The 118,253-nt window shown below is 36.1% G+C and overlaps 1 protein-coding gene and 1 pseudogene across 1 annotated transcript; both read right to left on the minus strand.

Annotated features, from left to right (window-relative positions):
• Positions 1–9,742: 9,742 nt before the first annotated feature.
• Positions 9,743–85,952, minus strand: LOC114045636 (annotated as a pseudogene).
• A 1,097-nt stretch (positions 85,953–87,049) lies between these two features.
• Positions 87,050–88,447, minus strand: LOC114045703 (E3 ubiquitin-protein ligase TRIM11-like). Its single transcript, XM_027865820.1, has 2 exons — positions 87,939–88,447; positions 87,050–87,689 (listed from the first exon to the last, which is right to left on the minus strand). The coding sequence occupies exons 1-2, from the start codon at positions 88,445–88,447 to the stop codon at positions 87,050–87,052; spliced, it is 1,149 nt and encodes a 382-aa protein (XP_027721621.1).
• Positions 88,448–118,253: the final 29,806 nt, after the last annotated feature.

The following is a 118,253-nucleotide window of genomic DNA, read 5'->3' on the forward strand; positions in this document are numbered from 1 at the left end:
ATATACATATACATATACATATACATATACATATACATATACATATATATATACATATACATATACATATACCTACACACACACACATATATATATATATATATTTGTGTCAAAGGGGCCATAGACATTACATTGCAGATGCCTATTTATTTAAGAAGTTACTCTTAAAAAAAATTTTATTCCCATATCAGTATGTCCAAAGTGCTGAGGAACAGGTTGAACAGAATTCGGTTCAAGAAGTGTTATGTATGAAGTGTCTACTGTGCAAAGTATAGTGTGGTCCTGGCAAAAGACTACTCAGAACCTCTTCTGAAGAGAATGATACAAGTAGGTCCCTGATCATATTATCTGAATTCACACTTCATATTTCCAATGAACTGGAATCGATGACTATATTTTGCATAATAACTTTGAATAGTGTGAATTTGAATTTGAATACTTAGTCTATAATTAAAGTATGAAGGGACTCATCACCAGAAGTTTGACTTCTAAGGGATGAATGCTTGGGTATTGCAATCCATTCAAGATTATGCTATCTTCTGCTTCCAATGAACAAGGCAAAGAAAAAAAAAAGGAAAGGACCTTGGTTCTCTTGTATGCTAAATTAAATGGTGGAAGTCTACTGTAAATAAAAGAGGTGGTGGCAACAAGAAGATAGAATGGAGTACAAACAATTTTAGCTCTGGAATTTGCTGATGGAGACAGATCAGACCTTGGGAAAGAGTACTCCATGGGTCATACCATTCAAGTATACGGATTCAGTGGTCATAGGATTTACTTTTCCCCTCCTGTCCAATAGTTCCTACCATGACCTTCCCAAAAACTAACTATGTCCCTAAGGACTTCTGATCTGACTAAGGAAACCATGTCAGAGTGAGCATCTCCTTCAGCTGTTTCTGACTTTTCTTTTTCTGGGAGGGGTTGAGGTAACTTCCAAAGGCACATGGGACGTTAGAAAGTAAAGAGAGAAGTGGAATTGGAAAGCAGAAGTCAATATTTTCCTGGTCTCTGGAAGATATATCTTAATATAAGGTGCTGGCAGGAGAGAAGCATTAGAATCAGAGGCAGGAGCATTAGGTTCTTGATTTGGTTGGTTTGGTGACAAACTAGCTGTATGAACTTGAACAAGTCTTTTAATCTCTCAGACTCAGCTTCCACATCTTAAAAATGAGGTAATTGGAAGAAATAATTTATAAGGTCCCTTCCAGCTTTAGCAACCTACAAAACCCAAGGATATAGCAGAATTATAATGTGTAGTCTTTCCTGGGAAAAGTCAATCTCCATAAAATTTACCTGGGTTTTTATAACATAAAAGAATAAACAAAAAACATACAAACTAAAGGTATTTATAGGCTTAGTTCTTCCTCCATGAATAAATAAAATCATTTGACATATTTTAATAATGGTATTTTCCTTGTCCTTTTCATCTTTAATGGTTTAGATTTTTGTGGTTGGGAGTGGGGCTCAGAGGTGTACATGGAGTAAGGGGAGTGACAGAGACAACCAGGAATGAGGGGAGCAAGCAACTATGGATGTGAATTTTCTAAGTTGTCTTAATTTTGTTGCACTAGGTCCAGTGTGCACAATTGACATTGGCACAGAGCTGGCCCCTGGGGGTGAGTGTCCAGGTATCAAACTCATAGCATGTTAAAAAGAAGAAGCCTTCATCTATTTCAAGTTTGTTGAAATAGGGGAACTTCCCTCAGGTATCTGCTACAACCAGATAAGTAGGAAGAAAAACACAAGAAATCTCCATTTGTATTTCAATCTTCAAGACCACCTGGCAGCAATTCAAATCACTGCCAAGATTTTATACTATTAATCATCTGCAGCACAATCCAAACAAAGCAAATGGGCAGAATCCCCATATTACTCATACAGAATATGCATTAATTATTTATTTTCTATAACTCACTGTAATTGCAGCTCCTAATTCACGAGCTTTGGGAAACTGCCTGGGTCCAAATATGGTTGTGAATACAAACTGAAAAAGCAGGTATGTACATGTAATAAAGCATAACAGAAAAAAAATAAAATAAAATAAAGAATAATACAGTGACCCATTGTGATACCAATATTTTGGAAAACATATGATTCTCATGCAATAAAGCAAAGAATTACATATATTAAAACTAATGAATTAAATATGAATGCCATAAAATTTAACAAAAATTACTAAGCAGTCAGAAGGCAGAATAAGAGAATGAATTAGAAACCAAAACACACTAATGGATTTTTCAAAACACTTGAAAATTAACAATGATGTTCAAAGGTGTTAAAATAATAATGCTAAGTTGTAATAGGGTATTAAGTAGTAATGAAATGTTAATAAAGTGTTAAATAGTAATGAAAAAATAGGTAAAGTTATTTTTCTCTTAAGAGTTGTATTAGGTCCCCAATAGTCCATCCAATATAAATAAATGACCCATAAGATTTACTAAATTTTGTCAACATCCTAATTACAAATTTTTTTCAGAGATTTCAACTTAACTACTTAAAAACTGCCACAACAGAAATTTAGTAGTAAACTTTGCTTGATCAATATTTACTTTTATAAAATCTTCATTGAATAAATTTTATACTAATTTTTATACAAAAAAATTGTATGCTTTGTTAATAAATAAAGGGTATTATCATACTACTAAAAGGTATATATGAAAAGCTGAAGACTCTAAAACAAATCAGGGAAAGCCTAAAATAAGTAAATATAAATCAGGCAGTTAACACAACAGAATGAAATCATAAGTTTAAATCATAGATTTAAACACAAGAAAGATCTAAGAGAAAACCTAGTGTAACTCCCCTATTTAGTAAATTATAAAAAAATTTAATTCAGAAGGGTTAAATGACTTAGTCAATGTCACACCTTTAGGATGCATTTTAATTTTTTTTAATTTTCTTTACATTTCATTTTCATATTTGTTATTTGTTGGATAGGAGAGGGTAGCTAACAGCAGAATCTTTTGTGAAACAAAATGATAAAGAAAAGGCGGCAAGGAACAGTGTTGCTGTGAAACCAATGAAAATTTTACAAACCAAAGAGAATTTCAGATCTACTCTGTCTTTGACTATTATATTCATCTATCTCTCTAACCATCTCTTTACTATCCATCTATCTATCTATCTATCTATCTATCCATGTATCTATCTATCTATCTATCTATCTATCTATCTATCTATCCATCTATCATTGTGGACTATTTACAAATCTAGTCTATATGATAGAAGACTTGTTAAAGTTCTAATTTGTCTTTCTAGTTAGGAGGAAGTAGACTTAATTCTGATCTTCCTCAACTTTCCAAGTGACTCCCTCGTCATCAGCAAAATAAATTGAAAAGGTAATAAACGTAACCAAAGAAGAGTCCTTCCACAACGACACAGAGGTTTTCTAACTAGTAGTAGCAATAATAATTTCAAACCATCACTACATCTTATATAATAAGACTAGTTCATATTTATATGAGATCTTACTGTTACAAAGAACTTTCAAATATGTCATTTAATTTTAAATGTGCTAAAGTGGAAAAATTGCTAAATTTGGAGTCAGAAGAACTAGATTGAAATCCTGGCCCTGAGATTTCATCAAAAGAAATCACAGTTATCAATAACCATATGAAAAAATCCTCTAAATCACTACTGATTAGAGAAATGAAAATTAAAATAACTCTGCGATACCAACTCGCATATACCAGATTGACTAACACGACATAAAAGAAAAATGACAAATGCTGGAGGGGACTTGGAAAAATTGAGAAACTAATGCTCTGTTGGTGGAGTTGTGAACTGATCTAACCATTCTGGACAGTAATTTGGAACTACACCCAAGGGGCTATAAAATTGTGCATATTCTTAGACCTAGTAATACCACTACTAAGTCTATATCCCAAAAAGATCAAAGAAAAGGGGAAAGGACATATTTGTTCAAAATATTTATAGTAAATCTTTTTGTAGTGGCAAACAATTAAAATTGAGAGGATACCCATCAATTGAAGAACAAGTTTTGGTATATGATTGTGATGGAATACTATTGTGCAATAAGAAATGATAAGCAGTCTGGTCTCAGAAAAACTAGGAAGACTTATATGAACTCATGCAAAGTGAAGTGAGCAGAACTAGATCATTGAGCACAGTACAGCAATATTATAACAATGATCAACTTGAAAATGAAAGGTTTAGCTACTCTGATCAAGACTTATCCAAGACAATTCCAAAGGATCCATGGTGAAAAATGCTGTTCACCTCCAGAAAGCGAATTGATAAACTCTTAATGCAAACTTTTTTAAAGCATACTTTAAAAAAAAACAACTTTATTTTTGTTTTATTTTCTTTGTATTTTCTTTTTCAATATAACTAATATGGTAAAGGGATTGGGGCAGGGGGAGGTGGGGAAGATATCCTGGGCCTGGTATTTGATATTCATATGACTATGGGCAAGTCACTAAACATCTCCAAAGCTTAGTTTTCTTGTATCTATAGATTAAGGTGATCGGTCTAGCTCCCTTCCAGTTCAAAATGATGATCAATAATTCTAAAGCATATATTAAAAATATGAGGAAATAGGTTAATTTACTTGGTACTCACATTCAACCTACTAGTGAATGGGAGAGTCAGGACAGACTATTTAGGGCTCTATTTAAGGATTGGTTTGAAAATAGATTATAGGACCCTACAAGAATTGAGCAGAGAAATCTTGATGTTACCTCTGTTGGTTTCCCCAATATTTTTCACTATATAAATATTTTAAAAGTGCAGGGAGAAGTTAGGTTAGGAAAGAAGAATTTGGGTCTGATGTTAAGCATGAACACTAAACTTAGGACAAGAATAGTTATAAAGACAGAGACATGTTCTTGATGGTATGTAGAAAAGTAGAGATAGGCCTCATAGTAGATTTAATCCAAAGAATAACACTGAGACCAAAACCAATGTTGGATTTGTACTTATCATGCCAAGTCAAATACATATGGTAATTGAGTATTGATTAAGCAAATATGTACCATAGGTTGTAATGCATTACATGTTTACAACATGATTACATGTTGAAATGTTAAGAAAAATTCCATTAACAACTCTCTCTATATATATGTGTGTGTGTGTGTGTATTTTTATAAAATGTATGTATGTATATATACATATGTGTATATAAATATATGTGTATAAATATACACACACATAGACATAATAAAAGACAAGCTCTGTCTTTCTGTAATTGACTCTCTCCTTTGCCTTTTTACCTACTTCCCATCTTAACTCTTGTGGTGGAACCATAGATTCTCATTTCTTTTGTGTTGCAGTTTTATTCTCTGAGCAAAAGTCATCCAAGTTTTGCCAAGTATCAATTTTTGAAAACATACTGTGATCAACCTCCAAGTGGATAAAATGCTTCACTTGTCCAGAAACCCATTAAACTTTTTCATTGGGATTCTACCTCTGACACTTTTGACACTAGGCAAGTCACTTAACCTCTGGACCTTAGTGTCCTCATCTGGTAAAATGTTAAAATGAAAAGGGATGGAATTGATGATCCCTGAGATCTGTTCCAGCTTTAAATCTAAGATCATATTCATAAAAAAGACCTTCCAATTAAAAAATTGGATTTGGCCATTTTTTCTCTTTTTCTCTACTTTACTGTGATCTTATTAATTATCAACAAGCACAAACATTTTAATATACAAATAAGAACAAGAAAGATTATTTTAAAAAACTGGGAACTTGTTTATTTTTTAAAAGATTTGTATGCATGAATATCCTATTATATTAAGTCTAAAAGGAAGTAACAGAATTTCTCATTTTTGTAACCCCTTCTATACTTCTATACTTTTTGTTTTCTTCTGTGTTTTTTCAGGAACACTTGTTGGCAGAAATGAAGGGGAATTTTGACCAAAGAAAAAGTTTGTTATTTTAAGGAGATAAAGTACTTTACTGAAGGTGTCAGCATCAGGGAGATCCTCATTGAGATCCCGTGACCATTCTGCCAGCATAATGGGGTGGGGAGAGAGCAATTAAAAATTGCTTTCTGCCTTCTCTTTTGGAGGTGGTGGGTCAGTTAGTCTCTCTCCCTAAGCACAGGTGATCTTTCCAACAACTTTTTTGAAGATACACCACCACTCAGAGAAACCACAAGGAGGACTCTGCAGTTAAAGGACTTAAGTCAAGCCATTCTCTGGCTCAGAGGGGAAAGTGACATATCTGTCGCACACTCCTACAAACTTTTTGTTTCCCAGTGGAGGAAAGTAGGAGTATTGGGTTACTGTTTCATGTTTGAAGCAAGTGTTAATGTATGCATATTTCTTTTGTGTTTTAAGCATTTCTTTTATGATGGAGAAAGTAAATAACTCTCCTAAAGGATAAGTGATACTTATTACTTTGTATTGTGACTACATTTCTGGAAGGGTCCCTGTTAATTCCTTTTGGAAAAATCCTAGACATGAGCCATATCTAAGCTTTGTTTAAGGATTTTTTTTTTCCTGGGATTCCAGGATGGGGGCATGAGGAACTAGAGAGAATAAAAAAAGCCTGTTTTGCTCTCTTTTAGAGGTCAGGCTGCCCTGGACTGTACTCAGTTCTACTTGAACCTAGAGCTTAAATTCATTTACGGGAAAGGTAGCACCCTTGGGTAATGAAAGATTTGCAAATGGAGTTGACAACTAACATCTTCTCTCTTCAACAATTATTAAGAATATTTGAGAATCCGCAAACCTGAAAATACTATTACTTCCTTACTTCCTGCTCTCAACCTCTTACAATCTGGCTTCTGTCCATAACAACTTCACTGACATGAATCTCAAAAGGCTAAGCAACTTTTTTTTTGGAGGCCGAAAAGGTGATGTGTGTCCTCAGAGAAGAGAAAACAAATGGTCTTTAAATGAGTGTTTATTTGGTAAATCTGCCAGAATATCAAAGGTAAAAAGATACTGCTGAATTAATAATTTAAGATATATGAGATTATGAAGTAAGGGCAAGCATACCTGGATCTTTAGGTACTTTCTGGGAAAGACCATGACTGATTAGCAGTCGGAAATGGAGCAGCAATTACTCTTTAATAACCACAATGTGTGTAAGGACAAATAGCAAAGGAAATACAAAGACAAGCAATGAAAAGTAGGAATACAGAGGCAGACAATGTGGGCACAGGGAGAATGGTATACTGAAGGGAGGTTGAAATTTCAGCTAGGCTAGTTTGTATTCCCTGTGAGTGATATATGGCTGACCAGCAGTGGGGATGGTTGGGACCTTCTCCCAAGGAACTGCTTCCCCACATGATGAATATGAAGGTTGGGCTGGAAGCAGAACTTAGTTCAGGGGTACTGACATTCCCAGGGCTCCTTCACATTTCTGACATCTCCATAACTTGTCTATGATTCTTTAAAGAGGATTATTCTTGTTAATCCTTTGTGCTCTAAGAGGACCAAAATGACATCATGATATCTAGGTCAATGTATAGTGTGTCTGGCTGTGGCTGATCATGTAAAATAAAATGATAAAATTCTAAAATCATTGAATAAAATAATGAAATGGTAAAAAATGGTATAGGTGATGTCTTTTGACTTGCTCATAAACTAGATTTAAGTAAGCCAAAGTTGCACAAAGTCATTAGCTTCATTCTCCCTTCCAGAGTAATCAGAGCCTAATGGCAAGATAAAAATAAAGGTGACTAACAATGGCTCTGAAGGCAGTGAATGACTGGTATTTGTGGTTTCTGACCAAGCTCTAAGAGTTCCACAGCACCTGCTTCTGGCTGCATCTACCCATGCCAATGGGAAGTCTTCACGTGCTTGGGGTAGACACTCCCATTACTCACCTCCTTTAAAGAGGATATATGGGTATACAAGCATAGAGGTCCATTTGGCTTACATGTGTATATGAGTATATAATATATATATCTATACATTAATATATACTCACACATATGTAAGTCTAAGTTTGCTTTTAAGAAAAAAATATGCCTTTATAACAAAAAAGGCTCTCAGAATGAACCAATTAACCACTTATTTTAAGCAGTAGTCAATAAAATAAAATTCTAAGACAAGTAAAAATAATGTGAATTCTAGGAATTCACTGAAGAATAACTTGACCTATACAGTCTGTCACATAGTAAATGCTTAATAAATGCTTGTTGACTGACAAACTAATTATCATGATGTTTGTTATACTTTCTTGATGTGATAAAATAATCATCTATAATATTATAAATAAATAATTGTTCACATGGCATATAGCATACTGACTTGCATGTGATCTGGAATAATGATTATATGACTTTAATTCTAACACATTTGAATGAGCTGCATATTCAGATTTTAGGTACTATAATTTACAAGTACGTCATAGGATCAAAGATTTGAAGAGGAACCTTAAAAGTCATTTCAGTCAAAACTTCTCATTTTACAGATGAAGAGTCTGAGATACAAATGTGTGTGTGTGTGTGTGTGTGTAAAATGAAGTGATTTGGTCAAGGTCACACAAGCAAGTAGTAATCTTAAATACCAGATAAATTTTTTACAACAGTATATCATTGGATACATGGGGATGATTCAGTCTCAAATTAGGGGATTGTAGGTTTTACTTTATCATATTGAATTCTGAATCTGGTTCCAGCTATGTTTCTTACAAAGAATATTTAATATTGCACTCCAGATTATCTCTTCAGCTTTATCATTTAACATTTAGATAAGTGAAAGTTACCTAAACCCTCCCCAAAAGGGTCATTCTACCCCAACAAGGGCAGCTGAAATGTTTAGTTATTCTAAGATGGATACACACACACACACACACACACACACACATCCTCATGAATTTGTGGTAGTTGAACAAATTATGATATATGAATATAATGCAATACTATTGTGCTATAAGAAATGAAGAGACTGTTTCAAAGAAACCTGGGAAGCCTTGTATGAACTGATACAAAGTGAAATAAGCAGAGGCAGAAGAACTATATATACTATAACATCAATATTGGGGGGAAAAAACTAACAATTCTGAAAAATTTAAGAACTCTGATCTAATCAACCATAATTTCGGAAGACTGATGAAGAGGAATGATGCCCACTTCATGATAAATAATGGACGTTTGTTCTGCCTGGCTATGCTTAAATGAACATAGCTTTAGCATTTCTTTTCAGTGGTAAGTGGAGAGGGAGGGAGAAAAAATAAATAATAGATAATGGAAAAAATAAAATTATAAAAAAAGTGTATAATATATATGATTTTTTTTTACAAATACTAGATGAATATGGTCATTATCAAAAGACCATAGACTCAGAACTGAAAGGGACCTCAGAGGCCATCTAGACCAACCAACTCATTTTAGAGATGCGGGAACTGAAGCTCAGGGTTGTTAAGTGACTTGACCCACTCACAACTTTAAGAGATGGGAAATGAATCCAAGCCTTCTGACCTAACAACTAAGACTGCCTGCCATTACACACACAATTTTTTTATTCCTTTAAACTTCTGAGGTTAGGAAACCTTTAAGGGATATTGTAAGCTTCAAAAATAATGTGGATTCTAAGAAACAGAATCACTTGATTCTTCATCTAACTGAAACACCAACGGAAGTCAAATGATCATAAAATGGATTTTAACTCTGGAAAAACCTTTAAATTGTAAATTTTAAAAAACGAAACTTACTTCTACTCTCTATTCCTCAAAGTCCTATGAGTTTGTCAGTAAGGGATTTGGGGACTGGTGTGGTGGGGGTATCAGGCGACTACACTGACTCAGATGGCATCTCTTGCTTGTTCTAATAGATGGTGCCCTGGATGTCTGGAGCCAAAAGTGCCATGATGGTGGCGGCTTCGGTCTCGATAAAGAAGAGGAAAGCAGAGGGGAAGTTGTAGACATTGGCCACACAGGGCGTGTAGTTGCCGTGGGCTTTGTTCAGGTCTCCCCGGGTGTAGGCGATCACCCACCACATGGACGCCATGAAGAGCCACGCCACGGTGTAGGTGAGGATGAAGATGAACAGGTTCCAGCGTCACTTGAGGTCCACCAGGGTGGTGAAGAGATCCGAGAGGTAGAGACTAGTCTCACTGCCCAGGTTGCCGTGCTGCACATTGCACCTCCCGTTCTTATCTACGAACTGCTACTGCTTCTTCCTGGGGACCAGCTGCTGCTGCTGCTGCTGCTGCTGCTGCTGCTGCTGAGGCCCCTGGCCCTGCAAGCCCGCGCTGCTGGACGAAGTGGTCACTACCTGGTAATCGTCCCCAAATTTCCTGCGGAGCACAGACGTAATACAGGGGAGCGGGCCAGATTCAAAAAGGAAGGAGGCGCAAGAGCGAAGCGCTGCAAACCAATGCCAACTGGGGAGGGTGGGTTAGGAAATGACAAGAGAACCCAGGTACATAATTCCATTTCCTTCCTCCTCTTCTTACCCTTCTCCTTTTCACCTATCTGAAAAAGATACTTTCTTTCTCTTAAGAGTCCTGGGGCAGTCCTGAGAAGAGGTAGGGGGAGAAGTGTGGAAGTGTGGTCAGGTGCTTAACAGCAGAAGTGAAGCCGAACCTCACAATCTGGATTTACTTCTGCGCCCAGCTCTTCTCTTAATGCTTTCCCTCGGACCGTCTCCGCCTTCTATTTCTTTTCTTCGCGCCACCTTTCCAGATGCACCCCCAAATTACATTCAAATAACGAGGTAAAAAAATACCCTCGCAAACTACTTGAGCAGGCCAAGGCTGATATGCCCTTTTAAACCCTCTCCCAACCCCAACCTGTGTCTCTGTTCGTTTGTCCCCCACCAGCTCCTGTCCTTAGACTTAAACTGGGATGGAAAGGGATGGCAAGAAAAGGAGGGAAGATAGAGGTGGGGAAGAAACTAATGAACACCACACCCCAAGTCGCCAGATTTTAGACCCAAGGCAACCAGCGCAGCCGGTTACCTTCAGTTTAACCACAGTCACACATACCATGGCCAACTCCACGGGGAAACAAGATAGAATGGGTAATATGCACCTGGATTCGGGAAAAGGTGAGCCAGTGGAGGGAAAGGGATTAAAAGGTAGAAGCTGTCTTCTCATGAACCTCTTTCTGGAACTGATGTTATCCTTATCCCCACTTTTCCTGATTTACTACAGAGGGTGCTAGTGTGGGTCCCCATAGCCCTCCCAGACCTTGGAGCAAAGAGGTACCAATCTCCAGAAATTCTGGTGAGCTCAAGGCTGGCACACTTAAGTCCAGGACAGCTTGTTCCAGAACACTTTCACTTCTCTATCAAATAGAGTGGATGAGCAGGCATTCCGGTTAAACAGCAAAACAATTCCAGTTTTATTCTCTCCTAAAAGTGAAACAAAACCAAAAAAAAAAAAAACTTAAGTTTTTGTTTCCTGCCTCTCCTCATCCTGCTCATTTTTCTCCTCTTTTGCCAGTGTGTGTGACTGTGTGTTAGAAGAGGGATATGGCAGACCTTGGGAATACGTAAAAGTTAGTACTGCAGTTTTCACTTAGCACTGTGATCTATTCCAACTTTCCCCACCTACTATCTAAACAGCACCTCTCCTCCTCAGATGAATCTATATTTTCTAAGTGTAAAAGACAAGATCCTCAAACAAGGAGCACCTCTAAAAATACTTGTCATCACCACTTTATTTTTGTTTTTTACCCTGTCCATAAAACACAAACACCCAGCAAATAACACAGAGCTATATATGAAGAGGACTATACTTTCCAGTTCTAAATTGCTGCATTTTATTAAATGTATCTTCCAGCTGTATGTCAGTCATGTTCTTTCCCTTGCTTCTGTTGATTAATTCCCAAACAGAATCCTTAAGCTGAAAAACTAGAATATCAGGGAGAACTAGAAAAATTCCCTCCCTCTCCCTCCCCATAGGGCTTTGCTTACCATATCCTTTACTTTCTTCCTCAAAGCTTATGATAAAAATTTAGTGATTGTACCACTGCCAAGAAAAAGGATTTCTAGCATGGTGTTGTGGGGGAAAAAAAGTGGATATGAAGCTAGAGACCCTGGACTCCAATTCCAGCTCTGGGCTCCAATTCCAGATCTGCTTCTTATTACTTTTGTTACCTTGGATAAATCACTCAAACTTCCCAGGTTTTAGTTTTCTTATTTCTAAAATGAGAAAGCTGATCTAGATGGACTCTAAATTCCCTTTCGCTTCCTAATCTATGTATTTACAATAGTTTTTGTTAAGAATCTACAATACTGTGCTCTATTTCCTATTGACCATGCTATGTGATTAACTCATACCCAGAAAGAAATCACATCTTTAAAAAAAAAAAAAAAAGGCAGCATTCGGTGAATTGATAAGTCAAGTTATAGTAAGGCAATAGGGATCACGTGCCAGTCTGTCAGAGGAAATGCCAAATGTGTTCACAAGTAGTAACAGAGTTGGAGGTTTACTTCTGTGGTGACAAACTAAGGAAAATTGCTTAATACAAAGTCATTATTAGCCTTTGGATCCAGAGGAAATCAATTGTCATATATAAAGAGCTGTACCAGTTGAGAGGGAATTGTTAACAATGCCTCACTGAGCAAAGGTCAGATTAGTTTCTCTGGGAAATGTCTTCCCTCTCTAGTGTGACAGATTTCAGGTGTGGACTTTGCAATCAGACAATCATGTTGTGGATTGCTAAGAGACAGAGGGAGATATAGCTGCTTGATGGGAAGCAATCAGAGCCTAGGCAGCTTTCTTGAGCACAGGCATCATGCAGCCTATGAGACAAACAGGGACAGGATACTATTCCAGTTGGCCTCACAGCTGAAATAGCTGCTTAGGGCAGGCTTCTCATATGGAAAAAGGACCATTGTTTTTTTTCAACATTGCTAAGACTCAGATAATAATTACTATCACTGCCCCATCTGTGAATAAAGAGAAGACAGAAAATAGTAAAATGACCAAAGTTCTTAATTAGATGATTTATACTTGTGAAGAGAGAGCAAAGGTATCAGGGTCAAAAAAATGAAACCAAATGTGACTTTCCCAAGTTCACATGGCTATTAAGGGACAGACCAAGAGTAAACCTAAGTCATCTGACTCTAAATCAACCACTCTAATAGGTTATTGGAAGATGGTAGTGTCCTCAGCAGTAATAGGGAAAATTCAAACAGGGGAGGGTGTTTTAGGAAAGATAATGAGATTCTTTTTAGATTTTTTTTAATTTTACATGATTATGGATATCCAATTCAGAATGTCCAAAAGGCAGTTGGTTATTTAGGACTCAAAATCAGAAGAGAGATGAAGGCTGGAGATATATACATATATATACATATATATGTATATATATATGAATAATCTGCATAGATATGATAACTGAACCCAAAGGAGATGATGAGATCATGAAGTGAGATAGAATAGAGGGAAAAAGGAAGACCCAGGACATAGCCCATGCTTAATGGGCATGATATAGGTGAAGAATCAGTAAAGAAGTTTGAGGAGTTGTCAGAGAGACAGAAGGGGAAATTGTTGTTGTTGTTGTTGTTGTTGTTGTTCAGTTGTGTCCAACCCCTTATGACTCTATGAACCATAGATTGCCAATACTGTCCATGGGGTTTTCTTGGCAAAGATATTGGCATGGTTTGCCATTTCCTTCTCCAGTGGATTAAGATAAACAAAGGTTAAGTGACTTGCCCAGGGTCCCATAACTAGCCTTTGAGGCTGGATTTGAACAGTCTTCTTGACTCCAGGCCCACGCACTCTATTCACTGAACCATCTAAGTACCTAGAAGAGGTAGTAGGAGGGAGTAAAAAAATATGAAAAGATTGAAAGGTGAGAGGATTCATGAAAAGATCAAATGTCAAATGCTGCAGAGATGTCAAAAGGGTTGAAGATTCAGAAAAAATCATTCTATTTAGCAATTAAGTGTTCATTGGTAACTTTGAAGAAAGCCTTTTCAGTTAAATGATAAGCTTGTAAGCTGGATTACAGAAGTTTTAGAAGTGACTGAGAGGAAAGGAAGTAGAGGTAAGTGTAAATCAGTCAATATTCAATAAGTATTTGATAAGCAAATATCTACTATGTGTCAGGCACTCTGTGATATGGTAGAGATACAAAGAGTCAAAGAGTTCACAATTTAGTGGGAGAGACAGTAAGTAAACAAACATATACAAACATGCTATATGCAAGATATTAAAGAGGGAAGGCCCTAGAACTAAGACAGAATGAAAAAGGCTTCCTGTAGAAGATGAGATTTTAGTCAGGACTTAGTTTGGATTTCTCAAAGAGTTTAGCCAAGAAAGGGAGGAGATATAAATTCACTTCTAAAGTTCTGTACTGTCAAGGTAAGGATAATGGTATCATTACTAGTCTTGTTGTTTCCTCCTCCTCCCTACATCAATTGCTTTGGACAGGTAAGAATCTTTATGGGCCTCGGTTTCATCACCTGTAAAAATAATGAGGTTGATAACATCTCGTATCATATAACAAGAAAAATTCCAAGTAGATAGATGACTTCAACATAAAAAGTAACATCTTAATTATATTAGAGAAGCAAGGAAGAGCTCTTCTTTCAGATTTGTGGAAATATAATGTGGGATATACATACAAAGATATTCCCTGCCTGCTTCCAGGTCACATATGTGACTCAGTTTATTGTCAAGACAAACGTGACAAACTCCCCAGTGCTTCCAGTACCAAAAAGACTGGAAGAACATTTGAATATGACATGGTAAATTGTAAGTGTTCACTTATTGCTCCCACTGATGTGTAATGGCAGCAGAGTGTTAGGCTGCCTGCATAAGATAAAAGAAGATATAGTTTCTTCAACTTTCCTGTGTAGCAAGTAGTGTCCTCTGTCCCCAAACTCCCTGTGAAGTGAGTTTGGGGAATGAGCTCACCTCTTTTTTCTCCCACCCTGCAACTTCTCTTTTGTTGAAGACGGATTCAACTACATGAGCTGGTGTTAGGGCCCTGATGACCATTTCTGCTTGTGGTTCCTTCCTTAAGTAGTGATTGAGCATTAAACTTGAGGTAGACATGTCACAAATCACAAGGCATCCTTGTTATTTCAATAAGTTCAGAGTCCCTAGTCCAATGTGAGGTGCTAGCATGGTGTATGTGGAAAACACAGGTGCTCCATCAGCCAGCACCACACCATCCATATGTGGAATCATTGATTACTGCAAATGGAGAAGTTTTGAATACTGCAGATAAGTTCACTTACTCTGGTGGTATACTTTCTAGGGATGTACACATTGATAATAAGGTTGACACACACATTGCCAGCAGTAGGTATGTAATCGGGAGGCTCTGAAGGAAAGTGTGGGAGAGAAGCATTAGATTGCCTACCAAACTGAAGGTCTACAGAGCTGTTCTGCTGACCTCATTGTTGTATACCTGTGAAACCTGGATAGTATACCAATGCTATGCCAGGAAACTGAATCATTTCCATTTGAATTGTTTTGGGAAGATTTTGAAGATCATCTGGCAAGATAAGGTACAGGATACTGAGGTCCCTTCTTGAGCTAAACTGCCAAGCATTCAAAATCTACTGCAGAGAGTGCAATTCCAGATGGGCTAGCCTCATTGTTCAAATGCCAAAAGTATATTTGCCTAAAAGACTATTTTACAGAGAACTCACACAAGGCAAGCGTTCGCATGGAAGTCAGAAGATGTGATACAAGGTGTCTTAAAAAATTTGGAATTGATCATGGTACATGGAAGACTCTGACCCAGGACTGCCAGCATGGTGTGCCCCCATCAAAGAAGGTGCTGTACTATATGAACAAGGCAGAATTGTAGTAGCTCAAAGGAAATGTGAGATGTGCAAATTGAGAGATATCTCCATTCCAAATGTTCTTATAAACTACTTGTGCCCAACCTGTCGCAGAGCATGCTGAGCTCACATTGGTCTGACAGCCACAGTCAGACACATTGTACCTTGATCCCAAGATAGGGATGTCATTTTGGTCCTTTTTGAAAATGAAGGACAATAACGAACGAATTTTACAGATAAAAAATCTAAGACTCAGGGAAGTTAAATTATTTACCTATAATAAATAATAAGCATCAAAGGTGGGATTTAAACCCAAGTTCTCTGGTTTCAGAGCCAGTGCACTTCCCACATTAAGCTTAAATTAATAGAATGTGGGAGGAGAGCCAAGATGGTGGAGTAAAACAGTGATTTGTTGAGCTCTCTCCCAAATCCCTCCAAATACTTGTAAAAAAAATGGTTCTAAACAAATTGTAGAGCAGTAGAATCCACAAAAAGACAAAGTGAAACAAATTTCCAGCCCAAGACAACCTGGATGGTTGATTGGAAAGGTCTGTTGCTCAGGGCAGTGAGAGGAATACAGTTCAGCATGGACACCCAGGCAAAAACCAGGCCTCGGCAAAACTGGAGCAGGCCTCAGGGGCCTGAATCATGGGCAGCTTTGGAAGTTTCTGCACTTCTCAACCCATAAACACCAAAGACAACTTAGAAGGTCAATAGGAAAGGTCTGTGAGTATAGTGAGAGAGAAGATCAGTCCCAACCCTAGTCCCAACACAACCCTGAGGTGGGGGCTGCTTCTAGAGCTCTTGGCCCACAGATTGGAGAGGGAAGGTATCATATGGCTGATCAGAGGGGGATTGCAGGGATCTTTTTGCTAGAGCTGAGGCAGGATTCTCTTACTTTGCCTGTGCTTAGATCTGGGTCACAGTTCTAGGTGACGGTCCTGGGGCTAAGACGAGTATTGGCATGGTTTAGCTTGTGGTGGTGGTGGAGAGGGAATCCTCCTCACAGTTCCAATGCAGAAAAGAGTGCTTATGGTCTCTCATAGACCAGAGCACAGGCCAGGAAAGGAGTAAACACCTCTTCTTTGATCATATCATCTTGGAAGAACTGAAATTTTACAGGTCCTTAGAAGTATCTCTGAAAACAGCTGCACAAAACCCCCAAAGCTTGGGACAGTGCATTCTTCACACTGGAAGCAGCCCCCCCTACCTTAACAAAGAGTTTAAAACCCAAGTAATTGGCTGAGATCACGAATAAACAGCAAATAAAAAAGTCAGACCATAGAATCTTTCTTTGGTGACAAAGAAGATCAAAACATACAACCAGAAGAAGACAACAAAATCAAAGCTCCTATATCCAAAGCCTCCAAGAAAAATATGAATTGGTCCCAGGACATGGAAGAGCCCAAAAAGGATTTTGAGAAGCAAATATGAGAAGTAGAAGAAAAACTAGAAAGAGAAATGAGAGTGATGCAAGAAAAAAAATGAAAAACAAGTCAACAGCTTGCTAAAAGAGACCAAAAAAATACTGAAAAAAATAACACCTTAAAAAATAGCCTAACCCAAATGGCAAAAGAGGTCCAAAAAGCCAGTGACAAAAAGAATGCCTTAAAAAGCAGAATTGGTCAAAAGGAAAAGGAAGTCCAAAAGCTCACTGAAGAAAATACTTCCTTAAAAATTAGAATGGAGCAAATGGAAGCTAGTGACTTTATGAGAAACCAAGACATTGTAAAACAAAACCAAAAGAATGAAAAAATAGAAGACAATGTCTTTGAAAAAACAACTGATCTGGAAAATAGATCTAGGAGAGAGAATCTAAAAATTATTGGACTATCTGAAAGCCATGATCAAAAAAAAAAAAAAGCCTAGACATCATCTTTTAAGAAATTAGCAAGGAAAATTGTCCTGATATTCTAGAACCAGAGGGTAAAATAGAAATGGAAAGAATCCACCAATCACCTCCTGAAAGAGATCCCCAAAGGAAAACACCTACAAATATTATAGCCAAATTCCAGAGTTCACAAATCAAGGAGAAAATATTGCAAAAAGTCAGAAAGAAACAATTCAAGTGTTATGGAAACACAATCAGGATAACACAAGATTTAGCAGCTTCTACATTAAGGGACCAGAAGGCTTGGAATATGATATTCCAGAGGGCAAAGGAGATAGGATTATAACCAAGCAAAACTGAGTTTAATCTTTCAGGGGGGAAAATAAACATTCAATGAAATAGAGAACTTTCTAACATTCTTGATGAAAAGACCAAAGCTGAATACAAAACATGATTTTCAAATACAAGACTCAAGAGAAGCATGAAAAGACAAACAGGAAAGAGAAATCATAAGGGACTTATTAAAGTTGAATTGTTTACATTCCTACATGGAAAGATGATATTTGTAACTCATGTGACCTTTGTCATTATGAAGGTAGGTGGAAGGAAAAATATATATGGATAGATAGATAGGTAGGTAGGTAGAGGGCACAGGGTGAGTTGAAGATAAAGGGGTGATATCTGGAGAATAAAATTAAGTGCTGAGAGAGGATTATACTGGGAGAAGGAGAAAGGGAGAGGTAGAATTGGGTAAATTATCAGACAACAAGAGGCTTTTACAGTGGAGGGGAAGTGGGGGAAGGTGAGAGGGAATGAGTGAATCTTATTCTCATTGGATTTGGCTTAAGGAGGGAATAACATACACACTCAATTTGGTATGGAAATCTATCTTACCCTACAGGAAAATAGGGGGGAAGAGGATGAGGGGGAGGATGATAGAGAGGAGGGCAGATTGAGAGAGTAGGCAATCAGAAGCATACACTTTTGAGGAGGGACAGGGTCAAAGGAGAGAATAGAATTAGTGGGGGGGTGGGATAGGATGAAGGGAAATATAGTTAGTTTTTCACAACATGACTACTATGGAAGTGTTTTGCATGACTACACATGTATAACCTGTGTAAAGTTGCTTGCCATCTCAATGAAGGTGGGTGGGGAGGGAGGGAGGGAGAGAATTTGGAATCCAAAGCTCTAAAAACAAATGTTAAAAATTGTTTTTACTTGCAACTAGGAAATAAGATATATAGGCAATGGGGTGTATATAAATCTATCCTAACCTACAGGAAAATAGAAGGGGAAAGGGATAAGGGAAGGGAGGGGTGATAGAAGGGAGGTCAGATTAGGGGAAGGGGTATTCAGAATGCATGCTGTCTTGGGGTGGGGGAGGGGAGAGATGGGGAGAAAATTTGGAACTTAAAATCTTGTGGAAATGAATGATGAAAGCTAAAAACAAATGAACTAATTAATTCAAAAACAACCAAAAAATTAATAGAATCTTAGAATTTCAGGGGACCTTAGAGGTCATCTGACCTACTTCTCACATTTTCTTATAAGATTTTTATTTCTTTTTACTCCAGAGAGACTAAAGGACTATGTAACTTTATTATAATTAGACATTTCCTAGAATGACATTTCTGACTCTCAGTTCATTGGTCTTTCCAGTATGTCACAGGGCCTTTACTTTTTGTTTCCCAAATTGTTTATATCAATGAACAACATAATTGTGGCAACCTACTAGTTATTTTTTTTTGGTTAAACACAGCTCCCTCCACCATATAAAAAAGTAAGAAATGCATCAAATGAAGTAAAAGTAAAATAATTAAAATAGCAAAAAGAAAATAAAGTTTCATCAAGTAATGGTGGGGGGCGGGGTGTTGTTGAAAATTACATTATAAGCTGAAATGCTCCAGCATCTACAAAATCCAGGGAAGTTTAGAAGTAACAGAATTCAGGTGGACCAATCCCCACATCCTGAACACAAGGATCCTTACAAATAGTATCTAGTAGCTATATAGGCAAGACATGCTTGGAGACAGCCCCATTTCAAGTGCTACTCTTCATTCAGATATGAGTTAGACTATGTGGCTCCTAAGTTAACTGCCAACACTCAGATTCCATAATGATTTTGTGAGTTTGTACAGAACTGGAAGTCTATTGATGTAAATCAATGGTGTCAAACTCCAATAGAAACAAGGTCACTAAAATACAGTGATGATCCCTCTTGGCAACATATTGACTTAGAAAATCACATATTAACATTACCTATATTCTATTGTATTTTATTTATTTTGTTAAGTGGTTTTTAATTACATCTCAATTTAATTTGGGCAGCATTCAGGAGTGTTGCAATGCAGCAGTCTACAGCAGGTTTGACACCTCTCAACTCCTGGTAAATTTCTTTTACCAAGAAAGATCTACATCTTCTCCACAATGGATATTATAAGAAAGTTATCTAGGAACTGAATGATTTGAGCAGGGTGACACAGTCAGAATGTGTCAGTGGCAAATTGAACTTGGATATTCACAACTCCACAGCCAGCCCCTGATCCGCAATGCCATTCTATCTTTCTTTGTAACAAATATTTTGGGAAAATATTAATTGGTACCAAATGAGATAGAGTAATATGTAAGGATGGTTGACTCAATTCTGTCCACACATATATATAGACCTAGTGTTATGGATGACTTTTAGGAGTTCACAAGCTTTGCTCATGGAATGCCAATAACCTGAACCCTCAGGTAAAGAGGAACATAAGTCCAAGAAGTAAGAATCATAAATCTATCTTTGATTAACATAGCTAACCTAGCAGTGTGTTCATAAAAAAAGATTGTATTTCATTTCAGCAAATGAAGACATTTCATCATAGAAAAACTAATTCTGTTTAGTAATGTAAGGCACATTTTAAAGACTTTTTAAAATTTTTTTAAGTAATCATAGAACTTTAAATAGATTATTCCATCTCATTAGTCAGTCAGTCAACAAACATTTATTTAGCACTTTTATGTGCCAGTCATATGAAATGGTCTACAATAAAAGTATATTTCAAAAGTACTCGAAGACTTTAACTCAAACATTCTGTAACCTTTTATTTCTTTTAAAAATAGTAGATTTTATCGATATTTGGTTTTGCATAACCTAGATTTCTACTTGTCTCCTTCTCTTACCACCTCCCAAGGAGTGATCCCTTGTAACAATTCTGTTCTATGGTCACTACAATATTCGGAGTGCAGATGCACCCAGCACCAGAATTAACAAGTTTACTCTTGCTATTTCCATTTCTGGTGCAACAATGACATCATTGGCTTTATTATACCTAGATTTCATACTCTTGGTCAGCCATTTGTGGTCCCATGGGATCTAGGATATTGGGGATGGGGGTCTTACTGCTCTTTGCCTTTATTACCATACAGCAGCTTTTAATATAATCAACTGCTTCCAATATGGCTGCCATCCCCATTCTAGAGTGGGATTCTTTATTTGTCAAGTTATTGTGCAGAAAGATTTTCTCCTTCATTCCTTCCATTGTGTTCTGGGTGGCCAAAAACTTGCATCCTTCATAACTGTGGACAAACTTTCTGACATGCAAATCATTAAGGGCAGTACCATGAAGTAAAAAATTTCAGCCTGACAGTTGAAGGTCCCTTTTCACCTGTCATCATTACATAGACAATGGATTTAATCGATCAAGCTAATTTTGTGCTTTAGGACTCATCCTGCCACCAAGCCATTATTTTAACCAAGCAAGTGATGAAATAAACATGCTGTAATGTATCTTAAATCTTTGAGCCACCTCCTATGTGTACTGTGCCGTACAGGCAGAATTCATTGTTTCTACACTTCATATAATTGTTAAAACAGACTATACTGAAACATAACTAGGAAGGCAATAGAATGGTAAAAAATTTTACTTTTCATTTAATTCAAGTCAGGCTGAATCTACACCAAATACATGACTGAAATTTGAAATATAAAACATTTAGTTAATTATCTAGATGTTTCAATGTATAGAAAATTATTTTAATTGAAATTCTAAGGTTCTTTATTGTCTTCCTGCATCATGTCAATAACCTAGTGCATTGGACCTTCTGTGATTATAAAACAAGACTTCTTTCCCGTAAGTATACATTTAATTATTTTAAATGTCAAGTCATCCTACTGATACCATTGCTGAAATCATTGTGGAGTTCTAATTTGTCTTAGTGTTAGAATATCCTCCACATCTTAAGATAGCACAGAGTCTCCGGGACCTATGCAGAGCCATCAGGAAAGAGATATGGTCTTCTCCCTTCTTGGTTAGAATACAAAGATTGCAGCTCAGTTTTTTAAAATTTCTCCTTATAGCACTAAGATAATGTTATCCTTCTGATTAATAATGATAACAATATAATAAGTATTATTATAGCATATATTGTATAACATAATATGACATGGATATTTTATTATTATATTGTTGTTATAGCCAGCATTCATATAGTGCTTTAAGGTTTGTAAAAAGCTTGACAAATGTTATATCATTTTATCCTTACAGAAATCCGGGGAAATAGGTGATCTTATCTTTATTTTTCAGAAGAGAAAACCAAGTAGAATGCAGGTTAATGACTTGGCCAGGGTCACACAGCTAGTTAGTGACTGAGATAGGATTGAAACTCATGTCTTCCTAAACCCAATTCCACTCTATCCATTTGTCACTTAGCTGACTAAAACCCTCCAGTGTCATCCTGTTACCTCTGGAATAAAGGAGAAGCTGCTCAGTCTGGCATTTTGTTCCTTCCATAACATGGCACCAACCTTCTTCTCCAGTCTTCTATGATTACTTTTAGGGTACTTTATACTCACCATTCCTAGTATCAATACTCCCCCTTTCTACCTTTTTTCTTAGCACATTTATGCAAATGCACACACATATGTGGACATGTGCACACACGTGGGCATATGCATGCATGCACACACATACACATACACACACACACACACACACAGTATATCTAGAATGTGCTTCCTCCTATCTATATGGAAACTTCCCAACCTTCATCCTCATTTCCATAGTAAGTCTTAAATAAGTTTGTTGAATTAAATTGAATGGATTTGAGCAATGTATTAGTGACACAACTACTGAATTTTTTAAAGCCTATTGACAGCCTTCTTGAACTACAAGATACATGTGGATTCATGGTTTCCCTGAAGAAAAACCATATGTAAAAAAGATCCCATTATTTCTGGAAAAAGGCTCAGTGAATCATTTTTTTTCTCCAAGACTGTAATGATGCTGGAGTTTAAATTCTGCTATTGTTCTTTCTGAACAGGTTTTTCCTCAAGAGGAAAATTACTGACCAACAGACTCCATTCTGACACTTGTTCCCACCATACAGAGACTGGATCTGTACACCTGGTGGCATCAAAACTACTTTTCTTACTGCCTTCAGCTGTGATTTCCCTATTTGGGCACAAATTGCTGCGCAAATGGATGCATGAATTGCTTTGGCAGAACCTGCCCTTCCAGGAAAGCAAAAGGGCAAAGTTTGACAGCACTTCCTCCTTGTTTTCACATATAGATGCAGTGAAGAAGTCTCTATATGTGACAAACAGATGACATCATAGTGGTGAATTCAGTATCTTTAAAAAAATACTTATCTAACATGTTCTATGGTTGCTACAACAGATTCCTGGAGATTAGGAGACACTTTGTAATGATTTAATTTTATATTTGGAATTTTTAAAAACAGATTCCCATTCTAATAATACAAAATGTTTTGTATTATCAGAGAACAAGAGCAATTGATCTGTTATGAATTCATGTTTTATGTGTGTGTGTGTGTGTGTGTGTGTGTGTGTATCAAACTCTAGGATGCCTGAAACCCAAAAGAAACTTTAAGAAAATGAACTGATGTCTATCATGAATTCACAACATCTGAACACTGCAGTTTCCCCCCTTCCTCTTTTCAGTGTTGTGGAGATCCAGGCTCCAGGCAGCAGAGTATGCTGGACCTTCAGTGACCAGCCCCATAGCAGTGTTCTGTGATGCATCAGGTATCTGCAGGAGAGTACAAGGAAATAGATCTAATGGTGCTGGGTCAAAGGGTTTGGCAGTTTAATAACTCTTTGGGCACAATTCCAGATTGCTCTCCAAAATGGTTGGATCAGTTCACAATTCCACCAACAATGAATTAGTGCCCCAATTTTTCTGCATCCCCTCCAACATGTGTTGCTTTTCCCTTCAATTATTTTAGCTAATATGATAGGTGTAAAATGCTACCTCAAGGTTGTTTTAATTTGCCTTTCTATAATCAATAATGATTTAGAGCATTTTTTTCATATGACTAAAAACTGTTTTGATTTCTTCATTGGAAAACTACCTGTTCATACCTTTCATCATATATCCATTTATCATAACCCATTTATCAAATCAGAGGATGACTCCTATTCTTGTAGATTTTCCCAAAAAGATTTGTTAAGTTGTTTTTCTATATATATTTTTCATTATATCAATTGTTCTATAGGTTCTGCTCATTTTGCTCTGTATCAATCAATGTTTACCAGTGTTTTCTGAAACAGTCTCTTTTGTCATTCTATTTCATTTGATTCATAGACCATGGTTTGTTCAGTATTATCTACTTAATGGACATTTGCTTGTTTTCTAGATCTTTTTTCTTTCTTTTCCTTTCCTTTTTTCTCCTTCTTTTCCTATTCTTTCTTCTTTTCCTTTCTCTTGTTTCTATTTTTTTCTAATTCTCCTTTCAGGATTAAGAAGTTTGTTCTATTTGCATCTATAGCTGCTCTGGAATTTTACTTGGTCTATGTGGGGGAAGGGGGCAGGGAGGGCAACAACTCTCTACATCCCTGCCTATTTCCCTGTTGGGTTTGGTATATTTCTATCCCCAATTCTGTGTTTGTATGTGTGTGCTCATGTGCACACACATGTTCAACCCTTCTTTATCTGATTCACATGAGTGGCTTTACCTGATGACCCCTCTTCCTTCCTCCCTAGTTTCATATATATATACATATATGTATATATATATTCTTGTCATGCACACAAATTATAAGAAATACTAAGTTCCATACCCTTCTTCCTTTCTGTACTACTGTTTTCCTCATATCCTCTTAAATTTATCCTTTTAAAGTTCTTCAAACAGAACCAATCCAACTCTAGGTCTCTGTTTTTCTTACTTAATCCCCTCAATACCATTTCAAATTATTAAAGTTCTGAAAAGGAATATGTTCCTTTTCCCTCTACTAGAATTTTATCACTTCATTATCTTAAGGTCCCTTCCAAATGATCAAGTAAATTTACCTTTCAATGTTTCTCTCAACTCTCTCACTTCTATTTCAAAGTTCCTTCTTATTTACAGTCTTTTTCATTGGAAATATTTAAAAATTTTCTGTACTATCAGAGCTCCATTTCCCTCTTAGAGGAGGGAAATCCAGCCTGGCAGGTATGTTATTTTTGGTTGTAAATGGATTTTTTTTTGAATTTTGGAATATTATATTTCAAGATCTCTTTTCAGTTATGATAGAAGCTGTTAGAATTTTTGAGATCCTCACTATGGTTTTTTGGCATTCAGACTGTTTCTTCTGGATGTTTATAGTACTGTTTCTTTGACATAGGAAGTCTGGACTTTGGTCATTTAACTCCTGGGACATTTTCTTTCTTTTTTTCTTTCTTTTTTTAGGAGGTGATCAGATGATTCTTTCTATTCTATTCTTTACTTTGCATTCTAATCCAAATATATCTGGGCAGTTTTCATTAAAGACTTTTTAAAATAAAGTGTCCAGGCATTTTAAAATTATGTTTTTCAGGAGACTTATGATTCTCAAATTATCTCTTCTTGCCCTGTTTCTAGGTTGTTGTTGTTTTTTTTTTATAAAACATTTTACATTTTTTCTTTTTTTCAGTCTTGATTTTGTTCTAATATTTCTTGCTGTCTCATAGAGTCATTTATTTCTGTTTGATCCATTCTAATTCTCCAGGAGTCTGTTTACTTGTCAAGGTTTATATGAGATTTTAAGTTATGAAGGCCATAACAATAAACATTGGTAGAGAAAATTTCCTGACTGAAAGTTTCCTATGTCAATGAAATCACAAGTCTGATATATAAAAAAGTTGTAATTACAAAGTAATAATGAAATTCCCATTTCAAAAAAGTAAGGAGGATATAAAGTAATATGAAGGGATCTTCAGGATACATTCAAAACAAGAAAATAAAATTAGAATGATGGAGAACTCACTATTACCATATAAGCACAAAAGTGAAAGATAATGAATACTTATAGACTTCCAGATCACTTAACCAGCAAGCTAGTATATTAGTTACTTTCTCCAGAGCACTTCAACCACATCCCAAGGAATTATGAAACAATTGTAGAGTAATCACAGCTAAATCTATGAGGAAAGTGATTGACCTTGACAAGGTAAAATGCTTTATTAATTAACACTTGAGAACTATAACACTTAGAGTACTCATTTATCATCTCTTATTCACCATAATCATTGTGTCCATGTCAGAAACACAAACAAATTCACAGGCTTCCACAGGACTAGAAATTAGGGCAAGGACTTCTCTACAGTGACTCTTCATGAAGACCTGTACCCTCTCCTTTCCAAGAAATATCACATACTGTCTCTGTACAGCCAAATTAAGGGAAGGAGAAACTCAGAGGGTAAAATCAGGTGTAGAGCCAGTATAGGAGAGAGTGCTGGCCATAAAGGAAGGGTACTGAAACTCAATGGGGGTTAATCCTGTACCCTCCAGAGGATGTCAAATGAAAGACTCAGGAAAAGAATCCTACATCCCCCAGTGGAAGGAAGTAAGGAAACTTTGCAGCCAGGGTTCAAGAATCCATCTCCTAGCAAAGAGTCTTAGGCCATAATTCTTCACTGAAGAGGAATAAAGAAAGCTCAAAACACCAAATATATCAAAAGAGGCCTCAATAAAAATCCAGGAAACAGTGGGTAAATCAATAAAGAAGATTCTAAAACCAGAATGAAAGAGTAAAATTTCAAAGAGAACACAAAATTCTTTTGACAAATACTATAATTTGAAGGAAAGGCAATTAATAACTTCTGAAAGTCAGAATCATATGGATACCCTAGATAGAATGGAACAACAATAAACAAATAAAAAACCTCCATGATTGTTGAAAAGAGAAATGAAATACATACAAGAAGAAATTAGGGAAGACCATAGGTCAAAAATGAGAATTATAACACAAAATTTTTTTTAAGTTAACATATTAGAAAAAACTGAATCTATGCAATAGAGTTTAATAGATTTGGAATACAAAAACACTGAAATGAAGGAAAGCTTGCCAAAAAGAGGCAAGATGAAACAATGTGAAAGAACAGTTGCAGCCTGTATAAACCAAAGACTTAACTTGAATATTGAATGTTTAGGGATAGGTCTCCTAGAAGAATATGACATTTTTTAAAAACCTAGATACTACAATGTAGGGGGGAAGGTAGACAAAAACTGTGCAGAACTACTGAACCTAGACAAAAAAAGCATTGAGATACAGAATATTCAGATTATTGTCAGAAAAAAAAATCCCTTCACACTCCAAAACATATTGTAGTTAAATTTTACAAAATTTGCAAGAGGCCAAGAGAGAGGCCTTCAAATGTGAAGTGGTGAAAATTCAACTAACATAAGAGTATAACATAGACACAAGAAATCTTTGAAGATATGGAATACTATATTCCACAAGACAAAGGATCACAAACTACAATCCATAATGATATGATGTGTAACCATGAGCCTAATCATCAATGAAAAAAGATGTATGATCAACAAAAGAGGCATTTGAAACATTCTGGAAAAAAAGAAACTAGCAGAATATTAGATTTGCAAATACTCCAAACATCAGAAACATAGAAAAATTAAATAAGTACAGCTATCAAAGATTAATCAATGAGACACATTATCTCACGTTTAGGACAATATTGTTTACAAAAGGAAAATTTTATCTAGGGTTTAAAAAAAGAACAAAGAAGGATCATTGAAGGCTTTTAAAGTGGCACAAGAAATTAAAGATTCAAATAATTTAAAAATTAGGAGAAACAAAGTTGGAAAAGCTAAACTGAAGCATGATGGATGGAATATCCTGACCCCATTATAAGTGAATATCTTTTGTGGGACAGATTTGTAAAGTGGGAAGTTGCAAAAATGGAGAGAGGAGAATTTGTGGACAGAGGTAAATGTGTGATACACACCTACCAAGTCCATGTTTGAGTAGCTAAGTTAAGAATTGTAATTGCTATAGTCTCGGCAAGAAGGAGAGAATAAATGCGGCAAAAGAGAGTAGGAGAGGTAGAGGAGGGGTATTATTTAGTCCAGGGGATTGGAAGAGAGAGGCCTCACCTGAGTGAGGGGGTGTGAAAGTGCTACAGAAGCATACTCACATGGAGCAGGCAATGAATGGGTGCCTGCTAAGGAAGAAACAAATGAATGAATAAACCTGACGAAGAGGTATTAAGTGAAATAATGTCATCAATCAACAAGCATTTATTACATAAATGCTTATTTCCTTCCCACCTGCTATGTGCCAAGTACTTCAGATAAATTTTTTAAACATTGAAATGAATTTACATATAAGTAGTTACTATCAAGGTGAGTTATTTGTATTTACACTCTCTGTTAAGTTTCTCAATAATAATTTTTCTCATTATTAAATTTTATTTTTAATTTATGGAATAAAATAAGCATTTCTGTAACATAGTACAATAAAAAGATGATTGCACATGAAACTGCAAATCTATTATGCACAACTTGCTATTACTTATATAATAAAATTATCATGTAAATTTATTTTTTTCTCCCCCCCCACCCTAGAGTTAGTTACCATTAGACATAAATAGGTATATGTGTAAAATTATTCTTTTTTTAATTAATTTATTTTGATTTATTAACAATCATTTCCATAAGCTTTTGAGTTTTAAATTTTTCTTCCCTTCCCTTCCTACCTCCTTCCCCAAGATGGCATGCAATCTGATACAGGCTACACATATACATTCCTATTAAACATATTTTCACATTAGTGATATTATAAGGAAGAATTAGAAACAATAGGAGGAACCATCAGAAGGAGGAAACAAAACATAACAGAAGAAAAAATAACAAATAGTATGCTTTGATCTGCATTGCTGAGAAGAGCTAAGTCTATCAATGTTAGTCATTGCACAATGTGGCTGTTACTGTGTACAACATCCTCCTGGTTCTGCTCACTTCACTCAGCATCCGTCCATACAAGTCTTTCCAGGTGTTTCTGAAGTGTCACCGTTCATCATTTCTTATAGCACAATAGTATTCCATTACATTCATATACCATAACTTGTTCAGCCATTCCCCAATTGATGGGCATTCCCTCAATTTCCAATTCTTTGCCACCACAAAAAGAGCTGCTATAAATGTTTGTAGATGTGGGTCCTTTTCCCATTTGTATGATCTCTTTGGGATACAGCCCTAGAAGTGCTATTGCTGGGTCAAAGGGGTAAAATTACTCTATACATACTTCTGTTTGTAAGTTCTTTCTCTGGATGCCGATAACATCTTTTTTCATATGTCCTTTATAGTTAATTTGAATATTTATAATAGTCAAAATGACTTATTCGTTCAAAGTCTTTCTTAAAATCATGTTGCTGTTACTGTGTATAATGTTCTCTTGGTTCTGGTATTTCACTCTTCATTATTTCATGCAAGTCTTTCCATATTTTTCTAAAATCATCGAGCTCATCATTTCTTATAGCACAGTAGTATTCCATCACAATCATATGCCTCAACTTGTTCAGCCATTGCCCAATTTATGGTCATCCCTGCAATTTCCAGTTCTTTGACACCACAAAGAAAGCTGCTATGCATTTTAGAACATACAGGTTCTTTTCATTTTTCCCTGATTATCTTCAGAAATAGACCAGTTAGTGGTATTGCTGAGTCAAAGGGTATAGATAGTTAAATAGCTCTTTGGGCATAATTCCAGGTTGCTCTCCAAAATGGTTAGATCAATTCACAATTCCACCAACAATGAATTAGTGTCTCAATTTTTCCACATCCCCTTCAACATTTGTCACTTTCCCTTGCTATCATTTTCATGAGTCTGGTAGGTGTAAAATGATATCTCAAGATTACTTTAATTTGCATTTCTGTCATCAATAATGGTTTAGAACATTTTTTATATGACTATAAATTATTTTAATTTCTTCATTGGAAAACTGCCTATTCACATCCTTTGACAATGTATCCCTTGGAGAATGGCTCATTCTTATAGATTTGATAATTTTTTTTATATATTTGAGATGTGAGACCTTTATCTGATAAACTGTCTATAAAAATTTTTCCCCAATGTTCTTCTTTCCTTCTGATTTTGAATACATTTATTTGTACAAAACTTGATTAAATTTAGTGTAATTGAAATTATCCCTTTTATGCCTAACTTTGCTCTATCTCTTCTTTATTCATAAATTGCTCACCCATCCATAAGTCTAATAGGTAATATGTTCCATGTTCTAATTTTCTTGTAAAATCGTTCTTTATATCTAGGCTATGTATCCATTTTGACCATATCTTGGTAAATGGTGTAAGATATTGATCTATTCCCAGTTTCTGCCATACTGTTTTTCAGTTTTCCCAATAATTTTTAGCCAATAATGAATTCTTATCCTAAAATCTTGTCTTTACATTTGTCAAATATAAGATTATGTTTATTTGCTTCTGTAAATAGTATGTCTACTCTATTCCATTGCTCTACCTTTCTATTCCTTAGCCACTATCAGATAATTTTGATAATAACTGCCTTATAATATAGTTTAAGATCAGGTACTGATAAACCTCCTTCCTTTACATTTTTTTTCATTATTTCCTTTTATATTCTTGATTTCTTGTTTTTTCCAAATGAATTTTATTATTTTTTCCAATTTAGTAAAAAACATTGGTAATTTAATTAAGGTGGCATTGAATATATAAATTACTTTGGGTAAAATTGTTATTCTTATTATATTGGCCCTGCCCATCCATGAACAATTAATATTTCTCCAATTATTTAAATCTGATTTTATTTGTATAAAAAGTTGTTATTTATATGATTTTGTTTATATAGTTCCTGGATTTGCTTTGACAGGTATACTCCCAGATATTTTATACTGTCTACAGTTATTTTAAATGGGGCATTTTTTATTATCTCTTCTTGCAGAGTGTTTGTGACATATAGGAATACTGATGATTTTTGTGGATTTACTTTATATCCTGCTACTTTGTTTAAATTATTAATTCTTTCAACTTTTTAGTTGAGTCTGGGATTTTCCAAATATATCATCATATCATCTGCAAAAACAAATAACTTTATTACCTCATTCCTTATTCTGATTTCTTCTTTCTTTTCTTCTCTTATAGCTATTGCTAGGGTTTCCAATACAATTGAATAATATTGGTATACAGTCAGCTCCTCCCCTCCCTCCCACCACTTTCAGCTTCATTTGTGTGTGGTTTTCTCCCATTAGATTGTAAGCTTCTTGAGGGAAGAGATGGTCTTTCTTTTTCTTATGTTTATCCCCAGTGCTCAGTACAGAGCTTGGCATATAGTAGGTTCTTAGTAAATGTTTATGAGATTTATTGATTTGAAATTTAGCTCACCTTCAATTCTAGCAGGATTTGAATGAGCCTTCCCCTCTGAACTCAGGCAAGTCAGTACCCTCTCTGGGACCTCAGTTATTTCTTCTGTAAAATCAAGGAGTTTGAGTAGCTGATTGTTTTGTGACAGTCTTGTGGCATAAGGGAACTCCTCCTAGAAGGACATAGGGTTCCTCTTGAGCTTTGTTTTCTACAACTGGGCTCACAGTGCCCTAGTTCCTTAGTGTATCTGTAGTGTAGGCTAAGTCCTTGTCCAGATACCCAGTTTATATCTAAGGAAAGGACTGTGGGCCAGCTAGAGATGAAACCTTTATTGCAAGCAAAGAGAACAGGGGGAAAGGAGAGAAAGAGAGAGAGAGAAAAGGGATACAACGTACAACTCAGGCATACATAGTAATATAGAGTACAACTCATGTCAGGGCAGCGCTGCATTGGAGAGCACAGAGAACTGGGCCCATTCAGCAGGAAAGGGTGCTCTTAAGTATCCTTCCAAGGGTGGACTTTTAAGATTCTGTTTCTAGGTGCCTTCCCTTTGCCTGGAGCTGGCTAAGTTGCATATCAGGGGTCAGGGCAAAATAATATTTTGGGGGGGTTGTAATCAGGGAGAAAAATAAGCTGAGAGTAGACAAAATATTTGGGGATGTCAACAGAAAGAAAAATAAGCTGCTGGTAGAAAAATATTTGGGGGACTCAGATGTATTAACCTTAGAAAAATGTTATTGTTGGTATTTTTCCATGAGTATGTTCTATAAGCTTACAGTCTCCCTTAAGAAGAGACTCTCATGGTAGTCTCAAAATCATCAGGCATAGTTTTATAACAATGATCTTTTATCTCTGTTCTAGCTCTATCATAATATTTTGAGGTGTTATTGGGGTGGAGAGGTGGGAAGGGGGTGACTTCAAGCTGAAGCATGAACTGATATAGCTTAAATAGCTTGCTAACAAACACCTAGATTCCTTAGGAGAGATTGGGAGACCTTCCAGCAGAAGCTTTGTGTCAGCCTGGGGTCTCTGTCTTCCAAATTGGAGGGTCCACAACCTCCAACTCCATTCCCCAGGAATGACTGAAAAGTCATTGCACTTGTCCTTGCTTGAAATGCCTGATACAGAAGAAAAATAAAAACTTATTTCTGGCTCTTTTAAGTATCTACAACATACATACAAGATATTGAGCTACATTTTTCATGCTACCTCATGGAAAGCCCTCAGTTGTGTAGGAATTACCATTTTTATAGCATCATTAATGGATAAGCTACATTATACAGTATTATTTTTTACTTTAATATGCACCATTTTAATCTGAATACAGTTCTCATGGCATAGTAATTTGTACACAGTAAGTGTATAAAAATTATTGAATGAATAAATGTTATTTTGGTTATTTCCATGAAATAATATGATTAGTTACGTCATCAATTTCTCAGTTACTTTTATAGGAAAAGGACACTGAGCCCAGTAAAATGATTGAATTGAAAATCAACTGATACTGTAATTAAGTGGATAGGTATTTATCATGAGAATAAAAATTGGCTGCTAGAAGAAATGTATACAATTTATTTTAATGGAGGAATTCTGTTGTTTCTTGATCTTTAATTGGAAGGTATTGTTTATAAAAAATACTATTACAATGATGTTTTTACCCAAAAAATTATTCCTGATACTTGTACAATAATGTATATGTACTCAGTAAAAGAGCAAAAGCCTATGTCAAAAATGAAGTCTAAATATTTTTATTAATGAAAGGGAATTTTAAATGGATCACTGCATTGTTAGTACTTCTACCTATTGATATAACCTACCTATCCACAAACACACACAAAAAACATCATTCACATATGCACACAAATTGGGCCATGTGTATTGTTGATAGGAATCTGAAAAGTAAAACTTGCCTTGATCTAATCTTCTAAAGCGAAACATTATGGAAAGTGCAACTAACCTAGATATAAAGAACAATACTGCTGGTTCTGTGAGTTACCTTAAAGGTCTTTTCCCATTTCTCTGTATGCTGAGAGAAGCAGAAATATGAGAGAAAGAACCAAGAATTCTTAAACATAAGCCTCTGATAGGAGATTAAAATGAAAATTTTCACTTATCCTTTCTATCCCACATTTCTCCTAATAACTTTTATAGATCCCTCCTTCATACTTATAATATTATGCCTCATATCATAGCCATTTTCATGTAAACTGTCCATTATGTTGTAAACTCCCAGAGGGCAGGAGCTCACATTGCATTTCATGTTCATATCCCAAGTACCTCAAAGTTCTGAATCTGAGGACCTTATTTTCAGAAACCAGGGAAATGATCAGACTTTCTTGACCATTCCTCACCATTTAGCAGTAAGCGTTCTGTAAATGGTTAATTAAAATATGTCTCCCAGTACACTAGAGAAAGGAAAAAATACAACCAACCAGGGAACAAAATTTATATATCCAAGAGAAATTTATTGAAATTTATAGATATATCTGACCAGATCTCAGGTGAAAATGAAAGCTTATAATGCAGGTTAGCACCTGCATTTTTTTAAGAAGCTATTTTTTAAGAAGACAGTATTTTCTTGTCTGCACCAATAATGAAGTTTCATATCTACTGATGGCAATGACTGGCAACCACACTCATGTCAGTATATAGAAATTAGCTCAGAAGATCATAGCAATACAAATGGTGCATTCACCCTCCCCCATATTGAGAGAAAAAGCCACATCTTTGATATATAAAGCCTTATCAGTTTTCTCCTTTGTTAGGGATCTTAAGGCAGTGATTAGCTAAGACAGGAGCATCAAGAGCTAGGATGTAATATTTAACCATTATCTTTAGTTAAGGCCTTTAGTCTGGGTCAGTGGTATTATTTTATTTATACTTTTCCAGGATCGAGGAGACATAAAATGACTCCCATCCTTCCAGGTGTCAGTTATATACAGGCAAACCTCATTTTATCACACTTTGCAGATACTGCAATTTTACAAATTGAAGGTTTGTAGCAATCCTGTGTCAAGCAAGTCTATTGGTGCCATTTTTCCAACAGTATGTGTTCACATCATGTCTCCATTTCACATTCTAGTAATTCTTGCAATGCTTCAAACTTATCATTATTATTATCTGTTATGGTGACCTGTGAGCAGAGATTGATGTTACTATTATAACTATTTTGGAGCACCACAAACTGTGCCCATATAAGACAATGACCATAATTGATAAATGTGTGTTCTCATTGCTCCTCATGTGGGCCATTCCTCATCTCTCTCCCTTTCCTTGGGCCTTCTATTCCCTGAGACACAATAATATTGAAATTAGGCTAATTAATAACCCTACAATGGCCTCTAAGTGTTCAAGGGAAAGGAAGAGTCAATCAATGAGGCAAACTTCAATGTTGTCTTATTTTAAGAAATTGCCACAGCCACCCCAAACTTCAGCAGCCACCACCTTTATCTGTCAGCAGCCACTAACATCGAGGCAAAAACATTATAACATGATGAAGGTTCAAATGATGGCTAGCATTTTTTAACAATAAAGTATTTTTAAAGCATATATATTGAGTTTTTAGACATAATACTATTGAACACTTAAAAGACTACAGTATAGTGAAAACATAACTTTTCTATTCATGGGAAACCAAAAAATTCATGTGACTTGCTTTATTGCAATATTCACTTTATTGCAGTGGTCTGGAATTGAAACCACAACATCTCCAAGGTATACCCTGAATTAAGGCTATATATGACATTGTTATGTAACAAGGGCAGCTAGGTGGTACAATGAATAGAGTTCTAGGATTGAAGTTAGGAAGAATCATCTTTCTGAGTTTAAATCCAGCCTCAGACACTTATTAGCTGTGTGACCCTAGGCAAATCATTTAACCCTGCTTGCCTCAGTTTCCTCGTACGTAAAATGATCTGGAGAAGGCAGTGGCAAACCACTCCAGTATTGTTACCAAAGAAAACCAAACCAAACAAAACAAGACAAATGGGTTTACAGAGTTGTACTCAACTTAAATGACTGAACAAAACTTTGTTGGAGGTAGAGTAAGGTCCTTTCAGCAACTTAAGAATATAGAGGGAAAACAATAGGAAATAACAGTGCTTAAATATACAAAAAGAAATAACAAACAGTGCTCAATAATTATATGTACATTAATATGAATAATAGACTTCAATATATAGACAAGACAATATGAGTATCACCAGTATAAGCTCTCTAGAGCTGGTAAGTTCCTCAGAAATTGTATATAAAACAATATAAATTTAAGCAATTCTAATTTTAGTTTAGCAAGGTGTTCTTTTATTTTGTTACTTCCATAGCAGGTGGCAGCTATAAATATTAGCTATAATTTTTTTTTTTCTCAGAAGAAAAGCAGGTGAGGGAAAGCAGATTACAGGCATCATTTAGCAAATAACTTTCAACCTTCTTGGTCCATTCTGGAGCTTCACACATCAATGCAGTTTAGACTGTGTTGGGAGAGGGAATGGTTGATGGTGGCATTTGTTAACACAACAAATGTACACTCAGCTGATAAGAGGGATATAGTGCAAGAACTGCTTGGAATCTGCAGGCTACAAGGCAAGGATATGTGTATACATGGAATACAATGATGACAATGATAGACTCCTGTATAAGTCACTCTTAGAGTTTCTCTTGTCAATTTCATCTCTGTCCTAGGAACAGAAATAGCAAACTGAGGCATAACTTTTGTTCATTTCCTTGGAATCTACAAGCTAGGTTTCACAGCAATGGAGCACATTGATTCTTCTTTTGAAAGAATATGAATCCTTACCTGTGAGGGACTGTCCGATGTTGGCAGTTGCCAGTTGGGCGCTGTGGCAAGATTAGGGTAGAATCTGGGTATTTTGGAAGTCGAGGCAGGGGCTGTGGTAGGCAGAGTCGTGGTGAACTGGGATGGGTTGGGTACGGAGAAGCCCTGAGGCAGTGGGCAGTGCTATGTGAGATAAGCTGGGTACAAGGAAGTAGCAGAGCTTGTGCTCCTGAGGCAAGGGGTGGGGCCACGTGGGAGTGGGACGGCAGAGGACTGAGTTCCCTTTGCTTAGTCCCCTCCCTATATGCAATGTCAACTCCAGACACCTCCTGTGACCTTCCTGACTTCCTGGGTCCCTTTGTGTAGCACTGACCCCAGACTCCTCCTTCCTGTGTCCTTCCTGACTTCCTACGGTCACGTACTCTGTCTATGCACTAATCCCAGACGCCTCCTTCCTGTATCCGGTCCTAGCCTCCTACGTCACTCCCTCTCCCTTGGTGTGCTAAACTCAGACAGCCCCTTCCGGTATCTGACCCTACAATCATTGGCTGGTAAGTGGGCTGGGGAGGAGGGGCTAAGTAGGTACTTAAGGACTAGCGTGGTCAGATCACGCGCTCTCTCTTGGCTCCTGCTCTGTTGCTCTGGCCTTGCTGCTTGGGCTTGCTGTGATGGCCTCTGAATAAAGCTCTGGTGTTGGCGCCTCCCGATGGCTCGTCTCTGTGTGTTTATCCGGCTGAACACCGAAGACTCGAGAGTGAGTATGACTCTGGCAGCCTGCTCCTTATAGGAGGAGGGTACGGCGCGGTCGATACAAGGTCGGCGCGGCCGGTACACTTACCTTTCCTGATCTCCACAGCATTTGAAACTTTTACATACCCTCTTCTTCTGGATACTCTTTGTTTTCTGGGTTTTTAGGACACTATTCTCCTACCTGAATAAGTGCTCTTTTGCACTTCTTTTGTTGATTCATCATTCATGTTACTCTTCAACTATGAGGTTACTCCAAAGTTTAGTACTGGGCCCTTTTCTCTTTCTACATTCTCTTTCTCCTCTATGTTTCTGTCTGTCTCTGTCTTTGTCTCTCTCTTCTGTCTCTGTCTCTGTTTTTGTTTCTGTCTGTCTTCTCTTATCAGCTCATATGGGTTCAATTATCATGTCTATGTAAATAAATAATAAATTAAATCAGTTAATAAAAATTTAAAAATTAATTAAATTAAATTAACTAATGAAATTAAAATTATTAAATAAATAAATAAAATTGGGTAGGTATAACAAATTCTTAGATCCCACCCGGGGCTTATTTTGGGTCCACTCAATGTTTGTATTTTGGGTTGCTCAAATTAGATTGAATGTTTATACTTAGCTACTTATCCAACTTCCCTGCAAACTACTTACTATTTGTGGCTAATTAGGCAAATGTCCTTATGCCCTTGTATGAATTCTATATAATGTAACCTCACAAAGATTTGGAAGGGAGCCATACCTTGTTCTGACTCTCTCCTATGCCAAATGACCTAATAAAATTCTTTCTAAAACTATTTCAGGTTTTAGGATTTGTCTTAACTAATACTTCTTCCCAGGGTTGTTGTTAGGATCAAATGAGATAATAATTATAAAATATTTAGTATAGTGCCAGGCACATAGTAAGCATTATACGTGTTAGTTATTATTATTATCTTCTGATTCCAAATCTAACAGTCTTTCCACTATACCAAGGAGAAGAAATCATGTCATAATGACTTTAAAACATTTTAATTGTCTGTTTACTCAAATAAAAAGCATTGGTCATGAAATATTCCTCCCATTATTAAAGGTGGGGGTGGGGAAGGAGACATTACAAGTGCACAGGTTTTGTTAAAATTAGTAAATCATTCCATAAACCATTTCTAGTTTTGGCAACACTGTTGTGTTGGATAGTAAAACGATAACCAATTTTCAGTTGAAAGCATCTAATCAGTTGTACTTTTCCCAAATCTCATTCTGATACATGCGCATCTATAATTTTATGGAGTAAACATATTCAAGGAAAACGCATTAAATCAATGCCATTGACACATCATGGCCTTTTATTTTTTCCAGTGTGTTCTAACTCTTCATCATGTCTAATTTTCTAATAGGGTGTTTTAATGCCGCACATAGGACCCAATACAGTTGTGACGCTCAGAATTAAACACCATATTTATTCACATATATTTCACATGTATTTTATATGATCATAGATTTAGATTTGAATGCAAACTTAAAGATTGTTTAGCCCAACATTAGTATTTTACATATGAGGAAACAGATCTAGCAATGTGAATTGACATGCCAAAGGTTATATGGGTAGTAAGTTAAAGAGCCAGGATTCTAAACCCATGTCCTTTAACTTCAAATCCAGGACTCCTTCAAGTATGACATACCACTTTTTTATCTTTCTTCCCTTTTCCTCCGATCCTTTTCTTTCAATCATTAAAAATATATTGTACACACATCCACAATTGGAACTCAAAATGCCTATATTCCAATCCCTATTCTATAAATAATTGTGTGAATTCAAGCCAACCATTAAACCTCTATATTTCAGAGACATTTATTTTGTCTCAAAAATGGGGTGGATGGGAATATAATGGATAACACCTGGATAGATGGAAGAAATGTTGGGCTATCCAAATAAAATATTTTTTTCAGATATTCTTCTGTAATAAAGAGACTTTCAAAACTAGATTGTTAAAGTCCCCCTTTAGAATGATGCCTGTCTTTTGAAACAAGATAAATGCATAGTCCATACCTGTAGGAATCAATATAAGGAACACTTCTCCACCACTGCATTTCAGTAACTCATTTGCAACCTAGTTTTAGAAAACTGCCTGGAGCACTGAGAGGGTAAGTGATTTTTCCATGGTCAGATGGCCAATAAGTGTAAGAGATTGATACCAAATCAGGATTTGCTCATTCCCAGTCCACTGGACGAGGCTAAACATCATCCTAGAGTCTATGACAGTCAAGAAGAATAATAGGCAATGCTAGAAGTGTATTTTAAGTTTTAGGAAAGTGGATTTCAAGAAGTTCAGAAAAAAAAACTATTATGATCTACTGGCCCGAGACTCTAAAAAGGAAGATAGATCCAGACTCCAGTTAGCTGAAGAAAAGGAAACTGAAGCCCTCAAGTAAATGCCAGCCAACAGAACCTGATTTAATTATTATCACAAGCAAATTCCAGGTCATGTCTCTGCCCATAACATATATCCTGGTACTAACACAACCCCACAAATACACAGACATCTGAGGAATAATTCTATACAGCTAATTTCCACAAAAGGAAGCCAGAGAGAGAGATTCCGGTGTCACACACAAGTGTAAGGGAGTAATGGAACCCAATGGCCCCACAGGATGAAAGCCACTTAATGGTATCAGCCCTGTGATATGTTGTTTTCCCAGAAATACATACCATTTAAACTGTAATTACCCCAGTTTTTCAGAACAATGGGCTGGTAGTCTGATAATCACCAGTATCAATGGATTGTTGGCACTTCTCTTGATATACACCAATAATTACAGCTTGGTATGGGATTCTTGGCAAATGACTGCTCTCTATTGGTCTATAGTCTCTTGTTCCTACATACTAGTTATTCCAATTCTAGCCATTTATGACAATGACATAGTAGCATATCTACACCAAGATCCATGGACCTCTGGTGACCTCTGCATATTCATTAATCCACCTTGACATCACTACAACTGACCCAGAACTGGGTCCGTCCCATTTGCCTGTGCTTAATGACAGAATAGAAATATTTGATAGCTTAAGGAGAAGGTAAAGTTACCTAAGCATTAGCTTAAATATCAATGTACTGAACCATATTTTTCTAATCCCAAGATATTTTACATAACCTTCTCATCTTTTCCCTGTAGATTACACAGTAGCATGCAAATCAAGATGACATTAGAAGTCTATAAAAATAAGATCTCGTTATATTGTCAAGCTCATTCAATATCCCACAGTGCTTTTTAGCAACAGTCCTGTGACCCACATTCACACATCAGAGTGTGAATGAAAACTGCAGCTGAGAGACTCACTTAACCCTCATCTATTAGTCACCATGAAGGAATGGAATTTATTTCTATTTTCTAATAAATCACTAACAACTTAATAAAGTGGAAAATATAAAAGAGTGGAATTATTTATTTGGCTAAGTTATGAGAACTAAAAAAAATGAAACTGTTTCCATTAAAATTCCTTTCATATAGGCTGTTTCTTTTGTAATTGGTTCTATCTCATGATTGATTTGGTTTTCACTAAATCCCGGACCATAAATCTCCTGGCTATGATTTTGTTATGCTAGATTGATTTTTTCCATTCTGTCCTACCCCTATGCACATGCACATACAAGCAAATGTATTTTTTTCTATTATGCTGTTGTAATATTTTGTGGTCAATTGAAAATGTGTCTAATTAATTATATAGATTTAGAAGTAGAGAGGGCCTCTGAGGCCACTAGTCCAATTCCTTCATTTTATAGATAAGGAAATGAAATCTAAAGACATTAAATGAGTTGACCAAAATCATACATATAGTAAACTGGAGAGCTGAGATTTAACTCTCTGTTCCTCTGAGTTCAAATTCAGCACTTTCCACTGTCCTGTACTCTCTGGTTTCTAGGAATGTTATATATAGCTAGGTCACTATCAGTGCTAATAATGATGATCCCTATAAAGTAGTCACATTATGTGAATTTGCACTGCATATTTCCATTGATTTGGAAACAATTGCCATAGTTTGCATAATTATAACTTGGAAGAGTACAAAATTTTACAAAATTCATTGTTTGTATCAAGCAGGATTGAGCTGTACAAAGATGATCATAACTGAATAAAATGCTGGAGAGACAATGTGGTGGAGTGGAAAAAGTGATTTAGAACTGGGCATTCTTGGGAGATCATCTAGTGCAACTTGTTTATGTTACAGACAAGGAAAGCAAGATTTAGAGAGGTGAAGTGACTTACTCATGCAGACTCAGCTAGTGTATAATCAGAGGGGAGACCTGAACTCAGATCTTCCTGTCTCCAAATTCAGGGCTTTATCCTCTAGACCACACTGCCTCACTCTGGGCTCTTTTTCTGATTCTAGTACTTGCTAACTCTGTGACTCCTTTTACTTCTTTGAAGTTCAGTCATCTTCCCTATAAAATGAAGCTAATCATACCTTCCCTCCTAACTTTATTATGAGGATTAAATGAAATAATAACTATGAAAGCACTTTGTAAACAATTCAGTTGGAAGATATTAAAATGGAGATAATGAAGCTTATAGTATGTCATGGGGTTGTCACAAGGATCAAATGAGATAACATATGTAAAGCATTTTACAGACTTTAAAGCATTAGGTATGTTAGGGTAATTCACCAAAATAGGTAGCAAAAACTTGAAGAATAAAAATACAAATGCCTACAAATTACTGAAAATTCAAGTTAGAACATGATTAAATGTAAAATATAAGAGAAACTAGGTGGCCTGAGAGACTCCAGGGGAATCAGTCATTTCTTTCAATCATTAAATATATATTCTACACACATCCACAATTGGAACTCGAAATGCCTATATTCCAATCCCTGTTCTATAAATAATTGTGTGAATTCAAGCCAACCATTAAACCTCTATATTTCAGAGACATTTATTTTGTCTCAAAAATGGGGTGGATGGGAGTATAATGGATAACACCTGGATAGATGGAAGAAATGTTGGGCTACCCAAATAAAACATTTTTTTCAGATATTCTTCTGTAATAAAGAGACTTACAAAACTAGATTGTTAAAGTCCGCCTTTACAATGATGCCTCTCTTTTGAAACAAGATAAATGTATAGTCCATACCTGTAGGGATCAAAATAAGGAACAATCCTCCACCACTGCATTTCAGTAACTCATTTGCAACCTAGTTTTAGAAAGCTGCCTGTATGGAATTTTAGCTTCCTGTTTCTGTAAAATGAGGATAATAATAGTACCCACTTCACAGGCTTGTTGTAAGGATGAAATAAGATATAATATTAAAAATATTTTGCAAACCTTAAAGCACTACATAAATGTGAGCTTTTATCATTATTTCATTTTATAGAGGATGCCCATGCCATCCATTTTTTCATTCTTCAGGTGGCACTCTTGACCCTCTGAATTCCACACTCTACCCACTGAACCCCGTCCTGTTTATCTTTCTTTTATGTGTTATCTTTCTTCTTTCAAATTTCCAGTGCTTTACAGAATACATGGACCACAGTGTTTTATAAATGTTTGTTGATTAATAGATAGAATGCAAGCTCTTTGAAGGCAGGAACTATCCATCTTTCTGTTTTTGTTTTTTTTTTCCCCCAATGTTTAGCACAATGCTTGGAATATAGTAAATATTTTCAACTTGTTGACTTTATTTCCTTCAGGGGAAAAGATGGCATGTAATGACATAGAGAACTTTCAAGTATTCCTGATGAAAAGATCAGAACTGAAAAGAAATTCAAGCATAAGACTCAAGAAAAGTATAAAAAAGGTAAACAGGAAAAAGAAATCATTAGGAATTCACTAAGGTTAGACTGTTTATATCCCTACATGGGAATATAATACTTGTCACTCCTAAGAAGTTTTCATTAAGGGGTATAGATTGACAGAGGGCATGGGTGAATTGACTATGATCATACACAAAAACACACACACACACACACACACATAAAAAAGATGAGAAACATTTCTCACAAATAATTCAGATCTGAATAGTTGGAAAATATGAATTGCTCACAGGTAGGCTGAGTCAATATAACAAAAATGATAATTCTATCTAAACCAATTTATTTATTCATTACTATACCAATCAAACTACCAAAAATTCATTTTACAGAGCTAGAAAAAATAAAAACAAATTTCATCTGGAAGAATAAAAAAAGATCAAAAATATCAAGGAAATTAATTTTTAAAATGTGAAAGAAGGTAGCCTAGCTGTACCAGATCTCAAACTGTATTGTAAAACAGTAATCATTAAAATAATCCAATGCTGACTAAGAAATAGAGTGGTGGATCATTGAAATATATTAGTGACACAATTAATAGTAACAAATAACCATAGTTATAGTGTGTTTGATAAGTCAAAAAAAAATTCAAATCAATTTTGGGGACAAGAACTCATTATTTGACAAAAACTGCCAGGAAAACTGGAAAGCACTTTGGCAGATACTAGGTATAGACCCACATCTCACACCATATGCCAAGATAAGGTCAAAATGGTTACATGATTTAGATATAAAGGGTGCTACCATAAGCAAATTAGGGGAGTATAATATAGTTTACCTGTTATAGCTAATGATAAGAGAAGAATTTATTACCAAACAAAACATGGAGAGTATTACAAATGTAAAATAGATAATTTTGATTATATTAAATTAAAAAGGGTTTGCACAAACAAAATCAATGTAGCCAAGATTAGGAGGAAAGAAGAGAGGTGGTTTTGTTGTTGTTGTTGTTGTTGCTGTTTTTGTTGTTGTTTTTTACAGAAAGTATCTCAAAAAAGGCCTCATTTCTCAAATATGCAGAAAAGTGATTTAAATTTCCAAGAATACAAGTCATTCCCAATTTTATAAATAGTCAAAGAGCATGAACAAGAAGTTTTCAGTTGAAGAAATCAAAGCTATCTATAGTTATATGAAAAAAATGTTCTAAATCATTATTGTTAGAGAAATTCCAGCTTTAATTCTATGATGCTGTAATCTATAAAATTCAAGAATCTGTTTTGTTTTTACCTTGGTAGAAAAAAATTTAAATTACTTCCCATAGTAAAAGAAGTAAATAAACATTTATTAAGCACCTATTATGTGCCAGACTGTGGTAAGCACTTTATAAATATCTCATTAATCCTCATAACTCTTAATAGTTAGATTATTATCCCCATTTTGTAGTTGAGGAAACTAAGGCAGACAGAGGTAAAATGACTTGCTCACAGTCACAAAACTAGTGTCTGAAGTTAGATTTGACTCAGATCTTCCTGACTCCAAGCATTGTATTCATAGTACCACCTAGATATCTATAGAATAATAATGTTGGAATTACCCTTTCCAAATTTTCCTAGAGCACTTTGGATATCTCCTTTGGTCTACTATTTCCCACCTTATGTTTTTCTGTACACATGTTGTACTCCTGCTTGAGGGCAGGGATTTTTTTTACCCATGAGTGAAAGATTTTTTTTATCTTTCCATCATGCTTTGCACATAGTCAATACTTAGCAAAATGTTTATTGGAATGCAATTAAGGCTATTAAATGGTCCTCAATCAATTATAGGAGAAGGCTATGGAATATCTTCTGGAAAGCCAATTTATTTATTTTTGTGTTTATTTTATAAGGACAAATACTTATCTGTCTAATGTGACTTGATGATGAACTATTATCCGTGGCACTTTAAATGTCCCAGAAATCCATTGACCATTGTGAGGTAATATATTGAGTGATTTCTGTTTATAATTTGATAGAATTATATAACATGTATTAAAATCTCTTCTAACATGAATTAAAAATTTACTTATTACATTCCTCTTAATGGTTCATGTGTTTGTTAAAGTAATGTCATCCTTTTAATTTATTATAATAAGGTGTATTATGTTTTCTCTTGCAAATGAGAGTTGGATGAGGTGGTCCTCAGTATCTTTTGCTGTCCAAAGCAGTCTCTTAAAGTTTCAGGATCACAAAACTCACTGACTTCTCAAAGTTCTTTAGGTCTCAGCAATTCTATTGCAATTTCCCCAACTGACCTTAATCTGTATTCAGAAGCAACACTTGTTTAAGAACACTTGGCAATGTTCCTGAGATCTTCCAGAAGAATTGTGATAATCATGGAGTATGATATAGACAAGATTCTCTTTTAGGTATTCAGGTGGACTCTGAGGCCCCTTCCAATTCTGAGATTCTGTAACCTACAGGTAATTATAAAAGAGAATAGAATAGGATGGTATTTGATATTTATTTCTATTCTTCTTACTCATTCTCATCTCAAATATGCACAGGAAGTCAATGTTTATATTTTCCTAGTTTCTCAGCTTGAGTCAATAGTTTAGCCACAATTAGAACTAGACTAAATCCAAACTCATCAAACTATGTTGTTTGACTGAAATTTTCACCTGAATAGATCATCAAATATTGATCAGATTAGAACATAGTATTGAGTAAAATGTAGAATCAGACATAGTTTTTACACATGCAAATCATGTTAAATAAGTACTGTATCATTGATGTTCCCTCATTCTCCTGCTTGCAGCTATCAAAATATGTTGTTCTCTTGATGGTATTTTCTTTGTAAATGATGTTAGGTGGTTGAAAACCATGTTACATGACACAGGGACAAAGTTGGAGCTAAGTTAAGTTAATTTTAAAAATATTTTGTTGACATCTCTTAGTGTTTTTTGTACATTTCATATCAAAATATATCTGTCCCCTATCCCTGCTCACTAATTTATCTTTTGTAACAAGATTTTAAAGAGGAAAAGGGGAGTTCAATGAACTAAGTAATTCATCTACTGAATCTAAAAGAATATGTAATTTTCCAAATCCATGTTCTCCTATCTCTACAGAGAAGTGAGGGAAGTACATTTTTTCTCACCTCTTCTTTGAAGTCAAAGTAGGTCATTATAATGGAGAATTTGTTTTCATTAGATGTTGATCATACTTGAAGTAATGAATGAAAAAGAAAAAAGGATAGGATTGAAATCCTCCTTGACTACACATATAGACAGTAATGGTTAAACATACACATTCTCATATAGTGCATAGGTAGGACATAACTTGCTATTTTTTTCAAAAAAAAGCTGATGTGTGTAACTTGTATGGTGTTAACAAGTATTGGCTTTTTTTTAGCACCCATTTTAAGACCAAATTCTACTTGAGAATTTGAATATACAGCATTGTACTGCAGCTGAGAAAAATGAAAGCAAAAAGTCATACCACTCCTGTCATCCTAGAGTAATTTGAAAGGCAACTAGGTAAGCAATGTGTCAGTTATGAAAAATACTCAAGCATTTATTGCTGCCATTAGGTTTGTTTCATTGTGGAAAAAATGCTTGAAATCCATATGAAAACATGTGAAACAACTATACACACACACACACACACACAAGAATTTGTATGAATTATATTTGGTGACTTGTTTCTTTGAGAAATCAGTCCTGTGGCTAGTCTTGCTTTTCTTTGTTTTTTTTAAATGGCTGGTTTTAGGCTGAAAAAATAGTTATGCACAGATTGCCATTGGGATTAAACATGTGTCAAGCTCTCTTGTGGGAATGCTGCTTTTAAAAGTTGAGTAAGCCTAGATAATGATGTTATTCCAGGAGGAGAGATTTTTAGTGTATGCTATATATCCATATAAAGTAAGACAATTGTTTCATATTTCTGTTCTGATGGCATACTATCATCTGCATTCAGAAGATTAGTATTCTCTCTATAATATTTTCAAGGTGTTTAGGCTCACTTTTGCCCCAGATTTCTATCACGATCCTCTTGGCTTTCCACATTATTTTGGCAATACAGTCCATAATTCAGTTTACGTGCCTAATTGATGTGACTGATCATCTTATCACCCTGGTGTTCAGATAATAAATCTCCCTTTTTATTGGCTGGCATTTCTCTAGGTCATTTCATACTCCTCACCACTCTTAGATTAAGAAATTCCTGGGAAACAAAATATAGCAATGTCCTCAAAAAGCAATTTAAAATGTTTACAAATCTATTTTAGCTCTCTGGAATAATTCTTGATAGGGCTTTGCACTTATGAATCATTTTGTAGCTTATGGTTGTTAATAGACATTCCCCAATTGTCTGTCAGTAAGCATGCCAGAGGGTCTGCGGGAGGTTTGGAAACCAATTGGGCATTTTAGGTCAGTATCAAGTTGAGCTGGGAAATATGATCTCAAAAATCATTAAAAGCAAAGAATTATTTGGAGGATCAAATTTTAAATCCATATATTAGAATTCAAGTTCTTACAGAATCTGGCCCCATCAATACCATGTGATTAAATTTATAAAAAACACTTAGCACAGTGTCTGGCCTGTAGTAGGCATCATATAAATGTTTATTCTTCCATTCCCCTACTCAACAGTCAAACCTGTTTGCCCACTCTTTCTTCAGCATATCATTCTCATTTTTGCTTACCATTTTGGTAATTTTCCCTGTTAATTTCTGCTTTTCCCAATCCTATCCATCTTTCTAGGCTTAGATTTAGTGCCATGTATTTATGAAGAATTCCCACATTGCTCCAAATGACACTTATCTCTCTCCTCCCTGGGCTAGTTTTATCCTTACTATATTTGGTACAGAGCCTAGTGCTTGCCTATCACAATTGGGAAATAAGGTAAATATAGTACATCTTCAAAATATTTGGGTAGAAACATGAACATAAATGCTTTTAAAAAATTATACTGTCAAAACAATAATGATACTTCTCAAAATACAATGATGGGAATGCATAGTTATTGGTATGTATTCAATAGTTCATGGATTGGTGATTTTGTAGATCATAGGCTAATGGATTTAGTGCTGGAAGACCAGGATCATAGGGTAAGGATTTAGCTATTAGAGACCATCACATCAAACCCTTAATTTTACAGAGGAGAAAATTGAATCATAGAGACGTAAAGTGGCTTATTCAGGGTCACATATCTAGTAAGTGTCTGAGGCAGGATTAAAACTCAGTCTTCCTCTCTCCAACTTTGGCTTTCTATCCTCTATGCCCAGCTATCCCCTTCCATTAATGCAAATTAAACCTTTTATTAGGTTTAGCCAAGTCTGGAAGCCAAATCTTCACTCTGGAAAAAGAAATGTACCAAATGGGTTCTCTAGCTTGCTATGATCAATAAACAAACCAACCAAAAAGAACCATATCAATACTGTTGGAGGAGCAAATTGTTTTATGTAGCCTGGGCTAATCTGTTAAAGGAACTCGAAAGGCTCTTTAACCTTCCTGTTTCCTGAGGCATAAAAGACCCAGCCAGCGTGGAGCCAAGATGGTGGAGTGAAAACTCCAATGCCTGAGCTGTCCCCCAAAGCCCTCCAAATACCTGCACAAAACGTCTGTAAACAAATTCCAGAGCAGCAGAACCCCAAATAAGAGTGAAATAAATTTCCAGCCCAAGACAACCTGGATGGTTGATTGGAAAGGTCTATTGCACAGGGTTGGGAGAGGAGCACAGTTCAGCATGGGCACCCAGGCAAAGACCAGGCCTCAGTGAACCTGGAGCAGGCCTCAAAGGACTGACATCACAGACAGCTGTGGCTATTTCCATACTTCTCAACCCACAAACACCAAAGACAACTTACCAGGTCAGTAGGAAAGATCTGTGACTGCAGTGAGAGAGAAGCTTGGTCCCAGCCCCAGTACCCGCGCAGCCCCAGGGTGGTGGCTGCTTTCAGAGTTCTTGGCTCACAGACCAAGGGGGAATTGAGAGGCTGATCAGAGGGGGATTGCAAGGATTTCTCTGCTGGGGCTGAGACAGGATTCTCTTGCTTTGCCTATGCTTGGATCTGGGTCACAGTTCTTGGTGGTGGTCCTGGGGCTAGAAGGAGTGCTGGCATGGTGGAACTTGTGCTGGCAGTGGAGAAGGATTCCTCCTCACAGTTACAAGGCAGAAAAGAGTGCTTGTGGTCTCTCATAGACCAGAGCACAGGCCAGGAAATGCATAAACACCTCGCCCTTGATCACACCACCTTGGAAGAACTGGAATTTTACAAGTCCCTAGACGTATCTCTGAAAACAGCTGCAGAAAACCTCCAAAGCTTGGAACAGTACATTCTCCACACTGGAAGCAGACCCCTACCTTAACAAAGAGTTTAAAATTCAAGTCATTAGCTGGGAACATGAGCAAACTGAGCAAAAAAGTCAGACCATAGAATCTTTCCTTAGTGACAAAGAAGATCAAAACATACAACCAGAAGAAGACAACAAAGTCAGAGTTCTTACATCCAAAGCCTCCAAGAAAAATATGAATCAGTCCCAGGCCATGGGAGAGATCAAAAAGGATTTTGAGAAGCAAATAAGAGAAGAAGAGGAAAAACTGGGAAGAGAAATGAGAGTGATGCATGAAAAACAAGTCAACAGTTTGCTAAAAGAGACCAAAAAAATACTGAAGAAAATAACATCTTAAAAAAATAGCCTAACCCAAATGGCAAAAGAGGTCCAAAAAGCCAAGGAGGAGAAGAATGCCTTAAAAAGCAGAATTGGCCAAATGGAAAAGGAAGTACAAAAGCTTACTGATGAAAATATTTCCTTAAAAATTAGAATGGAGCAATTGGATGCTAGTGACTTTATGAGAAATCAAGACATTATAAAACAAAACCAAAAGAATGAAAAAATAGAAGACAATGTGAAATCTCTCATTGGAAAAACAACTGACCTGGGAAATGGATCCAGGAGAGATAATTTAAAAATCATTGGACTATCTGAAAGCCATGATCAAAAAAAAAAAAGAGCCTAGACAACATCTTTCAAGAAATTAACAAGGAAAACTGCCCTGATATTCTAGAACCAGAGAGTAAAATAGAAATTGAAAGAATCCATCGATCACCTCCTGAAAGAGACCCCCAAAGGAAAACTCCTAGGAATATTGAAGCCAAATTCCAGAGTCCCCAGATCAAGGAGAAAATATTGCAAACAGCCAGAAAGAAACAATTCAAGTATTGTGGAAACACAATCAGGATTACACAAGATATAAAAGTTTCTATATTAAATAACTGGAGGACTTGGAATATAGTATCCTGGAGGTCAAAGAAGATAGGATTACAGCCAAGAATCACCTACCCAGCAAAACTGAATAAAATCCTTCGGGTGGAAAATGGACATTCGGTGAAATAGAGGACTTTCAAGCATTCTTGATGAAAAGACCAGAGCTGAATAGAAAATTTGACTTTCAATACAAGACTCAAGAGAAGCATGAAGAGGTAAACAAGAAAGAGAAATCATAAGGGACTTATCAAGGTTGAAATGTTTACATTTCTGCATAGAAAGGTGATATTTGTAACTTATGAGACCTTTGTATAGATAGATAGATAGATAGATAGATAGATAGATAGATAGATAGATAGATAGATAGATAGATAGATAGATAGATAGATAGAGGGCACAGGATGAGTTGAAGACAAAGGGGTGATATCTGGAGAATAAAATTAAGTGGTGAGAGAGTATTATACTTGGAGAAGGGGAAAGGGAGAGGTAGAATGGAGTAAATTATCTCACATAAAACAGACAAGAAAAGGCTTTTACAGTGGAGGGGAAGTGGGGGAAGGTGAGAGGGAACTAGTAAATCTAATTTTCATTGGATTTGGCTTTAGGAGGGAATACCATACACACTGAATTGGGTATGGAAATCTATCTTTCCCAAAGGAAAATGAGGGGGAAGGGATAAGAGAGCAGGGGGATATTAAAGGGGAGAGTAGATTGGGGGAAGAGGTAATCAGAAGCAAATACTTCTAAGGAGGGACAGGGTCAAAAGAGAGAATAGAATAAATGGGAAGCAGGATAGGATGAAGGGAAATATAATTTTCCACAGCATGACTACTGTGGAAGTATTTTGCTTGACTGGACATGTATAATTTCTATTGAGTTGCTTGCCTTCTCAATGAAGGTGGGTGGGGAGGGAAAAAATTTGGAACCTAAAGTTTTAAAAACATTAAAAATTGTTTTCATATACAACTGGGAAATAAGATATATAGGCAATGGGGTGTAGAAATCTATCATGCCCTATAGGGAAAAAGAAGGGAAGGGGATAAGAGAAGGGGGGGGGAAGAATAGAAGAGAGGGCAGATTAGGGGAAGGGGCATTCAGAATGCATGTGATCTTCGGGTAGAGGGAGGGATGAGATGGGAAGAAAATTTGGAACTCAAAATCTTGTGGAAGTGAATGGTGAAAACTAAAAATAAATTAATAAAGAAAAAAGAAAAAAAAGAAAACAGAAAAATAATTTTTAAAAAAGACCCAGCTTATAGGAATATGAGTTGAGAAGTTTTCTTGGCACTCCTATGGCCCTAAAGAGAAGGCCTCCTTGACCACTATGGAATGTTGCCCTACTGAAAGCTGAATTATTGTCTTTTTAACCTTAGAAATTGTATTATTTTTATCCATGGTCACTAATAAAGCTGTTTTTATTGCATTTTATGGTTCCCAACTACTTATTGCATTCTAAACTTGAAGAAGCAAGCCCAAAATAAAACTAAAGCCAAACTTATCCAGGCTGGTTTTCAGACATAACACATATCATTGATCACTGAATCCTTACCCCAAACTTGTCCAGTTTTCTGTCTCATTTGGGTCTTTAAAAATTGTACCCAGAGCCATCTCCATGTCATAATAAGGCACTATTGTAACCCTGATTGTACAATGGCAAACTAATACTTTCCATTTTTTTCTCTTCTCTGCCAAACTAATTTCCTTGTGACTTGATTATCATGAGAAAAGGAGAGACCTAAAGAATTTGTGTCTACAAAAAAAAAATAAATAAATAAAAGACAAAAGATCACAGCATGGGTAAAATGCACTAGGACCATTAATTGGTTTCTTAATGACAGATTGCCTTCACAAAGGAAATACAGAAGTTTTGAACTGCATTGTTCAGAAATACTGACCATGGAGAACCTTCCAGACCATTGTTTCCATTACATAAAATGATCTATTTCATCAGGCAAAAAGTTTTAGTAAAACCCTCTGAGCTATCCTATGGGAATATAATGCGTAACACTTGTATAGTGCTTTTATATTCTTCATACTTTTATGTATGATATCTCATCTCCCAAAGAATCCTATGAGGTAAAATATAATCAAATATAAAGCAAATGGAAAGAATGAAAGTGATTTCCAAATGCAAATCATGATGAAGTTCAAGGTAAAGAAATAATAACAGGGAACAACTTCCCAAGTCTTTTTAGTTTTGCTAGAGAGATAAATGCCTCATATTCAATGAGATACAATTCTTCTATTAATTAGCAGACATAGCTCACTTTCTATAAATCCATTTGAGGAAACCCTGGCCACTTAAGGTATCTCCATACCTACTGCCCAAACCAGTAGAGGAAGTAGGAAAACAGAAAAGGCATCTATTTTAAACATTACAGTATGAAATGATGCAGTCTGGCATTCCTTAAGTGTAACAATCTGAAAACAACTTGGAGAGCCCGACTTGCATTGTAGGTGGTCATCTGAGTTACTTCACATTTTCCTTCTTGCTCATTTATTGCATCTTAATAAAATCTTTTTTTTAAAATGCTTGGATGACTTTTAATAAAGCATCTCATGGCTTTTACCTGCTTAGTCTTACCTGCTTAGATTTCTGCCAATATTTCAACAAATTTGGTTTCATTCCATTCATTCACTGCCACACACTGTGCTAGGTGCTAATAATGCAAAGACAAAAAGGAAACAATCTCTCCCTTCATCTCATGGTGCTTTGATTTTTTGGATGAAGATAATTATATCTGCGCTGTTGGCAGATAATAGATGAGTAGCCTAGGTAAAGTTGTAGTGGAATCTTCATTTCTGCCTCCTAGTTTCCCGGGCTTCATTCAAGTCCCAGCTAACACCCCCGCTTCTGCAGGAAGTTTTTCCCTGTCCTCCTTAACCTTAGTGTCTTTCCTCTAAGAGTATCCCCAATATATGCTGTACATACATTGTTTGTATATAGCTTGTTTACAGGTTGTCTCAGCTTAGCCTATGAACTTCTTGAGAGCAGGAACTGTTTGGTTGCGTTTTTTTTCCTTTCTTTGTAACCTCACTACTTTGCACAGTGCTCCACATGCACATACCCACACTTACATACACACATACATACACACACATACCTCAAGCATTTATTAAACATATGCACTTATACATATAAATATATACATAAATACATGTACACACATATGTGTATATAATATACAGACACTAGTCATTTAGTCAGTCATCAAATATTTAATATATACATATGCATATACATAAATATGCCCATATGTGTATATGTATATATATTTAACAAATGCTTGATGACTGACTAAATGACTAGTGTCTACTTATATATTAAAGCTAAAAGTAATGATAGTCTGGATTTTTACAATTTCACGGTTACAAAAAAAAATAGAGTATAGTCATAATTAGGCTTGAATAGAAACAGTGGAGTTTCTTTCCAAGAGAAATGGCCATAGGGCTTGAGAAGGAAGACCAGGGTATAAGACTGACTCAAGAGGACTTATCTCTTCATCAGGAAAACTTTTCCTAAATCCCCATGTTGATTAGAGATTGGCCATAGTAAGCCACAAAAGGCCATCTTAGTCGAGCTACAAGATAGCTATGGGATTCTGGAACCATGCTGCAGGCCCACTTTTTGTTAAGAACGTTAGAACAAGTCATATAGTGAGATCCTTCCTTTGTCACATTCTGTTTATCCCTTGACTTCATCTAAGTGAGTAACATTGAGAACAAGGTCCCCTGAAGACAGAGAGTTATCACCTGAGCATCTCACAGTACTTTGATGTATTCAGAGAAACAATGAATTTAAGGCCAGCAGAAGCCAGTAACAGGACATATGGACCCATACCAACACAAGAACAAATCATGGGCCATAATAGGTAGTTGTTCATGGGTAAGTATAAGAAATTTGTAAGAGATTTTAAGTGTGTAAGCAAAACTCACTGAGGTACTACATTTCTGATCAACTTGGGCAACCAGGCCTAAGGCTCAAAGAAAGCTTATTATGCTCATAAAGCACCATTGATTTGTTTTACCATGCCCTAAATATCAGCATTGACCCAGACAGTGCCATACAGGGACACTTAAACAAAGCAATCTTATACATTGCTATGTGTCTTAGCCATAGCTAATAGAAAGATACTGTAGTCTATGTAGAAATCTAGACTCTATATAGATTCAGAGGAGAAAATATATCTACATGACTGGTTTTCACTTGAGAACTGACTATTCCTAATTGGACTAGATGGAAAGCAGTTGCCATGGAAACCAATGGTAGTTTTTCTCCCTTAATGGAAAAGGACTATCTCTGCACACATTGAATGTAGCTTCTTGGCCTGTACTGGTTTAAGACCTTTGTCACAGAATAAAATAAATAAACTGAAAACAAGTTTTTCTTCTGTCCCTGATTGTGGTGAAATTGCACTTGGGCACTAAAATAGTAAGAATGGAGAACTTTTCTTTCTTTTTCTATATTCATGAAATCATTGTAAAAGTACAAAGCTAAGTATTTTATGAAATTGCATCAGGAGGCTATAAGGCATCATTTATAGATCTTTGCAGCCTGAATGCTGCTTTTTGTATTTTCTAGTCTATACTCCTTTACTGACTTTTGAAGATCATCTATAATCTTATCTCTATCTAGACAATTTTATTTCTTACAAGACTCATTGAGTCATATCAGTATCCTCGCTGTCTTGTGCATATACCATGTAAATAGTTGTATATACTTCTATCCATTATCATCATCTTTTTTTTTTTGAAGCAATCAGGGTTAAGTGACTTGCCCAGGGTCATGCAGCTATTTAGTGTCTGAAGTCAAATTTGAATTCAGGTCCTCCTGATTCCAAGGCTGGTATGCCACCTAGCTGCCCCTCCATTATCTTCTAATGGCCTATTAATGAAGGTTCTTCTGATGACTGTAGCCCTGCTTTCTTCATTATCTCCATTCATTTTCGCACTTACAGTCAACATACAATTTTACACTTTGTTTTCTGTTTCTTATGTGTTAGTTTTGTCTCCCTTGTTAGGTTATAAGATCCTTGAGACAGGGACCATACATTTTCCTTTATTAGTATACAGAACTAGGCAGTAGATACTCAATGAACACATGAGTAATCTTCTTTGTTTATTTCATTACCTTCTGGTCATTAGCAATTTGTTACATTTTCAGTTAACTCTAATTGTCTCTTCTAAAACAGGGATTTTGAATCATGATGTGGTTAAATAGGGTCCTGAATTGGTAGTCAGAGAACCTGAGTTCTCTAGTTTCAAACCCTGGCTCAGTGACTTACTAGCTATGTGACCTGGGGCAAAGTATGTCATCTTTCAGACCCTCACTTTCTCTATTTGTAAAAGGAGAGACCAGACCTAGTGGATCACTAAAATCCTTTTCTGCTTTAAATCTATGATCCCATGACTGTGAGCTTTTTCTGGCTACACATAGTGCCAGGGCAGCAAAAGCCTCCAAAGAGCATTTAGCCCACTAGCTTTTGCCTGTGACCAAAATACCTACAACAAGGGGTATACTGGCTCCAGCAAGTATTGGCTCTAATTTTTCAGTTTAAGCATTTCCACCCCAGAAATCAACAAACTCTATAAAGCAAGGCTTGGTTTGTTTTTTTAGTTGATTGTCTAGTCCTAAGAAAGTGATGGGAAAAATATTAGTAATTCAGATAAAACTTTAAAATGTCATGTGTGCTTCTTTTTGGAGGGCTGGTTGTTAAATGTACCAGCACACTCCTGCTTACAACCCATTAGACTAAATGAGACAAGTGTCATTATAAACAAAATGGCAAATAAGTGGTATCTGCTTTTAAGAATCAAATACAAATATTATTTTTCTGAAACCCAAAAATAGTCAAAACATTTGTAATATCAAGATGTATTTTAGATTCCATAGGCTGAAATCAATTGGTCTATGAGCATACTTTGTGAACCACTGCTCTAACATGTAAGGCTCTAAATCGAGGCTTAGATTCAAAATAAATATATGGATCAGACTACAAATTTTTCAAAAGTATATCCCTCCCAAATCCTTAAAAACCTGGGTTTTACAAAATCCACCATTTAGTGAGATATGAAATGAATATCTCAAGGCTTTTTATTTTTTTTTTAACCAGGAATGAATCAATACAATGTCTAGGACTATCTCTTCAAGGTGAGCAACTAGGACATTATCAGGTCTATTACTTTTTTATTAGTTGTTGCTGCCCCTGCTTACTCTATCTTCAATACAGGAAGGAAGAAACAGAATAGAAGCATGGGATTGGAAACCTGGAAGGAAAATTATCTAGTTAAGACCCACCTCCTCCCTTTATTTTACTACTGAAGAAGTTTGGGTCCAGAAAAGAGAAGCAATTTTCCTAAGATCCCAATACTGTTGGTTTGTGACACAATTTAGAGTAGACCTCAAATCTCTGGACTAACAGTACTATGTTCCTTCTACTATTCTATGCTAACTCAGATTGAACCTACTACAGTAGGACTGATATAAAATGAAAACTTGACTCAATGCTATCATCATCCTTAACTAACATTTATTAACCTTCTACTATGTAACAAGATACTAGAGATGCAAAGAAAAATAAAATATGACCCTTGACCTTGGGCTTTTGATTTATGTTTATGTTTTGTTTTGAGATTTTGTTGTTGTTGTATCTTTTCACCCAGACCCATGATTTCATCGGTGTGAGAAATTCTCATTGTGGAAACTCCCTTATTTGATTCAGATTGTAAACTCCTCATCTTACTGATCTGCTTGAGATACTAAGAGGTTAAGTGACTTGCTCAGGATCACACCTATAGTTTGTGTCAAGGTAGTGACTTGAAACAAAGTTTTCCTGACTCCAAAGACAGTTCTCCCTCTCTCCAATGCATAATACCTCTTTTTAAAATCTAGTTACGGCACTATAATCGACTTTCTTGGTTTTTAAGACTTCCTTCAATATGAAAGGTATAAATAGTGGAAAAATAACACCTAAAACATACATAAAATGAGTTTGCCCACTAAGGCATTACTTTTCATAATAATGAATATAATTTTAATCTCTCCAAAAAAAATGTAGTTCTGTGACATAATCTATAAGCTCCATTCTATCTTAAAACTCAAGACCTATGATAATTGCCCAATGAAGCTAGAACACTTGGACAAGACACATCCCCCTCTTTCAACCCCTTAATTGGCCACAAAATTGAGAAAAGTTGGGAGGATTAGTTTCTTAAGAAATATCTGTATAAGTTTCCAACACTGAATAACATGGTGACTATTCAGAATGTTGTTCATGGTGATCCATAGGGTCAATCTATAGGTTCAATTTCTTCAATAGGATAGTTGTCACAAAGCAAGCTAATAATAAATCAATCATAAATACCTCAAGAAAAATAAAACAACCAAAAACTTGTCCATAAGTTGAATTGGTAACTTTTCCCTTCACTGCCTTTCAAAATTTCACTGACCAAGTTCTCCAAGCTTGCATACCTCATTAGTACTTTCCAAAAGTTTCTGTTTAGCAGTAGTGTAGCACATGGGACATCTCACTCTCACATGTGGGAGTTCCCAGAAAATCTACCACAGGTTCATGATACTTTTTGATTTTTTTATCCACTTAAAACTGTAACTCATGAGCCCCAACTAATTTATTCACTTGGAATAGTTAGCCACAGGATACAATTAGAAAAAAAAAAAGTCGTATTTACTTATCTGGCTCAAGTTATTTCAGCAAGCAGAAAATTCTAGAAAAATCCATAGGGGAGAAAATGTACTGAAAAGAGTAATGGATTTTGAACTAGAAGAAATGGATTCTAATTCCACCTCTCCTACTACTCTGCAGAAGTTATTTAACGTTTCAGAATTTTTGATTCCTCATATACAAAATAAGGAGGTTGAACTAAATGACCTTTAAGGTGACTTCAATCTGTGAATTTATTTGAATCCTATGAAACAATTGTCTCATGTTCTATAATACAGTATTTTGGGGAAATTATTGCTCCATGTAGATGTGGAATAAATGCTGGTCTTTGGAGGAAAGAATCTTGTCACAAAGATTTTCATCATCATCATCATCATCATCATCATTACCATGTAATAGTTTAAGTTTTAGAATGTGTTTTACAAATATTATCTCATTTTATCCTTCTATCCTCATTTTATAGATGTGGAAATTGAAGTAGATAGAGGTTAAATGTCTTGCCTGGGATCACCCACCTAGTAACTATCTAAGGCCATATTTAAATTCTGATCTTTCTGACTCCAAGTCCAGTTCTCTAACCACTATGCCACCTAACTGCCTCCTAAAAAGTATTGATCTTAAAAAGAAATAGAAAAGTATCATTTTTCCCAACATTAATATGTTCCTAATTAAGATGATAGAGTGGAAAGTCTTAGTTGAGTCCCACTCATCCAGCTAATTCCCAGCAAAGACTTATATTGAAAATCCAGCTAATTCCCAGCAAAGACTTATATTGAAAATTAATCTCCAAATGCTTTTGAAATCATGTTAACTAACCTCTGCACAGATTTCTTTTTTATGCATTTAATCAGGTCCAGGTGCTCCTCCTGATAGACTTTTCTGTGGTGGTTGTTTCTTCCTCCCACTTTATATCAGGTGCATACAGTAGGTGGTGGATTCCAAATGTCATAGTTAAAACTCACATTACATTCTACCGTAAGGTTTCCAAAGTATTTGGTGTGTATTATCTCATTTGATCTCAAAGAAGTCTCATGAGTTAGATATTATTATCTCTATTTTACATATAGGGAAACTGAGGTCAAGCGGCTATACGTGACTGAGGCAGAATACAATCTGCGGTCTCCCTGATTCCAAGTGCAGTACTCTATGACATGTTGCCTCTCTGGATGTGACAAGATTAAGTCACCATAGAAACACTTGAAGATTCATTTCATTTCCCATATATTCATTTTTTTCTTCTAGTTTTGTCTTCAAATGCATCTAGGAATACAAGACTTAACTGAGTCTATTGCCAAGTTCCATGCCAGCTTGTTTTCCCCTCAATCATTGTGTCTGTTTTGTGACACAACAATCTTCTCTGATCTTCTTCTATATTCTTTTGGAAATGAACCTATACTCTAAACCAGTTAGCTGTAAAGTCTTTCTGTTTAGCAAAGAGAGTATTTCCTGACCAACATAGTTTCTGAGATCTTTCTGCCTTCACATTTTGGTGACTATTTTACATTTAAGCTTCTTTAAGAAATAGTGATTAGAGTCAATGTCTTGGACTTCCCATATGTGAGTGGTTTGATTTGTAAATGCCATAAATTCATACAGTGTATTCTAGTACTTCTAATTTAGCACTATTTTTTTTTCTGAGTGCACAAGCGGAACTGGTCCTGAAACAGCTCATAAATTGGTAACCAAACATTTTCATTTCCATTTCACTTTGTGTGACATTATTTGGTGCTTGTAATATCCAAAAGCTTCTTATTTTCTTTTTAAACTCCTGAAATAAAAGTGTGAGAATAAGCCTTGAGCCTCTTTCATTTCTTGATCCCAAACCAGATTTTGCAACATAACATTCTCTCTTCCTAATGCCACCTTTTCATTGAAGTCTCCAAAGAGATAGATAAATGTTGATTTGGATTGGAAAATTTTTGCCAAGTTAATTGAATTTTTATTTTTATTATCTTCACCAATTATTAGCACATAAACTGCAATTATCTTTGTGAGACTCTTTGCTTATGCTCAGTGGAAATTTGTTACCAATGTCCAAATTTCCCATGAAATTATATTTTCGTATTACCTCTGTCCCAAGATGAAAGAGTCCTCCAACTTCTTTATTCAATTATCTGAGAAGAGCCTATGAACCATCATTCCATTTAACTATAACTTTGTGTCTTCTGGTTTCCCTTGTACTGAGAATGCAATATGAAACTGATTCAGTTATTCTATCAATCAGTCAAAAAGCATTGATTAAGCACTTATTATGTGTCAGGTACTGTGTTAGGCTACAAAGACAAATGAGAAACAGTTCCTGCCCGCATTTTAGGGAGACAGCATGAATATACATAGGTACAAAACCCGTACAGAGTAGATACAAGGTGATACTCTTTGGAGAATCAAGTCAAAAAGAGGGAGTTTGGATAAGGGAAAACACATTTCAGGAAAAGTGTGTGAGTTCAGTTTTAGATTTATTGAGCTGAACTTTTAATTTGGACAGCCAAATAGAAATATTTAAAATACAGGTATAATTATACTACCCTAGTAATGTACTCATTTATTGGATGTTGAACAAATACTGCATATTTAGCACATTAACAGTTCACATTTATAAATGACTTTATAAGCAAAATAATTAGCATCTTTTATCTGCTTTTCTAGCATCCTTCTACTACTACTTTCAGAACATAGGAGATGATCTATTTTATGGATTGCCTTGGTATAAATAGTTGGTACCAAGTGGACAAAGTTATGGTAATGAGCTTCTCTATGTTTTGCTTGGCTGATGGTTGAACAATGGATAGTTTCCATTGGTAAGAGCATGTAGAACTCGGTATACCATTTTGTACACCATTAGTTTATCATTTTCCCCATTTGACTGTTTCCTTTCTTATCATAGATATATTAATTTTATTTGTTCAACGTTATTTAAGGTTAAGTAAAAGTTATCTATTTTATTGTTTTAATCACCTTTATCCATCTCCCACCCATGTGGAAGGTAGATGTAGAAGGTATATGGCCTTCTCTTCTATTTTTTTTAGGGTATGATCCTGTTATATGAAGGTCACATATCCATTTAAATGCATCATGGAATATAGTATAAGATGTTGGTCTAAGCCTAATTTCTCCAAGACTGTTTTCCAGTTTTTGCTGCAGTTTTTTTTATCATATAGGTATTCCTCTCGTAAGTTATTTATGTCTTCTAGTTTATTGAAAACTAGGTTATTGGGTTCTACTGAAACTGAAGATTAATGAAAATAATGACATAATTATTCCATCCATGTCATGGACTCCCTGAAATCTATCCATGGACCCACTAAAGGGTTTGTGGACCACATGTAAAGAACCTCTGGGTTCTAAAAAAATAAATAAATAAAAAACCATGGTAGGTCCCATACTGAGTGCAACCATTTCTTCTTCTGGAAGCCTTATGTAAGGATTTCCCATGGAGATGATGAAAGTTCTGAAAGATTCAGATTTCCTGCTTTCCAGGATAGTACACTCCAAGGTATGATTGGAATATCTAGAAGAACCTCTAGATTATTTTACCTTTTTGTCCCGAGCATTATGCAGGACTCTGGTACTAGCTCAGTCCATAAAGGACCTCTTTGAGAGCTATTGCCAAGCAAGAATTATTAAGTTCTTCATTGTTTAGGTTGAAAGGCTTCCAGGAATCTTTTAATGGTATAGTATAGTTGACAACTGCACATGCTTCACTTTAACTCTCTTTCATATTTCAAAATGTTTGGGGTTTGCTACTATTATAGTAGATAACCAATTACAGTTCTATAGGCATTTCTTTTGGAGTTGCTCTGTAGTTTTTGCTTTATGAAATCCTTGTTAAGATCTAGTTCTGTAATGGCATCTACTAATGATAGAGCTGAATGAATGTAAGTTAGTTAGAAAAGACCTCTAATTAAATTACTTTCTTAATCAAATTTTAAAATTGAATAAATCTGTATTTGTTCAGTGAATGGATACATCCTCTAAAACTAGAATATATGATACAATATTACAAAATTAAATTACTTCTTTAACAAAGGCATTTCTAATAAGGAGAGAAAGCATTTGTTTATTTCTCCTATCTTGGATAGGGCTGTAGAATCTGAGATAAGTAGCAAGAACTTTCTTTTGCAGGAATAAATAAGAGCATGGTTTAGAGGATGAAGATATATTTGTATGAGCAAGCAGATAATAAATAACCATCTCTTCTTTATTAGAGTAGAAAATAGAGATTTTATAGATGGTTAGCATAAGCTCCCCTAAAGGTTTGCTACCTTGAAAAATGGCTCTGCATCAGTTACTGCTATAAATTACATGTAGAGTTTCCATGTGCTTCTCAGTATGTGCCAAATCAGTGGCTGCAGGGGGAAAATAGCAACATTAAAAATGTGTTTGCTAAAATGAACACATAATGTGAATATTTCACTATCACTTTTTAAAAGACAGATAGTGGGAAAATGAGCCTTGTCATATTTCATTAACGAGTCAATACATAATGTGTCACTGTACCAAGTTAAACACACCCACAATGTTTTCTCCAAAAATTACTTTCGGATCAGTGATTATTTTGAATTTCTGACACAGGCTTTTGTTCTTGTATTTTCTCTCTGTCCTGAATTATGATGCTCCTTATTCATGTATTACATTGCTAAACATACAAATCATTAGAAAATACATATTTTATAAGGAAATACAATTGAAATAAAACTGTTTTATTAGAATTGTTTGAGTAGGATAAACAAAGCCTCAGTAGGACTGACATTTCAATGTTGAATACAGGGGGGAAACCAGTTAATAATAGATGGCAGAATAGCAGTAACATTAGATATGTGAAATCTTATCTTCTGCAGGAAGCCTTTCCTAATCCCCCTTAAATCTAGAACCTCTCCTTTCTTGATTATAAAATTTATTCTGGTTACGCACCAATAAACGTAGTTGTTTGCATGTTGTCTCCCCCATTAGACCATGAGCTCCTTGAGAGCAGGAACTGTTTTTTACCATTCTTTATACTCTCAGAGTTTTAGCACAGTGCCTGGCTGATTGACTGATTGCCTTAATTTAAAAAACTAGACTCCTTTTTAGAAAGTGCCCAATTCAATTTGAAAAAAAAAAAAGTGCCTCCCATGAACAAGGCATTGTGTTAGGTTCTACGGCTATAACAACAACAACAACAAAAATAGCCCTTGACCTCAAAGAACTTCTACTGAGACAGGGTAGGCATAGGCTATGCAACATATACACAGATAAATAAAAAGTAATTTATATGTAGAGAGAAAGAGTAATAATTGTGGGGACCACTTCAAAGGAAAATTGGCACTAGGACTGAGACGTGGGTGAGAATTAATATTCTAGGAGATGGAAGTGAAGAAGAAGTGTATACCAGGCATAGGACTCCCAGTTTAAAAAGTCCAATAGGCAGTTTGTGATGCAGTACTAGAATAAAGGAGGGGATAGGGCTAGATTTGTGAAGCATCTGCATAGAAATTATCATTGAACCCACAGGAGTTGTTAAGGGAAGAATGAAGAGAGAGGGAGAGAGGGAGAAAGGGAGGGAGGGGGAGGGAGAGGGAGAGAGAAAAAGAGAGAGAGAGAGATACATGGGGGCAGAGGGGGAAAGAGACCGAGAGACAGAAAGAGAAAACATGGTGCTCCACTCAACAAAAAATAAGGAAGTTTGAAGAATGGATTATTTGAAGATGAAGAAAAAGGGAAAATTAACAAAAAACTATGATTTAGAAATTATCAATAAAAAGGTATTTATTCCACAAGACTAAAAATTGGATGGGAAAACCCAATTATTTTTAATGCTGAGAGAAAAAGTCCTTTTTATTTGAAACATTTAAGCTGGATGACCAAAATGAAGACACTCAAAGGAGGACAAGAGAGAGAGGCAATGAGGAACAAGTACTAGAAAGTTTCCTCTTTGCTAAAATGAAGCAGCTGACACCTCCCAAGCTGGAGTAACCGATCAACCCAGAATTCTGGGTCTAGGACTGATACCTATTAAGCAAGAAAGTCTAAGAAAGAATATAATGGGGGGTATTACTAAGGAGCCTTAAGCATAATCCATTTCAGACTATAGCAGGATGGCCTCATAGGAAGTTGCTCCCAAAATCTGGTACTTGAATATATTGAGCTCTTGCACTCCTGGGTCCTTCTTCACTCCATGAATTAAAGCAATTCTCTACCTAAGTTTCCAAAGTCTTGTATTTTGAGTTTGTTTCTCTCTATCCCTCTGAAAGGGTGAGACTTTCAAGGAGCATCTCTTCTTGAGAAATTGGGGTGGGAGGCAGAGGAAAGAAGACTTCCATTTCTTGGCTCTATTAAATTAGAACAATAGAATAACAGAGTCTCAGGTCATGTTGGGGGATTTTAAAGCACATATCTTACTTAGTCAATGTTATTGTTACAGATAGAAGAGTAGCTGTTGAGACAGAGAACATCCTGACCTAAATACTATTACTGAAAAAAAAAAAAAGGAACGGGAAAACAGAAAGATGCAAAAATAGTAAAGTGATATTCCATTTAGCCTTTTCATTTCTCTCTGATAGTAACATCAAGACATGTTTTATGGAAAAGCATGGTTGTTCTCAGTGACTTAAGTATGGTGTTCTTATATCATGAACCTGAGACTCTTAGCCATCATGATGGTCCACCTCTGGACATTTTTCATCTTAACCATGCCCTTCACAAAATGTGACACAAAGAACTGAAAATCCTCTGAATATAATCTGACAAGAACAAAGTAACTATCAGTTCTCTACTGTAGGACTCTATGACTCTCTCTTAATTCAGGCTAAGCTTTCTTGTTAGTTTTCTTGGTTTCTATGTGCACTATTTATGCTTATTGAGACTGCAGTTCACTAAGACCTCCATGTCCTTTTCAGAAGAACTTCTTTCTGGTCACTCTTCCCCCATTCTATATTTGTGAAGTTCATTTTGTGGACCCAAGTGTAAGATTTTACATTTATCCCTATTTGATTTTACCTTCTTAGATTCAGCCAAAGGTTCCATTCTGTCAAGATCTCTTTGAGTTCTGACTCTTTCATTCGATATAGTAGATATCCATCCTAGGTGTGTTTCATTTGAAAATTCAATAAGCACACCATCTATACTTTTATCCCTGCCACTCATAAAAAATATTAAATAGCACAGTGCCAACTGCAGATCACTGGCATATTCTGATGAGGTCCTCTTTTTAAATTGACATTGAACTATTTATTAATGGCCATTCTTTGGATCTAGCCATCTAACCAGTTCCAAATTCATCTAAATGTACTATTTCCAATTCACATTTCTCCACCTTTTCCAGGAGAATAGTATGAGAGATTTGGCCAAATGCTTCATCAAAATCTAGGTAGACCCATAGCATTTCCTGGATTAATTAGCTCAGTAGCAGCATCAACAAAGGAAATTGGGTTTATCTATCATGGACTGTTCTTAATGAAGCAATGATGGCTCTTTGTGATCAGTATTTTCTTTTCCAGATATTCACTACTACATTCTAGAATTTTGCTAGGAGTTAAGGTTAAGCTCAACAGCCTCACAGTACACAGACTCAAATCTCTTCCCTTTCTGAAAGTTATACCAACATTTCCCCCTCTCCTACCCTGGGCTACACTTTACATTTTCCAGAATCTTTCAGATCATCAAACTGCCAATCATAGCTTCTAATTCTTTCAGTGCCATAGGATAGTTTGATTAGGCCAAGTGATGCAAACTCTATCCATTAAGAGAAGAAAGCTTTCTTTTACTACCTTCTGATATACCCTGAGTATCGGTTCTTTACTAAGCATTTTTGTTCTGATTTTCTAACCTCAAAGATCATTTTTCTTGACAGAAAAAAAATGGAAACAAAATAAATTGAGGGTTTTTTTTTGCCTTCTGTCTGTCTTCTGTTACCACCATTGCATCACCACTCTAATCCCTTCTTTGGCCATCTTTTTTCACCCAACATAACTTTGAAAAAAATATTCTTTCTCATCCTTCGTTTTCTCATTGGCTTCAGTTCATTGCAAGTATTAAAATTCCTGACCCTCTTCTTACATTTGTTTTTCTATTATTCTTATCTGAACATGCCTCACAAATTTATCAATGGCATTCTTAAAGTTTGGCACCCAGAACTGAACACAATCATCCAGATGTGGTTTGAAGAGAACAAATTACAGCAAAATTATTGTGTTGCTCTCTTATCCTTGCCAATAAGCTTCTCTCAATGCAGCCTAAGACTGTATTAACCTTCTTGACTATCATATCACCAGAGCCTGCTCTAATGGGTTTTCCAAAAGCCACTTGTTAAATTTTCAATGTGAGCATTTATCTCTCAGAAATTGGCAAATGCTATAAAGTCTGACTTGGTTTATTGTTTTGTTGATTGTTTAGACTCAAGAAAATGTTAATAATGCAGATAAATTTAAGTGTATCTGTGTGTGTGTTGTGTGTGTGTGTGTTCTGTAGAGCCTAGTTGTTAAACATTTAATAGCACACTCCTTTTTTGCTCTATAAATATCACTTGAGCTCAGCAGGAGTTCAATGGAATGTTCAGTAAAATTATCAGACTGGAGCTGCGGTAATAGTGATGGTGTTGGTGGAGGAAGAGGAGGACAATGTATTCTTTATTGAGCTTAAACAACCACTAGAATGAAGGGCTAAGATAACCTTAAGTGATGCAATGAAACTACAAATGAAGTGGAAATCTCAGGGTTTCCTCTCCTCGATCTCTATGTTTATGCTTCCACTTCCTCAAGGAACATACTGTTCCCTGAACTGTGACCTGTATTGAGATTTAAATATCTTACAGTTCCTTTAAGAACTTGTTGAATATTTCTATGTTATTGTCTTTTTGCCTCCTAAACTAGCATATTCATGGGTCACCAGTCTGTTTATTGTGAAATTTTATCTGTACTCTAAATTTTTAATAACAAAGTTTTTTGTTATATATCTTATAATATACCTGGGTTATATCCCCTTTCTTCTCCCCAAAAATGAAGGGAATGTTTATGTTTGAAAATGAATTAGGGTCAGGGCTGTGGTGTCACCAACTGCTATAAGCAGATTGTTAAATTTTCAGTATAAATATTTATGCCTTGGAAATTGGCAAACTCTCCAAATCGGAGCTTGGTTTATTATTTTGTTGACTGGCTGGACTTAATGACAGTAATGGAAAAAATATTAATAATGTAGATTAAACTTTAAAGTGTGCTGCCCTATTGGAGAGTCAGTTGTTAAATATTTACCAGTATGCCTCTGATTAGGGTAATAACCAGTGAAGAAAGGAAAAGAAAGGAAGGGGAAGAGCTGAGGATTGAATGAGGATTGAAGCCGTGGTAACTGGCTGTTGGCTTCTATCTTGAATATAAATTGGCTCTGTCTCACCTACCATTTTGCTTCTCACATCCTACTATTCCCTCCTAATTCTTGGTACTCATGCTGATAGCAACTGAAGGCCTATGTGATTAAACAAAATAGTTCAGGGCTATAGTCAATAGAAAATCTGTCTTCCTAGTTCTTACTATATTTGAGGTTGAAAAACATGCTTTCACATGGTCATTTATTTCTATCAGCATTGGTCTTACCTTGTATATTATTGGAATTAGGCTTATATAATTCTCTTTTTATAAAGTAACTTGAGCAATGTCATGTCAATTAAATTACTATTTTTTATTATAATGATGATAACTTTATTATAATGATAATAGTAATAGTGCCTCATATTTGTATAGTTCTATACAGTTTACAAAGGATTTTCAAATATATAATACACTTTTTGATCATCCTAAATGAATTATTAATTTAGGGCAGGGCAGGAGTAAGTAGATTAACAGATTTAGGGCCACAATGTGCTCTAGAGGTAGTCTAAGCCAAATTCTTCATCTAAAATATGAAAACACTGAGGCCCAGGAATGTTATGTGATTTGCCCAAGATCACACAAAACAATTACCAGAGTCAAGATTTAAACCAAGATCCTCTGACTCCAGAGCCAATATCCTTTCCACAGCATGGTCTCCATTTAACAAAGGTTTAGAGATTTTGTAACTTACCCAAAGTCACCTAACTAATACATGCTGGGGGGAGGGGGGGGGACCTGTGACTTGAATCCAAGTATTCTGATTCTAAGACCAATGCTTTTGTTTTTATTTTTCCCCCACTAGCATTAAAGTGGTCAAAGGATGAAGTTTTATGTTAAAGTGAAAAATCTGTTCAACTAAGAACATACATATGAATTACTGATTTTCAAATTAAGATGTATATATCTTAGGGCAGCTAGGTGGTGCCTTGAATAAAGTGCCAGACCTGGAGTCAGGAAGACTCATCCTCCTGAGTTCAACTCTGGCCTCAGACACTTACTAGTTGTGAGACCCTGGGCAAGTCAATTAAACCTGTTTGCCTCAGTTTCTTCATCTGTAAAATGAATTGGAGAAGGAAATGGAAAATCATTCCAGTAACTTTGCCAAGAAAACCCCAAATGGGATTGCAGAAGGGTCAAACACAACTGAAAATGACTGAACAATATTACACAATCTTAAAACCAAAATGGTGATAATTTAGTCTTTCTTTGAGGATTCAAAAAGTGTCACAATATTGTTAATATCTCAATAAAAGCAGCAATTCTAATTGTATAATTAGATTGTGGATTCAATTAGATAATAAAATTCAATAAACATCTATTAAGTGGATACCATGTGCAAAGTACTGCGCTAAGCACTAGAAATAAAAAAAAAAAAAAATAGTCCCTGATCGCAAGGAACTTACAATTTAATGGATTATAGCAGACAATATGGAGACTAGTCTGAATCTGCATTGATTCCATGACCCTAGAAGTTGTTCCTTGAAAGTAAATCTCTCATATATCTCTAATATTGCTTGTGTTGCAGTAGAGGTAGTAGGCATGTTTTGTGGGTTAGGGTTTTCCCCTCCTTTTCCTTGCCATATTTTTTTTTTTCATGAAAATGAATGATAGAATTTTATTTCATACCTAGTCATTCCAACTTTCTGGTTGTTTAGCCTTCTTAATAAATAGATATTTACTATATACCATAATGCTATCAGAATAAAAACACTTAGAAGGATGATTAATATACAGCTAGGTCTTAATTAAAAAGAATAAGTAATCCTGTGAAGTGTTCACATTATTAGAATTCACACACACATATGTATATGTATGTGTACACATGTGTGTGTTCCTTGTTGGAGAATAAATTACCATATTTTAAATAACTGTCCCTCCTACAAGCGCAAATTTGAACATACGCAATCACTTCTTTAAACACATTATTTGTACTAATTGGGGCCTAGTTTTTCCATCTGCTATTACTATGAATACTTCCTCAACACCGTCCCTATTCCATTCCATTCAACTTAAAAATATTAATTAAATTCCTATTATTTTAAAAGCACAGTGGTACAGTGTACATTACATTTTATTAGATGTTAACTTTATGAACTGGTTAAATAAGGAAGCGAACCATCTGCTACTTATTTCTGGGCCATAGCAAAACTTAAGAATTACAGTACTGGGTCAGATTCATAATATAGTACATAATTTTAGTATATTGCTTCTGTCAGTGATACCAAAAAAATCTATGGCACTAAGACATTGTTACTATGTCTTAAAGGGACTGATGATGACATGTAAAGATTCACCATCTTCAACATCCCTGCTACTTGTCATCATAAGTATGTGTCACCATGCCCTAGGAAGACATGATTATAATGCTAGACCTAAAGGTTAATGATACATCAAAATGGCCTAGTTTTCTTAAATATCCTAAATTTTTGTATTGGTTGAAGGAGGGAGCCAAGAAGACAGGGTAGAGATGATCATTAGTGCTTTCAGCCTTGGGGAGAACAAGGGCCATTCCTTGGTAAAGATCTGGATACAGACCAGGAAAGCAGGGACCACATCTTTCCCCAGAACACACCACCTTGGAAGCTCTAAAAACTTGAAGACCCCCAGAATTAGCTCTAAAAACAGGAGGATTATACATGAATTTGCTAAGTAGATTATTCTCGGTTTTATTCTTAGCTATTTGCCTTCTGAAATATCATGTTCAAAGCTCTTCACACCCTTAACATGTAAGCTGCTAAATTCTGGGTTACCTGACTATGGCTCCATATTTGAATTGTTTCTAGCTGCTTGTAATAATTTCAACTTGACCTGGGAGCTTTGAAATTTAGATATAATATTCCTGGGAGTTTTCATTTTTGGGATCTCTTTCAGGAGGTGATTGGTAGATTCTTTCAATTTCTATTTATCCTCAGGATCTAAGATATTGGGGCAGTTTTTCTTTATAGTTTTTTGAAATGTGATGTCGAGGTTCTGAAAAGCATTGCACAATTGCTCGAAAGCAATCTGACCTGCTCTCTCCCTCCCATCTTCTTGTGGGCCTAGTTTCTTATCCAATAAGCTGGTCCTGATGGATCAACTCCAAGTCTTGTTTTACCAGTTGTAAGGCTTATTATGGACAAGAAACATTATTGACTTTTAAAAATGTATTTATTTTTCCTATGTATACTAAATACATTTGAGTGATTATGGGTGATTAGAGAAACTTTAAAATGTTCTAGGACTTGATATAATTAATGTTATTCATAAGAAAAAGCCTATGGAAAATTCACTACAAAAAGTATATAAAGTGCTTTGTAAACCTAAATGTACTCTATCAATATCAACTATAATTTTATTATATGTCTCCCTCCTTTATGCCTCATTTGATTTTAGTATTTAGAACATAATTGAACAACATTTATGTTGTAACTTCTTCCAAGGCATATTGCAGGATTTTATCATATGCACAGGAGATACCCTGTTAAGGAAGAATCTTTAAGGGACCATTTTGTGCTATGGTATCAAATGATTTTTTAATACTCAAAAATGATAAGTATAGTGATTTAATATTCCTAGTGCCTTTCAGTAATCTGTGTGTCTATAAAGATGTGGTCTACTGTAGAATATCATTTGTGAAAGCCTGCCTGTTTACTTTTTAAACTTTCTTAAAGAACACCCTCAATACAGGTAAACATTATTCTTGTAAGATTTTGTAAAGATGGCATATGGTTCAGTAGTTAATGCTATTTTCTTATTTGCCTTCCTAAAGGAGCCATGATTGCTCACATTTTTTTCAAGTCTTTGGTTTTCTCACCTCTTTTCAGATAATAGAAGCCCATGACCATAAGATCAACAGAGCGTTGCCTAGTAGCAACCACACAAAACCAGCAGAAAGCAGCAGTTGGCAGAGACAGTGTGATATGTCCATGTACCCAGTAAAGATTATACACCTCTTATACTACACACAAAGACCAAAGAGGAAAAGGCCCAGTAAGAACATGCTATGATATGACCAGAAAATATTGGTGATCCGGAAACATCAGAAGCATAAATTGTCTTTATCTGCGCTTGCTTTGGCTACATCAGTTCTTTATGTGTGTCCATTCCTCCCACCAATGGCATTTGTATTTATGGGAAAATGAGCTTCAGTTCTATGAAGGAAAAATTGCTATTTCTTCTATTATTCTATTTCATTAAATGACTGCTTTGAAATAATTATATTCTCTGGCTGCCTAGTAAAAATAAACTAGTTGAATGGGACTTATGTACTATAACTCTGAGTGAATATGGGCCCACAAAGTATCTTGAAACCAGGATATTTCTGGGGATCCTATATAAGGGAAGGGATTGCCACAGATGCTAAACTCATATAGTCTAAAAACTGAGAATTTCAGCACCTTTTGCTCCCTTTTTGCTGCTTTGCCACCATTAACAGGCGTGAGTACCGGCCTGTTTTTTTTTTTAATAGATTGCCATGAAATGGTGTACCCACAAAATTGAGCCAAAGAATTCACTGTTTGATTGCTACTCTATTGGAGATGAGCTTCCCTGTAATTAAATTGTCTGTTTCTTGAAAATGGTCTATAGGTTGGATCTTGGGAAGCAAGATCTAGTATGCCACTTGGACCATACTGAATGCCTTTCCAGCATCACAGAGCTTTCCAGAGCTTGCTGGCATAGCCTTGAAAACCCCAAGGCTATCTTTATTCCATGATAATACATCAAAATACCATCAGAATGCTTTGTAGCTGTGTGTCCTTCACACAGTTGTCAAAATAATATTCTGGAAGGGCAGATTGACTATGTCACTTCCTTTTCAAAATATTTCAGTGGCTCCCTGTTGTCTAGAGGATACAATCAATATAAATCCCTCACCTTGCCCTCTCCAATTTCTCCTCAACTTACCCTTCATTTCCTTTTCACATTATTCATCTTGCCATATTCTATATTCTGCCTAGTAAATTAAACTTGTAGTTGCTCCTCAAACTTGGCATTCTGTTTCCCACCTCTATTCATTTGTGCCAGCCAATCATACCTGTGGAAGGATTTCCATTTACTCAGAAGGAATTTCACAACACAGAAAACACTTGCACGAGATTGATAAGAATTTATGACTAGATGGATCTAAGAAACCTTGTAGGTTTACAAAAATTTTACAAGATCTTTTCTTTGTGCAATTTAAAATACCTATATAAATACTTTATAGGTTTTAACATTATAAGAATAATTCCAAATAGCTGAGTTAACAAATCTTATAATTTTCACAAGTGATACAAATAATTTTAGATGAAACCTCCTCTTAAATATAGACAAAACAGTGCTTTGGAATATTAGAACACATGATTAGTAGGACTGATAGAATGACCTAACAGCTTCCTAACCCATTCATTTTTTAAGAGTACAATTTTTAATCTAACAACATCTAAATTATGAGAGAAATTTGTTGATCAAGACACTTCCAGGATCCAAGAAGGTGGAGTAAGCAGAAGTGATCCAACCATTCTGGAGAACAATTTGGAACTCTCACCAAAAAGGCAATCAAACTGTGCAAACTCTTGGATCCAGCAATGCCACTACTAGGTCTATATTCCAAGGAGATCATAAAAAAATGGAAAAGGCCTTATGTGTGCAAAAATATTTATAACAGCCCTTTTTGTGATGGCAAAACATTGGAAGTTGAGATGTCCATCAATTGGGAATTGGCTGAACAAGCTGTGGTATATGAATGTAATGGAATGCTATTGTGCAATAAGATGAATAGGCAGATTTCAGAAAAACCTGGAAAGACTTGTATGAACCGATGCAAAGTAAAATGAGCAGAATCAAGAAAACATTGTGCACAGTATCAGTAATGTGGTGTGATGATCAACTATGAATCATTCAGCTCTTCTCAATAACACAATGATCCAAGACAAGTACAAAGGACTCAAGAAAAAAAACGCTATCCATATCCAGATAAAGAACTGATAAATGAATTTGGGTGCCTACTTCTTAAGGAGATGATGAGATTCAAATAGACTGGTCACTGAAAAATCCAGTATCTCAAGTACCATTTAAAGCCACTTTAGGAGATAATGAGGTTCCAATATCCAGGTCTAGGATATAGAGAAACTTAGCTGGGGCCCCTCCCTCATGGACAAATGGGCTGAACAATGGAATAAAGATGTGCCTAGATATTCTCAAAACTCTGAACTAGGCCTACAACCTTGCCTATGTGTCCCTGGATACCTCACCTTCCTGTCCACTTTTCTGTCCCTGATTGCTTCATCTCCCTGACAATGGCAGGTTTTCCTCTATAAGAATCCCTAACTTCTCCTGGTTAGTGGACATCTAGGGAGGAGGGGGAGGGGGCCTGTCTCTCTTAAGTAGTGCTGTCTCCATTAAGGAGCTTCCCCCATACCTTAGCTTGGTCTCCTTTAAGGGATAGAGTAACCGTCTTGGTATGTTGTATTACCCAGAATAAACTCTTTTACTTGATTTGGAGACAGCCTGAGCGAATTCTTTTGAAAAGACACTGCCACACATACCCTGCTGTACCTCAACATTTTGGGGTACCCCTGAACCTCAGCATTTCTATGTGAATCTCATCATCTCCCCCTTCAAGAAGTAGGCAATTCATTTTGGAAAAAGGGAGAGGATCATGCATTCCTCATCACCCCCATTAACAAAAACTGCCACATGGAACAAGAGGGGCTTAGAACACACAGTGTCCTCCATTTTGGCTCCTAAAATATTAATTACAAAAGAATTGACAGCCTACTTGACAGAAACTTTTTTTTCAAATTCCAAATCAAAAGTCATACTCACCCTCCTTTTTGTCTTGCTACTCTTCACGTTTTAGAATCTAGAGAAAGTTACAATAATTTACAGATCAAGGGAGCTGTATTTTCTCTCACAATTTTCACAAACGTTACTTATAAAAAAATAGCCTTTACATTGTTAATATACATTTCGAACAAATTACTAAAATCTTAAAGTAATTGCATTTAAGGCTAATGATATAAAAACCCTGATCAAAATGTTTTAGAAGACAAAAAAAAAAACCCTTATTTTTGCAGTTTTAAACCTATTGCCCTGATGCCAGATATATATGGAGGGAGGGGGAAAAGAAAATTCTCTAGATTTAATTTAAACATAATCCAAGTGCTGTAAGTGGCTCATTAATTAACATCACTGGAGATGGAGGTCTTGGTTCTAAGAATCTGCCTTTGCAGGCCACAGCCAAGCTGTGAGCTGCTTGGTCGGAGATGTTATCAGCTTGGAGCTACAATTTAAAGCCTAACCAAAGAAAAAAAAAATGTATTTTTTTTTAGTAAGAGAGAATTCCCTTCTCTGATTTTACCTCCCAAACTAATTCCTGAGAGAGTCTCAGTCTGCTTTTTCAGTTCCTTTCCTTAACAAGCTAATCTTAGCTCACACAGACACGGAGACAAACCAAACAGAGCCTTAGTGACCCAGAATTCAAAATTGAAATTAAAAACTACTTGCTTGAGAAAGCTTTTCATCCTGCGTTTTTACTTCCTGGTGTACCTCCCGCTTCCGCTCAAAGCCAAAGTCGTTTCCCTTCCCCCACACCCCCACACCCAATCCTACCTTTAGTCGAATTTCTTTAACATACAGACAACCCTAAGAAAACCTCTCCCCCTTGGGCACAATTTTAACCTAATATTGCTCCATCTTAATTTGCTCCCCAAGATATCAGAGTTTTTTAGAAAAGCTGGTATTCTCACAGCTTGTCTGTTTCATCTTAATGAAACTTAATGAAACTTTGACCTGCAGAAAGCTTCCAGATCGTGCCTATTTTAGACATAAGACTGGGGTACCCAGACCATGCCCCCCAAATGTACTCAGGACTTCCCATACAGCCACTTCCCCAGATCTTCAGCAGAGACTTCCCACAATTTGTGCACACCTCAATATAACCAATATGCCCCCATTAGCCTGGTTTGAGAGGGTTTTATCCATAGACCTTTACCAAATTCTACTGATGATTCATCTGCTGGTGATAGTGAAAATTACAGAGCTGCATTCTTAAAAACAGATAGATAGAAACCAAACATATAAACTCACCCCGATAAAATTTACTTACTGGTCAAAGGGAAAGTCAAATCACAGCCAGAGTACTAACAGAATTCTGCTTGTGGAGAACTCTCCACAATCGGGCCAATAGAGGGGGAGTTCCTTGTTAAGAATCTACAGTGCAAAGCTCTCATCCCTTTCTGGTTAGCCTAAACAAGGTGATTAAAATAATTTTGAGAGACATAGCTTCTGGGCAATTTAATCATTTTATTAATAATGCCAACAGCTTAATAAAAAGATGGTCATTTGGCCATCTCTCTTAGACCAAAGACAATCACGGGCACAGGCTCTTACATGTTCTTTTGGAATATGAGTGGCAATCAACTCTAGTTTACACAATAGGAGGTGAGCTATATTAAAATGAGGTACTGAGAGTAATGTCACTTCACCATTTGATAGGGAAAATATTTCTACACTTAGATCACACCCAGCCTTCTATCAAAAGGATAAGTCTCCACCCAAGCTTGATTGAATAGAATTCACCTGAGGCTAGAGATTCTTTATAGGGTTGGGTTGGGTCAGATAGGGGAGAAGTTAATTCATTCTCTTTATCAGTAATGTTACTGAATTTTTTACTTTTTAAAATTAGGACTTTAGAAAAAGGGAAGAACTCTTGATCTCCCCAAATTATTGGTTATTAATTATCATTTCTCCCAGTAATTTTTCATAAATCTGGAAGAATAGATTAGAGCTAAGCTTTAAAGGACTTTTTAAATGGCAAAGAGAGAAATTTGTATTTTATTCGAAAGGTAATAGTCTGGTGATTAATCATTTTTTGTTGTTTTTTTTTATTAATTTATTTATTTTTAGTTTTCAACATTCACTTCCACAAGATTTTGAGTTCCAAATTTTCTCCCTATCTCTCCCCTCCCCCCAACCCAGGATAGCTGAATTCTGAATACCCCTTCCCCTAATCTGCCCTCCCCTCTCTCCCTCTCTTATACCCTTCCCCTTCTTTTTTCCTGTAGGGCAGGATAGATTTCTGTACCCCATTGCTTGTATATCTTATTTCCCAGTTGCATGTGAAAACAATTTTTAACATTTGTTTTTAAAACTTTGGGTTCCAAATTCTCTCCCTTCCTCCCTCCCCACCAATCCTCATTGAGAAGGCAAGTAACACAATACAGGTTATACATGTGTAGTCATGCAAAACACTTCCATAGTGGTCATGTTGTGACAAACTAACTATATTTCCCTTCATCCTATTTTGCCCCCCCATTTATTCTATTCTCTCTTTTGACCCTGTCCCTCCTCAGAAGTGTTTGCTTCTGATTACCTCTTCCCCCAATCTGCCCTCCTCTTTATCATTCCCCTGCTCGCTTATTCTCTCCCCCCATTTTCCTGTAAGATAAGTTAGCTTTCCATACCCAATTGAGTATGTAATGTATTCCCTCCTTAAGCCAAATCCAATGAGAATAAGATTCACTCATTCCTTTTCACCTCCCCCCACTTCCCCTCCACTGTAAAAGCTTTTTCTTGTCTGTTTTATGTGAGATAATTTACCCCATTCTACTTCTCCCTTTCTCCTTCTTCTTGTATTTCTCTCTCACCCCTTAATTTTATTCTCCAGATATCACCCCCTTCATCTTCAACTCATCCTGTGCCCTCTATCTATATATAGTATATGTATATATATAAATATATATATACATATATGTGTGTGTGTGTATATGTATGTATGTGTGTGTGTGTATATACATATACATATACATATACTTATACATATACATATACAAAAACATATACAAAAACATATACATATACATATATTTTTTTCCCTCCAACTACTCTAATACTGACAAAGGTCTCATGAGTTACAAATGTTATCTTTCCATATAGAAATGTAAACAGCTCAATCTTAATAAGTCCCTTATTTCTCTTTCCTGTTTACCTCTTCATGCTTCTCTTGAGTCTTATATTTGAAAGTCAAATTTTCTATTCAGCTTTGATCTTTTCATCAAGAATTCTTGAAAGTCCTCTATTTCACTGAATATCCATTTGTTTCACTCTGTCTTTTTGTGGGTTCTGCTGCTCTACAATTTGTTTAGAACCATTTTTGTACAGGTATTTGGAGGGATTTGGGGGAGAGCTCAAGCAAGTCACTGCTTTACCATCTTGGCTCTACTTCCTAATAATTTTTTCCACTAAACTGAATTTATTTGCCTTTCTATGGATCTTTTCTAGCTCTGTTATTGTGAGGATTTCCCTATTACTAGGTCCTAGCTAACAAAAGTGACTCCATGTTTGACCAGTGATTGACTTGACTATATACTGAGAAGTTCCTATGTACCAAACAATTAGTTTGAGCAGCTAAATTTAGGGCTGAGGATGATTGGTTACCAAACTATCACTTTAGCAAGCTTCATCTAATCTAGGTAGGTAAGGTTAGCAAACATCACTAATCACAGTGTTCTTGTGGTTGATGCCCCCCCCCCACCAAGTTCACCTCCACCACACCCCTAGTCCAGACCACCTACTGATTGGCTTCACCTGAAGTCCCCTTTCCACTCAGTCCTAGTAAATAAGCCCAGCAACAATAATCAAACATAATGGAAGAAATCTTGATCAGGAAACACATCCAACTGTACTCCCAAACCATCACTGTCATGTGCCCATGGGATCATAGGGCAAGTTAGCCACATGCTGTAAAAAATCAACTTCCTGACTCATGATCCTTTGAGAGCTTATATTCCTCCTCAGAAATTCCTTACCCACTATCCCCTCACAGTTATATATTTCTTGAAGTGCAATGGTCAGTACGGTACAAAGCATGGATTCACAAAGTGTTGAAAATTGAAGATAAAAGCCTAATTCATCACGTTTAAATATAAAATGATAATTTGAGTATTATTTCATTTCTTAAAAGACACATTTCTCAATTTAGACAATCATATTCATCATATTCAAATGACATTGTTAATCCTCCCCCACTCCCAATGTGGTTTTCCACTTTTTACTTTGTTGACCTACTTGGAGACTTTTCAGTTATAACACCCCATCCACACAATGAAAATATACACTATGAACTCTTTAAAAGAATGACTCCCTGGCCCATATTTATTCTACCTAGCTAGTTCTAGTAAGTGTATTAGATCGCCATTACAGATGCCAGTTAGGATGTATTTTACTTTGTTATTACATTGCTGGCAGCATACATGACTGCAATTATACCTAAAATGAAAAAAGTAAAGAACTCTTAGTGGAGAGGATGCTGTATGCCAAGTTTCTTCCAAATAACAAAGAAACATGGGACTTTGTCATAAAATTGAGATTACTTTCAGTAAAAGGAAAGAGAAAAAAGTGTTTATTAGAAATATTATGTGCCAGTCACTGCGCTAAGCACTAGGAATACAAATAAAAGTAAAAAGAAAGACGGTCTCTACCCTCAAGGAGTTTTCTTTCTAATAGGGGAAGACAATACATAAAAGGGAGCTGAAAAGTATCAAAGTAGAGGAAGGAGAGGAAGAAAGCAGAGGTTTGCTACTAAATGTTTAACATCAGCATCTACAAAAAAAAGTATACATTCTACACTTTTAAGTTTAATCTAAATTATTAACATTTTCTTAAGTATACACAATCAACAGCACAAAAAGTTTAGCCCTATGTGTAACATGAGACAATTTCCAAGGCATAAATGCTCATACTGAAAATTTAACAATCAATTGCCTCAAGTCAGTACAAGCTGCCTCTATCAGACCACTGGAATGAAAGTTCCCAACATGGTAGCATAACAATCCAGAGGAAAGTAGGAATAGGGATAATAGAGGAATAAAGATGATAGGAAGGAAAGCCATCATAGGCCCCTCCAAAAAATGGAGGCCCCAAGAGGAATTCACCAAAAGGAGAAGGGGAGCAAGCCTTGTGGAAACATAATCTATGATAAGTGGGCTTAAGAAATAATAGGCTCTTCCAGGATAAAGAGGTCCAGGTATTGAAGGAAGTTCCACAGCAAAAATAGAATTAATCATCAGTGCCTTCTTGATGTAGGTACAAACGGTGCCCTAGGATTAAAAATAATATTAAGGGTTACTTTTCAAGGCCCCTTGAGGGGGTTTGGGTCTCACTCTGTAGCCCATCCTGTACCTTGAGATCCAGGAACTTGAGAGCTTCACAAGTCCTTTTCCCCTTATCTTGAAATGCCATACAACTTGTACCAAAAGAATTGCTTTTGTTTCCCTTATTCTGTGCTCCCTATCCTGTCATTTATCTTCCTCATCCTGTGTCCCTAATCTCCAACACCCATAAGAAACCCTAAAAATACATCATCATCCTACAGGCTGTACAGCTTTGTGTCTATATAAGCTTGGGTCTCTTCCTATATGGGGCCTTTGTTTAGCTCCTTGCTAACCTCAGGACTGTGAAGCTTTCACTCAGTAAAACTCCCAATGGTTACAGAGAAGGTTTAAATGAATTCTTTCACACCTGAACCAGCTCTCCCAACTCTAAACCTCAATATCCTGATAATGCTTCCTCAGGCAAAACTTGCTGCTGAATAGAAAATACTAGTCAGATAGTTTGAGTTTTACAGCAAATTGGTCTGTCCTCACTTAACCAGATTCAAAGGTTAATGGGAATTAATGTTGTTGTATCATTAAACCATAGCCTTCTAGAGTATAGCTAGGTCCCAATTAATTCTAACAATGAATCCCACAAAGTTGTCACATACATTCAGATTTTTACATTTCAAAGTTACAATTCTGTAAAATATGGTTATTGGTTATAGTCCAGTGGAAGTATACAGGGAGAATTCAAATAATGTTACTATTTCACAGGATTCATTAACTGCACCAATTGGGACCTATCTGTACATATCTAGTACAAAGCCAAAAATGTTAGACTGTGACTGCTGATAGAGAATTCTTATTAGGATGATAGTCTATGTATAAAATAAAGAGAATTCTTTTCCAGTGACCTTGATTTCCCTACCTTTCAAGGATCTTAATAGTCCAAACCAATTGCTAGTTAGCAGCTGGTTATGGAAAAATCTTGGACTTGAATTAAATTATATGTAATTGAAATATATATGTATACATATTTCCCAATTACAATCTGCAGAAATTGTCTCTATCTTCTCTATATTGCATTTCTATAACCAATAGAAAGTAAGTTCCTTTAATAAAGAAACTTTTTTTTTATCTGTTTTGTGCCTAATACAATACTTAGCAAATAATCACTGAATAAATGCTTGTTGGATGAGTTTCCTCCAGAAAGAGGTAGAAAAAGGCAAGAAAAGCCATTGAGATACAGGAATACTCACAGCATTGATCTTCATTGGATGTGGCTTATGGACTACTTAGGGCCAACACATTCTTAATTTGACTTATGTCTGATGCCTGACCATCTCTCTTGTCATACTGTCTGTCAGTGCTTTAAACAAAGTCTTAAGTGATTTTTAGTTCTTATCAAAAATTAGAAATTGAAAGCCAAACAGTTTCCATTCAGCATAAATGCTACCAATGCTGTTAATATTACTTAGTTAAATTAGATAGACATCGACGACACCATGGTCATCCATTGCATCTTGAGCCATGGCCAGTTCTCTTAATATCTGTCTTGCCACTGGACTTCGATAACTAGAATAATAAGGCTGGAAGAATTAGGCTGATAACTGTGTGCAGCTCTACATCACTTAAATCCAGTTCCTCCACAAATCAAGACATCACCTATAATGTCATTGGTCCTCTTCAAAAACCAAGGATGGACAGCAATTTAGTCAAAATGTCATTAATCACCGTTCTTTCTGCTGGATTACTGTAATGACTTGATTTTTTTTTTTTAATATGAAGGGAACTTACTCTTCTTAGGTCCAATAAGTAAGTACTTGGAATCCATGCCAAAAACAAATAATTCTGAGCTATAAATTAATCATTTTTCTTTTAATTAGTCAAATATGCACTTCATCCTCTAAGCCCATATTGAATTTTTCATTATCATTACATCACATATGGCAACCTCATTTGGCTTCCCTTTACTATGCAATAATGACATAAACAGGAACATTTTAAACCAATTCCATAGTTTAATGTTCAGATTCGGAAGATATAATTGCTCTGATAGATTATGTTCCAATGAATTTTGTTCTTATTAAAGTGGGAATAGATTAGAGAAGTGACTGAATTATCTAGATATTTTCTACAAAAATGCATGTCACTTGAGCTACATAGATAGGACTCTTCCAGGTAGCATTTGTTGGCAGAAATATTTTTGATTCATATTTAGATGCACTTAAAATTCTAAAAACAAACAAAAGGTCACAAAGGAAATTAAATAAATACCATTTCCATGGACCACAAGTTCTAACAGAATTCAGTGTGTGCTAAACTGGCATATTGTTTGTTACCCATCTTTGTGCCAACACATGATTGAATGATCAAAACACAGCTCCAGTCTAACCAGTTGTACCACAAGGAATAACATATTTTTTATGTAAAATAATAATAAAAATTCAATAAACTCCTATCCTTATGCTTCATCATGGTTTGGAGGTGACTCTGCCAGGTATGGTTGAACTCTGACTAGATCCTTACTGAAAAGCCTTTGACTATTTTCTAGCAACATATCAAATTTACTTTCCTAGAATCAGAGCTAACCTAGAACAAACCTAGAAATAGGTAAGAATAATGAGAAATCTATTAGAAAATAAAAGTTAGAATGAGGGAAGAGAAATATTAATTGACTATATGGAAGCCTCATACTCATACATCATTAATACTTTCTGCAAGAAAAGAATAAGAAGGTATTGGAAATGGCAAGCAGCAAATAATATCAGAAAATTAAAATGCTTTATATTTTTAATAGACCAGAAATGATCCATTATTGCTGTGAAGAATCATTCCTGAATCAGCTGTCTGACCACCAACTTTCTAGAGCAAAAGTCTAAATTTGTATAAAGCTGGCTTAGATTCTTATAATCTAGCCAATAGCTCACTAATGTTCAGACTCCTTAAGAGTCTGCCCAATATGGTGCATGTTCTAATAAACCTTGTCTTTGGCTGAAAGACGACTTGGGTAGAACTGATAATTAATAATCCACCATCTAAGAGAAATGTCACAAGCTACTCAGAAAATGTGATACTGGTGGAAGTCAGCATCAGGAAAAGCTGAGAGGACAATTTTAGCCTCAGCCTAAGATGGGATCCTCCTGGCTTAGTTTCCTCATTATGCTTCTTTGAAAGGGAATATTACCCACATGTCTATGAGGTGGATTTGATACTGCATAGTTGAAAATTGAATTATCTGAATCCAAACAGAACTAAGGATGTTTTATCCTCTCAGAGTTGGGCCCTAAATCTAGTCCCTGCTTTATATCTGGGCCCTGCAGTCTTTTCTGTCAGATTTGTGTCTTTCAGACTACAGGCCATTCACCTACAGTTGGTAGCAAACAGCAAGTACCAGCCAATGTCCACCCATCATTCCCTGGATGCAGCCTGTGCTGTTCCAGTCAACCTCCTCTATGGGACTCCCTCAGGCAGGGTTAGCTCTACGCTCCTTGTAAACAGGAAGCAGTTTTAGAAGTCAAAACCTTTGCCCCTTACCCCAAAAGAATTTGGGTCTCATTTGTTTGAGGGGGGAATGATGAGGTTGGGATCTAGACCAACCCCCCCCCCATAGGAAAAAAACCCAGACTTTACCACATGGCCAAATCTCTGGCTTTCTTCTGAGGTTATAATCACATCAACTGGCCTTTCATTGTGGCTACACCCACTTTCTCAATTCTGTTACCCTTAACCTAGCCTAGCCCTCCATTGTCTTACCTCCCTATGGCCCCAGGCCACTTTCCACTCTTAATTCTATCTAGGCTCCATTCTCTCTGGGCCACTGGATCCAGGTCCCTGGAGTTCTAATACCTCATAGACTACTTGGTCACTCCTAGATCCCTCCCATAGTCTTTCTGTATATAAGGTTCATCTTCTCTCCATTAAGTTGCTTAGATTCTTATAATCTAGCCAAAGCTCACTAATGTTCAGACTCCTTAAGAGTCTGCCCAATATGACTGATGTTCTAATAAACCTTGTCTTTGGCTGAAAAAAATAAAATAAAAAAAATTTGTATAAAGCTAAAAAAAGAATAAATATGAGAAAAAGATATTAAAACTACTCAGTCTTAACCTATTCAGACCATGTATTAATGATAATGAGCTATGGATGGAGAGATATAGACAGAGACTTCATTAATTTCATGTGTGGGACAGAGACCACTACTCAAATTCAAAATGAAGACTTAGTTACCTTGAAAGCAGAAAGGAGCTTATTGCTTTCTCATGAGAAAGGGTATCGCCCCTGGTCACCCTAATGGCACTGGCCAGGGAGGACACATACTAGTACAAGTTGGTTAAAGAAAGCAAGGCTTATTTATACCCTAACACGAGTTCCTCTTTCCAAAACCCCCTTCCCCTTATCCCATTGGCTGGGCTTCAGGGGGCACAATCTATTCACGGAAATCTTCCCCAGCAGCAGAGTATACAAGTTTGCCCAGAGACAAGAAAAGGCAGAAACTCTTACAAGGGCAGGTTGGGGTTAGGGCTATTCTGCTACTGTGCTTAAAGACAGGGTCTGAGGGGGTTTTGACAAGGTCAGAAGGGAGTGTCTTTCAACAATATAATTAAATTCCTTGAGAAGGCCATCTACAACAGGTGCCTCCAATTTCTCTCCTCCCAGTCTTCTTACTATCTGGCTTCTGACCTTCTCTCTCTCCAAATGACCAGTGATCTCCTAATTGCTGCCCTTTGTGAGAACTATTAACAAGAACTATTAACCCTTTGAGAAGGCTTCACTTCTGAGAGATCATCTCTCACATTTTATATGAAGGTTTAAAAAATGTAAACTAATTGCTACAAGGTGACCAAAAGTAAACAGTTGATTTATTTGTCCGGTGGAGAGATATGGCAGCTAAGGATATTACCAATTTAGATCATAATCTAATCTATAAAATTAGATAAAAGAGGCCCATGAAAAATCACGAAAAGTATAACCTCATAAAAAGAGAGAGAAGCAGTTGAGGAAAGTGTCTAAATAAAGTTTACTGAGAAAGAAGGTGATCATCCCAAAGTTATTTAAGAAAAAAAATGGAAGCAGAGCAAAAAAGTAGAAGAAAAATAGAAATACAAAAAATAGAAAAATAGAAATGACAAAGATTGAATTAGACAAACAGGATAGAGAATATCCATGCTGAAAGTGACACAAATGTGAAGCACTGTGCATGAATTCACAAGTTATAAAGGAGGAGAAGACACTAAAAGCATGGGGGGGGGGTGGAATCTGTACCTAATTAATACCTCAAAAAGTGAGAAGGGAATAAAAATTGCAGAACTATGACAATTTTCCTATATGTTAGGTATTTTACAAGAATATCTACACACAGATCAAAGACCTTGTTGATGACAATAAGGAACTGGCAGTTTTCACAAGCAAAATTCCACAATAGATCACATCTTTACCATTACAAAATTGGCTAAAAATATGTACAACATATGAATCCACTATGATGACTGCTTATTGATTATGTTTTTAAAGCATCTGTGGAGTCTCTGCAAGAATTTTGAAACTTCCTTGAGGTATTGAAGGGTAGATTGGATTACAGCCCGAAATTTCAGTCTGAAGGCTGTTGAATAACCTAGATAACTTCTGTGTGTGTCTGTATCTGCCTCTATCTCTACACATACACACAGTTTGTATGTACATGCATATACATATGTAACATAGATATAATATACTCATGTATACTGTATATGTGCAAATATACATATACATGTATATATGCATACACTGGTGGGCAAGATGTGTGTGTGTGTGTCTATGTGTGTGTGTGTATGTATGAACATGTAGAGAATGTTGGGCCCCAAATTAAAAAAGGAATAGAAAAGACTGTACTCCATATAAACTGCTTATCAACTCTTTTCATCCCAACTGCCACTCCTACTTACAATTCAGGTTCCCAGAACTTGGCTACTCCTCTCTCTTAGCATTCTAAGAGAACTCCTGAGGGATCAGGGATTCTCCGGATACCAGTGGCTCAAGGATTCTCAGTATTCGCTGATGCTACTGGCTTGAGTCTATACCAGTCAGCTTGCCTCCAAGTTGAGTATCTTTTAGTTAACCAGTCTTAGAAAGTTTTTAGAAAAGTATATTTATTAAGGTGTTACAATAAGAACAGTTTGTGTACAAAAATACTCCCCCCAAAGTATGTGACTACATTCTCCTACAAGTACATAGAGGGAGAAGTGGGCTCAAACTTAGAGTACATATGGTAAAGGACGCATGGATCATTGTTGCTAGAAATCCTTTTCTCCCATCTGGGGTTTGATTTCTCACAAAGTTCCTTTCAAGTATAGTAGATCTGAGTTCATCTTCCTCGGTTGCTAATGTAGAGACAGAAGATAGTTAATCTGGGGATACTACGAGGACAGTAACAGTGTTAGAAATAAGGCCTTAGAGAAATTAAGCCTTCTAGTTAAAAACGAAACTAAGCTCGGAGTGAGTGGAGATTCATTTATTTTACGGTTCTTGGGAGAACTGGGAAAAACCTCTGGGAAGAGATTACACTGATTACAGAATTAAGAAAAAGTTTTATACTGCTAGAACGCTGTGACTCCTCCCTTCCAGGCCCAGATTGGTCCGTTCCTTGCCAGGTTACAATCTTACACATCCACTCATCCCATGTCCCCTTGACCTGCCTCCCCCATCCCGCCTCATCCAAAAGCCCATGCCCTTTGTCCTACTTAGGGCTCGTTAAAACTGCATCTGCCCTCTAGAACTTTGGGACCCTTCTCATTGACTTGCCCTTTCAAGGTTTTACAAGCTTGTTAAAACAATGTAACTTCTTTGCTGATGTTGAAAGATGTCAAAGGTCATCATAAATTGTGGGAGCGTGATACCTTGTCCCTTACAACAGGAAGTCTGAAATTTCCCAGACTTCTTGAAGTTTGAAAGGTCCCCCCCAACCCCTGCCAAGGAATGTGTTGGGGTGGGGGTGGAGAATTTGAGGTTAGAAAAGGATAAGACCTGATCAAGGCTAAGGTCAAGACCTCTCCTTCTTACCCAGGTTATTGTTCCTCAGAGATGTTCTAGAAAGCCTAGAATACAGACCTTACAATAAGTTCTCAAAAGCTTTTGAACTGGAATGTTATTGCACAAAGCACTATGCTAGGTTACATACTGGGAGATATAACAGGAAACCTTACTTTTTATCTGGAAAAGATGAATCTTCCTTACTCCAGGCCCAGTACTCTATCCCGTCTGCCACCTAGCCGCCGCCCCACGCCCCACTCAGTGCAAGGAACCTTCTCTTTAATTGGCATTTCAAAAACTCTAAAGGCTAATTATGTAGCTGTAACAAAACACTGGGCAAGCTGCTTGCCCTCTCTAAACCTCAGTTTCTTCTTCTGTAAAATGAAGTGGTTTTGCTAGATTATACCTGAAGTCCTTCCAACTCAAAACTTCTATGATTACCTAGAATGTAGGCTTATACAAAGTCAACTTTTATCACTCCCTTATGATCCACTTACTGATCCTAAAAAGTACATGCTCCAATAAACTACTTAGAGGTTTTAGTTCAATGCAATTACACAGCTTTTAAGAACCTGAAGAAAGCAGCATGCAATTTATAGGAGAAGTAAAATATTTTAATTAAATGTAGAAGATGCAAGCATGCCTCAAATTATGGGACTGTTATCTAATACTGATAATGATAGCAATCATTATTTTGGTGACAGTACTGTAAAACAAAACTTTACCACCTAAGAATAAAGAAAGAAAAAACCTTGCTTACTACTATATGTTCCAACATATCAGCAAATAAATAGGTAAATGGAAACACTTGCAGTAATATTTTTGTATATTTATTCACCAGTATTAAATTTGTCTACCATTGAAATGACATTGCCTTCTGTTTTTTCCATTTCAACATTTATTAAGGACCAGTTAGATTCTGGGGATATAGATACAAAAAGGAAAAAGATCCTGGATTTAAATGGCTTACTGGGATACAAAGAAAACATACACAAATTAAACAAATACAAAATTCATGCAATGTAAATACAATATAATTTAGTTAGGGGTGGGAGAAAGGTTTAGGAAACCATAATTAGGGTAGGCTAGCAATTTTTACCTCTCTAAAATTATATTGTTATATTATCTGCATATTTGGATCACACTATGGATCCTCTCAGGAAACTTGCAGCATTAAAATCTTATGATTTTTTTTTTATAAATTAATGGAGGAAAGTTCACAACAATATTAGCCCAAAGTCAGTGAGTATTACAGATGTGATAGAGGAATAATTATGATCTTTGACAGGTAGGTCAAGTAGGTACAATTACTTTCATATAGCAAAGTACACAGGGATTGAAGGCCATTTGGCCAATAAGTCTGTACATATTTCTCGATAATTCTCAATTAGGGGCAGATTGTTAGAGAGCCATCATTCATCAAAACTTTCTTAGAAAGAGAGAATAAGGGCCTCAGAGGTCCTAAGAATGACACAGTAGGGAAAGTATAAATAAGATAATTTTCTCTCACATGATAAAATGATATCTCTCGATGATCATAGTCGAGGAAAATCCCAACCATTTTTAATTCACTGATCTGGAGGTATCTCACACGGATTTTTTGATGAATATGGTTCTCAGATATGGCATAAAGATAGTAGCGATTGTTTTCAGGCAGAGCCATAAGTGCAAAATAGCCATTTATCAGGGATGATACTCTACAGACACCAACACACCAGCAAGTATGGCCTGGCACGTTCACCTCCCAATAGTATCTCTTTGAAATGAAGAACTGAGTACCAAGAACAAGGACCAACTCTCCAAATCTCCTATTGCTGCTGGACTCCTTCTCTTCTATTCCTCCATAGCTCACACTTTTCAAATCTTCAGATATGATGAGATCTGGACTGGCTGTGCTAGGATCTAGAGTGATGTCCACTTTGAAATTGGAAATTGCTTCTATAATTCCAGGGATGGGACAAGCAATCCTCCTGATGTGGAAATTTTCTATTTCTTCACTAAGCACAGATTCGTTTCTTTTTAATACTCTTGTCACATTCTGGAGCAAATCTACATCAGGTTTCTCGCACATCTCCTCTAACTCTATGATTCTCTTCCTTAATTCTTGACTCTGGTTCGATAGTCCTCTAATTCTCTTCTCCAGGTCATCCAAATTGGCCCTTCCCTGTGTTTGCACAGTTGACAGACACTCATTCTCCTCCTCATCCAGGAACTGTTGTGCTTTCTGGAATTCAGACAATATATTTTTCTTTTGAGTCTCTATCTCTTCCTCCAACATTTTGAATATGGCCTTCCCATTAGCCATCTTTTGTGCAACTTTCTCACTTTTCCTCCACAAATCATTCACAGTTTCGTCGAGTTTCCCCCTGAAGTCCTCAGCAGCCTCATGAATACAGGAGAGTATGTGAGCTTCATGCTTCTGGGACTGAGAGCAGGACACACAGATCGGGCTGTGGTCATCCCTACAGAACAGCTTCTGGACTTCCTCATGTACCTCATACTTGCCATGCCCTTCAGGGTTCTGCAAGGAATGGGGTCTTGATTTTTTGGCAATGGCTGCCAGTTTCCCGAGACACACATTGACTTGGAAATCCTTCAGCTGGGAGACACTCCTGCACTCTAAACAGTAGAAGAGGGGAAAAGCTTCCTGACAGTTCCTGAGAAGGCAACTTTGACAAAAACTATGGCCACACTCAATGGTCACAGGGTCTGTGAAGTACTCCCTGCAGATGGGGCAGATGAGCTCCTCCTGGAGATCTTGATACAAGTCTGTGCAAGAAGCCATGTTCTCCTGTGTTTCTCCTGGGATTTTTTCTTCAGTCTCACAGTTCTCAGTCTTTAGCTCTGCTCTCAGTAGGGGGAATATCTGAGTCTGCCTTATACCCAGGTTTATATAGGGCCTGGCACCCAGAAGCCCCTCCTTCCTTTAAGGTGTGAATTCTTTTGATCTTCTCTTGATTCTGAGACGTGTTCACACCCTACAAAGTTCTAAGTGGTAGAGACAAAAACCAAGGGATTCACAGCCCACAGCAGCTCTAAGAAGCTTGTTTGGGTTACGGAGTTCCTAAAGAGTAAACTTAGCTGGCTGAGAATTTGCAAGTATATAGAAATGATCTCTAGTGATTGGCTTTTGTACAAGTACAAGTTTAAATTTGAGATATGAGTCCTGGTAAATTTTTAATTAGTGAAACTTGCCATCTGATGTAAAAGCTCATGGGACCACAACAAATTGTGTTTTGAGTTGTCCGATGGATCACAAAAAATCCATCCATAATCAATAGTCAATAATCCACCATCTGAGAAAAATGCCACAAGCTACTCAGAGAGAATGTGACTATTACAGGTGGAGGTCTGCATCTGGAAATGCTCTTGGCACTAGGGAATTGGGAAAACTGCAAGTACTCCCTTCCCTCTACACCCCAAGACTCCTGGGAACTCTAACTCAAGGAAGTAAAAGGTTATTTGGAGCTGGGAATTGTCACCAAGTGTCTTTTAAAAAAAGTAGATCTATGGATTATAATAATCTTTCCCTTTATGGTGCTAAGAGTATTGGATTTTAGAAATTAAAATGTTACCTTAGTGGTTACGAATCCAGATCTGAATTACTCATACAACTAAATTAAGGTCATTTGATTGGTAATGAATTGGTTTTGTTTCAGATTTTAAATACTCGATAATTGCTTGTGGTGTGGCTATATTTCTAAATTTTCTTGTATTGTGTAATTTGGTTAACAATTACATCACCTGTGTTGTTAGAAAAGCAATTTCTCTTATAATCTAGATTGTATTGTAAGAATTGTACTATCAGATTATGAGGTTGTTAACTAAGACTAAAGATTTTTGGAACTATCTAGTCATAAATTCTCATCAACACTGTGCAGTCTTCTATACTGGAATTCCTACTGAGTAAATTTTTAAAGGCCTGGTAAACTTTGTTACTGTTATAAGGCTAGTAAGTTCTTACCTCAGAAAAAAACTGAACTTCCTAAGGTAAACACCTTTTGGTACTTAGGAATTTGTGATTATGGAGAATTTTGGCTTTATGGCACTTTGGGAATTTGTGGTACTTAAAAGACATTTTACACCAACTTGGTTTTGATAAATTCCAATCTTTAAGGTTTCCAGCTAATTTACTTCATGAAAGTTTAGTGATTATTTCTTTAACATCAGGATAAATCGTAAGCTTTTTTTTTTAAGAAAGGGAAATACTTTTTACAAAGAAATGTTTTGCAAAATCTTTTTGTTTGATTCTTAGAAGGCCTACTAAATTTCCATTTGCAAGCTAATTTGTTGCAATAGTACCTTGATATTGATAATAATTATGTCCAAGTCTACTGTGAATTTTCCAAGTTTCATTCCGAGGTTTGTTGTATCCTTGGATGGACTTTAAATGGGTGCTTTCAGAGAAACAGATGGTTCATGCTTCAGGTACCATAAGAAAGAACACTGGTCTCATGAATGTAGGTCTGAAAGGCTCAGTGCCCCACTCTAAGTTTTTAAGGGGTAGACCTAGGCAGACCTAGGTCTAGCTAAAACATCTTAGCAGATTCTGGAAGTTTTGAGATTGATCATTAAGGAATTTTGTAACAAACTCCTTACAATCTTGCCACTTCCCTCCCCCTGAGTCAAGAGGGTATCTCAAGGAGGGGACTCCTAACAGCCCAGGGTTTTTTCTGTTAACCCCTCTCATCCCAGATCAGATTAGGAAAAGAGAGTTTCACCCTTCCACCCCCACCTGCAAATTCACCTTCCCCCACCTGGTGAAAGGAAGGAGGGGGAGGGGCAGCAGTAACAGACTGGAAGTCTGTTCTAGTACACAGCTGTGGAGAGAGAGTTAAGGGGGATGGGTCAAGGTAAAGAAGCCAATCAGCGTCTGCACTTGTTAAGTCTACTCAAGTCTGTGCCAGAGGCCATGTTCTCCTGTGTTTTTCCTAGGATCTGCCTATTCTATCAGTAATTTTTATATGATCTGGAAACGAAGTTGTTGTCCTCTGAAGTTTATTGTTTTGTGTTACGGCTAAAAATTTTGTTATGACTTATGAGATTTGTATTGTTTTAATGCTAAAACCTAAAGATGGTAATTGATTAGTGTGTGTGTGTGTGTGTGTGTGTGTGTGTGTGTGTGTGTGTGTGTGTGTGTGTGAGATCCACTCCAGCCTGATATCTCCCCCTACCTCCTCCTGGGGTTCATGGTTTCTTCCCTTCTTTCCCCCATTCTGATTCAGTTATTAATCATTTTACTTGCTGTTATATTTGGTCCATGCTTGTTTCACCTCCTGGTCTGATTTGTGTCTTCTCGCCTGCAGAAATTCCACTTTCAACTCTTAGGATATCAACCACTACCCTTGATGTCCCTGAATGGTTTGCCTCTCTCCACCCTGGATTCAGCTGGCACTGCATTCTGCAACCCCACACTGACCACCCCTTCTCAACCTCTTCTGGGCCCTGGAAATGAACTCTTTACCCCTGTTCAGCAGGAAACAGCTACTGAAGACAATGACCTTCACCCCTTCCCCCGCCCCAAAAGATTTCTCCGGCCTCGTGGTTGAATGGGGAAATTATGTAAATACCCTAAACACTTAAAAAAATTAATTAAGAGTTGTTTTTCCAGTACCTTGTGAGGCCCCTCATGAGCTTGAGGGTGTCCTAGAGTCTCTTCCCCTTATCTTGACATACCATAAAACGTCCCCCCTATCCTGGATCATGAAAATTCTTTGTCTCCCTCATCCTGAGACATAAAATTTCCCCTGTCTTCCTTATCGTGGGTCCCCTATCCTGTCATCCATCTTCCTCATCCTACGTCCTGAAAATTCCCCTTATCTTGTAAGATAAAACAGGCCCCTATCCCTCTGAAAGTTGCTAGTCCTCTTTCCAGGGCTAGCCCGATGCTTTTGTATAAATAAAGCTCCCATAGTTACAGAGAAGGTCTAAAAAAATTCTTTCACACCTGAACCAGCTCTCCCAACTCTAAACCTCAACACATGGATTGAGTCAGAGTTCACACTGCTCACCTAGCCCTTTCACCTCATTTGTCTCCACATAGTTTCATATCTTCATCTCTGTTTTAAAAGTTTTTTGAAAAAATAATATAATCCAATGCTCTGCAAATAGAATTATTAACAACTAAAATAATCACATTTGCTTAGAGGGATATGAGAATGTCTGGGTAGCAGAGTAGAGATTTTCCCTGGATGTTCTTTGAAAATTTTTAGTATGAAGATTCTTTTGAAAGAATAACATTCATTAATAACTTTTATTTTTATAGCTCCTTAATTTCTGTAATTCTTGCTTTTCAATATCCAACGAGAGATCCTGGGAGGCAAACAATAAAGAAAAGAGAAACAAGGGGGGAAAATAGTTCTTTAAAACTATTTAACATACACACTAAATACATTCAGCATTTCATGCCAATTTTTGCTTTCCTTTCTAAAGAAGGGAGGAGAAGTACATTTCTTCATCTCTTCTTTGGGGCTAGAGTTGATCGTTATAATTCTACTACCTTAAATTTATTTCGTTGTGAGTCTTTCTGTTTATGTTTACATTTATTCTCTATATCTTTTCCTGGTTCTGCTTACCTAATTTGATATTAATTCATATAAATTATCCTTTCCCTCTCTGAATTTCCCACATTCAGCTTGAGTATAGTACAATATGGTAGGCAAACTATATTTGCAATCTCTCCATTCTGAGTTAGTTGTAATACAACACCTTTGATCACTGTGGTTATTAGAAAGATTAGGATACAAAAAATTTCCAGGGGCTGCCATGACTGCAGAATTCCCAAGTTTCACATGGAATACTCACCAAGAATACTCAAAGTCTATACCACTTCCATGGAAATAAGGCCAGAAATAATAAAATGCAAGGTAAAAAGTTAGAGCATGATCACAAGGAAGTAGGAATAAAGGTAGCTGAGGATTTCTTCAATGCTCACATAGAGGTTGTGGAGCTTATTCACAGCTACATCAAGCAAGGTGATGAATCTCAACATTGCCTTCTCAAAGGCAATGTCAGAATACTGTAATTTCTGAAAGGTAATGCTAAGCTGAGTAGCCTTGAAGTGAAGGTCTGGCATGAACTGTATGTCTGTTTTCTAAAGATCAGTCTTGCTAAGTTTGGAGAAGCTAATCAACAGAAGGCAAGCCACAAGGTTTTGTTTTGTTTTTTTAAGACACAACAACTCAGAAAAGACAATCTGTAAACTCTTAAAAGGGCTGTGAATAGCACTGAAGCAGAGGATCTCCAAACTAAACAAATCACAGATTCGTAAAATATGCATATGATGGTGTATATATAATTTTTTAAAATTTAAATTAAGGGTCTTGCCCAGGGTCACACAGTTAATAAATGTCAAGTGTCTGAGTCCAGATTTGAACTCAGGACCTCCTGACTCCAAGGCTGTAGCTTTATACACTGCGCCGCCTGGCTGTCTCTATAGTTCTTTTAAAAATATTGAATATTAATGGAAACTATTTGAAGGTTTTATTATTTGAAATCAAATGAGAAAAACATTTATATGAAGCACAAAAGAATCATCTTCTTGTTTTTTTTTTAAATTAAGAAGTCATTTTGGTGCCCATAATATTAGAATTAGATTTTAAAAATCAAAACAGTCCATATGGACAGAAAGCTAACTTTAATTTTTTGAATGAAATTTAACAGGCTTTATGGAAGAAATCTGTGTGGTAAGTGAGGAGAGATCCAACCTCAAAATCAGGAATATCTGTTTCACCTCCTGCCTCTGGCACTGGAACTATGTGACCCTGGACAAATCATTTTACTTCTCAATGCTTTAAGAAATTCTCTAGGACTTTAAGTTGTAAAGGATGCCAAAATGCATTGGTATAGGACATGTCTTCACCTGACAGTTACCTATATCAGTGAAATAACAGGTCTGTTCCCTAACCTTTGAGAAAGTGTTTTATTGATAGAGTTTAGTCCATACCATAGCTATCAATAGTGAGTTTCAACTAATTAATCAAGTTGTTCTTCTTAAATCACGTACATATAGTGATAAGCTTTTCAAGAGGATGGTTGGTACTTGGCTAATTTTCTCTTTGAATTTCCATAGAAACTGATGCAGGATTTGTGCTTGTGTGTGTATTTTTTAAATGGAAAACTTTTAAAATGGAAAGCTATGGGCATCTCAATAATGCAGCATGGTGGGAGGCTAGGCACCTCCTAGATATTGAATGTGTTTGGGTTTTAGAATCAAGGAAGTGTTTTGACACTTTCCCTTAGAACATTTTGAAGTAAAGGCAATGTTCCCATGCATCAAAGCACAGTCTTATTCCATTAGCCAAGCTATCTAGTTTTAAGATAATAAATCAAAAAACATTTGGTAAGTGATTACTGTGTGACAGAGACACAAACCCTACGTTCAAGCAATTTATATTCTCTCAAAGAAACATATTTATATGTCAACACATATATATATATATATATATAATATATGATAATTTGAAAGAAGCACTAGCAGCCACAGAATGACACGTGGAAGGCAAAGGAATCTTTTAAAAGGCTTTACAAGAGTTATTTGAACTCTTTTGGGATATTGGCATAGGGTTCTTTGAGGCAGAATGGGTTGCATGCAACTTTGGTAGCTTGACAATGAAGCCTCGTAAGAACTACAGAGGGTATCCCAATGTTCCCATCATTGACTTCAGAGAATCTTTATAATCATGGGCCTATCTTGGACCTTAGAGGATCCCCAGCAAATGTTTCCTTTCAGAAATTAGCTTCTGGAAACAGCCCAGTTCCTATACCAAGGGTTTATTGAAATAGAAAGTCTTCTCCCCTTCTTGTTGAAAGCTCACTTTCTTTCCCTGGAGAGACTAGTTTGATTCACATTTGTTGAGTTTATAGCAACTGAAAGGTCAAATGACAAGTCATATGATCCCAAAAGAAGAATAGGTGTCTTAGTGTTTTATGGGACTATATATGTGTGTATATACCTATACATACATACATATACATATACATGTTAAGGAGCTGGAAAAAGTAGTTGGCTACAGTTGAACAATGGACAATGAAACTTTATGGACTGATAAATAGAAGAAACACTGAAATAGAGGTTTGACAAATATTGAATGGTTTGTCAGGAAGACCTGAGTTAAGTCACTCTTCTGACAGATACTAGCTCTATGGCCCAAAGCAACTCTCTAAGAGCATTAATTGTGTACCAGTTGTTTATTTCTATTGATAGAGAGAGTTTCCTTACTGAGAATTCCCTAAACCAGCAAAATCACAATTCTAGTCTCCCTAAAATTTATTTATTTCAAATTCCTCTCGTTTCCCCTACCTCTTATAGAAAATTCAAGTAAAGTAGAATCTTTCCAGACTCAATATGTGGCTATGGCCAATCCTTATTATCTATGATAATAAAAGGGATCATTGAAGCAAATGAGTTCGAACAGCAAATAACCTAAATAGCATTTACATTTTGGCTTAAAATATGTTATATTATGATGGCTAAAGCAGATTTATTTTTTCTTTCAAGTTTTGTTTTTACCTGAAAAGATACTTAATTGGGAAGTTAGGGAAGGCTAATTCCTCAAACAGATCATCCATATGCATACAATGTAAAATTGGCTGTATTTATGCTTATATAAATACGATGACAGTTCAGTTCCCTTCTATTTGAAATTAGGATGATGAATAATTTCTAATAGAATAGTATCAGTAATGATACATTTTAAATACAGCTTTATTTTTAATAGTATTTTTCCCAATTATATGTCAAAATAATTTTTAGCATTCATTTTTATAAGATTGAGTTCCAAATTTTTCTCCCTCCCTCCCCTCCCCTCTTCTGAGAATGGTAGGCAATTTGATATAGGTTATACATGTGCTATTATGTAAAACATTTCCATATTAGTCATAGTTGTAAAAGAAGAAACAGATCAAAAGGAAAAAAAACATGAAAATAATGAAGTAAGTGAAAATAAAATGCTTTGATCTGCATCGTTCTTTATCTGAATGTGGATAGCTCCTTTTTGAGCTCTTCCATGAGTTCTTTCCAGGCTTGAGGCCACTTCCCATTTTTCCTTTGAGGTTTTGCCCATACATGTTTTGACATTGTTATCCTCTTCTTAGTTTGTGTCTTGATCTTCCCTGTCACTATAATAACTTTCTATGGTCAGATTTTTTTGTTGTTGTTTCCTGCTCATCTGTTTTGGTCTTTTTCCTTTCTTTTAAATTTGAACTCTGCTCCTATGGAAGAAGGGGTACTGTCTCAGGCTTCTTGTGCCAGGGGCTGTAGGCCCTGGTTGTTTACCCGGTGCTGTTTTGATGTTTCCCTAAGGTCAACAGAGGACCCCTGTGTCTGGAGCTGTGCTGAAGGGGTGCGTGGGTGGTGGTGAGTTGGGGTCGAGGGCTGGTTTCTGGTATATGCTGAGGGAGAGAAGAGGAGGGGGAGAAGAGTTCTGCATTAACCCAGGGATACACTGGTGGTCTGGCTGGTGGTGGCTGACTGTTTAGGGCTAAGCTGAAGCACTTGGCAGGGCCTTACTCTGACAGCAGCCTGTTTGCTTAGGCACCCAATGGCCTCTCCCTGTTTGCCAGGGGCTACGCCGAAGTACATGGAGTCTGGCCACTGAGGGTGGCTTATTTGCCTGGAGCTGTGCTAAAGGACTTGGCATTTCTCATAGCTGGAGTCTGCCTGTTCCCCTAGTTATGCTGAGGCATGTGGGGGTTCCTAGTCCTGGCATTTGCCTACTCCACTGCACAAGGGCTCAGGATCTCCCACTGTTTGCTGAGGTGGGGCTTGCTGCTAGCTTGATGGGATGCTCCTGTCCTGGACTTCGCTCCCCTTTCACCTGAGTGAAATAGACTTTTCCTGACTATCTTCCAAGTTTCTTGGGTTCAAAGATTATTTCACCCCATCTTTTTTCTGTTTCTGCTCTAGGATTTGTTTTGGAGCGCTATTTTATGGTTGTTTGGAGGTGCATATGGAAGAGTTACTGCAATTTACTGCTTACCCAATAATCTTGGCTCCCCAAAGTACCTAAAAACAGTTTTAAAGAACTACCCTTAAAAATGTTTTTGCAAGCAGCCTACAAAAAATAGCCTAGTTTAAAGAACACTATGTTTTCTGGACAAATACTTCAACACACAATGAGACTACCTTTAAAATAGATCAGATTAAAGGATCTGCAAATTTTCATTATATGAAAAAAATTTAGCTCTTTAAAGATGATTTCATTTGTACAATATACTTATACCTCAATCAAAATAAATAATTCATGCTGCACCAAACAATAGGATCTTAGAAGATGGCTATCTCTAAAGATGTTTTGTAGTTACCAGGAAAAGAGCTGACATTTGCTTTGGTTCTTTCCTGACATAATTCTAGAATGCATTCTGACAACACCTGGGATTTTTCCAAGAAGCACATACATCAATTTCTGCTATCCTTCCAGCTAAACATAAATGTCATTCTGTTAACTTTTCTATCATTTCCCAAATCCTATAATTATGGTTCATAAAAAAAAGATTCAATTACATACACAGCTGCGACAACACTGTCTTGATGTCACCCAATTTGGCAAGTTAAATACTTGTAATAAATGGTTCCTCCATTAGTTGTAATTTTTTTTTAATTCTCCAATCTCTGTCTCTAAGAACTGTTTATTTCCTGGGATGGATCTTAAGTAACTACAAATCTTCACTGATTTAATTGTTTGAAATCAAAGCTCATTGGAGTTTCATGATGATTTATCTATCTTTCTTCTCTACTAAGTACTCATAGCATATTAGGATCATAGATCTAGATCTCAAAGGGACTTTGGAAGTCACCTTATCCGATCCCTTTATTTTACAAATAAGGTAACAGAAGCCTAGCATGATTAAGCAATTTTGGCAGAGGTAGTAGTTCAAATCCCATCTCCTGTACATTTCCTTCTACAACATGCTGTCTCCAAGCACCCAATATTTTATAACATCACTGTTGTTTTGTTGCATTAAACTTTATCTGCCCTGTGCTGATTTTATGATGAATATTTTTGTGTGCACGCATATGCACACTGCAAGTGCACTGGTTCAGGCATATAGCCAATATGCAGCATTTTTGTGCTATAGGCAAGGTCTGAAAACTACATCCACCTGTATGCTATGATCCACCAGAGGTTTTGATCCTTACCTGTAACATTTTCAGTTTGACTACTCCCAATACAATTACCTAACTGCTATGAAGAACAGAATTTTCTAGTAGGTAAAATATGTACATTTAGAAAGATTAATTTTTAAAAGTTTCTCTGGTTGTCTTCTACTGTGTTTTGCACCATGTACAGTTGTCTGCATTTCTTACCCCCATTTGTAGAATTTTATGCTTATGCTTTGAAACAATTTGATTTTAATTCTGTAGAAAGAGGTCTTTGAAAGGGGTTTAAAAATGAATGTTTCTATTTAAATTCAGGAAAGCTGGTAATTAAAAAAAATAAATCTATAACTAAGTAAGGTATAAGAATACCTCTGTAAGTAAGTAAGGTCTATAACTAAAGACAAAGTAGAATGTACCCTTTACACTTTGTTATATGGTCACAGGATTTCAGATTTAAAGCTGCGAAGGTTTTCAAAGATTATCTAATCCAACCTCTTAATTTCACAGAGGAGAAACCCAGGGGCAGGAGATGTTGCTCTTTTTCCAAGGTTAGTAGCAGAGTAAGGATTCAAACAGAGATGCCATACTCTTTAGACGCAACACAATTTTAGATGGAAACAGTTAAGAACATATAGAACCAAAGTATCATTTTGCCTTGAATTGTTAATTTCAGTTCCTTTAATCTAAGATCTGTATTATGTGTTGACTCATTCTGATTTTATGTCAAAAAAGATCAAAATGTGAAATAGGAGAGAGAACTATTTGGTTTATGTACTTGTCACTACCCTCAAATTTGGTGAAAAATCCTCTTAAAACTTGATTTCTCCTGAGGGTCAAAAGTATATGTTGAGAAAGCCAGTTTTCAATACTGTGACTTAAAGCCACCTTATTCAGAAAATAGACAATAGACAACATCATCATCATGGCAAAAGGTAAGTTTATAACTAGTTCATATTAAACCTTATATTTCAAAGAAACAACTATAGAATTGAAATAAAGATGTTGTTATCTCTTATGTGGATATAGATTGTTTCAATAAGACCAAAATAACCAGAGCAACATAAAGGAGATGTGATTAATTTAGATCAGGTTTGGTCTCTTTATCCAAAGGGCATGTGATGACTTCTTAAGATGGCTAAAATGTCTGTTATGATATAATGTTGTAATCTGTTAATGTTACTATATAGTGATGTGGCATTAGCCACAAAAACATACAGTGGCTAACCCTCAAATTACTTAAGGTAGAGTGGACATATGGTAGAGGAAAATAACTTTGAATGTATTGGGTGGGGGAGAATGAAAGAAAATAAGAAAAGGAAAGTAATAGAGAAAAAGGTCCAGATCCAACTGAATGGAGAAATATTATAGGATTGAGGTAGTAGGTATCAATCAATACTGTGAATATTCCTTGTCAGATCATTAGTTCATTCTTTCATTTGAAATAGGATTTTAAATTTCTTAAGGTATTCAACAGCAGGTATTTACTAAGAGCCTAGAACAGTCATTTTTTGGTACCAAATTATTCATCAAATTAAGCAGTTTTATAGATAGCTATGGTACTTATTCTTCCTTCCTGTGTTTGAGCCAAAAAAAATTCAGCTATTTTTGTTTATTTTAACAAGGAAAAAACAGTGTTAATAACATTAACAATAAATCTTCAGCCTAGAAGTTATAATTTTGAGATAAGAAGGGATTAAACAGAAAAGCATTCCATGAAACATTTATTTTTACTTTGGACAAATGCCAAAAACTAGTGAAAAAAATTCTGTCTCCATTAGGAATTCAAATCTTGTTTTTGACCTTTGAAACAGAGTTGGTACTCAATGAATTGGAAAGTGCTATAGAAGAATATTAACTTACCCCTAGAATCATACATATAACTGCTATGAAACAGCTGATGCCAAAAGGATCAGTAGGCAAATGTTTGATATATGAGGCTTTGGGATTGTTCAATAATGTGTTTCTTACTTCCAAGGGCAGAACCAAGATGGTGGAGTAAAGGAACTACTCAGATGATCTTTCCCAACATTCTCCTTCAAATAACTTCAAAATAACACCTCAAGTTGATTCTGGAATATCAGATCCAACAAAAGGTCTGGGTCTCACATTCATCTAGTCCAAGACAACTTAGAAGGTTGGAAGGAGAGATTTGTGACATAGGGATGGAGGCTGGCCCAGACCCCACATTGATGCAACACCATTAGTCAGAGTAGGTGGTAGCAACAGAAGCAGCAATAGCTTCAGGAGCTCTCAAGCGAGAAATGGAAAGGCAACCTGTCAACTGGTCAGAAAGAGATACAGGGGACACCTGTGCTAACATTGGATGCAGGACTAGACTCTGTTTGGCAGCTTCATTACCTATACCCACTTCTGGGTCAGGGTTCAAGGGTAGAAAGGAACACTTCCTATCATGAGAAAAATGGACCCTGAGGGACAGTATCTCTTTCAGACACAAGGGATCAGAAACCCTGAGGAGAAGTATTGATTGCAATCCCAATGAATCAGGGGCCTTACTGGGTTAGGACCAGAGCACAAACTGAGAAAGCAGTGACCACACCCCTCCCCAGATCACACAGCCTTGGAAACACAGAACTTCCAAAGCCCCAAAACTAATTCTGAAAACAAGAGGGCTAGAAAGCATGAAGCTTTAGACATTACCCATCCTCCTCCACATCCATTCAGGAAACAGAGCCCAAATTTAACATAAAGTTCAAAGTTAAGAAACAGGCTGGGAAAATGAGTAAACAACAAAAAAGGACCTGACCATTAAAAGATACTAGAGTTACAGGAAAGATCAAGATGTAAACTCAGATAAAAATTATTTTGGAAATCAAATAATAGTGGTAGAGGAAAAATGAGTAAAGAAGTGACAGCAAGGGAAGAAAATTATGAAAAGACAATTAACAGTTTGGCAAAAGAATAAGAAATACTGAAAAAAACTTTAAAAAATTTGGCTGAATGAGAAACAAGGTACAAAACTTCACTGATGAAAATAATTGCTAAACAAGCAGAATTAGCCAAATGGAAAAAGGGCTACAAAAGCTCATGGGAAAAAAAATTCCTCCAAAATTAAAATTGAACAAGCAGAAGTTAATGAATTTATAAAACATCAAATAACAATAAAGTCAACAGAATGAAAAATAGAAGAAAATGTGAAATATCTCATCAGAAAAACAACTAATCTGGAAAATAGATCAAGGAGAAATAATTTAAGAATTATTGAACTACTTGAAAGCCATCATCAAAGAAAGAGCATAGACATCATATTTTAAGAAATTATAAAGGAAAACCTTCCAATATCCTAGAACCAAACAGTAAAATAGAAATTGAAAGAACTCACCTCCTGAAAGAGGCCCCAAATCTCTCCCAGAAATATTATAACCAAATTCAAGAACTTCTAGGTCATAGAGAAAATACTTCATGTAACCAGAAAGAAATGATTCTAATATCATGAAACCACAGTTAGGATCACACAAGATTTTGCAACAACCTTTTTAAAGGAGGACTTGGAATATGATATTCCAGAAGACAAAATTGCTCAGATTACAACCAAGAATAATTACTATCTAGCAAACTGAGTATAATCCCTTAAGGATAAAAGAGATATTTAATGAAATAGAGAACTTTCCAGCATTCCTTGGTGAAAAGATCAGTTAGATAGAAAAATTTACTTTTAAATACAAGACTCAAGAGAATCATTTAAAAAAAGGTAAATATGAAAGAAATCATAAGGGATTCAATAAGGTTAAACAGTTTATATTCCTATATGGGAAGAGACATTCAACTTCTAAGAAATTTGCTAATGTTAGGGCAGCTATAAGGAATCTACATAGATAGAGGGCACAGGAGTGGGTAGATTATATTATCTGACCAAGGTTTTTGATACTGTTTGTCATGAGGGATTATGGAAAATTGTCAAAATTTGGTTGCCCAGAGAAGGTCATCAGCATTGTACATCAATTTCATGGCAGCGTGCTTGCCCAGGTTCTGGATAATGAACAATGGTTCCCTGCTTTCCCAGTCACCAATGGAGTAAAACAAGACTGCGTGCTTGCTCCCATGCTTTTTAGCATAATGTTTTCAGCCATGTTGTCAAATGCGTTCAATGAAGTTGAACACAACATCAAGATCAGCTACCGCACTGGTGGTAAATTCTTCAAATTGAAAAAACTACAAGCCAAGATCAAAATAGAAGGAGTGTTGGCACATGATTTTCTGTTTGCAGATGATTGTGCACTCAGTGCAACCTCTGAAGATGAGACACAACAAAGTACTGATTGATTCTCTGCTGCTTGGGCTAATTTTGGCCCAACAATTAACACCAAGAAAACACAAGTGCTCCATCAGCCAACACCACACAATCCAAACATGGAACCATTGGTTATACCAAATGGAGAAGTTTTGAATGTTATGGATAAGTTCACTTATCTTGGTAGTATGCTTTCCAGGGATGTACACATTGATAATGAGGTTGATGTACACATTGCCAGAGCTAGTTCAGTCTTTGGGAGGTTCCTAAGGAAAGTGTAGGAGAGAAGCGGTATTAGGCTGACCGCCAGACTGAAGGTCTACAGAGCCATTGTGCTGACCTCATTGTTGTATGCCTGTGAAACCTGGACAGTATACCAGCACCGTGCCAGGAAACCGAATCGCCTTCATTTGAATTGTCTTAGGAAGATTCTGAAGATCACCTAGCAGGATGAGATACCAGACACAGGTCTTTTCTCAAACTAAACTGCCAAGCATTCAAACTCTGCTTCAGAGAGCACAACTCTGATAGTCTGCCCATGTTGTTTGAATGCAAAATGTATGCTTGCTAAAAAGACTATTTAATGGAGAACTCACACAGAGCAAGCATTCACATGGTGGTCAAAAGAAGTGATACAAGGATACTCTCAAGATCCCTCTTAAAAACTTTGGAATTGATTGTGTGACATGGGCGAGAGTGGCACAGGACTGCTCAGAATGGCATGCCCACATCAGAGAAGGTGCTGTGCTCTGTGAGCAAAGCAGAATTGTAACAGCTCAAAGGAAATACAGGACATGCAAATGTTCATGTGAACTATTTGTGCCTGATCTGTGGTAGAGCATTCTGAGCTCATGTTGGTCTGATCAGCCACAGAGGGAAACACTGAAACTTGACTCTAGCATAGTGATGTCATTTTGGTCCTCTTCAAGAAAGAAGGACAACAACCAACCAACATAGATAGAGGGCACAGGAATGGGTAGATTATATTATAATTATGTAAAAAAAAAAATAGATGTCTGAGAAAGAGGATTGTCCTGGAAAGGGAGAGGAATAATAGGGGGAACTAATTTAAAGAAGGAAACACACACACACACACACACACTCAAATGACCATAGAAATCTACCTTAACCAACAAAGAATTAGGAGGGGAAAGGGACAAAAGAAAGGGAGGGTGATTAAAGGGAAGGTGGATAAAAGAAGACAATGGTCAAAAGCAAAATAGACTTTAGAGGAGTAACAGAATAAAAAGAAAGGCAGAGCCAAGGAGACAGACAGAAAGAGAGACACAAAGACACAGAAGAAAACATAATGGAAGGAAATGCACAGTTAGTAATCATAACTATAAATATGAATGAGATGAACTTACCCATTAAATGGAAGCAGATATCAAAATGGATTAGAAATCAGTATCCAATAGCATATTGTTTATCAGAAACATGCTTAAAACAGACACACACACAGAGTTAAATTATGGGGCTGGAGCCAAATCTATTATGTTCCAACTGAAGTAGAAAAGGCAAGGGTAGCAATCATGATCTCAGACAAAGCAAAGAGATAAGCAAGGAAACTGTATCTTGCTAAAAGGCACCATAGATGATGAAGTAATATCAGTATGAAACATATATGTACCAAATGGCATAGCATCCAAATTCTTAAAAGTTAAATGAATTTCAGGAGGAAATAGAAAGTAAAATATACTAGTTGGGGCCCTCAAATTTCCTCTCACAGATCTAGATAAAGCTATCCATAAAATAAATGAGAAAAATTTAAAAAGATGAATAAAATCTTAGAAAAGTTTGGTATGATATACCTCTGGAGAAAATTGAATGGGAATTGAAAGGAATATACCTTTATCTCAGCTATACAGGGCATCTTCACAAAAATTGACCATGTTTTATGATATATGACCTTACAACCAAATGCAGAAAAACAGAAATATTAAATGCAAATGTTTCAGACCATAATGCAAGAAAAATTACATTTAATAGAGTGCCATAGAAGCATACACTGAAATTAATTGGAAATTAAATCCACTCCTGAAGACTGAATGAGTCAAAGAACAAATCCTAGGAATAATCAATAATTTCATTAAAGAGAATGACAACAATGAGACAATATATCCAAATCTGTGGGATGCAGCCAAAGCATTACTTAGGGGAAAATGTATATATCTAAATGAAAACATCAATAAAAAAAAAAAGCAGATCAATGAATTGGATATGTAACCAAAAAAAACTAGAAAAAGAACAAATTTAAAATACCAAATTAAATAACAAAATGGAAATCCTAAAAACAAAAGGAGATATTAATGAAATTGAAAGTAAAGAAAACCATTTAATAAATAAGTAAAACTAGAAGCTGGTTTTATTAAAAAAATAGATAAACATTGGTTATTTTGATTTAAAAAAAAAGAAAATCAAATTACCAGTATCAAAATTAAGAAGGGTGAGCGCATCACCAATGAAGATGAAATTAAAGGAATTAGTAGGAGTTATTTTGCCCAATTATAAGCCAGGAAAATTGACAATCTAAGTGAAATGGATGAATATTTACAAAAATATAAGTTGTCCAAATTAATAGAGGAGTAAATAGAATACTTAAAAATCCCATCTTAGAAAAAAGAAATTGAATAAGCCATCAATGGGTTCCCTAAGAAAATATCCTCAAGACCACATAGATTTATAAGTGAATTCTACAAAATATTTAAGGAACAATTAGTCCCAATACTCTATAAACTATTTGAAAAAAATAAGTAAATAAAAACTCCTTCCAAATTCCTTTTCTGACACAATTATGGTTTTGATAGCTAAATCAGAGTGAGCAAAAAACAGAGAAAAAAACTATAGGCCAATTTATCTCCTGAACATCGATGTAAAATTTTTAAATAAAATACTGGCAAGAAAATTACAGCAATATATCACAAAGACCATACATGAGCAACAGCTGGGATTTATATTAGGAATGCAGGGATGATTTAATGTTAGGAAAAGTACCAACATAATTGACCATATCAATAAGAAAAACAAAACAAGAAAAATCATATGATTATATTCATAGACGCAGAAAAAGCTTTAGACAAAATGCAAACACCCATTCCTATTAAAAACACTAGAAAGTATAAGTCTAAATGGAGCCTTTCTAAAAGCCTTCCCAATAAGATCAGAGGTGAATTAAAGATGTTCATTATCACCACTATTATTCAATATTGTATTAGAAATGCTAGCCACAGCAATAAGCAAAGTAAATTGGAGGAATAAAAATAGGCAATGAGGAAACAAAATTATCACTCAGCAGATGATATGATGGCATACTTAGAGAATCCTAGAGAATCAATGAAAAAACTAATCAAAACAATGAACAATGAGCAAAATTGCAAGATGCAAAAAAAAAACCCGCATAAACCATCAGCATTTCTGTTTACTACCAACAAAACCCAGTTGAAAGAGAGAGAGAGAAATTCCATTTAAAACAATTGCAGGCGTACAAAATAGTAGAGTGTCTACCTGCCAAGACAAACCAAGGGACTATATGAACACATAAAAAATACTTTTCACACAAATAAAAACAGATCTAAACAATATTAATTGCTCATGGATAGGTTAAACCAATATAATAAAAGTGACAATTCTGCCTAAGTTAATTATTCAGTAAGTAAACTACCAAAGAATTATTTTATAGAGCTAGAAAAAATAATAATATTCATCTGGAAGAATAAAAGGTCAAAAATACCAAGGGAATCAATTTAAAAAATGTGAAAATGGCAGTCTAGCAGTACCAGATTTCAAACAATATTACAAAGTGTTAATTATGAAAAAAAAATCTGGTACTAGCTAAGAACTAGAGTGGTGAATCAGTGGAATAAATTATGTACATGATACACAGTAGTAAATGACCATGCTAATCTAGTGTTTGATAAACCTAAAGATTCAAGTTTTGGGGGTAAGAACTTACCATTTGAAAAAAATTGCTGGGAAAACCAGAAAACAGTTTGGGAGAAACTAGGCATAGACCAACACCTCACACTGTATAGCAAGATAATGTCAAAATGGTTAAGTAATTTAAACAGAAATGGTAATATAAATAAGGGAGCATAAAAATATAACTGTCAGATCTATGGATAAGGGAAGACTTCATGACCAAATAAGAGATAGAGAAGATCATGAAAAGTAAAATGAATCTTTTTGATTACATGAAATTCAAAAGTTTTTTGCACAAACAAAACTAATGTGGGCAAAATTAGAAGGAAAACAAGAAACTGGAATTTATAGAAAGTTTCTCTGATAAAGGCCTCATTTCTCAAATTCATAGGGAACTGAGTCAAATTTATAAAAAAAAAAGCTATTCACCATTCATAAATGGTCAAAGGATATGAACAGGCAGTTTTCAGAAGAAGAAATAAAAGCTATCAGTAGTCACATGAAAAAATACTCTAAATCACTACTTATTAGAGAAATGCACATTAAAAAAACTCTGAGTTGCCATCTCAAACCTATTAGATTGGCTAATATAACCAAAAATAAAAGTGATAAATGCTGGAGGGGATATGGAAAAATTGAGGCATAATACATTGTTGATGGAGTTGTAAACTAGTCCAACCATTCTGGAGAGTAATTTGGAACTATGCCCAAAGAGCTATAAAACTATGTATACCCTTTGCTCCAGCAATATTACTAATAGGTTTATATCCCAAAAAGATCAAAGAAAAGAGAAAAGAATCTATTTGCACACAAATATTTGTAGCAGCTCTTTTTGGTGTCAAAGAATTGGAAATAAAGGAGATGCCCATCCTTCAGAGAATGACTGAACAAGTTCTGGTATATTATTGTTCTATTAAAAAATGATAGAAAAAAATTTTTTTAAATTAAAAAAAAACATGATAAGGCACCTAGTCTACCCAGTGGATAGAGCATTGGGCCCGGAGTCAGGAAGACCTGTTTCAAATCCAGCATTAGACATGTACTAACTGTGTGATTCTGGGCAAGTCACTTAACCCTTTGCCTCCATTCCTCATTTGTAAAATGAGCTTGAGAAGGAAATGGAAACCAGTCCAATATATCTACCTAGAAAACCCCAAATGGGGACACAGAAAGTCAGACGTGACTGTAATGACTAAAGAGCAACAAATAAGAAATGATAATCTGGGTAGTTGCAGAAAAACCTGGAAAGATTTATGTGAAGTGATGCAGAATCAAGTTAGCAGAACCAGAAGAATATTGTACACAGTAACAGCAATATTGTAAGGATAACCAACTGTGAAAGATTTAGCTATTCTGATCGAGACAATAATCTTAGACAATTCCAAAAGACCTATGATGAAAAATGTTTTTCACCTCCAGAGAGCAACCTGATGAACTTTCTGAGTGCTGATTGAAACATACTTTGTTTTTACTTGCTTTGTTTTTCTTGTTTTTATGTTTATATGTTTTCTTTCCAATATGGAAATATGTGTTGTATGACTTCCCTAGAATAATCAATATCATAGTGCTTGCCTTCTCAAAGGGTGGGGAAGCTTTAGGAGGGAAGATGAGAATTTGAAACTCAAACTTTTTATAAATGAATGTTAATAAAATTTTACATACAATTCAGAAAGAGTTAACAAAATAAGTAAAAATATATTAAGCCAAAAATATATTAAACTACTCTTAAGTTGACAGGGTAGCATTTATCTTATCTCATAGTTATAGATTTAGAGCTGGGAGGGCCCTTAAAGACTTATGACTCCAACCACTTCCTTTTTTGTTGTTGTTCAGTTCTTTTAGTCATGTCTGACTCTTCATGACCTATTTAGGATTTTCTAGGCAAAGATACTGGTTTGACATTTCCCTCATTTTACAAGATGAGAACTATGGTAGACCCGGTTCTATGACTTGCCCAGGGTCACGCAGTCAGTAAGCATCTAAGGCTAGATTTGAAGTCAGGCCTGACTTCCTAATTTCAGGCCAGGTACTCTATACACTGTGTCACCTGAGGCTGACTTGACAAAGGTCACACAGCTAGTAAATGTCTGAGGTAGGATTTGACTTCCTGTCTCCAAAGCCAAAATTTAATCTACTGCTACCATCATTTCAAAGGGTTTAGAGGAAGTTGAAGCAAAGATCAATTATTAGTTATATAAGATAAAAGTCTACACACTGGTTTTTTCATTCTTTGATAAATGACCCTTGTTAGGAGCCTGCCTGCTTGGCATACTTGACAAACTGTCATTTTCATTTACCAGCTCACTTTTTGGAATAAGGACATAATAAACTTACACTTTATCCATTGGTTTCAACCAGAATAATAGGCTTCAGAAAATCAGGAAGGTGATGAGTCTCTCGACTAAATTGAGAATGTATGGTTAAGAGTATTGGTGAGCTATGATTCCAAACTCAGATTTTATCTACCAAAGACCTCAACATAGAATCTAGAACTTGAAATGCAGATGGTATTATTTTGTTTTTAACTCTTAAGAAATAAAGAGGAATAGGGTACAGATATTCTATGAGGTGGAAGATAATTATGCCTGACCTGTTTAAACCAGAAGTAGTAGGATGGACCTAAGAATACACTTTGTTTTTTTTTTTTCCTGGGAAGCAAAATAACATTTGGTAGCAGCTCTCTTCTGGTCTCAATTTAGCTCTTCTCTCTCTCCTCTCTTCTTCAGAAGCTATATGAGAAGCCCAACTGGCCCTAGAGAAGATCAATTGATAATCAAATACCATCAATTATCTTGCATACCCATTTGGGTTAATGTCTTTAGGAGCAGTATCAAGAAAGATGGCTAGGAAAAAGTATAAAGAGCACCAGTATGATTCTGGTAGTATTCTGGAGTATGGGGGCCTGAGTTCAAATAGCAACTCTAATACTTGCTACACTGCAATTTCACAGTACCTGTATATTTATCCTTGAATATTCTGTCAACATCTGACACTCAAGATGGTCAAAATAGAATGTATTATATTAAACTAAATTCATTCTTCCTTTAAACTTCCCTGTTTCTGTTTATAATACCACCAGCCTTTTATTCATCCGGATCTACAAACTTGGCAGTCTTGACTCCATCCTTTCCCTTAAACCCCAAATCCAATCCATTTCCAAGTGTGGCTGTTCCAACCTCCAAAACACCTTGACTCCATCCTATCTTTTGATTCACTCACCTGCTATGCTAATTCATATCTTTATAACCTCTTTCTTCACCTACTTTGAAAAATGCATTGATGCTTTTTTTATATCACAATCATTTCCCCTCAAAATTGCCCCATCAGCAAATAAAAACAGCTGAATTCAAATAATCAATAGTGACCATATCTATCAATATATGCAACATTCTATTCCCATAGCCCCTTGCCAAAAGAAGGAAGGTGTATTCCATTATCCCTATTTCAGGACTAAAATTAGAATTTACAGTTATTCAGATTTTGGTTATCACTTAGTTTTCATTTACATCAATGTAATTTTCACGAATATTGTTCTTTTGGCTCTTTTTTCTTTAATTTTGCAGCAGTTCTTATAAAATCTGATTTTTTTCTGAATTCCTCATGTTTATCATGTCTTCTTGCACAATAGACAATTATATTCATATACCAAAGTTTCTTCAGCCATTTTCCAATGGATGGATTCTGATTGCAGTTCTTTGTTTCTACAAAATCACTACTCTAAATATTTGGATTACGTTGACCTTTCTTAGCATCTTTGACTACCTTGGGATCAATGCTGAGATCACTAGGCAAAATAGCATGAACAGCTGAGTCCTATTTCTTCACAATTGCATTTCCCCCCAGAATTGTGAGGCTAATTTACATCTCCACCAATAATGTTAGTATCAGTGTCTCAGGCTTCACACAAACTCTCCAATATCGACCACTTCAATCTTTGCTTACTTGGACTATTCCTTTACGTAGGTATCAAATGGATAGTCTTAAAGTGTAACTTTCAACATGTCACACTCTTCTCCAAATCTTCAATAGCTCTCTATTCACCCTTCACAACAAATTCTTTGATATCTTTGATTGCAAATGATATTTTCCCCCAGACCTCACATATTACTTTATTTTGCCTCTCTTTGAGCTCTACGAAGGCAGGGATTATAATTTTTCTAAACTTTGTACCTTCCTTTAATCTTACCACAGTGTTCTGCATACAATGTGTTGCTAATAACTGCTTTCTGAATAAAGGAAATTAATAATTTGCAAAAAGTACAACATGTTTTGTCAAACAATCTAAATTATAGATTACTACTTGACAACAAACTCGCACCATATTTTGCTATTTGTAGAACACACATTTCTGGACTTGTATAAGATTCAATCATAATGCACATCAGAATTTTTTAAAATTTCTTTCTTTTATGTCTGAAATATATCATATGAATCCTAGAAAATTATTTCTAAGAGTTCTATTCTTGCCTGGAAATAATGACCATGAGACAAAAATAACTCTCTTCTAGAATATATAGAGAAATATAGGGAGGAAAAGCATTAGACCAAGAAAACAGACCACAAAACGAGTTATGTAAATGTGCTATTCTTAAAATCAATTCCACAGAAGGAATATCTCTACCTGTATCCTCACTAACATTTTTTCATTGCCTTGCATAAGCAAAGAAATAATTAAAAAAAAACCTGGAGAAATATTGACAAAGTGTTGAGGTAAATTGAGCCCACCCAACCCTGGAAAGCTTCCAATTTATGATCTAGCAAAAAACTACCCCAAACTCTCTATAGAAGTCCTATCTATGTATAATAACTTGCCTACAAAAACTCAATTTTCTTGATTTTTAAGGCCAGGTACAAAACACACCATTTTACAAATGGAGAAACAATGTGAAATGGTGTTCTGTATTGCTAGATTTTATTCTGTCATGATTTTGTCAGACATAATTTAGTATATATCCACTCTGTGAGGTAAAGACTACACAGAGTTCTCCACTACTACATTAGAGTACATTACTGTATTTGTGCCCTGAAGCTTTTTGAACAGAGCTTTTAAAAAGCAAAAAATAAGCCTTGTTTATAAATAAATATTCCATCTGAGGGTCACAGAACCAGCAAAGTGTTGAACTGCTATGAACAATAAAAAGGTATACCGTTTTCCTGGGGTATGTATTTGGGACATGATGAAGTATCTCCAGAGATTTGATGGATCTGAAAACCAATTCTGCTGAACTACATAAGGACAAATGATACTGCGAAATGGAACCTAGAAAGAATCTCTAGGGTTCCTGATACCTTGGGCAGAAAAATGAAGATTCCAGTGTCCTAAGGAGGGCTTTCATTATTTTTTTTTACATTTTTTTAAAGTTTTTTTTAATTTTACTTTATTTTATTATTTATTTATTTTTTAATGGTAATTTTTATTTATTTTTTTGTTTTCAACATTTACTTCCACAAGATTTTGAGTTTCAAATTTTCACCCCATCTTGCCCCTCCCGGTACCCCAAGATGGCATGCATTCTAAATACCCCCTCCCCTAGTCTGCCTTCCCTTCTATCACTCCCCCCCTTCTCTTATCCCCTTCCCCTTCAATTTTCCTGTAGGGCAGGATGGATTTCTGTACCCCATTTCCTGTATTTCTTATTTCCCAGTTGCATGTGAAAACATTTTTTTTAAACATGTGTTTTTAAAACTTTGGGTTCCAAATTTTCTCCCTTCTTCCCTCCCCACCCACCTTCATTGATAAGGCAAGCAACTAAATATAGGTTATATGTGTGCAGTTATGCAAAACACTTCCATAATAGACATGCTGTGAAAAACTAACTCTATTTCCCTTAATCCTATCCCGCCCCCCCCATTTATTCTATTCTTTCTTTTGACCCTGTCCCTCCTCAGAAGGATTTGCTTCTGATTACTCCTTTTCCCAATCTGCCCTCCTTTCTATCATTCCCCTACTCTCTTATCCCCTTCCCACCCCCCATTTTCCTGTAGGGTAAGACAGATTTTCACACCCAATTGAGTGTGTATGTTATTCCCTCCTTAAGTCAAATCCTATGAGAATAAGATTCACGCATTCCCTCTCACCTTCCCCCGTTTCCCCTCCGCTATAAAAGCCTTTTCTTTTCTGTTGTGTTGTTTTTTTTGTGGGATAATTTACCCCGTTCTACCTCTCCCTTTCTCCTTCTCCTAGTATATTCCTCTCTCACCACTTAATTTTATTCTCCAGATATGACCCCTTCATTTTCAGCTCACCCTGTGCCCTCTATCTATATCTCTATATATGTACATATAATTTTTTCCTCTCCAACTACCCTAATACTGACAAAGGCCTCATAAGTTACAAATATCATCTTTCCATGCAGGAATGTAAATAGTTCAACCTTAATAAGTCTCTTATGATTTTCTCTTTCCTGTTTACCTCTTCATGTTCCACTCGAGTCTTGTATTTGAAAATCAAATTTTCTATTCAACTCTGGTCTTTCCATCAAGAATGCTTGAAAGTCCTCTATTTCACTGAATGACCATTTTTTTCCCTGCAGGATTATGCTCAGTTTTGCTGGGTAGGTGATTCTTGGTTGTAATCCTATCTCCTTTGCTCTCTGGAGTATTATATTCCATGCCCTGTGGTCCCTTAATGTAGAAGCAGCTAAATCTTGTGTTATCCTGATTGTGTTTCCACAATACTTAAATTGTTTCTTTCTGGCTGCTTGTAATGTGTTCTCCTTGACCTGGGAACTCTGGAATTTGGCTACAATATTCCTAGGAGTTTTCCTTTGGGGATTTCTTTCAAGAGTAGATTGGTGGATTCTTTAAATTTCTATTTGGCCCTCTGGTTCTAAAATATCAGGACAGTTTTCCTTGATAATTTCTTGAAAGAGGATGTCTAGGCTCTTTTTTTGATCATGGCTTTCAGATAGTCCAAAAATTTTTAAATTCTCTCTCCTGGATCTATTTTCCAGGTCAGTTGTTTTTCCAATGAGATATTTCACATTGTTTTCTAATTTTTCATTCTTTTGGATTTGTTTTACAGTGTCTTGATTTCTCCTAAAGTCACTAGCTTCCAATTGCTCTATTCTAATTTTTAAGGAAGTATTTTCTTTAGTAATCTTTTGGAGTTCCTTTTCCATTTGCCCAATTTTGCTTTTTAGGGAATTTTTCTCTTCATTGGCTTTTCAGACCTCCTTTGCCATTTGGGTTAGGCTATTTTTTAAGGTGTTATTTTCTTCAGTATTTTTTTGGGGTCTCCTTTAGCAAGGTGTTGACTTGTTTTTCATGATTTTCTTGCAAAACTCTCAGTTTTTCCTCTACTTCTCTTACTTGCTTCTCAAAATCCCTTTTGAGCTCTTCCAAGGCCTGGGCCTGATTCTTTCTTGGAGGCTTTGGATGTAGGAGCTTTGGCTTTGTTGTCTTCTTCTGGTTGTATGTTTCGATCTTCTTTGTCACCAAAGTAAGATAATATAGTCTGATTCTTTTCGTGCTGCTTATTCATAATCCCAACCAATTACTTGAGTTTTAAACTCTTTGTTAAGGTAAAAGTTTGCTTCCAATATGAAGAGTGTACTGTCCCAAGCTTTGGGGGTTTGTACAGCTGTTTTCAGAGGTACTTCTAGGGACCTGTAAATTTTCAGTTCTTCCAAGATGGTGTGATAAGGGGCGAGGTGTTTTCTCTCCACCAGAGGACTTTCATTATTGCTGAAGATTGAAGCTAGGAACTTCACAAAAGAACAGAAAGCATGAGAAGTTAGACACTGTTTAAAATTGGAATATCAGAGGAAGAAATCCAAGCTTTCAATGGCCATATGAAAAAAAAATCTCTAAAAAATAGTTAGGGAAATGCTTATTAAAACAACTCTGAGGCTCTACCTCACATGCATCAGATTAACAAAGCTGACAAAAGAAAATGACGAATGTTGAAAGAGCTGTGGAAAACAAATACATTTATATTGGTAGCATTGTGAATTGGCCTAGCTGTTCTGAAAGCAATTTGGAACTATAACCAAAAAGCTATTAAATGTGACCTAGTGACACCACTTTGATACTTTTCACCTAGTGATACTACTACTAGAGCTATACCCCAAAGCATTCAAAGAAAGAGAAAATGGACTCGTGTACAAAAGTATTTACAGCAGCTCATTTTGATGTGGCAAAGAACTAGAAACTGAAAGGGTTTCCATCATAAAGGGAATGGCTGAACAAGTTATAACATATGAATGTGGTGTAATGTTATTATAAAAAGGAAGGGGATGACATGAAAGTAACCCTGTAAGATTTGTTTGAACTGAGGCAGAGTGAAGTGAGCAGAACCAAGAGAATAATCTATACAATGACAAAGTTGTAAAGATAATCAACTTTCAAAGTCTTAGGAGCTATGATCAACACAATAACCAAAAGAATTCCAGAGGACACACAATGGAACAGAGTACCCATGTCCTGATAGAGAAGTGATGGACTCAGAGTTCAGACTGAGGCATATTTCTTTGTACATGGTCATTGTGGGAATTTGTTTTGCTTGACTACCCAGAGGTGTCAAACTCTTGGCTGACAAGCAGCAAGCTGCCCACAAAACTTCCAAGTGCTGCAGAGACCAGATTAAAATGTAATTGGGAAATGTTTACCAAATATACAAAAATATAATACAACAAAGATGATGTGAATTTGTGAGTTTCTAAGTCAATAGATGCAACCTGCAGGGATCTCTCTCTATTTGAGTTTAACACCACTGGATGCATTTGTAAGGGGAATTTTGTTCTCTTGCTTTCTCATTGGGAGAGAAGAAAGGGAGCAAAGATGAATTTCATTTGAAAAATTAATTAGAAATATTATGAAATAAAATAATAGGTGTGGGGATTTCTGGATCAGACCTAAGAAACAAAAAAGATAAGGAATATAGCAGGGATCATACGATTATACATTAGAACTGGAAGGGACCTTAGGGGCCATTGAGTCTAGCCCCCTCATTTTATAGATGAGGAAGCTCACATTAAAAAGGTTAAATATTATGGCAAGAGGCACAGAGATAATAATTGATTAAGGCAAGTCTAGTGCCCTATCCACTATTCCATGGGAGCAAGATCTGTTTTACATAGGCTTTTGGTTTCTCTTTAAAAAAGAAAAGGCATCCTTGAGTTTCAGTTGGTTCCAGGGACTAAAGCTTGTTCTATTGCTATGACATCCTTGTCATCTGAGTCTTAAAGAGCCCAGACTATGAGACTGATTTTCCTGAGGTTTGGCCACTGCCCTGTGGGACATCTTTCTGACATACTGTTGATGCCCTGACAATGCAGAAGCAGAGGTGACTGGTGTTCATTTTTAGTCAATTGTATTGTTTTAATCTTTGGGGAAATATTTCTTTTATTATTGAATTGTATGGTACATAAGTATTTTATTGCTTTCCAATTCTGAACATGAATCACTACATTGGCCTGAACTAGTCCCATACCAGAACACGTGGACAATAGCAAATTTCATAATGAGGATTTTAAACTGAAAATGGGGGGAGGGAAGATGGGGAAAACTATATTACTAAAGTCAGATACAGCACAGATATGACATGGTAAAACAATAGCAGTGAGGATGTTAGTTATTTATGAAAGATATTTTCTATGAAATTTAATATGCTAATGGCCTTAGATGTCAATAAACAAATGAACATTATGGATATAGGTATATTATAAATAAATTAAACTAGAGATCTTAATGTGTGAAGATAAATATAATTTTGTATGTATAACTAATACTTGAAGAAATATGAATCATGACTGGACAATTGCAAAGAAAAATCTAATTTTATTTAAAATGAACAGATAAAATAAAATGGATTATGGAACACCATTATGTAACAACATAACATACACGTGAAGAAATTCTGAGGAGAAAAATGGGCTCAATGGATGGAGAAATGGAAGAGATTATTGTGGAAGTATATTAAAGCTGCCCTAGCAGAAGAAGAAATTGAGTGAATAATGGAACAAAATGCAAAGCTGACAGGAAGGCAGGTTACAATAGTGATGGGGGAATTTAAGTGCCTAGACATCTACTGGAGACCTATTTCTGCTAATATCACAGGAGCTGTGGAATACCTGATTTGCTTTACTGAGAATTTTATCCTTTAGAAAGTAGAGGAAGCAACAATCCTTGTGAACTAGATTTTCATCAAAGACTTAGTTTTGAAAGCAACAATGGGGAGCAGAGACAAGATGGTAGAATGAAAACAGTGACTTGCTTGAGCTCTCCCCCAAAGCCTTACAAATACGTGTTAAAAAATGTCTCTAAACAAATTATACAGCAGCAGAACCCACAAAAGGACAGAGTGAAACAAATTTCCAGCCCAAGACAACCTGGATGGTTGATTAAAAAGGTCTATTGTGCAGGACTGGGAGAGGAATGCAGTTCAGCACGGGCACGTAGGCAAAAACCAGGCCTCAGTGAACCTGGAGCTGGCCTTAGAGGACTGAATCACAGGCAGCTGTGGCTGTTTCCAGACTTCTCAACCCACAAATGCCAAAGACAACTTAGAAGGACAGTAGGAAAGGTCTATGACCATTGTGAGAGGGAAGCCCAATCCCAGCCTCTGTCCCAGCCCCAGTCCTAGCACAGTCCCAGGGAAGCGGCTACTTCCAGAGCTCTCAGCCCACAGATGGAGTGGGAATTAAATGGCTCATCAGAGGGGGATTGCAGGGATCTTTTTGCTGGTGCTGAGGCAGGATTCTCTTGCTTTGCCTGTGCTTGGATCTGGGTGGAAATTCTAGGTGGCAGTCCTGGGGTGAGGAGGAGTGCTGGCGTGGTGGAGCTTGTAGTGGTGGTGGAGAGGGAATTTTCCTCACAGTTCCAAGGCAGAAAAGAGTGCTTGTTATCACTCATAGACCAGAGTACAGTCCAGGAAAGGGGTAAACACCTCACCTTTGATCATTCCACCTTGGAAGAAATGAAAATTTACAGGTCCCTAGAAGTATCTCTGAAAACAGCAGCACAAAACCCCCAAAGCTTGGGACAGCACATTCTCCACACTGGATGCAGACCCCTACCTTAACAAAGCATTTAAAACTTAAATAATTGTCTGGGAATATGAGCAAACTGCACAAAAAAATCAGACCATAGAATCTTTCTTTGGTGACAAAGAAGATCAAAACATACAACCAGAAGAAGACAATAAAGTCAAAGATTTTATATTCAAAGCCTCCAAGAAAAATATGAATTGGTCCCAGGACATGGAAGAGCTCAAAAAGGATTTTGAGAAGCAAGTAAGAGAAGTAGAGGAAAAACTGGGGAGAGAAAAGAGAATGATGCAAGAAAATCATGAAAAACAACTCAAAAGCTTGCTAAAGGAGACCCCAAAAATACTGAAGAAAATAACACCTTAAAAAATAGCCTAACCCAAATGGCAAAAGAGATCCAAAAAGCCAATGAGCAGAAGAATGCCTTCAAAAACAGAATTGACCGGATGGAAAAGGAAGTCCAAAAGCTCACTGAAGAAAATACTTCCTTAAAAATTAGAATGGAGCAAATGGAAGCTAGTGACTTTATGAGAAATCAAGACATTGTAAAATATAACCAAAAGAATGAAAAAATTGAAGACAATGTGAAATATCTCATTGGAAAAACAACTGGCTTGGAAAATAGATCCATGAGAGAGAATTTAAAAATTATTAGACTATCTGAAAGCCATGATCAAAAAAGAAAAAGAGCCTAGACATCATCTTTCAAGAAATTATGAAGGAAAACTGCCCTGATATTCTAGAAACAGAAAGTAAAATAGAAATGGAAAGAATGCACTGATCACCTCCTGAAAGAGATCCCCAAAGGAAAATTGCTAGAAATATTGTAGCCAAATTCCAGACTACCCAGGTCAAGGAGAAAATATTGCAAGCAGCCAGAAAGAAACAATTGTGGAAACACAATCAGGATAACACAAGATTTAGCAGGTTCTACATTGAGGGACTAGAGGACTTGGAATATAATATTCCAGAGGTCAAAGAAGATAGGATTACAACCAAGAATCACCTACCCAGCAAAACTGAGCATAATCCGGCAGGGAAAAAAAGGACACTCAGTGAAATAGAGGACTTTCAAGCATTCTTGATGAAAAGACCAAAGCTGAATAGAAAATTTGACTTTCAAATACAAGACTCAAGAGAAGCTTGAAGAGGTAAACAGGAAAGAGGAATCATAAGGGACTTATTAAGGTTGAACTGTTTACATTCCTACATGGAAAGATGATATTTGTAACTCATGAGACCTTTGTCAGTATTAGGGTAGTTGGAGGGAAAAAATATGTGGATAGATAGATAGATAGATAGATAGATAGATAGATAGATAGATAGATAGATAGAT

Source organism: Vombatus ursinus, unplaced genomic scaffold, assembly GCF_900497805.2.
Source record: "Vombatus ursinus unplaced genomic scaffold, bare-nosed wombat genome assembly UNPS02014779.1, whole genome shotgun sequence".
In the NCBI taxonomy this organism is placed as follows: Eukaryota; Metazoa; Chordata; class Mammalia; order Diprotodontia; family Vombatidae; genus Vombatus; species Vombatus ursinus.

What these genes read in the sequence shown, in the direction of transcription:
- LOC114045703 (XM_027865820.1), bottom strand. Translation starts at nt 88,447, where the DNA reads ATGGCTTCTTGCACAGACTTGTATCAAGATCTCCAGGAGGAGCTCATC. An exon ending in GGGAAGGCCATATTCAAAAT is followed by an intron (nt 87,690 to 87,938) that starts GTTGGAGGAAGA and finishes GAATGTGACAAG; the next exon opens with AGTATTAAAAAGAAACGAAT.